Source organism: Gymnodraco acuticeps, unplaced genomic scaffold (assembly GCF_902827175.1).
Source record: "Gymnodraco acuticeps unplaced genomic scaffold, fGymAcu1.1, whole genome shotgun sequence".
NCBI classification, from domain to species: domain Eukaryota; kingdom Metazoa; phylum Chordata; class Actinopteri; order Perciformes; family Bathydraconidae; genus Gymnodraco; species Gymnodraco acuticeps.
In genome coordinates this window covers 468,597-612,775 of record NW_022990126.1, presented here as the reverse complement: position 1 = coordinate 612,775, position 144,179 = coordinate 468,597, and the positions used below count along the sequence as shown (strand labels likewise).

Sequence of the window (144,179 nt, the reverse complement as noted above, 5' to 3'; positions counted from 1 at the left end):
ACGGCAGAGCGCGCTGTTGATCCCAGGTGCATCGATGCTTCGTTTTTGCAGAGTGTTGTATAGAACATCCACTTCTGGCATAAGCAACGAAAAAAACTCCAGGAGCTGCATAAATGCTCGGTCCCGCAGTTTCTTTGACAGGCCGTATGCCTCACTTATGGTGACCGCATCCCATCCTGGTTGTGCGCGTATATGCTTCATACACTGAAGTAGTGCATCTCGGGTCTCCCAAACCGCGTTCACAGTTCTGCTTTTAAAGTTCCATCTCACAGCCGGTGGCCGTGGGATGCGTCTCTGTGTTGCCTCTGCAAGAGCTGCAACACGTTTTGGAGCACCGGAGAAAAAAGTGGAAAAAGCAGTTAGATCTGCAAAAAACACCTTCAGGATGCTCATCCTTGCTGAACACAGTTGCTGCAGGGTCAGGTTCAGTTGGTGGGCGTAGCAGTGAACAAACTGAGCGTTTGGGTACGTCTCCTTCATCACCGTCTGTACCCCGCGCACGTTACCGCTCATGACGGCCGCCCCGTCATAGGTCTGAGCGATTAGCTTTTCTTTCAGCTTCAGGGGTTCCAGAACAGCCTTGATGCTGTTAGAGAGACCTACACCAGTTTTGTCCTTTACTTCCACAAACTCCAAAAAACGCTCTGTAACTGTGAGGTCAGGCATAATGTATCGCAGCACAATCACCATTTGCGATTTACAGGAGACATCGGTTGTCTCGTCGGCCTGAACGGCAACAAATGATGTGTTGTCCACTTGCTTGGCTATTTCCTCCCTGTACACATCATACATGCAGTCCAAGAGTTCATTCTGTACACTGTAAAAAAAGATCGTAATTTTACAGGAAATAACTGTAAATTTGTATAGTAATTATCATGTTTTTTTAAATAACTTGCAAAATCCTGTAAAATGACAGATATTAACTATAAATTAACAACCCAAAACATTATTTGAAGTATTTTGACAATAACAACAAATAACGTTTATTTCGTCTTTTTTTTACTGTAAATTTACTATATAATATTTACAGTATTTTTGCACTTTCAGAAAATACATGCAGATGTACGTAAAATAAAATGTTTTTATCTGTAATTAAATATGTAACTCGTAATATAAAAGTGTATTACTATTATAAGACTTTAAGATGTTCTTTGTAATTTTAAGGTAAACATAAAACTGTAAGAAAAGCGTAAAATAAAAAAAACGTAAAATGTAAGTAAAACATTTTTACATAAATCATTTTCTCAATATTCGATTGAATCCAACAAAAACACAAAATATCCAATGTTGAAACAAAAGTAAATAAATATGTTTTCATGAAATTCCTAACTTACTATATTGTAAACATCTACAGTTGACAATATCATTAAAAAAAAAAATCATAGAAAGTGGAGAAATCTCTGCAGGGAGGACCAAGGTTTAAAACACACACTGTTATTTACTCAACAATAAGTCACAGTTATCCTTGTTTTATTTATGTGTTCTGTTGCTGTGTTTTTTTTCCATTGGTCAATTTACAGTAATAAACCTTAGTTTTACAGTATAATGTATGGTTTTCGGATTCTGGCCGACAGCCAGAGCTACGGCACTTGAAATAGAATTCAGCCAAAACACGGCAGACAAGTCAGGCATGTTTGGAATGAGTCCACAACACTCCTGATTGGTTAATATAAACATCATCGAAGAAACCTGCCAATGAGAACTGTCCGCGCCTGTCGTTCACATTTGAAACATCCAAGTCAGTTTGAGCGGGTCTCCTCCTGCTGGAGCTACAGCTATCTGTGTGTCTGTTACAGGAGTTTATGGATTCATATCGGGATCGTTTTACATCTACACGTTAAATATGAGCATCGGGACGTCAACAAAGAACAGAAGACTTGAGATCTGGTGAGTCCTGCAACTGTAATGGAGTTAAACATGTATTTAGATAATCCTTACTTAGTTTGTGAATGTTTTATTTGTTATTTAAGGTTACGTTTCTTCTTCTAGTTAGCTGAGTTTCTTCCGGTTAAGTTGGTATGCATAATTAATAGGTTGTTAAATGTTAAGAAGCCCTGAGATGCTGTTTCTTGCAAGATGTTGCGCCCGGGAAACCCGGCTTAACATGTGGCTGCTAACGTTAGTTTACAGTTTATTGCAGTGCCGCCCCCCCACCCTCTCGTCTCCAACACGGGAGAATTACACATAAACATGCAGTGGGGTATCACAGTGTTGTCGCCAAGTTTAATGTAAAGTTTCACAGCTTTCTTACAGCGGAATCTAGTTTGTTAATGTTCAGTAGCCAACAGCTAGCATAGCATAAACAGCTAACCGCTAACGTTCGGCTAATTTGCTAGTTAGCTCTGCTCTATATATTACACGCTAACATGACTAGCTAATAGGGGTGTAACGGTTCACAAACATTTCGGTTCGGTACGTACTTCGGTTTTTTGGTCACGGTTCGGTTCGGTACGTTTTCGGTACAGCAGAATTTTTTTTCACAAAACAAAACATATATATATATTTTTTTATTATTATTATTAAACTGTGAATAATGTATTCACTCAAATAAATACAAAATATAATAAAATAAACATTAAGGTGCAGCATTTCGATGAACTGAAATAATCTGTATTTGAACTTTACTGTACTAGTACTCACAAAACATAAACTATTAGTTTGGGGTTTTTTAATTATTATTAAACTGTGAATATTCACTCAAATAAATACAAAATATAATAAAATGAACATTAAGGTGCAGCATTTCGATGAACTGAAATAATCTGTATTTGAACTGTACTGTACTAGTTCCTAAGCAGCCAGCTTGACATTATGACTTGCTTGTCATTGTATTTTCATGTTTTTTTAAAGAAAAATTAACTTGTCCACAAAGCTTGCCGAAAGGGCAAATCTGCTGGCACTAACAATGTCTCCTGATGTGGAGAAAACCCTCTCGCTAGGGACAGAGGTAGCAGATACAGCCAGGTAGCGCTTTGCTAACATGGCAATATAAGGATATTTGGTGTTTGTAATAGCTTTGGCTCGGTCTGATCTTTCTGCGAGTGGTGGAGGCTAACATGCTAGTGGGAGTTGGGTTTGCACTTCAGTCTTTTTTCTTTTGGTACCGGTGATATTCACGTTCGGGTGATGCCTTTTCAAGAGTGTGCAAGTTTGATGTATTGCCAGCCGCGTAACCAATTTTAGTTGAACAATGCCGACAAACAGCTTTGGTTCGGTCCACCTGTCTTTGTCCGTCATCCTTGTACGTAACTGCGGAACCAAAATGTTCCCAAACCGGAGACTTCAATGATGCTGGAGGATTTTCGAGCTCAACTTTATCTGCGTTCGCCATTCATTTTTGACAGTTCCTCAAATTACTGACTACATTTGAACGCATCCCTCTGACCAGCTCTCATAGTATGCCTCTCATCCAATGAAATGACTTGCTCGCTCTATGACGCGTTGAACCCAATGTGAGCAAATTACTCTGAATGCTGCGACGCAGCACCTGAGATTACTTCCAAAAAGTTATTTACGTTCTCAATTTTTTACGTTTTAACGTTATATTCGTTCGGTACACTTCGGTACACACCTGTACCGAACCGAAGGGCCCGTACCGAATAATTTCGGTACGGGTACGTGTACCGTTACACCCCTACTAGCTAATGTCACACTGTGAACTAAAATACTTTTTGTATTACTACATCATACATGCTTGGTCCAAATCACTGCTAAAATTAATTATTTTTGAAAATGTATAGTAAAGAAACACTCAGCCATGCATGAAATAACATAGCAAAAGAATACGGGTAATGTTTGACCCATGTTGTGCCTTAGAAGTGTAGTGATACAAACATGATTTTTATTCAAAAAGTAAGAAAGGGACAAATACAAATTTAGAATTGGTGTTGATCCAAAACATGTTAATTGAGGAATACCTGGGATCCTGAATGGTTAAAGTAATTTATTGCAAAGATATTTACAATTAAAACTAATTCGGGTCACTTTTGACACATGTTGGTTGTATGTTGTGTAACAAAGGGTTAACGTGACAGCTGTGATGTTCACTCTTTTGACAGAGCACCAGTGGACAGCGAAGACTATGGAAGAGAAGATGTGATGGTTTTGTGTGGAAAGCTGCTAACGCCAGCCTGTGTCCCTCATCAGTCTCTCCAGGCAGCACCCAGCTATTCTTGCAGATGAAAAGACTTTGATATGTGAGTAATAACTAACTTGTGTCTAACATAATATTGAATGTGGTTTAGTAAAGTATTTAAAAATACCCCACATTGTACATGTACAGGACAATCAGACCTTGTTCAACAAAGATCATCAGACAATTGTTTTGTCTTTGAGGTACAGCCGCAGCAGAGAGTCTTGAGTTTGAAGAAAACACTAACATTTTATTTAGTGTTGTTTAATCAATCAATATTTACTAGTCTTGAATTTCCTCACTGTATTACAAAATGCTCGAATCTTATTGTACAGGAACATTATGCAGATTTCATCACCTGAAGATAAAAATATAGATTCAGCGATATGTACCATTTTAAGGAAATAGACTGTTAGCGGTATTTACTAAAGCTCCGCAGCTATGCGCTGCTAATGAAAACTCAAGTGCTCAATTTGTTGGTTTTTATTTTTTATTAAGAATTGACCAAGCATATCTTCCTCTTCGAAATCCCAGTTGTATTTCGCTAACACGCAGTGCCTGGGAGGGTGCGTTTGATTGTTCCCACAATAATGCGTGCGTGCGCTTGTGCTTCAAAGGTCCATCATACAAGATGTAGGGGATCTATTGGCAGCTGCTGATAATAACATCCATCATTATGGTTTACTAATAGTTATCACTTCACTTCCTCCTCCAGCATCTGGACACAGCAGGAACCTACGCCAGGATCCTGTTTGTGGACTTCAGCTCTGCCTTCAACACAACACTCTGGCTGGAGGCTGCGCTCCATTAGGACCAACACCTCTCTCCCTCAGGACCAGAACCTCTCTCCATCAGGACCAACACCTCTCTCCATCAGGACCAGAACCTCTCTCCATCAGGACCAACACCTCTCTCCATCAGGACCAACACCTCTCTCATTAGGACCAGAACCTCTCTCCATCAGGACCAGAACCTCTCTCCATCAGGACCAAAACCTCTCTCCATCAGGACCAACACCTCTCTCCCTCAGGACCAGAACCTCTCTCCATCAGGACCAACACCTCTCTCCATCAGGACCAACACCTCTCTCCATTAGGACCAGAACCTCTCTCCATCAGGACCAGAACCTCTCTCCATCAGGACCAAAACCTCTCTCCATCAGGACCAAAACCTCTCTCCATCAGGACCAAAACCTCTCTCCATCAGGACCAACACCTCTCTCCATCAGGACCAGAACCTCTCTCCATCAGGACCAGAACCTCTCGCCACCTCAACAAGGCCCCCCCCCCCCACTGACACTTTACCTCAGCCACAACGCAGACTCTATGCATTACATAATGGAGATCACAGGATGGTAAATAATGCAATGTTTAAATATTGCTTACTGCACATATTTTATATTCTATAATTTATTGCATTCTATTTCGATGTAAGTTACTGCTTTATTTTATTTCTATCTTACTATATTTTTATTACAGTGTTCTTAATATAGTTCGCTATCTGTGTACTTTTTATTTTTTTTTATTTGTATGTCGTGGTGCACGACACCTAGTCAAATTCCTCGTACGTGTGAACCTACCTGGCAATAAACCCGTTTCTGATTCTGATCGGTTTGTCCTCTAGGTTGCACTGCCACGTCTACAGTAGCGCAGAATGGACAAAGGAAACATGATTGGGCCTCAAGTTTTTTGCAGCCAATATTCATTATCCTACAGGGGCGGCTAGTGGAGTACTTCGTGACCACAAAGTGTGAACGTTGTGATCAGCTGTTTTAGCGCAGTTCTCCAGTGAAGGGGGGGGGGAGTCTCCCTCCGCAGCCGGTTGGCGTAGTTTGGGCACAATTCCGTTGTACAGACCGACGTTAACAGCAGCCCTGTCTGTGCACACGGAGACCGACTCTCGTCCGGTGATCTAACCGCCTTCTGGAAAAGCTTCACAAGTACGTCGGTAAGCAAATGCGCTTTGTGACACAAGTGACGGTACGCATTTCAGATTACGCACATAATCTGCGTACCAGTTATGTGCACCCCTGTACTACAGCAAAAGTATTCTCCGTCGGGACTTCCTGCAACAACACCACGCCGTTATCAAAGATGTTCTATTGAGAAGACGATCACTACGTGACAAAAGTTTTCAAAACCGTGGCTACTGAAATCAATCTTACTAACGGCTGTCTGTGCAATTTACTCCGCGAGTTGGCAGACTTTATTTTGCTTCCTTTAACATCATTTTTCATGGTGGGGCTAAGCCATTTCTTGGTATGGGTGTAGCCTACCCCAGCCATACCCTGGCGCTGCCACTGGTGGCACGTATGGGGCGGGCCATTCTACACATGCGTTAAATGCGTTAAATATTTTAACGCAATTAATTAAAAAAATTAATTACCGCCGTTAACGCGATAATTTTGACAGCACTCATTTTAAGTTTTCAGAGTAATTGTTTCCTACAGAACATTTTGTGATGTCATTTTGTTGAACCTGTTTGATTGGAAAATGTTAGAAAAAAGCTGTAAGATAACAGTATTCTAACTTTAGGTTCTGTATTTATTTTAGTGTTTGATCATACAAATCTAATAAAAAAAATGTAAACTGTTTTTCTCATCAGAACTTTATTTAAGGTATTTTAATGTAACATTTTAAGACAATGGATTTTGAAAAGAGAGGAAAGTTTCCTCTAAAATCTTTAAGGACAATTTCTGTATACTAATTGCTTTTGCACTTTATTTCAGTTAATGTATTTTTACTTTAATTTAATGTTTTTTGTTTGGCAGCCGCTGCTGCCAGTCATTTGACAGTTTTTTTACGGGTTTTTTGCCCGTAGAAGTTTTAGTGCTGTACTTTTATTAAATGTTATTGACTGTAAAAAGAGAGGATAAATCTGTAAAATTACAGTGTTTGCACGTTAAAATATTAGTGCTGTACTTTTATTAAATGTTATTGACTGTAAAAAGAGAGGATACATCTATAAAATTAGAGTATTTGCCTGTAGAAGTATGAGTGATGTACTTTTATTTAAGGTTATTGACTGTAAAAAGAGAGTATAAATCTGTAAAATTACAGTGTTTTCCTGTAAAATCTTTAAGGACAATTCCCGTAAATTAATGGCTTATTCACTTTATTTCAGTTAAAGTATTTTACTTTAATTTAAGGGTTTTTGTTTGGCAGCCGCTGCTGCCAGTACTTTGACCGTTTTTTTTTTACAGTGTATGGTGCTTGATGTCCCTTTGAAAACAAGCTGAGCTTCGTAGTGCCGTTGAAGCCTGGAATCGCCCTCACACATTGTCTCGAAAATTGACCTGAATATCCCTGGATTCAGAGAGTCCGCCGACTCGTTGTGGCCCCGCAGTGCTGTCTCACATTTCCCACACAGTTTAATACAGGTGATGATCCGACCAAGCACGTACCTGTTTTCTTCCACCTTCCTATTATGAGAATCAATGCCGCGTCTGTAGGCGCTGTCAATCTGAGCTGCAACATTCACCCTTCCAAGTAATCCCAATTTTACGGCATTTTCCAAATGACTGTTACTGCTCTCATGCTTCATTGTCCTCTCCGAAAGATGCTTTAAGTCCTTGTAACCTGTCCTCGACCAAGTACCTTGATCTTCACCAAAAAGCAGGCAAGGAAAGCAAAAGAGGGAATTATTCTGGATGCTCGCCGTTAGCCATTTCTTTTTAGCAAACCACTCAGCGTTAAACCCACGTTTAACTTTGCCCGCAGTCTGGACCATTTGGAAATCCGGTGGATGGTGAGCACCGAGGCGCTTTACCTCCAGTTTCTCTCCGAGACTAAGTGTCTCAAATGTGTGCTCCAGTAAATGGTCAACTTCATTCATTTTCTTTCAGTTTTTTACTTCTTTTAATCGCTGGTGATGTTAGCTATATGCTGCTCTCTCGTCTCCTCTTCAAACTACACGTGACGTTTCGCAGCACTGCACACGTGAGTACTTACAGCCAATCAATTCTGAATTATGTGAGATGACGTATGGTGGGGATGGGAGCACTATGCCCCTACGGTCATTATTTTTTTGCCACACACATTAAATAGAAAAATACTCTGAGCATGCGCAGTGTAGTTTTTACAATCACCGTTCACTTAGACTGTGAGAGGGAGGGGCAGGATCGGGTTTTGTCCCACATGGCTCTAAACAGCTCAAAACGGCACTCTAGACACTAATTAGAAGAACACAGACTAAAACAGAAATGTACAGACGAATCAGATTATTAAACATGACCTTAAAATATATTTTATATGTTTTTTTATTTATTTTTTAGTATTTTTTTGTAATCATTATTTGTAATACTTTCTTCTGACACTAGGTGGGGCTGTGCCCCACCTGCCCCTAATGACCCGCCGCCACTGGTCACTGTAAATGTCTCCGTTGTGGGACGAATAAATGATTAATTTAATCCTCTACACATGTAATCTCACTTTTACACACCAAAATAACGTTAACACAGACTAAACGTTTGCTAATGGAGAGTCTATTTTGTCCCAATAAAAAGTTCATGACTATCGATAAAAAATATATATCAATAAACCTATTGTTCATTTTCGCAGTATTCCCCACACATTGCCAGTACACTATTACTGTAATATTTACACTTACCCATGTCCAAATGGATCCTTGTTGTTGTCTTTGTATTCTTCTTCTTCAGAAGAGTGGAAGACTTCAGGTTCTGAGGCTCTATCTTCACTGCTGCTAGCGAAACAAATCTCTAGCGAAGTCGGCAACTGTAAAGTTTTTTTTAGTCATTTTATCTGTCTCTCTCTCTCTCCTCAAAGAGGTAAAGTGATGGGAGACACGTGGTTTATGTTTTATTTACTTGGTGGGTAGGTCCTTAGTGATTTCTCGATGTCCATTGGTCATTTCAGACCATGATGGCTGCCGGCCGAGATTTCCTTGACGGACACACAAATCCACCAATCCCACACAGTGTAAAGTCAAGCTGCTTTGAGCGGCCATATTGGCTGCTGTGCCCTGGTTACAGTCTCACAGGAGATACCGCTGGAAAGCTACTCATTCTAATTCTTACTAGATACAACCATGGAGGATTCAAATATAACACATGCATTTCAGCGTGTCACATTAACTATCGCGGGCCGCCAGAAACATTTCTGAGGGCCGCCATTGGCCCGCGGGCCGCACTTTGAGAACCCCTGCTCTACACCATGTCCTCTGTAACTGACTTTATTTTTCCTTTTGCCATTGGCGCAGTTGGTCAATAAATGAGTTAACACAAAGCACTGCAGACAGAATGCACAAGTTACTACAGGTAGGGTAAGAAAAGAAAATGGGAAATTTTCTTGATCAATTTAAACAAAAGCTTGAGTTTGAGCAATAAACGTTGTTCCATCACATATAAAGCACCTTGAATCGTTTGGGTGTCAGGAGGTTGACTGAGCAAAGAGTAAGTGATATGAAAACACTGAACTCTAACAGTCAGATTATGACAAGGCTGACACGCTGATAAAGACCGAATGGATGCTCTCTGTGACGGATAATAGTCTAGGTTAGTGCTGCGTTCGGTTCAAGTCCGGTTAAAACCGGAACGTCGGGAACCGGTACTTGGACTCGCAAAAAAACTAGCACTTACGTATATTCTCCTTTTTGTTCTAAACCATCTAAAACCTCCCTGAAGGCAGGAGAGACTGAAAGAGTTAAGGGAAGCTTATAAAAGTGAACAGCATTTAATTACAAAAGATGCGGTGGTGTACAAATGAAATGTGCGAGTGGAGGCGCTCTCCTCATGTGTTGGCCAGCCCAGGTCAGCAGGTAGAAGAGGTCAATTCTTGGCTTGCTCTTCCTGTTGTCATCTGAGGTCTTCTCCTATTGGCCTGCGTCGTCGGGGGGCGGGTCCAATGCAATTCCTGCCGCTTTCTGTTGCTAAATTACATCATTCTGGTGTCTGTGGTTATTTAAACATTCCCTGATAAACGTTATTCAGCGTCAATAAATGAGTGCTAATCCCAGTGTGCTCAGTGTACATACACTTTAGGCTCAGTCAGCTCAGGGACTGTTTGGTTACTTTAGTTTGGTAAATGAAATAAATGTTTGAACGTTGTAGTAGTTCACTGTAGTTGCTGTCATAAGTCATTTGTAGACTAAGTGGCAAAAATAGTTTTTTTTACATTTGTAGAGAAATGTAGACACAAGTTGGAAGGGAGCACAATACACCTGACGAGTTTGAATTTGAGTTGATTATGAGTTTATTTTCAATTGATAATTAGCTCACAATAAGTTCACTTTAGTTACTTACACAACTTGACACAAGCCATGGGTTCAGGTCCGGACTTATATGTCCGGACCTGAACCTGAACCTCTGGACTTGAGTCCGGACCTGAACCTGAATGTCAGTCCAGGTACGCAGCACTAGTCTAGGTACATTTCCTCTTTTTGTGAGTGTGTAAGGCTGTCACAAAACATGTGTCTAAGAATCAAAACGAATAGAACCAGCTGTTTACATGTATTGTAACTGCGTGGAGCTGCACGGTTGTCCCTTCTGGTTGGATGTGTAGCAATAGGCTGATACTTTCAGAATCCGATTAAGTGGGAACTTTGACACCAGAGTCTGGTTCTGAACGCTGTGCTGGACAGTACAGCACAGCGTCATTTGACTGGCTTGGAGACATCATTCTTTGGTGTTTCTAAAGGTTGCTGATTCTACTTAGCCTTTTGCTATCACCTAAAGAAAATGTAGGCTTGTTGAAAAGTCCGTGGCTACATCTCCCCATCTACGTAGACAGAGAACATACACATTTCTGGTTTCACATTTCTTTCCTTCAGGTCAAGTGATTTGCAGTGTTCAAATCACTTGTTCTGGTGTTAAGTTAAGCCAGCTGTTCCCCCATGTCTGAAGTCAATCGATGGTTTATATATAAAGTGCAGATTATAGAGTGATGCAGTAATGAGTCCACTTAGGAGTGCCTTCTTCGAAACCATGTTTTTCTTTTCGTGTTTGATTTCTGCCGATTGCCTTAACCCCTTCAAAAATGACAGTGTTGTCATGATGTGGAGATGATCCCGCTAAACAACACGTGATAAGTATAAACGTCTGCAATATACTCCAAAATCCAAAGGTGTAATCCCTTGGGTTTTGCAGATGCTAACTTCCGAAACAGCCTCCAAAAATCTTTCATCAACCAATACAACTTGAAAGGAATCAAACCTGTTGTATTCAGTTTTCTGATAACACTTTGTCAGAAAGGTGACTCAAATATTCAATAGCTGTAACACCCACGTCTCCTCCCATCTACTGGTGTTTCTGTTTTTAGAAACACAGAAGACAAACCAAGACAGGTTATTAAAACCATAACATACAATATATGCTATTTAAATAGAATCTGAGATCTTGCATTTCTCTGTGCCGATATGCAGCACCTCTCTGCAGAGACCTCATTCTAAAGTCAGTTACTGGAGATACACACACTCACAATGATAGTGCTGAAACAGCAGAGACTCGGGTCAGAGGAGACGTCCTCTGTACCTCCGCGACGAGTCCAACTGCATTCATTATTTAGTATATCCTACATGTGTGTGGGCTTTAGTAAATGCAATCTGAGCAGTAGGGAGGTGGAGAGGGAATTGTGTAACACCATTTTACATTACATTACATTACATTACATTACATTGCATTTAGCTGACGCTTTTGTCCAAAGCGACTTACAATAAGTACATTCGACCAGGAAGACACAACCTTGAAGAAAACAGAATCATATAAGTATATCAGGTTTCATAGAGCCAAACATTTCAAGTGCTACTCAACTGGCTTTAGGTAATCCAGTCCTTTATTGGTATAAAAGTGCTTCGTTAATCGTTCTAACGCTCGAAGTGGAGTCGAAAGAGATGAGTTTTCAGTTTGCGCCGGAAGATGTGCAAGCTATCTGCCGTCCTACATCGTCATTATTATGGGAGAATTACTATTCTTGTGCTTCTGCTGCCTTATTAGGCCCATATTGAGCAGCGACCCAAACTCATGGACAACACCTTCCTCACTTGCAACAAATCAGCACTAATTAGAGGGTTATTGAGGAAAAGCTCTCAACTAACGGCTTATTACTTGTAGAATACGGTCATGTAGAATAAGGCATTAATATGTGTTTTATAATGACTAATAAAGAGCCAACAAACTGCTAATGTGCACGTTAATGAACAACTAGTTGATGGTGAATTTCTGTACCTTAATATAAAGTGTTACCATGTTTAGTTTTGACTGGCGAAAACGTCAGAATCTGTTTTTGCCGCCAGTCAAATGACAGTAAAGGGGATCCGCCATGATGTAGAGAGAAGTACCCAATGGGATGCTGTCATGTATTCATGTTGATCTTCACTCGGGAACATTGGTCCAATATGATAGCGATTTCTCGGGACATGAGCTGTCAGAAGCGTAACAGTGTCTGACACAACATCAAAGTGATACTACAAGCATGACTAACCCATGATTGGTCTCAGTTACGTCACAGACACTTGTGTGTGCCAGCAGAAAGCACAAACCTGCCTGACGTGAAAACAATACAACTGGGACACTCATTTATTTAGTTTCTTTAACTGAACGAAGCCAGGGTTGTTCTCAATCTCACGCTCTCACGCTGCCCAAACTATTCTCACGCCAAAAACAAGACGAACCGGCGATCGTTTTTGGTTGGTTATTTACAATGTTGAGTTGACAGCTGCTCAAGCTGTCGACCCGCTCCCTCCCCGCCCCCACCAATCTTAACAACGTTAACAGACAGCAGAGCAGTGGGAGCCGGTTGGTCAATCCCCGACCCGCAGATCTAAGATCCAGCAGAAAGGATAACAAGTAAAAGTCTGCTGCTTATTGTTCTACTAGACCAAAATAGAGTCAAAAAGTATATGAGAGTGAGAGTGTGTTAATTAATATATTTGGCAGTTTGGAGTAAGTCTGTAGATTTGTTTGTGTGTGTTTCATGTATATAGGCCTCTCACGATAATTAATTTTGTTGGATACATTTTCCCAGAAATTATTGCGTTAAACGATAATATTGTCGGCAGCGTTTTATGACCATTTTAGACCACTGACATCATGATAATATATAATAATAATTCAAGTACATCCTTTCAAACTGCTAGTCACATCCTCATGTAAATGGCAATTTATCGAGTTCATTTATCGTACGATAAGTCAATGAATTGCTTATCGCGACAGGCACATAATAAAACAGTGGAAACAAACATGTGTTTGACTTTCATTAGTGAATGACACTGTGTGTCCTTTATAGTCTGTGTCCAGTATTGTGTATTTGTATATATTATATATCCTATATATATGCTAAGGTCCCGCTGCTGACACGACAGCAGTCATTTCGTGCGCATACATGTAATCAAACCCATGATATCAAAATCTCACTCCAGCCAGGAACCCAAAGTTGGCAGCCCTGACAAAGCTGCGGATGTTTCCCAGCTCACACAGAGCTGAAAAGCTGTTTCTGCAGGTGAAGGTGCAGCATCTCTAAAACACCAAGCAGGGACAGAGCCTCCGTTTCTCATTTAGCTCACATTCAACCTGCTGTGTGAGATGTTTGCTCAGTAGAGCTAACACAAAACAGGCACATGCAATGTCTTCCAATGAATCATCACGGACCCAAGAGCAGTGCTGCTGTTCAAAGAAGTCAATGATGGGACTTTCTGCGTGTAGTGGAGCCAACATCCCATTTGAACCCGAGCGGCTGGAGTGGGTGGACGCACAAACCCCGGGAACCTGGACGTCAGCGCCCAACGCCGCAATTGAAGACAAATCTGTGTAATAGACTCTCCACAGATCTTTGAAGAGGGAGAACTGAAGGCATTCTCACCTGGTTTTACTTCTCGATTCATTCTATCCCGCTTCAGAAAAACATTTCAGGACATGGTGGGCGAAAATGGCAAGAAGACATTGCTATTGCATCCACATTACATGGCAAATGTGTTCTCCTGTAGCAAGAAACACGTTTTCTACACAACTCACTTATAAAACACTTTATTGTAATTACATGTCAAATTGTTGCCTGCTGTACACCACAATTCAGCCTGAAAAGGTTCCAGATCCAGGTAGAAAAGGTGTGCTATCATCACAGTAGGAGGTAACACATGATGGACTCATGTTAAACAGTACTTTAGGAGTAGGATCATTCATTAGATAATGGATGAGCAATACAAGATAAGAGAGTACTGAGCTACTTCGCAAAGATATAACCATAACAGCACACCAGCATATGATCTCAAGTCATTGCGTTTATTTCCTGCTTGTATTTATTGTGAGAGAGAGAAAGAGATTGTTTGGGATGGATTTACATTTGAAGCCATTATTTCCCTCCTAATAATAACCGCCAAGCAGAACATCACTAATCCTACTGTACTCCCCTGCTTTCTCCTCACCGCTCTCCGAGAGCAGGAGCAAAACGGAGAGGGACAGGTGACTGGAGCAGCATCTGATGCTGATAGAGAGCACGATGAAATGAGTGGAACTATGAAACAGATGTTTAGAGGAAATACTAGAAAGATCTTCAGGACATTCTCAAGCTGGTTGGAGAATACTTTTTTTAATCGCCGGGAGAACATTAATTCAATCCTTATTATTTTACACACATGCCAATAATACACGCATGCTTTAAAGGGGCCCTGTTATGATGATGTTCAGGTTTATATCAGTATGTAGCAGAGGTGTGGACTCGAGTCACATGACTTGGACTTGAATCAGACTCGAGTCACCAATTTGATGACTTTGGACTCGACTTGACAAAATCCCAAAACACTTGCGACTCGACTTGGACTTGAACACCAATGACTCGGGACTTGGACTTGAGCCTTCTGACTTGAGATGACTTGATCATTTAATTCAGAGGTCTCCAACACGCCAATCGCGAGATGCCGTTAGAAGAGCAGACTCCCGTCGGGGAGAGCAGAATCTCCAGCCGCTCCTACTCTTGCTGAGAATCCTTGCAGGCAGGGGCGGGTCTTTATTTAGCTGGGCCACCATGCGGCCAATCATATGCGAGGACACACTAGGATCATACCATTATGTGAAAGAAGGGTGGGGGGCACAGCAGGTGTAGTGGTACAGGCCAGCTGCACAGAGAGACAGGGAGCCGGATTTAAATGCAAGCGCGTCGGAAAAAGTCAGGAAATGAGCGAAAACCGAAAAAAGAAGCAGCATCTGGCTGCTTTTCAATGATATTGGAGAAAGCAAAGCTGAGTGCAGGATTTGTAAAATGAAAATAACCTTCAGAGCAGGTTTTCTCTTTGGTAACCACTCAGGATTTATTGCCAGAGGTGGGAGAAGTTCAGATCTTGTACTTGAGTAAAAGTACCAGAGTGTAGGAATACTCGGTTACAATTAGGGATGCACGATATTGTTTTTTTGAAACCGATACCGATAACTTCCTGCTTCTCAAGACTTAATTATTTTAACGCGATTAACGCATGTGTATCTTTTTTCCTCGGCCGCCCCGTAGTTTCAGAGCGCATCGAGTTTAAAATACCATCTACAAGCTGATGCTGACAGCCCCGCTCCTGCCGCCCGCTTGTGGCAGACCACACTTCCACGCTCACCGGCAGGCACCGACTGGCCATCTGGAGGACCGGGAGGGTGTGTGTATGTGTGGCCCGAGCGAGCGAGAGAGAGACCTTACGTGCATTGTTGTTGTTAGCATCTGGTGCTAGCTAGCTGCGCTAACGGATATACGGAGCTGTTTAAATGAAAACAGAGGAGCGACATTTTGCCACAACTGCACCGAGCACTTGACTTTATGCAGGAAGCCAGACAGTGGGACATTGTACGAAAAGTCAGCACACTCAGCACGGATAGTGCGCAACATGATTGCAGCGTCCAGGCAGCTCCGGCATATGCCTTGAGTTGCACATAGCTCCAACGCCCATACCACCGACGACATGTTTGTTTACTGTCCTGGCTTCACGAGTTAGGGAGCGCTGGATTTGTGAAAAACTCCCCTCTTCCTAAACCACTAATACCACAGTACTGGCAAAACGGGAGGAGCCGAGTGAAAAACAAGCGCCCCTCATCCCAATCCACCCACACCGCAGTATTTTTTTCTTTTTTTTTACCCAAAAAATATATTGTATATTATCGGGGCTATTAATACTGGTATTGGGTTTATCGGGATGACGTCATAATTCCTAATATCGGCCCGATAATTATCGGACCGATAATTATCGGGCCGATAATTATCGTGCATCCCTAGTTACAATAAAAAGTCCTGTATTCAAAATGTTACTCAAGTAAAAGTACAAAAGTATTGGCATCAAAATATAGTTAAAGTACCACCTGCAGAGGGATCTAGATGCAGGTGTTCTTTTCCCCATAGAGACCGCCTGGCTACACATTATCCCTTGCATAAAGATAGATTGTGGGTCCCTTACAACATGTTGTACACAGTGGAAATAAACATTCTGGTTACCTCAACATCAGGGATCTTGTACATTAAAGTTTGAGAAAACGGCTCGAGATACACTTTTTGTTATATTCCATGGAATGCTCTTAACATCCCGATAGCAATGAATATCTGAAGTGCTTTGACAAAAAATCCATAAAGAAATTCATCTGTGGAAGCCGTGGCGCTGTAACAAGCACGACCAATCATCTGAGCCGGCTAAAGTAACTGGATGGCCTACCTGCCTGTCAGCCTTCCATCTGTGCACAAACTTATCTCGTGCCCTCATTGGTCATGTGCGCGTTCGTGTGTGTTGGAGGAGGGGCTCTGTGAGGAAGTGGCAGATTTCTTCCGGCGGTGTATTTTCAAATTCTAGAGCACTCCAGCCGGTTTCTCCAGAATTACCTACCCCACCTTTAAACTCCTTCTGAATTGAACCGTCACGGTAGCCTTACCTCACTGATCCCTCTTCAAATAGAAAACACACGTTGCTTTACCAGCAGAGAGAAAATGGATTATTAATGTGAGTAATAAAGAGCAGTTTGATTATTAAGTATTATTCTGTTGATCGATGTCATTACATTTGTTGAAAAGCACATAATGACTTGTTTAAGACACGTTTTGTCAAAGTTTAGGACTTGGACTTGACTCGGACTTGCAAAACAATGACTCGGACTCATACCTCTGGTATGTAGTGTCTCTACTGCGACATGTCTCCACGCTTTAATGTTCAAAAAGCTCTTTGTTTTCTCACACTACCTGTGCTGCAGCACCTCTTTTCACCCTCTGTCTGAAACCAGAGCCCAGTCTGCTCTGATTGGTTAGCTGGCCAGCTCTGTTGTGATTGGTCAGCCGCTTAGAGATGTCCCGTACTTTCATCAGAGGGGTTAGTGTTTGGGAGAGAAACTACCTCTGGAGGGAACTTTGGGATGTTAGATTGCTGCTGACTTTGTATATGCACAACAGCCATGTAACATACTACAGGAAAGAGACATCCAAAAAACACAAGAGCGCCCTTTTAATTGCTTCAGTCTCGCTAAAACAATCAAATGATTGTTTTGTTGTGTTGATGCTTTACTTTGCTAGGGGAAACAAATCAATGACCACCTCAGTATGAGCCAAACCAACTGACGTATCAATTAGTAAAGCAAAAGAAAGCTTGGCTTCAGGACATCAAGACTCCACATGGATGCTTAAGCCTTTTTGATAATTGGAGCACAGATGGTGTGTAACAGCTACAAGCCCATCAACCAGCCAGGAAGGAACACACTACGTCTGCAGCCAGGCCTACGTCTGCAGCCAGGAAGGAACAAACTACGTCTGCAGCCAGGCCTACGTCTGCAGCCAGGCCTACGTCTGCAGCCAGGCCTAAGTCTGCAGCCAGGAAGGAACAAACTAAGTCTGCAGCCAGGCCTACGTCTGCAGCCAGGCCTAAGTCTGCAACCAGGCCTAAGTCTGCAGTCAGGCCTAAGTCTGCAGCCAGGCCTACGTCTGGAGCCAGGCCTACGTCTGCAGCCAGGAAGGAACAAACTACGTCTGCAGCCAGGCCTACGTCTGCAGCCAGGCCTACGTCTGCAGCCAGGCCTACGTCTGCAGCCAGGCCTACGTCTGCAGCCAGGCCTAAGTCTGCAGCCAGGCCTAAGTCTGCAGCCAGGCCTAAGTCTGCAGCCAGGAAGGAACAAACTAAGTCTGCAGCCAGGCCTACGTCTGCAGCCAGGAAGGAACAAACTAAGTCTGCAGCCAGGCCTAAGTCTGCAGCCAGGCCTACGTCTGCAGCCAGGAAGGAACAAACTAAGTCTGCAGCCAGGCCTAAGTCTGCAGCCAGGCCTAAGTCTGCAGCCAGGCCTAAGTCTGCAGCCAGGCCTAAGTCCCAGGCCTAAGTCTGCAGCCAGGCCTACGTCTGCAGCCAGGAAGGAACAAACTAAGTCTGCAGCCAGGCCTAAGTCTGCAGCCAGGCCTACGTCTGCAGCCAGGAAGGAACAAACTAAGTCTGCAGCCAGGCCTAAGTCTGCAGCCAGGCCTAAGTCTGCAGCCAGGCCTAAGTCTGCAGCCAGGCCTAAGTCTGCAGCCAGGCCTAAGTCTGCAGCCAGGCCTAAGTCTGCAGCCAGGCCTACGTCTGCAGCCAGGCCTAAGTCTGCAGCCAGGCCTAAGTCTGCAGCCAGGCCTAAGTCTGCAGCCAGGCCTACTGGAGTTTATTTTCGCAATTGGCAGAAAAAAATAGTTGTCAAAATTGTTTGCAGCAAACAAAACAAAGATTCATTATTGGTATAGCAAATCAAAGTATACTTTTGACCCAGAATGTGTCATTTGATGTCAAAGCAGCAGTCCTTTTTATGAAAACCCACATGCCATAAAGAGCTCCGGTGTCCTATTTTGCAGCTTTGATGGACGTGAACACTCCAGGAAAGCAGTGCTTGTTTGCAGCATTGTTTCTTGGATTGGTACATCCCAGTACCTTTCGTCTAGTGAAAGCACATGTTCTTCTGTTGGCTTGGTGCCGGCACGATGGATGAGGAGAAACCTTTTGTGGAGGTATAAAACATCCATACTTATACCGGCAGCAGGCATAAAGATAATATAAAGGGAGATTTCCTGGTGAGTCATAGCTGGAGACCCCGTTCTGCGGAAAGTGAGATCATCCACAAGTATTTATTGTGTTTAGGGCAGCACTCAAAATGAAATAATAAACTCAAGCCCCTTTAGCACCATACGAATATCCACACAGATTTGAACACTTCTGTTCCCTGGTTAGACTTCCTCTACAGACTGCAAACAAAGTCTAAGTGTTTAGTCTTATGTATTTAATGTAAATTCTTCCAACTATTTTAAAGAAACATCATCACAAATATCAATTGGTGGACCTAGTCAATGGAAGTAAAAGACATTACCAACACGATACATCATCCGAAGACCATGAATGTCTATTTAGATATTTTACAATGAGGTGAAAACGTTGTTTTGTTGTTGGCGCTCAAATTAGAAGAGGATCCACAAATTCAGTATGATTCATCCTGATGATCATGATTGTACTTTTGTAATTTTCTGGCAGTCCGTTGAGATATTTGATTCCATATCAAAGAAGTAGGTTGGCAGACGCTTCCATGATACTGTCTGGGCTAAAAGACTTGTCAAAACTGGTGATAGTAGAGACATCAAACTGGACTTTTAGTTCTTAATACAGTGGTGCAGGAAATGAGACCTCAAGCCCGTAAAATACTTTGAACACCTTTCGGTTCCCTTGTTTTAAAGTCAACATGTTTGTAATTAGAAGCCCGAAATAAGATCTGTGGTAAGAAGCCTACGTCATTTTCAAGTTTTGTTGGACGACATAAAATATGTCAGTAAATACCCGTGAATGTCCGAAGGTTCTATGTGTCGTAAAAACGGCGGTTGCTAACAAGTGACTATTTAAACTACTGAACGTCATCAAGCCAACACAAGTTCGCCAATAGCTTAGTGCTGGTGATGCGCAGCCATGCGAGGGCACAGCTTTTTATTCCTGCCGATTGCATTCACGCATCAAAACTCTGAAAGTTGTGTAAATATGTGGAGATTAAGCTGCTGAAAAAACTTTTAGAATTCAGGAACGTCCCATTTTTTCCCCTTTAAACTGTGGGTTTTTCTCCGGAAGTTTTTCCTTGTACGATGTGAGGGTCTAAGGATAGAGGGTGTCGTTTTTCTCATACTGATATTCTGAACAATCTGTGCTGTTGCTTTTGCTGTAAAGTGTCTCTACTGTAGGATATTTTTATTATATGTACAGCACTTTGGCTCAACCAAAAATCGTTTAGAAATGTGCTATATAAATAACACTTGATTTGATTTGATTTGATGAAGGTGTGTAAAGGTTAATTTTTTTTTTTTTAAAGTCCTGTTGCCTTTCGACGAGGGAGAGCTTTACGTTGATATATTCCGGGTTGGCCTACACAATTACATCATCACTGCACCACTCCATATGGTTCATCTTGCCCAGTGGTTCTCAAGTGGGGGGGCGCAGAGGCATGCCAGGGGGGGCGCGAGAGACCAGGAGGAACAATGGTTATAACGTTTTTTTTTCTCCAAAAAGATTAAAAAAAAAAAAAAATCATAATTTGAAAAATTATTGATTCGAAAATAATATGATGCAGTACATTACTATTACGTCTGGGTCTCTGTGTTTCATTAAAGCTCGGCTCTGTGTGTGTGTGTGTGTGTGTGTATGTGTGTGTGTGTGTGTGTGTGTGTGTGTGTGTGTGTGTGTGGAACGAGCCATTTTGTGTGCATGAGCGAGAGAGAGAGCGTTGTTGTTAGCTTCTGGTGCTAGCGAGCTACGCTAACGGATATAAGGAGTTTTTTCAACAACAAAGTGCAGGAGAGTCCTCTCCTGTCAGACTGAGAGACTCAGTGAGCTAAAGGACTCTCTCAGTGTTATCTCAGTGAGTCTCAAACGTTTTGGTCACCATTAATGTAAACAATTATTTCCGAGGCAAACATTTATATGATCATTATAGTTATAAAAAAATGCTTGCCCCCGGACCCCCCTATGTAAGGTCCATACACCACCTATAAAAATAGCCCTTGACCCCTGCTTCCACCTATATGCCGTGAGCTGATAATCGAGCCTTCATTGTAACTGTCACACTGTGTATTTGCGTGGGGAGTGTTGCAGTAGAAAATTCCTCTGTAGCGCCCGGTACATTAATGGGAAACCCTAAATGTTTGAGCACCCTCTATGAAAACGTCAAGCTACCCCACAGCACCCCCAAAATAAATCTCTGGCGCCGCCACTGAGCCTGACTTGTGTTGGGGGGGCCCGACTTTTTTTTTCCTCCAAAGGGGGGGCCTGACAGAAAAAGTTTGAGAACCACTGCTCTAGCCAGTAACTTTGTTCTCAGCAAGTGTCACATCCTTTCTGCCCTGCGTATTATCTGCACATTCCTTAAACTGGCAGTCTTTTATAACTTCACTGGGACAACACACTAACCTTTCTATTTTTTCTTTTAATGTTTATTTTATTAGCTTTTCTTTTTAATGACTGATTTTAAATGCCATTTTCTTAATCTCTTTCATTTTTTGTAAAGCACTTTGAATTGCCTTGTGTTGAAAAGTGCTATATAAATAAACTTGCCTTGCCTTGCCTTGCCTTGCCTTCCAATGTATCAGGGAGGAAAAGTCATGGCGAGGGAACGTGAAAGTAACTTACTGAATTCTGTCGGACCCTTCGGTAGCTTGTTAACTTGAATTTGTTTTGTATTTTCAATACGTCATTTAGTGTTAACTGTTATTCTACGGACGAAAAGTTTATTATTATTCCGCCGGTATTTTGGCCCTCTTCTTCTCCCGCATTGAACATCGCAGAAACTCCGTTCAAACATCAAAACGTTCAGCTCGGTCGGGAATCGATGGCTATTACTTTTCTCATTCATAACTTTCATAATTCCAGAGATACATCCCATAATACATCACATTTTTAACATTGAAGTCAATGGAGGAAATCTTCAGACTTCAACAAATCTTCATGCGAATTCAACTGCTAACTGTTCCTTCATACTTTCACTCAGAAACCTCATTCCAACTTTAAATGTTACAAATCTTTCTGACATTATTCCTGTGAAACAACTTTTACATCTGATTCTTACTTTTAGAGATATTAAACATTGTTCAGACCTTGGTAAAGGGGTTTTCTTCAGATTGTAACATTAACTAGAGTGCGTGATGTCACAGCTAGAGTGGAGGACATCTTGACATTTGCCTTCATATATTTTTTTTAAAATGCCATAATTCCCAAACCCTACATTCCTGGGACATAATTTATCATGACAAACGTAGGAAAACATCTCGTAGCTTGAAAAATGACAAATAATTAAGCAAAAATAATTCAACAAAATGCCTCTTGAGGGCATGAAGTGACAAAAACGTTCAAAATTCCTCTATTGAAGCCCATTGTAATTTCAGGCAGATATTTCCTCACGGTAGCAGCCGCACACCTTTAGTTAAACTGCCAAAAAGGCCACATTATTAACCCGAAAGTACACAAAAATTACACTTCAGATACTCAACTTCCTTGACATGCTTCACGCTTTTGAAATTTCACAGATATCTGTTACGGTTCTTCCACAAAACGTTCACATGTAAGAGGTTCATCTCTCATTCAGAACAATGAAGCCTTTGAAGTCTAGGCAGGCACCTCATTATCTCAACTATAAACACCTGTGTAATGGAACACGATGATGTCATCACTCCAGCTGCCATGCAGCAGACTTCAACAGTCCAGCTGTGAAGACATCTTCTAGACAGTTTGGAGATTTCTTCAAATGCCGTTGCCATGGCAACACAATGCTCGCCTTGAAACACGGTTTTCTCATAGCTTCAGTGAAAATACTCCAAACAGCCCAGAACTTCACAGGTTTGATAACGATGCAGCCATCAATGCATCTAAGCGTAGTATGGGGTGTCATGAAATGCCGTTGCCATGGCGACAGACCACTCACCATGAAACACGATGAGGCTGTAAGTCCAATGGACACGGTCCAATCGTCCCCCAATCTTCACTTTTATATCACCGGTCCATGCCTCAACAGCTCTACGCCAAATCTGAGATCTCACCATATGCCGTTTCCATGGAAACGCATCCCTCGCCATAAAACATGATGTCGCTATAAATCCAATGGACACGGTCCAATCGTCCCCCAATCTTCACTTGTATATCACCGGTCCATGCCTCAACAGCTCTATGCCAAATCTGAGATCTCACCATATGCCGTTTCCATGGAAACGCATCCCTCGCCATAAAACATGATGTCGCTATAACTCCTATGAAAATGTTCAAAAAGTGCTCAAACTTCACATGTGTGCTAACAGTCCAGCCGTGAAGACATCTACGTGACAGTTTTTAGATTTCTTCAAATGCCGTTGCCATGGCAGACACAATGCTCGCCATGAACACGGTTTTTCTCATAACTTCAGTGAAAATACTACCAACAGCCCAAGACTTCACAGGTTTGGTAACGAGTGCGTGTGCAAGCCATCAATGCATCTAAGCGTATATATGGGGTGTCATCAAATGCCGTTGCCATGGTGACAGATCATTCACCATCAACTTAGTTCAGAAGTTTGCGGTTCAAATATTCTGCTGCTTTTCCAAACCTTTTTACTTTCTTTTCTTCTCTCATCACACATTCAAGCCCCCAGTGTTCATGTATCATTTCAATCTAAATTATTCACTTTCTTCTTACACATTTCACTTTAATCTACATTCTTCACTTTCTTCTTACACATTTCACTTTAATCTACATTCTTCACTTTCTTCTTACACATTTCACTTTAATCTACATTCTTCACTTTCTTCTTACACATTTCATTTCAATCTAAATTATTCACTTTCTTCTTACACATTTCATTTTAATCTACATTTTTCACTTTCTTCTTACACATTACATTTCAGCATAGCAATTTAGCGTCAGATTTTCAGCATAAAGCATTCCCACTAGCAATTTCTTCAGGAATTGCATTCTCTAGTTCTTCTTGGAACTGTGTGTCTTTTGCTCGCTGCTTGTTAAAGGCACTATAAATACACTGGCCTCAACTTGATTTGAAAGACGGAGATTGACTGTTCAAATAATCAGTGGAGTGGATGTCTGCAGACCCTTGATGATCGATTGTTCCTCTGGCCTTCTGGTTGCCATGGATACTCTATCCTCATTATAAAGAATTGGCAAAGTTTACAGCACAGAAAACCCAAGAAAGGTGGAATGAACAAAGGAACAAGGACACGAGTCAAAAGGGGCTAAAATGAAAGTGTTTGGCACAGTTCACTCAGAATTGTATTTTAGGGGGCCTCACAATTTAAGCCCCTCCCACTTGCTATTCACTTCTCTAAGTCTGGCTAAAAAAGTGTATTTTTAGCAGTTGTACTTTATTGTTGTCCAGAAAAGTGGAAAGTCCCTCATGAAATTGTGTATATTGAAATATGCTTTACTTACACTTAAGTTTAAATTCCAAAGATAATTTGAATTAGAGGCCCAATTCCAAACCGGCCTGACACCCTTCCTCTTTTACCCACTTACACTCCGTTTGCATGTCCGGTCCGCCACTAGTGGTTAGTGGGTTATTAAACATTTCAACAGCGAGTCTGCATCGGTCCTGACTTGAACTGCATGTCACGAAACGAGCTATACACAAATAGTTCCGTGCAAACATTTACTTGTAAACCACGCAAAATAAGAAAGACATTTAATATTGTCATACAGGTTTAACATCTTCAAGATTACATCGTATTTTACTTAGGATCATATATACTCGTACACATGCAAATATTGTTATTCTCTGCAATTAAAATGTGATTACCATTTAATCAAAATGCAAATGAGGAAACATTTTCTAGTTTGCAACACAGATGTTCTCAAATGTTACTCTGAGGGAGGACTGATAGCCTTGTGTTCATAGTCTGCTTGATTGTATAAAAGAAGCAATTTTGACATACCTAATGTTAAAAAAAACAAGGGTCTATGACCACCTCTCTCCCTTTGCAACGTCCTACGCTTATCCACTCTCACAATACACCTTTACCTTGACATTGGAGGCCCTGAATTCAACCCACGAGATCTGGCCTATGGAGACAAAATAACAACAACATGTATTTTCTCTGTAAGTCTTGTCCAGCCTTGCTTGTTCAAGTATGCTCAGCGTGAGCGATTTACTGTTCCTAAATGAACAGAAGATATCCTTGTGTGCAGAAGTATTCCCAGAAAGGCTGAAGTAAAGTGTGGTGCACTTACAGAGGCTGTGTGGTGTCCTCTTTCATTTGCTTTATTTAGTTTTTACATCCAGTGTGAATCCGTCAGAATCTGTTCAAAGGTCCTGAGTCTTTCTTTTCCGCTCCGCCTTGATGCACTCACACGGGACAACTGAGTTTGGAGACAGCTTCCTGGAAATAATGGTTTCCCCATGTGTTGTGTTGTTTGGTACAGAGGCCATGGAGGGAATGTCTTAACAATTTACTGATTGAGGTGTTTTGCCCACCAACTTTTTGAATCTGTTTTGATTATTGTCCATTAAGCAGTCTTTAAACACTGCCAGAGCCCTTACCGTGTTCCCGTCAGTGTTCACTTCCTGTCTGTCTTCTTCTGCTGATTTCTCTGTCCTCCAGCCCTCTGTCCTTTAGTCCTTCTCTTTAGCTCTTTTTCTTTCTTTCCTTGGAGCTTGCAAGAAACAGCGTCTGAGGGCTTCTTAACATTTAACAACCTATGAATGTGTCATACCCATTGAACGGGAAGAAACTCAGCTACCTAGCGATATGAACCATTTTTACTGAAACAAAACACAAGTCTAAGGCCGAGCTTCTGAACTAGCACTAAGAGAAAGAGTGCTAACGCACTTAGCACATAACTCACGGTAGAAATATTGTATACTTCATCGGATCTGCACAAACTAGATATCATATGAAAGCTGAGATTCCACAGATTCCATTGGTATGAGTATCATCACTGAGCGACCGGAATTCACCGCAGAGAAAACGAACCCAGACAACACACAACTTCACTTTAATTAGCCAAAACGGCAAACACGTCTTACCTTTGCTGTTTTCTGATCAGAGTTGTGTTCAATGGCATTAAAACGCATAAAACGCTGCTGAAGGTTAATCCAATGTCTCTGTGTCCCTTTGAAATGATTACTGATAATCCATCATAACATTTATGTCAATAAACAGAGTTTTCATATAGAGTGTATGAGAGCTGTAACCCAGCTTCCGGTTGTGGGCCTGCTGGCTGCGCATCACTCTCATTCACCAATGGGTAATTTTTAAATGGATTTAGGAACTCCCCCTCGATTCTATTGGCTCTGACGGTAAGAAAGAGATGTCAATCGTCAAAATCGACCAATGGGTTCCAGAGATATGGAAATCCACCCAAATGGCCCCAGAAGAGGTTTTTTTTTTCTAAACCTCTCTAAAAAGGTCAAATGTCACTTGTTTCGCATCAATCTTGATACAGGGTACTTATTATATGTTGTAGTTTGGATTCCTAAAGCTTTTAGTCTACTAACCCATCATTCAAGGTTGGGTTTCACTTTAAGTCATGGGTTATTTTGAACGGACACTATCATTTACAGTTTTTTACCATGTTCAATCTGAATTTACTTTAAAATAAAAACATCTATATTGATTCTGACTCTTCTACATCCAACTCACAGGTTTATCATTTTGAGAAAAAAGATTATTAATTTAACCCTTTTAGAAGGGAAGATATGGTCATTTGCTCTGGGAATGTCATCTTTGAGCCTGAGACCTGAAAAACAGGCTTGGGGTGGAACAGGTTGAATGTCCTTGTGTGGCTTCCAAAGTGCATCTGCATAAAAGCATCCTCAACTGCATTTTACACAGCTGTCCAGTTGCAGCCCTTTGAACGCAGTGGAACAAACCATTTTTCTCTTATCGGTAGAAATACAATAATCTTTTTATTATTAAAACGATAGTTACAAACGATAAAATGGAAGCATATCTTTGATAATACAGGAGATATACAGACCTAAAGAAAACATTACTCATCATACCTTTGTCTTTTGTTGCTTTTAAAGTTGTTTCAGAAGAAGCAATGCAAAACTCCTGTAAACTTTCCTTTAGGTAAAGTCATTATTTCACAATGTATGCTTTTGTCAATGAGGCTTAATGTTGAGGTTTGTCAAAGCCTGTACGCTGAAAAATAATTGCGATGGGACATCTGTCTTCCTAAATAAAGTCTCCTTTGAAGCATGGGTATGTGAGATTTTATATTCAAACCCACTGCCATTGCAGAGGGTTTGAATGTCTACAACAGTGAAGAGAATGGAGACGCATTGAATGAAAGGACTTAGTACATAACAGATGGTACAAAAAAGGAAACATGTAAATAAGCTTAAATGCACATAAACTCAACTTTTTTGCTAAATGTCACATTTGATTGGGTTGCAGGAGAAATCTGAAACTCACATCACTCACAGTCTGTTTGTATTAAATGACAATTGAAGTTCCATTACCGTTGGCTACTTGAGGTACTTTCTCTCCTCCTTGCTTCTCTCTAGGGGGAGACTCAATCACTCCATGTTCCTATATTCCTCTCTCTCTGCCTCTCACCTTGTCTGTCGTCATGGCCAGAGTAAAAGCTATTCAACATTAATCCAGCTTTCCCTTTCTTATTGCTTTGTGCCGCCTTTATCTCCCGAAAGTGCTGTGGCGCCAGATGATTGACATAGGCATACCGGTATCCGGTATTACCGAAATACCGGTTACTGGTGGCCACGGTATACCTTACCGAAATCAGATCCGGTTTTGATACTTTAAAAAAAAAAAAAAAAAAAAAAGTCCACTCAAAGGATGCAGTGTGCGTGTCCATAACCCTGCCTCTGTTTGGCTGGTGTTCGTTATGTCCGTTGGTTTGGTTCAGGCATGAGGAGAGGGAATGGCAAGCATGGCTGTAGAATCACTCTATACTGTACATCTGCTTGTTGGTAAAAGAAGACTCCGGTTGCATTCAATGCAAACTACAGAATATTTGAAAAGATATAACCTTAAAAGAAATGAATGAATCATTGTTTTTGTTTTTTTAAATGCAACCAATCAAAAAGATGTCAAGCCTTGCACCGTAGCATAAAGTGAAAAGCAGCAGACATGTGTCGGCTGTTTGTACTAATATCCCAGATGGATGAAGTGGTGCTTTAATATCTTGTATTGTACATTTAAACCGCTATTCCCTTTAGGCATCTGGCATTCACTCTCAGGTGTGTACACCTTACACACCTGAACAAAGGTCTGTCTGCTCTCCCTGTGTTTACTTTACCCCTCCTTCTCTTTCTCTGAGAAGACTTGTGGTGACAGAGAGTAATGGACAAAACCTTTGCTGTGTCTCCTTGTTGTTACTGGCTTCCCTCGCATCACTGCCCAACAGCTAGGCAGGCAATGTACCAACAGAATAGGTGTGTGCTTTACCTAGCTAGCATTTTACACGCTCCACTCTAGCTAGCAGTAGGTTTTCTTTGCTCCTCTAGTGTGCCTCTGTTGGAGCTCCGACTCATTCTGATACATTCAGACCCTGCTTTGAGGTCTAGTTTACTCTAAATGAGTAATTTACGAAACGAACTTCATGCTGTGTTGAATAAGACAAAACCCATAAATTGTGGCCATAGTCTCATTGGTAACAACGTGATTTAACCTACTGTACGACGATAAGCATGCGGCTGTTTTCTCAGGCTCTATTCATCAGCTGTGTTCTGAATATGAATAATAATCAAGGTTGTAAACATTCTGCTATGCTACGAGTCAGAAAAGAAACCTTATCTGACCGAGGCCTCGGTTTGGGAGACAGAAATTCAGAGTTGATTTGGGCAGAGGAGGGATCACTGTGGTGTCAAAGTAAATTCTCTGCCCATAACTTCCAAAAAGTCTTCATTGTAGGACATCAGTTCAAAGCTCTCCAGTGTACTACTTGTGTTCCGGTTCTTTGCTTCAAGAATTTCATCACTCTCTTTGGGAAAATGTTGTAATTAATCAAGTGAGATGGGAGGGTCATTTACAATCAGACTTTTGTTTTGTTGAAGTGCTTTTTCAAACTTTCACACGTGTGTCACACGTGTGTCGTGCAAACACAACTTTCTTTATAGAGAAATGAAATGTTGTATTACAGATCTGATCAACATGTCAATTAGGTCCAATGGGACATTACTTTTGGCAAATAATAAGATTTTCAAACAACATTATCAGAGAAGAAGAAGAGTGGTGGTGGCATGCAATAACAAAAGAAGGTAAAGGTAAAAAGTCTGAAATGGTAAATCTATCAAAGTAGTATTACTGTATGGAATGATTGGTTCCTTTATGACAGGGATCATGTTATGGAAATCTGAGACCCAACACTGTGGAGAGTACAAGTCAGAGTGATCAAAACAAATAAATGGTGAATCAGACAGAGTTGTCTTTCTGGTTATTTATTTGAAGCTTCAAATACATAAGATACAATACATAGACACAGGTCTCACAGAGTATAGCATAGTCTGCGTGAGTGTGCGCAGATATAAAAAATAGCAAAGCTTATATATAAGAAAGAGTGGGAAGTTCAGAAATCTGTCTTCACACGGTCATATTGTTATTAGACACCTGTCCTTGAGCTGTAGATAGTATAACGGTTCTTGTGTGACTTTGTGTGAGTCTCAACCTAGTAGCCAAATCAGCTCTGTGGCCTTGAAGTGCTTGGGAATAAACCCACAGTGGAGTATAAGAAGAAAACAGTACATCTCAGGAAATGATATAGGTGTTTTACAATGTGTTGAGAAGCATTTGGTTTAAGCATATAAGGATATAATAAAAATGTCCACTACATTCTCCCCTTTTGATCATACTTGATCAATACAAAAACAAACGACAGGATTGACTGATATAACACATCAATGAATACACTCCATCGCTGGTTTAAGTAAACACATCACAAATATATCATAGAAAACTGGCTGTTTTTGTGGAGGACAGACTCCAATATAATGTAAGCATAAGAGGAGAGTACACTCGATTCACATGATTATATTGATTATATTGTAGTGTCGGAATCAGACTCTTCTGATTCTAGCTGGTCTATCTCACTGTGGCGCAAAGGATTGTCGTGTAATGGAATAGCAGTATACTGAACGAAAGCTGAGGATACCATGCTGGACTCAAATCCACTAGAGTGCATGTACCTATCCAGAGGGGAGCCAGAACTTGATAGAGCTTGTCGCAGCATCACTGGGCCAGGCCAGTTGGAGGGAAATATGGTTAACATCAGGGAATGCTACGTTAGAAAGGATTCTTCCAGGGGCACCGACTATGCGACAATACGAGATATTGTAAGCACCGTAACTGCACGTGTTCCGTAGGATACGAGTACAACCAGTAGTAGTGCCTAGGAAAAAATAAGGTGGTGTAAGAGACGTTTTGTGGTACACTCTCTGGATGCAGAGGCTGTGTTTCATCCCTCTCAAATGGCTGGGGTGCACATGGCTGACGGGTTGGTACTTTGCGTATGTGGTATCAAACGTAGATGCACGCAGAGGGGAGTTAGATGGTGGGGGAAGCGGCCTGGCATAACGCCACTCGGTTACGCGGTCTTCACCCTTGATGGGCCTTGTCAGAGCCATAAACGCGCAGAGGTGTTCAACCTGGGTCAGAGAGCGCGGACGAACTGGCACTGACATTGATGAGTCCTGGGGAAAAAGGGTGCATGCATAACATGACCCATTTTGTCCTGCGGCCTGCAAGAATGATCTCAGGGTGTGCCACCAGACGTTACCGGTGTTCCCATTACTAGTCTGAACCACATCAATGTTGCTATGTCGTTATGGCCTATGTATAGGTTACGTTTTAGAAGTGTAGATGTACCTATGGATGTCAACAGTTGCGTCAAAGGCTGCTTACCCTTTTCGGGGGTCTGAGTTTTGGGCGCGATGTCTATGTAAAATGTGCCACACGGGTCGGTGCCGGATACATACATACAGACAACATAATAACCCCCGTCTGATATCTGGGCAGCCTGTAGTTGCAACAGGATAACGGGGCTTGATGAATTGACCTTGGAGATAGACAATCTCTCTTTGATGTTTGTTTTGTCGTCCCATAGGGTATAACCCCAATCGGTGTACGCGGTGGTCCATAAAACAAAAGTCCAGCCCGCCGAGCAGTGAGTGGCGGTGTGACTGTCACTCTCGACATAGCATATGTAGGCATCTGCCCACCCCAGTTTCTTAGGGTCGGGGCAATGCATGTAGTCGCACGGGTCTAACTGTACTGTGCTATCTTCCCCATCCCTTAGAGCAGGGGTGGGGAACCTTTTTCCTCTCAAGGGCCATTTCAATTTTTACAATATCCTCAGAGGGCCGTACAAATTATTGACCTCTGCTTAAAAAAACTAAAATCACAGCCCATTCATTTCATTCTGTGCAAAGAAAAAGCAACCTCTTAATCCAGATATCTCACCATGACTCGCGCATGCATGCACGTGCACGGTGTGGCGTGACCACCAAAACAGAAAGATATGGACACAAGATGTGTGCAAATGTATTTAGTTTCCTATGTGGACATGATTTAAGTGGGGGGGGACCTAACCTCCTCTAGGGGGGTCCGGGGGCATGCTCCCCCGGGAAGATATTTTTTTTAAATGTTGAATTTAAAAGCATCAATCTGGTGCACTTTGAGAGCAACATTAGGAGATCTATGGAAACATCTCTCAACACCCATATGAAACAGAACTGTAAACAGATTTACTTTTTCTTTATGAATATTTTACAAATCACTCCCCTTTCAAACTTTATTCTTCTTTATTAATAACAACTTTTTTTTACTGTCATATAGTATTTTATACCCGTTTACTTTATTCTCTTATTTTTGTATAACTATAATGATCATATAAAGATGTGCCTTTACCTCACTGGTTGTAGAAAAAGCTTCTTATATTCGTTAGCATAGCTAGCTAACCAGATGATAATAACAAAGAAGTTATTGACTGTATGATCAGTATGACAGATGAACAGATCGCCACTGGGCTTACAACTAAAGACACAGCCACGCAGAAACTGCAGCATGTGTACGGCTCCTTATCGGTACTGCAATTTCTGAAGTGCTGGAGTGGCATTCTGGTGCTCTCCGTCAGAACTGCACCCCTGTCAGACGAGACATATACCACGTGATGACACGTTAGGCTCGTGTTGTGTTCAAGGACCCTGACCTTGGCCAGGAAAAACAGGCACTCGCTTGTTTAATTTTTTTGCGGTCTAGATTTCTTACATTTTTTTCTTTTTTGCGTGTGTTTATAAATTACCTCGAGGGCCGTACCAAATTGTCTCGCGGGCCGTATACGGCCCGGAGGCCGGAGGTTCCCCACCCCTGCCTTAGAGTAATGTTACCAATCCCTGTCTTGACCAGCCCCTCTGCCCATGTGGTTCGCCCTGCTTTTCGCCCTGCTTTCCCCATGTACCTCTTAGATACCTCGATTTTGGCTGACATGCTGTGTGCTGACCATGGATACATAAAATATAGGACTAGTCCTAACACAACTATCATGGCAAGTATGCAGAGGAACCATTTTATGATTGTCCAGGCTCTCCAGTAGTATCCACATTGCTCACGGTTGCGTTGTCGCCTTTCCAGGCGAGCCCTCATCACGAGGGGGAAATGCTCCATGGGGTGTGTGTGTGTATTCCCTCGGTCGATTTTGCGACACGGACAGTCAGACTTTGCACACCGGTAACACAAACGAGGAACCAGAGGCATATGGAACCGCTCAGCTGGCACTCGCTCGTGACACATTGTGTGTAGTGTGTTTTAGTGTATGTAGTGCAAGTGTGGTGCTGGTGGTGACTAGGACACGTCACTTGTTGTCGTCTTCCGTTGGTGACTAGGACACGTCACTTGTTGTCGTCTGCTTCCGTTGGTGACTAGGACACGTCACTTGTTGTCGTCTGCTTCCGTTGGTGACTAGGACACGTCACTTGTTGTCGTCTTCCGTTGGTGACTAGGACACGTCACTTGTTGTCGTCTGCTTCCGTTGGTGACTAGGACACGTCACTTGTTGTCGTCTTCCGTTGGTGACTAGGACACGTCACTTGTTGTCGTCTGCTTCTGTTGGTGACTAGGACACGTCACTTGTTGTCGTCTGCTTCCGTTGGTGACTAGGACACGTCACTTGTTGTCGTCTACTTCTTCCGTTTCTCCTTTCCTGTGACTACGACCTTGCAGTGGCTGGCGTGGACCCACGTAGTTCTCTCGGCGACCTTGACCGCTGTCTGGGTGACGAGAAGCACCTGGTAGGGACCTTGCCAATGATTGGATTTCCAGCTCTTTCTCCGGAAATCCTTGACCAGCACAAAGTCGCCGGGTTGGAGATGGTGAAGTGGACCAGTGGCAGGGGTAGGCAAGGCTGCGGCTACCTGATGTCGGATGTCTGCTAAAGTGGATGACAGGTTAACACAATAGGACAACATAGCATCCTCACACAAAGTTGTGGAGGGAAGAGGACATCCTGGAGCCTTGAGTCCAATCTGTGGAGGAGCCCCAAAAATATTTCAAATGGGCTGAGTTGACTCCGTGTTCTTTTCCTCATCCGCATGTACATCAGCACAATGGGCAGAGCTTGTGTCCATGACAGACCTGTGTCTGCACAGCATTTTGCTAGTTTGTTTTTTATTGTGCCTCATTAGCAAAATGTGAACCATTGTCGCTAGAAATGTTGTCTGGTAGTCCCCATCTAGGAATGATTTGCTGTCTGTGCTTTTACTGGGAAAGCTTCAACCCATTTGGACCACATGTCAACCACCACCAGACAGTGCTACCCTCTGATGGGCTAAGCTCAATGAAATCCAGCATTAGGTGCTCAAATTGCCTGGTGGGAGGTGGATGTGCTCCGGGTCCTGTAACCTTTACTGCTCTACCAGAATTGTGCATGATGCAAATTAGGCATGCTTCACAGTGCTTTTGAGCTGTTACTGTGAACCCCCTTGTGAACCACTCCTGATTTATAGACTCTAACATCCCTCCCTTTGGACACATGGTCCAACCCATGTGTCAACTTAGCGAAATGAGGGAAGAAATGTCTTGGGAGACATGGATTTGAATTTGGACCAACCCAGATGCAGGAGGTTGGGTCAAAAGCAGCCCCAGCAGCCTTCCACTGAGCCTTCTCAACTGGTGTAGCTAGCTGCTGCATGGAAGTCAGTGATGACATTTTGTCAGTGAAGGAGGAGACAGGGATTTTAACAAATGAGTGTGCGTGAGGTGTGAGAGGAATCAGAGCAGCTGCCTTTGCGGCTGAGTCAGCAGGCGCATTTCCTAGGGAAACTGGGTCTGTACTGCTTGCGTGTGCGGCACATTTACAGACTGCAACTTCAGATGGGAGCAGAATGGTGTCTAGTAAGCCTGCAACCAGTACATGGTTAAGTACTGGTTTGCCATCAGATTTCAGAAATTGTCTACACTTCCAAATAGCCCCAAAATCGGGTACTACCCCAAAAGCATAACGTGAGTCAGTGTAAATAGTCACGGTTTTGCCTTCTGCAAGCGTGCAGGCTTCAGTTAGTGCGATCAGCTCTGCCGCTTGAGACGAGAGGTGACATGGGAGTGGTCCAGAACGGAGTACAGCAGAATCTGAAACAACAGAAAAACCCACCCGATTAGTGCCCCCTTGGTCGCGAGAGGCCCATCAACATACAAAATGAGGTCAGCGTTGGTCAGAGGAACGTCTTTTAAGTCCGGTCTAGGTGTGCACACAATGGAAAGTTCGGCAACACAGTCGTGTTCGTCACCGTCCTCAGGTAAAGGCATAAGAGATGCTGGATTCAGAGTGTTACATCGCTTGACATAAACATTAGGCATGTCTAACAGGCATGTGTGATACCTAAGGTAACGTGCAGCAGAGAAGTGTGATGTTCTCTGTTCAAGGAGGATGAGTGAAACAGCATGTGGAACTAACAGGGTCAAAGGTGCATATCCCACAATGTCACGTGAGGAATTGAGCGCTTTTTCAGCAGCAGCCACTGCACGTAGACATTTAGGCAGGCCAGCAGCTACAGGATCTAGCTTGGAGGAAAAATAGGCAACAGGCCTCTGTTTTCCTCCATGATCTTGAAGAAGAACTGAGGTCATACACCCATTTTGTTCATCCACTGCTTGAGTGAAAGGTTTAGTGTGATCAGGTAGACTTAGAGTCGGTGGGGATTGGAGAGCCAGCTTCATATTAACCTGTTAAACCCCGAGCCTGTTTTTCAGGTTTCAGGCTCGAAACTGACATTCCCAGAACAAATTACCATATCTTCCCTTCTAAAAGGGTTAAATTAATAATCTTTTTTCTCAAAGTAATGATAAACCTGTGAGTTGGATGTAGAAAAGTCAGATTCAATATAGATGTTTTTTATTTTAAAGAAAATTCAGATTGAACATGGTAAAAAACTGTAAATTATAATGTCCGTCCAAAACATATTTTGTACTTATAGTGAAAACTAACCTTGGATGATGGGTTAGTAGACTAAAAGCTTTAGGAATCCAAAGTACAACATATAATAAGTACCCTGTATCAAGGTTGATGCAAAACAAGTGATATTTGACCTTTTTAGACAGATTTAGCAAAAAAAACCCTCTTCTGGGGCCATTTGGGTGGATTTTCCATATCTCTGGCCCCACTTGCTCGATTTTGACATGTGACATCTCTTTCTGACAGTCAGAGCCAATGGAATCGAGGGGAACTCCCACATAGTCCTTATTTGGTCATGTGTATGTGTGAGACTGCTGCATTGCCAAGACCGGAAGCAGCAGCTAGCTGTGGTGGCTACCATTAGCAGCTAGCATTTACTCTCTGATGTTTACATAAAAATGGAATTATGGATTATAAATTCAATCAGTTTTTTATACATGGACGTTAAGAACCTATGGATTAACAGATTCAGCCACGTTTTTTCTCATTTTAATGCCATTGAACACGTACTTTGATCAGATTGACAGCTACTTGTGAGACGATCTCCCTAGAAGCTTCGTAAAGGTACGTGTTGTGATGACTGTATTTGCTTCCCCTGTCGCGAGTCCGGATCACTCAGTGATGATACTATATACCTACATAATCTATGGAGTCTCAGCTTTAATCAGATATATTGTATGTGCAGCTACGATAAGTAATAAGGGTACTTTTATCTTGAGTTCTGTGCCAATGTCCGTTAGCATTTTTCGCTCAGGGGTAATTTAGATGCTTCTTGTGAGACTTGTGTTTTGTTTTGGTAAACATGGTTTCTATCGGCAGTTAGCTGAGATTATTTCCGTTAATCTGGTATAATACATTAATAGGTTCTTAAATATTAAGATCCCCTGAGACACAGTATCGTGAAAAAAAGACCCAGGGTCCCCGCCGGCGGGGACCTTCGGGCTTAACAGGTTAATGAAGGCTTCGTCGGCTTCCGGTGTCCATATAAGGCAGTGACCACCAACTGGCGGCCCGCGGGCCACATCCGGCCCGCCAGACATTCTCATCCGGCCCGCACGACGGGGGTGACTGTGGCGTTGATTACTGCGTTCGCCTCCCACCCTTTTATTTTTTTACAACGTCGTGAGTAAGGTGCAGTACCGGAGTCCAACAGAGAGGCAGCAGCTGCGGGACAGTAGACTGCGTACTGCGAAACCTTCCCTCTCTTGAAGAAGAAGTGATCCTTCGTTGTGAAGAGTCTGCTTTGTGCGCTTCGCACCACAGCAGCAGCCCTGCTGCGACAGAGTCCAACAGAGAGGCAGGAGCTGCGGGACAGTAGCCTAGAAGCAGGGTTGGGTTAACCATACTGGTTGTAACGGAATATATGTAACGACGTTACGCAGAATATAAAAATCAAGTAGGCTAACTGTATTCAGCTGGCGTTACATTTGAAAAACGAGTAATCTGATTAAAGTTACTTTCGTAACCTGAAGTGAATACATTTTGGAATACTTATTGGAATTATTGGTGGAAAAGTTTTCTCACAAAATGTAATATTCATTACCGGCAGAACTGTGTGCACACTGCACAGCGCTGCAGCATGTCTGTGAGCGAGAGAGAGATGCAGCGTGTCTGTGAGGCCCCGCCCCCGCACGCAGATGAGAGAGATCTCTTTTAAAATGTGCAAGATAACGTTTATGTAGCATTTCTTTATTGTCGAAATTATGACATTTCATAACGATCAAATCAAAGTGAATGGCCTGCTGCTGCTGAATGCATGGGTCAAGTGACTGGAAAAAGTTTTAAAAGTTATTACATTGTTTCAGATAATAAATTAAAGGTCCGCAGTAGCTGAGCATGCTCCACTAGCATTGTGGACTATATGGAAATCGCTGGCCCGCGATAGTGTCTATTGGATACATTTTGGCCCTTGGACAAATGTAGTTGGTGATCCCTGATATAAGGTGATTTGTAGGTTTCAAACCAGTGACGTACGTGATAGTACGCAGTGGCAACTCGATTGGAGAATAGTTTGGAATTAATGACCTGCAGTATGAACAAAAACCCAAAAATGACATCATCTGTCGCTTAGTGACAGGTTTTGGCAGAGCAGCCAATGATGCAATACGCTTATCTGAAAGCGTTTTCCCCTCTCCTGAAATGACATGACCCAAAAATGTAACTGTTCTTTGTACATATTGAAGTTTAGACAAACTGGCCTTGTGGCCTTCGGCTGCGAGGTGCATTAACAAAGCAATAGTATCAGCCTCACACTGTTCTGCTGTGGGTGCGCAAATCATGAGGTCATCAACATACTGGATAAGAGCGGTGCCTTTAGAAACTTGTAGAGAGGCCAAACTTGTACACAATACCTGGTTGTACACAGTAGGAGATTCACAGTAGCCTTGACACAAACGCGTGAATGTGTAAGATTTACCATCATATTCAAATGCAAACCAGAATTGGCTGTCTTTGTGTACTGGGACACTGAAAAATGCATTTGAGAGGTCGATGACAGAAAAAAATGCTGCAGAGGCTGGAACTTGGGAAAGAATCAGATAAGGATTTGGGACCAGCGGTGCGCGGGCGTGCACTGCTGCATTTACAGCTCGCAAATCCAGGACAAATCTCCACTCGTCCGGAGGTTTGTCTCTGATCTTTTTGACAGGAAACACTGGAGTGCGGACAGGGGAATCATTACACGGAATAATGACCCCTTGTTTAAGCAGAGAGGTAAACACTGGCCGAATGCCATCAACAGCTTCACGTTTCAATGGGTACTGGGGTTGATTTGGACGGAACATGGACTTAGGAGTGATAACCACAGGTTCCGCAGAGCGGATTAACCCTACGTCATATTTGTGAACTGCCCACAGTATTTTAGGCACTGTTCTTAGCGCGTCAGGGAGCTCAGAAATATGACTGAAAAATGAGAACTCCGGGCCAGATGGGCCAGCAACGGGATTAACATAGTCATCATTGCCTGTGAGAGTCAGAGAACGCAGTACATGAACTGAGCAGTCAATGCTGTACTTAAACACGTCATGTGATGGGGAATACTCAATCAACGGGTCGTCTGTGTTAGTCCAATCAGTACTAGATTCCCAGTCTTTAACGATTGGACCCAAATCTCTCCATTTATCAGTGGGGCCCCTGGCTAGTGAAATGTGTGGGACCGCCCCTGGGATTTGATACAGCTTGTGTTGTGCGTCTAACAGAGATTGCGCTACACAGCCGATTCCAATACATAGTTTTAAGCATGATCTCATCATTCAAACATTCCAGCAGGGAACTCTCATCATAGTATTTACATGCATCATCAACAACGTTAGCAGTACAATGCAAATGAGAAGTTTCCATGAACACAGCAGGTGGAAAAACACGTTGATGTGTCAAACGCAGCAATTCCTGAGAATCAGGATATGCCAAAAGCCATTGGAACACATTCAGCAGTTCTTTATCATCAAATGTGGGGTTTTGAACCATCAATGGAGTTGGTCGTCGGACTTTGAGTCCCTCATTTGTGGAAATGAGGTCTAAGCCGAACCGGAGGATCAGATCTCTGCCCAGTAATGTATGGGGCAGACAGATGATAAAAGAAAACTGTGTTTGACTGATGTGGGAAATGGATGACTGTCATCACCGTTATCTATACACTGAAGTGGTATCGAAAACTTCTCCTTCACAGTTACCCCAGCTGCTCCTATTGAGTGAATAAATCTTCCACTAAATTTGCAATCTGGCAGATCTGCCCTTTTTAGCACAGTGTGTAGCCCCAGAATCAACCAGAAATGTAACATTAACACCCATGATAGCTAAAGTCAGTGTGGGAAATTTCTTAAATGCTTTTTCCGTGTCATATTTCAAATATGTACCCTTTTTAATTACAGACATTTTCTCTAAATCTTCCAATTTCTCAATAGCCTGCATGATGTGTGTGTGTGTGTGTGTCACTTCCCTGGTTCGATGTTGCTGGCATGGGTTCCGTCTCCCTCGCAATAGTATGAAGCTGCAGCGTCGGAGACAGCAGTTACAGGACCGCAGTTACAGGACCGCACCACGTGACGGAGCACGTGACAGCACGTGACGGCGGCACGTGACGGTCAACGCACGTTGAATGAACATGAATGTTTATATGTATATTAAACAAACAACACTGTTTCATTATTATTAAAAAGAAAACAACACTGTTAAACACTGTTTCAGAATACATTTTTATTTATTTTTATTTCCACACTGTGGGGGTCTGCTGTCAGGCAGTTTTGGCAGAGCTCATAGAGTAAAATGTGATATATTGACATATATATTAAATCAGATGGGTCAGTCACTGGGGGTGAGGCGGGGTCTGCTGTTCCCTCTCCAGGGAGATAACCTGTCGTGGCACTCTGAACACTGGCTGAAGGGTTCCCTCCAGCAAGCTTCTGGCCTCCAGAGTCCAGAAGGCAAACCTTTGGCCATGCCTTTGAAACAATAAGAACAAGGAGACATAACTGACTAAAACACCTCATGCAATATTATAAAACATGTCGAAATGACGAGACTGTCTGATAAACGGTAAACAGGCAGTCAGCACAGTGAAGATTATTTACAATTAATTCAAATAGTAATATAATGACTATTAAAGAAGCATTTACACTGAAGACAGAACTTAGGCTACTGCTGATTTAATGTAGTGGACATATTGACATGCTTTTGTCATCCGTTGAAGTTTAATTAATTAGCTGACTATAATTAATCATCAGGGTTGGGAAGTTTACTTTTTTTAAATGTAGTAGGTTACAGATGAGTAATTACCCTGTTAAAAATGTAATAAGTAATGTAACTTGACTATGTAACTATTTGTATTGCAATTCTAATGTTAATTATGGTTATTTTATGTTTTTTGTGAGTCACTTTGGATAAAAGCCTCTGTCAAATAACATAACCATAACATTCTTTCACACACACATACGGGTTTTGGGCCGAGGGCGACACCGTACTTCCGGTATCCACCATTTCACACGAGGTGCAAGCAGAATATCATAGTCTATTGCCTTAATCAATATCTAGTCAACTCTAAAATACCACATATATGCAATGGCATGATAATATTATTGTGACAAGTGGGGTATTCACCTGGTGTTTCCAGAAGATAGACGTAGATGCTGCCAAAATCGACCGAAGGCCACTTTCGAGAGTTGTTTTTCCATACATCTGCAGGCAGTCTGTAACAACCCACACAGCTCTAGTTTACGCTGGTAACGACCTAGAGCACACCCCTCAAGTCCAGAGATGTAATCCGAAGACATGCAGCGATTTCTTCGGTCGTTAATTCAGAAAAAAAACCTAGTGCGCTCTGCCTGGATACTTTACCTAGCTGTTTATATTTGCACCTCCAGGATATTAGCACCTCCAGGAAAATGGCGTATTTATATATATATATGGCGCGCGTTGCTTTGTGGGTAGCTCGTGACATCACTGTGTGTGAAAGAATACGGTTTCATTAAACAGATAAACAAAACAGTTGGTTTTGCAGCGAGTCATCATAGGCTAACAGATGACATTTAGCACTTGTTGCTTGTATGGCTGTTCAATACAACAGAATAGTTGTTAACTTTAAAAAAACAACATGATTTACATTACTCATACTCTTACTGTAATTAGTGATTAAATTACTCAACTATGACACCTAGTTGGGCTTGCCAAAATCACGCTAGTTTCATTAAACAAATGATCAAATATGCTAACGAAGCTAATGCTTTTGCTAATGCTTTTGCCGAAAGCTATAGCTAACGAATAGTTGTTTTTAGAGACTTTACTACGGTTAGAAGCTATCATAAGCAAACAGATGTTTGTTTGTATTGCCTTAACACTATCATAGTTAATGTTAGCTAATCACACTTCATTTCAAGACACCGGAATTGTTATTAATGTTAAACAAATACAACTTTAAAAGCACTTCACATTACTCACATTCTCTGCGTTGACGTTCACATTCATGTGAACGTGCTCCGTCACGTGCCGCCGTCACGTGGTGCGGTCCTGTAACTGCGGTCCTGTAACTGCTGTCTCCGACGCTGCAGCTTCATACTATTGTACAACCGGAGGATCCAGGCATGGAGGGAGGTGGCAGAGACAGTGGTAGGTTTTCGCCTGTTTGGGGAGTTTATATCCAGTTACTTCGGTGGCTTTTTTGCTTCGTATGCAAGAGAGAGAGAGAGAGAGAGAGAGTGAGAGAGTAAGAGAGAGAGAGAGAGAGAGTAGAAGAGAGAGAGAGAGAGAGAGAGAGAGAGAGAGAGAAGAGGAGAGAGAGAGAGAGAGAGAGAGAAGAGAGAGAGAGAAGAGAGAGAGAGAGAGAGAGAGAGAGAGAGGAAAAGAGAGCGCTCCGTTTATTATACCGGCGTTATTATCTAAAGTGAATGTTCATTTTGAATGAAGTAGTTAATATACTATTAGTGTTTTGTTTAAATGCATTTTTTGTTTTTTGTTTGTAGAAGAATACCATTTATTGATTTATTGTAAAATGAATACGAACGTTTTGATCTGTTACATGATAAACTGAAGCAATTAAAAAAAAATGTGTTAAGTCCTACGAAGTATATAAGGAAAGGATGAAAACTAACGAATTAAAAGTTTCAAAAATGATATCTTTGAGTGCTGACTGAACTGAATGTCCTATATGTTTCTCTTGTGTTTCAGGGCTGGATCACATGCAGTGCAGATTTTGCAGATTTGCAAGCTCCAATCAAGAGACTCTTCTAAAACATTGTCGCCTTTGTCACGGAAAAGGTGCAAACTGGCCCTGTATTCACACTGACTGTATGTCAGTCAATTGGCAAACTATACTATACCCGGCCCTACCACTCCACTACAGGCCCCTCCAACACACTACGCCCACTTTCCAATCAGTCCCCAAAATTGTAATACCAGTTTTTTTTTTCAATTCAAAACATCCAAACTATCCCCTTAAGATGGTGCAGACTTTGAACAAGACAGCTACGCTACCCAGGAATTTGCTGCACAGAAAAAACATGACATTGTGGTTACAATCAAATTACATTGTTTTGTTATTGTGTTTTTCAGATATCTGAAGAATTTCATCGGATCACCAGCAAAGACCTCCTGGGGACGTTCGGTGCAGCCTTTGACAAACATGTGCCTTGCCTGCTGAAACTGTACCAGGCTAGGAAGGGAGCTTTTGGACAGAAGATGGAAGACCTCAGTAGCAGAGAGGGAAGAGCCTGTCACTCAGGGGCCAGAGTCCTTCTGATCCATCCGCCGGGTGGAGTAGCGGAGATTTTGTATTACCAACAAAGGTAATATTTTTGTTCTGTTAACTTGTTTAACCTCTGTTATCTCGCTCTCTCTCTCGCTCTCTCTCTCGCTCTCTCTCCCCCTCATTCATGAGGTTATTTTAAAGTGATATTTCACCGTTCAATATTTTTCTTAGTGTCAAATAATCGCCCTTAGTGATAGATAGATAGATAGATGTGTGCTTATAGAAGAGACGGCAGTAAAATGCCCCCAGATATTATTTTAGCCATTTTGGCGAGCTTGTTTTGCCGCACACAGAGAAAAGTGTCATGTATTTTACGTCATGCGATCGGCTCTCGCGATCGGCATGTTTAGAGAGCACCGATCGATCGGTAGAGAGTGAGTATTGGCCGATCTCGATCGGTGACCGATCGATCGGAGCATCCCTAATTATATATATATATATATATTTCTATTAATCATTTTCGGCATTCGGTTTCGGCCAAGAATTTCCCATTCGGTGCACCCCTAATCTATATCTATACATTTTCTCATTAAACGTGACTATTTTGTTCTCAACAGTTTGCTCTACTATGTCGAATGAATACTGTTTAAAAAAACTAAAGACAGAAATCTTTGATAAGTATCATATTTTGGTAACACATTTAGTGAATGAGGTATACATACTGTAACACCTACATAAGCACTGAAAACTGATATGTTGCCTCTCCTGTCCACCCTTTAATTTGCAAAAAACAGTCAAATTTGATCCACACGCATTTATGCTTCCTAACTGGACAGGTCCTTATCTTATAAGTTTAATTGACTGGGTTTTATACAGTGATGATTGAGTGTTCCCTTCATATTTTTGAAATGGTGTATGCATGCACAGAACAGCATCTCATTTGTTTGTCAGTTATCATGTAGTGCTTATGTAGGTGTTACGTATGCCTGTTGTTATTTGTTTGCCTCATGCTTGTTCCCCTTTCTTTGTATTATAATCAGAACGAATGTGAAAGCAGTGAAGAGGAAGAATCCGATGATGAACGGGATCCAGAGTTTTCCAGCCTCAGAAACTGATACTGCACGTGATGAACCAACAAACTCCAAATCCCTGGTTGCTGAAGATCACTGATGGTCGACCTCATTAACTTGGATACCATTGGTGACACATTACATTACATGTTACTTGTTAGACGCTTTTATCCAACGCGACTTTCATACTCAATACTGGGCAATCCCCACAGTAGCAATTTGGGGTGAAGTGTCTCAGGGACACAACGACATGCTGACTGAAGTGGGGTTTGAACCTGTGCTCCCTTGATCCGAACACCAACGCTCTATCCACTGCGCCACACGCCTCCTGAAACAGCTTCTGGAATGCTTCTGACTAAAAAATATTCTTACACATTCTTACTTATTCTTCTTTACTCTTTCCTCTGTCAAATAATACTATCAAGGCACATTTATGATATGTCCAAGGACATAGAGGAGCAGCTTAATGACAAGATAGGAGATAGTCGCTTTGCTCTGCAGATAGATGATGTAACAGTAACGAAGACTGTTTACTAATATCGTAGGTTTTGAGAATATTACAATCTATAAAATACATTTCAGTGAAGTTTGGAAACAAAAGACGTGAGGGGGGCTCAAAAATATTCTTACACAGAAAAGGGCGGCCTTTCGCAGTCGGTGTCCTTTTCCATGCCTACAGTCTGCACGGTCACAAACTTTGGTCTGCATGCAGACTTCGAATAAGGGAGGATGACAATCTTTTTGTCGCGCATAACAAAGTGGACCCCGCACAGACGTGGAATGTATGAACTGGCCTCGTGAGCAGACAGTTGTATTGCTTACTAATAATGTATTGTCTTTTCCATCATTTTAGTAAGCATAATGTTTTTAACAGCTTTTTTTCTGACACCTGTAGCATTGATGCTTCAAGTGAGGACGGGTCAATGGGTAGACTAGTAAATGACGATCCAAAACCGAATGGAAGATGGAAGTGGATGGTGTGCCCCGACTTTGCATCTTTGCAGTTAAGGACATCATGGAAGGGCAATAAATGACATATGACTATGGAGGTGTGGATTTGCCATTTGCATCTTTGCAATTAAGGCCTGACCTGGTTGAGTAGCAGACAATCATATTGATCCAAAGTCTCCGCTTCTCCGCCCGAGGGGGGGGGGGGGGGCACAGAAGGACTCAGGCCCCTGAGCTACACTGGGCAAGCAGTCTTCCATATGCCACATTTCCCCAATCCGCCCGTCAGACAGGGATTCGGCGCTGGGCTCTTCCCTCTTCGCTCGCCGCTACTGAGGGAATCCTGGTTAGTTTCCTTTTCTAGGTAAAATGTTACCTTAAAAATTGATATGTTCAGCATGGTGGTTTTAAAATGTTCTCATAAACGAGTCATGTATATCTTAACTTGGTTTAATAACCTTGATAGTGACGGAGCAACATTACATACACATGGCAGTTATCATTACCCTAACTAGACAACCCCTGTAGATCCCTACATTCAGTACGGTGTCTGTAGAAGGACAACAGAGACCAAATGCAAATACTCTGCATCCCCTTTCTTTAGCTCTTCTTACAGTAGTGAACAAAACTGTTATACTGAGCACATATGACAGAACATACTCCTACAAATGTACACATTATCAAACTGTGCATTTAGTAACTGATGAACATAAAAGCTATCTCAAAGAATAAGTGTAGCAATTAACTCAGTAATTACTACAGTAACAAAGTAGATTACTAAAATAGAATACATTTGCACTGTGAAACAAAACTTTAAGCCTCAATATGGCATAACTGTGTGAACTAACAGTTTAGAGTCATTGTTCTCAGAGTGGTATGCTTATGCATACATGACAAAGCTTCAGTCTCTGTATTTGGGATTAGGCTTGATAGCACGGCCTGAGTGTGTCCTGTAAACACTCAGGAGTGTCTGACAGCAGTTTAGCTGTGGGAACATCAGCCCTCATGTGTTCACTGTTCAGTAGAGATGTTAAGATTCACCGATTCGCATCGGTGCACCGGCATAAACGTTCAAGATGCGAGTGCACCGGTTGAAAGAGGGCACATCGGCTACAGTTTGGGTTGAACCGGGTTGAACTCGCGATGCATCGATTGCGTAGCGTCTTTGCATCGGTAAAAAAACGATTCATTCATATAAAATCCCCATATCTTGTCAACGCTCAGTAGAGACGATCTTTGATATTTGCTAGTTATCAACACACACGGAAGTTGAGGAGAAAGAGAAACACAGGGCACCGAAAAATACCTACAAATCAAACGTTTGCCAACACTTCGGATTGTTCAAGAAAGACGGTGTAATAGTCCTTTATGCTAGGCTATATAGTTGACCGCAGGTCATGGAGAGTAATAAGGTATCCGTAGACCTTTGTATGAGGTATCTTTATTACTTAACAGGTCTACAGCCATGATACATAGATCCGTCCTAGATGCGGGCTTGCATACACACAGTATCACTCCGCAGCCGCACCTCATCAGTAACGTCCTGATCAGTGTTGCCAACTTGGCGATTTTCTCGTTAAATTTGGCGGATTTCCAAACCCTCCGGCGACTTATTTGTGTCAAAAGCGACTAACGACTAATCTAGCGATTTATAATGGTGTTATTAGCGACTTTTCTGGTGTTTTGAGACTCACATTGTTCTGCAGTTAACGAGCCGCGGGTGCTGCCGTGAGCCCCGCCTCCCTCCCATAGTACTCACAGGCGCTCAGACTGACAGTTGCCTGGCCTGCAGCAGAGCTGCTGCTGCAGTCAGAGCAGAGAGGAGACAACCACACTCCCCCGCGTCGAGACTGCAAATGAATTGCGCATGCGCCAACTGCCAAGCCGTCCTGGTTTTGAGCGGGATTTAAATGTTGAATGTAAATGTTTCTTCACTCACTTTCACACTATAATAAATAACTGCCTTTGCTTTGCTTTGCCTCACACAGCCTCAGTCACTCAATCACCTCGTCCACTGTGTGTGTGCCTCTCTGTGACAAGCTAAACGTCATGGCACAGTCTAAATTGTATTCTCAAAAATACAGAAAGGAGTGGGAATCAAACCCTGAGTATAAAGGATGGTTGAAGCCATTTATTGGAGATGACACACGGGCATACTGCCTTTATTGTAAGGGGGATTTCTATGCCAAACTGTCATGTTAAAACCCCAAAACATACTCAAAAGGCAAAGACATTTCTGATCTACTGTCGTCTGGATTTAACTCCGGTGGTTTCAAGTTTTGATCCTTGAAGGGTTGGGAACGTTTTTTGCCTACAGCCGCCATTACATGATATGCAAATTAGGCGATGACGTCATTTAGCGACTTCTGGCGACTTTTCGGACAGCCAATAGCTACTTTCCTTACTATGGAGTTGGCAACACTGGTCCTGATGTGCGTGGCACAGACGGTCAACTTGAAAAATCGCTCGCAAATGGTTAACGATGCCGAGCCGATTTAAAGTACACAAGTAGTACGAGGAACTTAGTGACGCACATAAAGAGGCGACATGGGGTCTGCGGCTGAAAAGAGAAACCTGAAAGTTAGACATATGAGTGAAATCACTCAGTGAGGTGTTCTGTCAGAGAGAGTGGTGTTTAGTTTACAGCAGCGTAACGGCCAATAATAATAATTTAAATGTCTTCCTTACTGTAAGCAGTTATGAAATACCTGTTTGTGAAAGGTTATTTGTATTCTTTATTGTTCATATAGAAACCACTGCTTTCTGCTCACTGGTGAGTTAGCCTATGAATGAGTGTTAAGCACATCAGGCTGGCAGCTGTATGGGCATTGCTCTATGGTAGCTGTTATTTGCACATTGTTAATCATGAGCAATGCTTCCTTACATTGTTTATCTGTGAGGTGTTATACAATTGTACTTTACTCTGGAGAGCTTTTAAAGGTAAAAAAATAAACGGCATGATGGGATGTGCAGTACCAAATATGTAAAGCACTTTTTTGTTAATGTATGATTTGCTGCATATAAGGAATAAAACAAAAATCCTCTGTCGTACCAAATTGAAGTATCATTATTTTTGCATCGTGTTGAATCGCATCGTATCGCACCGAATCGCATAATGTTGAATCAAATCGTATCGAACTGTATCGCAACAGGGGTGAATCGTATCGCATCGCATCGCCTGGTGTTTCAAATGTATCGTTAATGTATCGTATCGTGGCAACGTATCGAGATGCGCATCGCATCGGCCTCAGTGATGGAGATGCACATCCCTACTGTTCAGTGATTCATGTGTGTGCGTGTTACAATCTATAAACTCAAGTCCTGTGTCCTGATGATCAGTGTATAAAAGACGGAAGTCCCTGGTTGCTGAAGAATCACTAATGGTCGACCTCATTAACTTGGATACCATTGGTGACACCAGTGACATCGATGGAAAATCTGCCAGTGAAAGATCAGTAGCAGCACACTCAACCATTGTAGCTGGAGGAGGACAAAATGTCTGCTTCTTTTGCAAGAAGGCTTGTTTTAAAATATCGCGTCACTTCAAAACTCACGTTAATGAGGATGCTGACATAGCGAAGGCTCTTAGTCTGTCTGCAGGCTCAAAAAGTAGGAAGGAGTTGCTAGAGACACTTCGGAACAGAGGAAACTTCGTACATAACTTTAAGGTTATAAAAAACGGAAGTGGGTTACTTAAAGTAAAGCGGAATGCCAAGGGTGAAGTTGCAAATTATGAATACTGTATCTATTGTAAGGGAATGTTTTTGCGACCAGAGCTATGGAGACATATGAAAAGGTGCTCCTCTAAGCCAAAAGACAATGAACATCAAGGCAGAAAAAGGGTGCTTGGCCTAGCATCAGTGATGAAGTCAGCATGTTTGACCACTGTTGACAATGGGGTGCTAAAAATTGTCACTACTTCTTCTTTCGCGTAACGTCAGAGGTCCAACTCGGTTTCGGGTAGCCATGCCCGCATCTCTGGTTGAGGCTAGCTTCCGAGGGTGGTCTATATAAAGGGCAGGTGGTTATGTGTTCGGCAGTCTGTTCAGGGAATCCTGGTTAGTTTATTTTCCTCCGCTTAGTAATATGCTTAAATTCAGCGGGTTGTCTGATCTGAGGTCGTAGTCGAATGTGGAGCCGCCCCGGAGGACGACATTACGTGGCTCTCGCCCACACTGCACCGAGGTGCGCGCAGAGAGAGGCTCACAGCTTCCCCTGAGTCTGGTGCTCCAAATGACCAGATGACTAAGTAGCCTATAAAAGAATTGTTGCAGAGGAACTCAGGTGATATGAGCTACAGCTTTTTAAGCGAGCACAGGGGATTATTAATTATGGAGTTAATGTCCTGTTCCATAGTCAAGTCCAGAAGGTTACGGTAATGCATCTAAAAGTTGTTTGCCAACAGCCATTTAAAGACAAAAGAAGACATATTCATGTCATGCTGACGTTGTTTATCGAAGAAGCCTGGGTTAAACTGAGTTTCTTACGAAAGTTGTTTCGGTGAATACCTGGAAACGTCATCCACAAAGGCTGACAGACAGATCTCTGGACACAATGGTAGGGTCAAGTTGGATTTTAAATGCACCTAGGATGTAATATCCAGATAAAAAAATAAATAAAACGTTTCCTTATCCCTAATATTGTCAAACAAGATTCACTGCATTTGTTTATCCTGAGGAGGTGGCTTGCAAGGCACTTGACTTGAAGTTGTAACCAGCCATACTTACATGCAATTTTGTTTGTGTTCAGTGGTTAGCAGAGGTAAAAGCTTTTTAAGCGAGCACAGGGGATTATTAATTATGGAGTTAATGTTACTGTGAAGCGTCACGGGTAAGTGTCACTGACTTGTCAACGTCATAGTATAGCAACACCGGTGGGCAAGACATGCGTTTCTTTAAATCTTCAAAAGCTTTCTGCTGCTGTTCATGCAATGTCCATTCTGTGTCTTTATGTGTGAGCTGCTGTTGTGGAGCTGACAGCTGGCTGAAGTTTTGTATGAACTTTCCAAGGTAGTTGACCATCCCCAGAAATCTTTGTAAGGCTGGGACGTCTGCTGGCACTGGCATCTCACTAATAGCACTTGTTCTGGAAGGATCTGCTTTGAGTCCTTCACTGGTGAAAACATGGCCGACTTGGCTTAGCCTGAACTTGCACTTGAGGGAGTTAAGCCTTACATTTACCTCCCTGACCCCGTTAAGCACTTTTCTCAGGTTGGTGTCGTGCTCTGCAACATCTTTACCTGCAATAATGATATAATCAACGATGATTTCACACGGGTATCCAGCGAAAATCTGTTCCATGGAGCGCTGGAACACCTCGCTGGCAGAATTGATTCCAAATGGCATTCTTAGAAATCTGTAACGACCAAAAGGGGAGCTGAAAGTGGTTAACATGGAAGATTTATGGGGAAATCTGCCAAAAACACGTCTGTATTTGTTCATCTCCTTTTATCACATTGAATGTCATTTTTGACAGAACATTACACTTCGCACCAGTGTCTACTTTCATCTCAACTACATTGTCATTGACGTGCACAGTGGCAAAAGCCTCATCATTTGTTTCTACTTTGTTACTGTAGTTATTACTGAGTTAATTGCTACACTTATTCTTTGAGATAGCTTTTGTGTTCATCAGTTACTAAATGCACACATAGTTTGTAACCTAACCTTAGAGCAGTGTTTCTCAAACTTTTTCATACCAAGGACCACTTAACCAATAAAAAAACACTCGTGGACCACCTAACTCCACAAATATCCAAAAACACATCGTTTTTTACAAATCGCCTGAAAATTGTACAAACAAGTGGCAATATGTGTGATGAAGGTGTTGCTCTGGGCTATATCATGCAATTGAAAGTGAAACTTAAGCTCGTTCCATTGCGGAGATATTCCCGCGAGAGTGCGAAAAACTTAAATAAATGTATTTATTTCAAATGTGAAATTTTACCAATACACTCACGGATCACTAGGGGGCGCTCACGGACCAACAGTGGTCCGCAGACCACACTTTGAGAAGCACTGCCTTAGAGGAAGCTATTAAACCCTAACAGTTCCTGAATGTAGTTCAGGCAGTAAAAGTGACAGCTGGATTTGACAAGGAGCAAAACTGTTACAAAATTCCAAGCCTTGCATTAAAAATCAGACACACACACAGAAATTGGGCTGTCAAAATATGAACAGAAGCTTTGCCGCTATTTTGAACGGGTGGAGCTGAAAGGGAAACGGGGTAGAAAAGTAGCAGTGCTGCTAACACCGGAAATGGTAAATGCACTCAAGCTGCTGATCCAAAAGAGAAAGGAATGTGGTGTGCCAGATGTAAATGAGTTCTTGTTTGCTGTACCGAAATGCCTGAGTTACTACAGAGGACACCAAAGTCTTAGAAGTTTCGCAGATGAATGTGGTGCGAAGAAGCCTGATTATTTACGATCTACTCAGCTGTGCAAAGAAATGGCGACCACTTCACAAATCCTAAACCTTAAAGGTGGGGTAGGTAAGTTTGAGAAACCGGCTCGAGATAAACTTTTTGTTATCTTCCATGGAATGCTCTTAACATCCCGATAGCAATGAATATCTGAAATGCTTTGACAAAAAATCCATACAAAAATTCCATCAGTGGAAGCCGTGGTACTGTAAAAAGCACGACCAATCATCTGAGCCGGCCCGGCTAAAATAACTGGATGGCCTACCTGCCTGTCAGCCTTCCATCTGCGCACAAACTTATCTCGTGCCCTCATTGGTCATGTTAGCGTTTGTGTGTGTTGGAGGAGGGGCTCTGTAAGGAAGTGGCAGATTTTCTCCGGTTGTGTATTTTCAAATTCTAGTGCACTCGAGCTGGTTTCTCCAAAATTACCTACCCCACCTTTAAGAACAATGAAATGGATCAGCTTGCTTGTCTTGGGAAACGACATATCTGTGCATAAACAATTCTACCGGCTGTCTGAACCCACCATACAAAGTGCAAAGATTTCCAAGTTGCTTCTTGCACTGGAAAAGGGAAAGCTGTGTGAGCTTAAAGGAAAATCCCTTGACGAAATTGGAGGTATTTATGTTCTCATAGCTTTGTTTCTTGTTTTTCTTGTAGACCTAAAACAGCTCTTATCGTATGCTCTTGTTCATGGTATTTTCATGGGTAATATTTTATAGATCATTTCCATCGTATGAGATAAATGACAATTTTTGCACTCCTATCCTATCCGCCATGTTGATAATAGAGTTTAGTCATTGCCAGATTTCACGGCACCTTACATATACAGGCCATTTCTCAATGTCGAGTAGAGCTGCTGCAGAGCCACGAGCCAGTGTCGCCGAATGCTGGGCATTTAAACAGCATTTAAACAGTCCTTCGGCGCCACTCGATGACGTAGTATACTTGAAATAGTGGCTCTGCAGCAGCTCTACTCGACATTGAGAAACGACCAGTGTCTATTTCTTCTTGTCTTCTGGGATTTGTAATTCCAGCCGTGCTCTCAGTGACACGTGTCCTGCTCTTTCTTCAGCTTCACCACCGCCACGCTGTGCACAATCCTATCCGCCATGTTGATAACGCAGTCATTGCACCCTAAATATCGTAGTTTTCAAATTTGAATGAAATATGTGTAAATACAACTGACCCCATAGACCAGTAAGTGGCTAAGTTTGTGTGTTGTGTGTAAACAGACCTCATAAATACAACTGACCCCATAGACCAGTAAGTGGCTAAGTTTGTGTGTTGTGTGTAAACAGACCTCATAAATACAACTGACCCCATAGACCAGGGGCCTATACTACGAAGCTGGTTCAACCTAACCTGGATATGTTTGAGTTAGCCGGTTGGCCTAATCCAAAACATAAGCGCTCTCGCTAAACTGTACTACGACGCTGGTTATCAAGTGGATCGCTCAAGCCAGCCGTGTCCTATCTAGTTAGGTGCGCGTTCACATGAAAGGGGTGGTATTTGGAGCATTCGACCAATCACAAACATGGAGAAGCTTACTGACAGCGCAGCGTCATACTTCCTGAATGAAAAGTGAACTTTAATACTAGTCAAAAATGAAGAAGTTAAACTTTAAACATCCATGACTTAAACACTTGATCCAGGATCAAAGCCACAGAGCTGCACCTGCAAGGTGAATACAGCTGGCAAAAGAAAAAGTGTTTGAATGCGTACATTAACAGGTTTATGATATCACTGCCCCGTCTAAGACACCATCTGACTTTTATTACATTTGTCTCGAGTGTTTCGTCAACTTAATGTGTTGCTTAAAATAATACTTCTGCATACAGTATGTGACACTGTGAGTGTTGCACGGCTAGATACGGCTCAGCTGACTCAGATAAGAAAATATGATACATTATGAAGTGATATGCCGCGGACTGTACTTAATGTTACTCTGATCCGGTTACTTATGTTGTGGCAGATATTTAAGTAAGCTTTCTTAACGCTAATGTTATAATAGTCAGATTGCTCTGAAGATGGAGGTGATATTCTATTAATGTTCACGTTCACACAGTCGGTGATTTTTGCCGGCCGTCTTTCCTGCGACGGCAGCTTTTCTGTATTTCCTTTCTCCTGTAATATGACTTGATCGCTTTAAACTCCGCACACTGAGCTCTGATTGGTCAGCAGGCCGTGCTTTCACTGAGTTGATCTCTTAGCCTGCAACCTAACCTGGTCCCGACCAGGTTAGCCGCTAAGCATAAGTTACCATGGAGATCTAGCTTGCTAAAAAGAGAACCAGCTTCGTAGGACCGGAAAGCCGGAGTTTTCCCTGAATTTAGCCGCTAAGAGAACATCCTGCTTCGTAGTATACCCCCCAGTAAGTGGCTAAGTTTGTGTGTTGTGTGTAAACAGACCTCATAAATACAACTGACCCCATAGACCAGTAAGTGGCTAAGTTTGTGTGTTGTGTGTAAACAGACCTCATAAATACAACTGACCCGATAAAACACCAAGTGGCTAGGTTTGTGTGATGTATGTAAACAGACCTCATAAACCCAGTTGGCCCAATATACCACAATTTGGTCCCGGCCCCATAAGCCTGTGAAATGTCACATATTTTATATTTATTATATTATGTATGGTCTGAAAGTGACATTTTTCTTTTGAATTGGAAATTGTCTTCTGGGGTTCAGTGGAAATATTTGTACCTTATTTTTAATATGACAGGATGGTGGGAAAGGTATGTCCCTATAAACTGAAAAACCCCATTGACCTTGTAAACCACATATGCCTGTGTGTGTGTGTGTGAGAGAGAGAGAGAGAGTGTGTGTGTGTGTGTGTGTGTGTGTGTGTGTGTGAGAGAGAGAGTGTGTGTGTGTGTGTGTGTGTGTGTGTGTGAGAGAGAGAGAGAGAGTGTGTGTGTGTGTGAGAGAGAGTGTGTGTGTGTCTGTGTGTGTGTGTATGTGTCAGAGAGTCGGCGGGACCCCCGGCAGAAGAGTAGTCGGCGGGACCCCCAACGGGACAGGACATGGAGCTGGCAGGACCCCCAGCGGAACCTCCAACGGCACACGACATAGGGTTGGCAGGACCCCCGGCAGAAGAATCGTCGGCGGGGCCTCCAACTGCACGGGACATAGGGTTGGCATGGAGTAGGGACTTGAGAGGGGACTCGAGAGGTGACTTGAAAGGGAACTTGAGAGGAGACTCGAGAGGGAACTCGAGAGGAGACTTGAGAGGTGACTTGAGGGGGAACTCGAGAGATGACTTGAGAGGAAACTGGAGAGGGGACTCGAGAGGGAACTCGAGAGGTGGCTTGAGAGGGGGCTCGAGAGGGGACTCGAGAGGGAACTTGAGAGGGGACTCAAGAGGAAACTGGAGAGGGGACTAGAGAAGGGACTAGAGGAGGAACTAGAGAAGGAACTAGAGAAGGGACTAGGGAAGTGACTAGAGGAGGGACTAGAGAAGGGACTAGAGAAGGGACTAGAGAAGGAACTAGGGAAGGGACTAGAGAAGGAACTAAGGAAGGGACTAGAGGAGGGACTTGAGAAGGGACTTGAGAAGGGACTAGAGGAGGGACCATGGCTGCTGGGGCCGGTACCGGAGCCGGAACCATAGCTGCCGGGGCTGGAATCCTGACCTTGCGTTTCCTTCCATGATGCCTTGAAGCCTTTAGGAGGCTCAGAGGTCCTCCAAAGGCCAGACGAGACCCAGCGAAAGGGTCCATAAGAATGCATTGGGGATTATATCTGACAATTTTGCCACCTGTTCAAAAACTATGGCTCTTATCAAAAAATGACCAGACCGTGAGCATCAGGGAACCCCAATGAACTAAAATATGTTGTTTTTTGGGGTTTTGTGTTTAAAATGTGGAGATGGGAGCAGTTTATCTAAAGTGTACTTCTCCCTGCTCTGAAGAAAGATCCGGAACAATTTAACATGGGAATCAATTGGTAGCTAGCTGGACTTGTTCTCTCTTCATGCCCTCAAGAGGCATTTTGTTTTGGCATATTTTTTCTTATTTCTTTTTTATTTTCCAACCTAGGAGAGGTTTTCCTACGTTTTTCATGAAAAAATATGTTGTGCTGTAAACAGCATTCGCACTAATAAAGATTTGAAGAATTATAGTGGAATGCTGTAAACAGCATTCGCACTAATGATTGCTGATGTCATGACCAAGCCAGCTACAAAGCTACAGCTAAAGAGATTTGCTCAAGACATGTTTGGCACTTAAAAGTGCACTAGTGTATTCACATTGTTAAGGCAAAAGAGAAGCCTTATTGTATTGTTTTGTTTTCATGTAACCATTAGAGTTAAGGTTGAGTGGGAGTGTTAAGTATTACTTTGTAATAGCCCACTCCATGTTTAATGGTACGTCCCATTGTGCACCCTTACTCCATGTTTAATGGTACGTCCCATGTGACGTCATAAGCAAGCGCGGAGCGCTATATGTTTCTTGTTGATTACGCAGCACTGCCATGCTGCTGGTTCATGTCCCTGAATAAATGGATGAAAGAAGAACAATGACGGAGCGTCCACACAGCAGCGTGCGTTGACGCTTGGAGGTGGGCGTATCTGAAGCTTGGGGATTTTATGCGAGCAACGCGACCAACAACCAATCACATGAATCTCCCGCCCCCGACATACAAAGCAATAGCAATGTTAAAACGAAGTAAACTGGATATAAACTCCCCAAACAGGCGAAAACCTACCAGTTTCACCCACTGTCTCTGCCTCCTCCCTCCATGCCTCGCTCCTCCGGTTTGTATCCCGGTAGATGAACAGAGACTGATCATACAGCACCGGGTGATTCACTACCGCTATAATGAATTTTCCCTCCATTTTTTTTAATATGAGGAAATGACCTGCGTAGTCTCTCCCAGCATACACGCGGCTCGATTGGCTAGCGGTTGTACTGGCAGATTTGCATAAACGGGATTTAATTGGCTGACGCCTCCGTCGAGGCGTCAAAAGTTGAACATTGCTCAACTTTTGACGCCAGCTACGCCAGCAACGCTCCACGTCGCTTCCCAAAATGCAGTTCGGCTAAAAGTGACGTCACCCCATTCAAAGTGAATGGGCAGAAGCGTTGGAAGCTTCAACGCACGCCGCTGTGTGGACGGGCCGTGACTGCGCATACTTTATTAGTTTAACAGGTTTGGATGATGGGTGAAACCCGTGTCACAGGCTCTTTAATGTTTGTCATATATACATCTGAACCGGATAATAATTATTAATAAGGTGGACCTTTTTTATTACTTTATATACTGCTGTGTACCTTAACCACATGAACTTGATTTACATGTTGTATAAATAATCTAAATAGAAGTAGCTTGAACCTAAAGCTTTGATACAAATGTAGTTGAAGGTACAATATTTGGTTGTAGCTGTAAATGATGCTTTAGAGAAAAGCTGGTGTTCAGAAGCTGGACCACTGTGAGCTTAAGATTCTCATGCATGTCCACACAAACACATCCTTGGCCATGTTGTGGTGACCTGACCCTGATTTAGAGCCACACAATACTGTCTCAAATTGTTCTTCATAGGCCTACAGGAAACACTATCCCAAGAGTTCCTTTCACATTGAATTCATTTGGCTTTATTATGAAAACAAGAGAACATTGTATTTTATATATGCCTACAGCCATTTGCAAACAGACCCTGTGTAATTGGCAAAACATATGCCAAAAGAATGTAGAATAAATAATTCAAACAAGTTTTCTATACACCTGACCAGAAATTGCAGACAGGTCCTCACATTTCATACAGTTTGGTAGTACAATATTTATTTCAGTTGAAGAGTTAAAAGTTGAGCTACAAACTAACAAATCAGAGCAAATACATATGTATACAGACATATATGTACACACACACACTGCTGCACTAGACTTCAGATGGTGGACAGTGAGACGCTGCTGTGCAGACTGAAGGACACAAGATAGACACAGCAACATAATCATAGAAAAAAAAAAGAAAGCCAATCAGCAAAGTGATTCATTATCATCCGTATGAGGAATGCAGATAAACACACTGTTCTCATAAGCCTGCATGAAGGGGGCCAAACAAAAAAGTAGTCTCTGAGCAGGGGGGTTAGACAGGACAGCGTGACAATAAGAATGATGCTTTATTTATTTTTGGTAGTGCGGCTCTACTATGTACAGTACAAATATGGGAAAATCTTGTTCTGCTCACAGAGACATGTCAATCGTCCCTGTCCTGTCTATTGGAGGGGGGGGACACAGTGGAGTTTGAGGACATGGCAGACCGTCTGACAGGCCTGCAGATAAAGGAGGACAAAGGGGGGGGGGGGGGGCAGAGCTCAGCAGCATCCTCCTGACGATGGTTTGACAGTAGTGCCGGGGGTAAGCTTTACGTTTGGTTTGTCCCCTCCTCCGGCTGTGGCCCCGGGGCCCATCCTCTTCTTGATTTCAGCAGCCATGGTCATGAAGGCCTGCTCCACATTGGTGGCGTTCTTGGCGCTAGTTTCCAAAAAGGGGATGCCCAAAGAGTCTGCAAACTCCTGCACATAGCAGAGGAGCACAGAGCACAGATTGTGGATATAAATTAGGCTTTTACTTTACATTATTTAATTAGTGAACAGTAATAACACATTTAAACACTACATGACCCTGCATGATAGCAAAAACAGGTAGGAACACCTAAGCTTTAGACTCAGCCTTTAGACTTGGCCTATAGTTCACCCCGTGTTAGCTCTGACTGTTAGCGATGCTTGCTAATGTAAACACAGACCGCGACAAATAGCGACATTTCTGATAGGGCCGTGGGTGTAAAGCCAGCCCAACATTTTGTAATGTCGTCATAACCAGATCAAATCTGGATCAGCTCCGTTGTACACCGTTTTTAGAGATGTGGGTAAGTAGGAAAAGAGAGAAGGTTTTATTTTCTGATACTTTGTGAGTCTCCTACACACTGGGGACACTATGTATAAAAGACATCAAAAAGTGTATATTGCATGATAGGGGACCTTTAAGCTCATTGTGTTTGTCTTTAACTGTGACGTACATGAATATCAGGTCACATTTCATGACAAATTCATGCATAAAACCAGGAAATTCCAAGGGGTTCCCATACTTTTTTTTGCCACTGTATGTATCCCCTTCTGTATGTAACCCTCTGCTCTGCCCCTCTTCTTGACTAACTTAAATAAGACATCTTCCAAAATGCCGAGACACGGACTCCCCACAAGAGAGGAGAGTGAAGGTTTCTGTACACCAGCTTTACCTTGGCTGTTGTGTAGTCCACCACCTTCTTTGTCGTCAGGTCACACTTATTCCCCACCAATAGCTTGTTGACATTTTCACTGGCATAGCGATCGATCTCCTGCAGCCACTGTTTGACGTTGTTGAAGGACTCCTAAAAGAGGGATCAGTTAAACATTAAAACTGAGCAACCAGATGTGGCAGGACTGTTTGTGGCTCTATGAGCCACCACAAGGCTGCATTGTGTGGACAGTAATAACAACCTTTGTGCAGAATGAGGATAGGATCAATGTTTTGAGGGAAGTGACCAGAAGCTTAATCCTCAAATAGTAAGATGAAGAAGACAGTGTCTTCATAAAGACAATTCAGCTTTTCACTCTGTTCGATCTTTAATCCTAATTTAATCATTATCTTCACCACGATCATTTATGTTCGCCGAATTTACATGAAAGCACTGACATATATGAATATACTGTATTCAACTTCATTACAACGTTATTAACGTGCCTAAACTCAGTAATTCACTAAAAATATTTATATTTTAATGGAGCCTCGTCAGGCAGATCAGGGTCTTGATCAGCATGAATTGTGTCATTTTTCCCATAAGGATCAAGTCGCTGCACATTATCCCGCTTATTACATGGCCACATTCTCAACAAAGTAAAGACATGACTCCCAATATTAATATAAATGCTTTTATGGATTTAGAAAATGTTTTTATTGATTTAAATTGACATGCATCCGCTAAGAAAAATAGTCTATTGTTACCGTTTTTTAAACAGTCTGAATGAAACGGAAGCTCTCAGCTGTGTGTTTACACACCTAATGGCCCATCAGCCACAGCCACTATCCATATTCATAATAATATTGATATATAAAACAACCATTTTTAATGTAAAAGGTTAATAAAATAAAAACCCAACACTGTCATTGCAAGTGACACTCAGTTGACTTTTATGTTTTTATGTTCAGTGAAGTGTTTTATTGTTTTTGGGACGGGGAGACGTGTGTGATTAAAAATGAGTGACCAAACTAAGTCTATTCAAATTCTTAACGGGAAGAGCGGTGTACATGTAAATGGGTGGCATAGGCTATATGCATTTGAAAATAAATAGTACTCCCTCTGAGTGACTATCTGTTGACTTCACATCTTGTCACAAACCAGGGGACTTTACTTCCCCTTAGTGAGTTTATTTAAGGTAATTAGCCTATAGAAGCCCTATTTTATCAGTATGTCTGCACAGCAGTTACAATGGTAAAACTACATTAAAACAGAATTGTACCCATTGTTTCTTTAATAGTTACTAACATTAGAACAATTTTTCATACTTTTGAAATATATTTCTATTAACTTTATATCATCGTATCTCCGTGTTTCCTGGGTCTTTCTGCATGAAACAAAGACTGACATATAGTTTCAAGCCAGAACTTGTCCGGACTGTTGTTTTTATGCGGCACCGGCTTGAACAGGTCATGCGATCTGATCACGCCGGCATTATTCTTATACTTATTATTCTGAGCGCAGTAGCCTAATGGTAAGGTAGCCTATCTAATTACTTATTTATAAAGTGGAGACAAGGCAGAAATCCTACAATGAAGCGGTACAGTGTTCTCCGTGAGATCCAGAAACTAAAACTAAGTTCTATTCAAATTCCAATTCTTGACGGGAAGAGCGGTGTAAATGGGTGGCAGATATGCATTTGAAAAGAAATAGTAATCACACAATTATCATACAATAGGCTTAAACAAATATAGCTCTACACCCCTGGCCGAAATGTCCTTAAAATGAAGTCCGAGTTCGACATTTTAATTCATGTCCTGCCAAAACTGGCAGGACAGAAGGCGACACGCCGGTTCTAAGCCGTGTCCCTCACTCCTCACATCCCAAGCTGCATCCCCAAAAAGTGTATTATGTTGTTACATCGTTTCAGATGTGATGTTTCAGTTGTGCTCTTGATACGCCATTAAAACAGTAAAAACACGTTCAGTTTCCTTTTGCTTTTTGTGTCTAGAGAAGTGTGTCCTGTACACCAAAACATGGTGTACAGGAGACAGGAGTTTTACTGTATTCGGTAATCAGTAACTGATTACATTTACAAAGTAACCCTCCCAACCCTACACATTTTCTTGGATTTGTTAACACCATAGTCCCTAATATATTTGTAGAAAGGCAGGAACTGGAATTAAATCGGAAAAATGTTTAATTGTGTTTCGTGTCCCCCCCCCCCCCGCACTTCTCAAACCAAAGTCACGTGACCACAACAATATTAGAAAAAACATATAGGCTATTTGTATTTATTTTAGGTTCTTAAAATCAGACCTGTTTTTTAAATAAATCTGACGGCAGGCAGGCAGCTCTGATAACCTAATCAAATCAAGTTTTATTTATATAGCACATTTATAAACGATTTTTGGTCGAGCCAAAGTGCTGTACATATAATAAAATTAGCCTACAGTAGAGACACTTTACAGCAAATACAACAGCACAGATTGTTCAGAATATCAGTATGAGAAAAACGACACCCTCTATCCTTAGACCCTCTGTCCTCAGACCCTCAGTCCTTAGACCCTCACATCGTACAAGGAAACACTTCCAGAGAAAACCCCACAGTTTAAGGGGAAAAAATGGGAGAAACCTCAGGGAGAGCAACAGAGGAGGGATCCCTCTCCCAGGACGGACAGACGTGCAATAGATGCTGTGTGTAAATCAAAGAGATAATACATTTGACAGCATATAGACCGAATGTTAGGAAATGCATGTGTCTGTAATAAGAAGATTAATCCACGAGGATGTCAGCTACAATCCTGAGGAAGCCATCAGGGAAGCAGCATGGCGAGACCCAAGGCAGGACCGCAGAGACAGGTTCAGCCACGACCTGAAGTCCACGACTTAATCCAGAACTCAGGACTAATGATAAATGCGCCACACCTAATCGCCGGCCATTCAGCCACAGGTTCCTCTATACAAATCAAACTGTACACGGTGTGAAAGCGCCTATTGTTTTAAATAATGGTCGGAATGTGAGCCTTCTCAATTACCGTGGGACAGCAGAGGACTCTAAACAAATCAATCAATCAATGTTTATTTATATAGCCCAATATCAAATACTACATTTGTCTCAGTGGACTTCACAGTTTGTACAGAATATCAGTATGAACAAAAAGGTTCAATCAATAAACTAACATCTTATCTTAATAATATATTTATATTAATAATAATAATAAATCATACAGTATGTGTCCGAAAGGGAGCAGGAGGAAGCAAACACCCACAAAAATATTACAAAAAATATACTGCATATTAAAGCAAACTATTGTAAAGGTATAAGGGTGTAAACATTTACATTATTATGATTATTTAATATATAAAGACTATATATTATTGAATTACAAGATTAGATATTGATGTTTTTTCGTTATACTGTAGTAGCCTGTGAAAACCATAACAAATATGTGTTCAAATGCTCTTCACCAAAACACAACTGAAGTACTGAAAGTCCATGAAACTTGTCTTTCTGTATTTGTGAATGAAGCGCCATCTCATGGTTAAATCTTGAAATTGAAAATCTGGCAACGCCCTCTTGGAAAATAGTGGGAGGGCTTAACATTCCCAGCCACTGGGATCCGTTGGGTCTTTGGCAGGAACCTGTTGGCTGGAGTATTTTCTAGAGTGCTACATATGTAAGTTTGCCCACTTACAAAGAAATGACCAGTCTATATTTGTAATGGTAGGTTTATTTTAACAGTGAGAGTAAGAATATCAAAAAGAAAATCCAGAAATGTACATTATATAAAAGATACAAATTGATTTACATTTAACCATGGGAAATACATATTTGACCCCCTTGTAAACATGTGTTAGTACTTGGTGGAGAAACCCTTGTTGGACGCACAGAGGTCAGACGCTTCTTGTAGTTGGTCTCCAGGTTTGTGCACATCTCAGGAAGGACGTTGCTGCAGGATTTGATCCATTATAGTGTAGTGTGTCACCAATAGTTTTCTTGGTGACAATAGTTTTCTTGGTATAAGTTCCTCCCGTGTAGTTCTTGGCTGATACCTCACCTTTCTCATGATCATAAATACCCCACGGGGGGGGGGGGGGGGGGGGGGTGATCCTGTGTGGAGCCCCAGACCGAGGGCGATTGATTGTTGATTGATGCTCATTTTGTGTTTCTCTTTGAAGATCCTCTCAAAATCCTGAAGGTTTTGAGGCTGATGCTTGGCATCTGGAAGCTTCAGCTGCCTCCACAGATTTTCTATGGGATTAAGGTCTGGAGACTGGTTAGGCCACTCCATCACCTGAATGTGCTTCTTCTTTAGCCACTCCTGTGTTGCCTTGGCCGTATGTTCAGGGTCATTGTCCTGCTGGAAGACCCCTCCATGACCCATTTTCAGTGTCCTGGCTGAGGGAAGGAGGCTATCTGCCAAGATTTTACATTACATGGCCCTGTACATCCTCTCCTCGATGCGTAAGTCCTCCTGTCCCCTTAGCAGAGAAACACCCCCAAAGCATAATGTTTCCACCTCCACGCTGACGGGGGGATGGTGTTCTTGGGGTTATAGTCAGCATTTTTCTTCCTCCAAACACGGCGTGTCGAGTTGATGCCAAAGATCTCGATGTTGGTCTCATCTGACCACATCACCTTCTGCCAAGCCTTCTTTGAATCATTCAGATGTTCATTGTCAAACTTCAGACGGGCCTTTCATGTTCTTCTTGAGCAGGGGGCCTTCAGGCGCTGCAGGATTTGATCCATTATGGTGTAGTGTAGGGGTGCAACAACTAATCGACTTAATCGATTAAAATCGATTACCAAATTAGTTGCCAACTAATTCAGTCGTCGATTCGTTGGTGACATCACATGTGTTTTACGCGCCGTTAAGCTCCAACGTTATTGGTCTTTTTATCGGTACTGGAGACATTTAAAAAATATATGTCATGTATTATTGCTACAAAAACATTATATCGCAGTCTTAGTGTCGCCAACTTGTTTTTCTAATATGCAAAAAGACAAACAAATGCGTCTATCATGTATTTTCGATCAGACGAGATCTCTCTCTCCCCTGTCTGTGTGCGAGGGGGCGGGGCAGTTTACACACACGCAGCTGCTACATGCATGCAACACAGAACGCGCTCCGAGGTGTGGTTAAACTTTACCCGTCTCGATGTGGAAAATGCTCGTTACCAAAAGTGCAATAAGAGTTTAGCATGTAAGGGCGGTAACACGAGCAATTTGTCTAAACATTTAGCAAAAGTGCTCCACATCCAGACGGAGGAATGCACCGGGTTCCACTGTCTTTCTAGTAGCTCTGTAGCCCCATCCACGAGTAACGTTTCCACGTCAGGTGTTATGTATGCTAGCAGCAACACACGGAGTTAACTACATTATACAAACATGGGTTAATGATTAGAGGTAACTGAGTTACTCTTTATTTTGTTAAAGTTTCAGCTATTCTGTTTAGAGTTCTGTCATCAGATTATTTAATACGATTTGTTAAAACACTGTTGTTTCTTTTGATGTGAAATATTATTTATTTTATTTAAATAAAAAGCAATGTTAGTTTTGTTCAAAATGTGTTTAGTTAATTTAATAATATATGTATTTTTGAATCAAGTGTTCATCTTTATTGTCTTCATTTTTAGTTTCCACATGCCTAAAACAACCTCAAGCTACATCTAAAAGTTGATAAATAAGAGCGCTTGAGAAATTGTGCAAGGCATAATAGTCCAAATAGTCGATTAATCGATAGATTAATCGATTATCAAATTAGTTGTTTGTTGCAGCCCTAGTGTAGTGTGTTACTAATAGTTTTCTTGGTGACTGTGGTCACAGCTGCCTTGAGATCATTAACAAGTTCCTCCTGTGTAGTTATTGGCTGATCACTCACCTTTCTCATGATCATCACTATGTATGGATGTTTTCATGTTGCATGGCAGATATGTGATGGCTGATAATTGAATACATACATACTAGATGGATAGAGTATGAGTTGGCGTACTGACCTGGTCTGTGACATCGTACACTACGATGATCCCATGAGCCCCTCTGTAGTAGCTGGAGGTAATGGTGCGAAACCTTTCCTGACCCGCCGTGTCCCACTTTAAAAAGGAAAACATAAGTACAGCTTTGACAGGAGACAAAGACCAAAGCAATACAATTGTTCTCACTACCCAGCATTTTCATTTTTTGTTTAATATTCATCATCTTATCTTATCGGTAAAACAGGCTCTCTGCTGCTCATGGCACATTTAGCTTCTCCACTTGAAGCCCTTACAGATGTAGCACTCCAGATCAGACTCACATGGGTGTGTCCCAGTCAAAAGCCCAGCGGATCCCAGTGGCTGGGGGTGTTGCCAAATTGCTAGAGGGCATTGCCCAATTTGTTCAATTACAGGATTTAACCATGAGATGGCGCTTCATTCACAAAATACACAAAGACAACTGGGTGTTGTAGAACTTAGTCTGTTTGCAATATTTGCAGCTCTGCAGTTGTGTTTGCTGAATACTGTAGCATTTAATCACTTATTTGTTACTGTATGGTTTTCACAAGCTACTATAATGAAAAAACATCAATATTTTAGATCAAATAAAGTATATAGTTTGCTTTATGCAGTATATTTCTTGTAATATTGTTGGGGTGTTTTTACACAGTACAGTAGATTGAAGTAAATCAATTTATACATTAAGATAAGATAAGATGGACCTTTATTAATCCCGTGGGGAAATTCAGTAGTTCAAACAGCAACAGGGTGAGAGTGAAAAACAGGACAGCACAGATTCACACAGATTAATACAATCAAAAATAAGATGAGCGATACAAATAATAATAATGAGAAACTATGAAATAAGAAATGAATAAAACTAAAATATAATTATCATATCATGTATTATAATGTATTGTATTATTAAGTAATATCATACATTAACCCCATTATAGCAGATGCCACATTGAATGGATGAACACATTTATGCATCAATAATTACAACAGAGTATTTCTAAATACAAGTTGTAAAAATACTTATATGTATTTAATATTAACCCTTTGGAGTCGACCGTCACGCCGGCATGATCAGATCACATTACCTGTTCAAGCCGGTGCCGCATAATAACAACAGTCCGGACAACATTGCTGTGTGTTTCTGTCGAAAGTACTGGCTTGAAACTATATCCCAGTCTTTGTTTCATGCAAAAAGACCCAGTAAACACGGAGATACGATGATATAAAGTTAATACATTTCAAAAGTATGAAAAATGGAAGCACATATTTGAATATATTCGCCGCATTTTATCATTTTACGAAACGGAAAATACTGGAAACTGTAGATCCTGCTCAACAGGATGTATATGTGTATTTCTGTCGAAAGTACTGGCTTGAAACTATATGCCAGTCTTTGTTTCATGCAAAAATACCCAATAAACACGGACATACGATGATATAAAGTTAATACAGATATATTTCAGAAGTATGAATAATGGAAGCACATATTTTAATATCTTCGCCGTATTTTATCATTTTACGAAACGGAAAATACTGGAAACTGTAGATTCTGCTCAACAGGATGTATTTACCAGGGAGGGGGTGAGGTAATCAGGTAAACGGAGTGATACGAAACGAGACAAAGAGGGACGGCGGGAACCGAAGAGAGACGGCGGGAAATGGAGAGAGACGAAGATATACGAAGACAGGCGGCGGGAGACTGCGATTGAAGTAAAGTGACAGACAAACATTGAGAATTTAGATATAGTTAGATAGATTTAGAGTTTTGAAGATTCAATTATGATGAAGATAACTCTGAACGTGAGTCAAGCTTTAAGCTTGTTTTTTGACATGGAGGAGGTGATGTTGCCCTCTATGTCGTAGTTGACAGAAACCGCTTTGAAGCGTGGCACAGATAAAGACAGAAAAAACTGATTTTTGTACATAATGTGTATATATATATATTTGTATTATATTTATAATAACACTTTTGCCTTATCAGAATGAAATCCATGCTACCTCAATCAAACTTTCACATTATCATAGTGACATCCCATGTATATATTTCCAGCTTTTAAATGGTTTCGTTGTGTATGTTTGTGTTACCTATGAAAAATAATATCATTTTCAAAATCTGTTTTTACGTTGTTTTTTTTTTAAATTTTGGGTCCAAAATGTTCATATAGTAGAAGATCACTGCTCTAAACAAAGTCAAAAATCCTACATCCAAACGAAATAAATATTATTAATTATGATGAATACGTTAAGTCTTGTTCATTGTTTTTCACTTTTATTAAATGTTTGATATTTCCGGTGGAAATGGTGGACTATCGGACATTCAAAATGCAGCATATTTTCACTCTTACACACATATATTCTCCTTTTACATATACATTTTCACTCTCACACACATATATTCTCCTTTTACATACATACATTTTCACTCTCACACACATATATTCTCCTTTTACATACATACATTTTCACTCTCACACACTACTCACACATTCATACATTTTGCTCTCATATTATCATATTTCAATGCACACATTCATATATTGTCACTCACACATTCATGCATTTTGTTCTCATATTCATATAATTTAATGCTCATATTTATACATTTTGCTCTCATGCGAAATCTACTAAAACAAAGTATGTCATGGTAGTGGTCAGCTGTTAAACACAAAAGTGTATCTTAAGGGCTGTACATATAATAAGCCTGTTGTCAATTTTAGACACAGGCTTATTATATTTACAGCCCTTAATAACATTCATTTTCTGGACTCAATGTGTGTCTTGGCCGTTTTCTTTGTTCCAAGCAAACGAGTGCTTTTTGTTTTGAAATCACTTCCGTGAGTTTCGCGGGCCTCCCCCCTCGCTCCACTGCATTAGACCATTTAGTATAAGGTAACAAGCAAAAGGGCAACTATGAAGGGCCGTGTAGGCCAAAATTCAAACTCCCCTCGCACACACACTACTGAAAACATCTGGCCTTGCACACACACTACTGAAATACTCTCACATTCACTACTGAACACCTCACACACACACTACTGAAAACATCTGGCCTTGCACACACACTACTGAAATACTCTCACATTCACTACTGAACACCTCACACACACACTACTGAAAACATCTGGCCTTGCACACACACTACTGAAATCCTCTCACATTCACTACTGAACACCTCACACACACACTACTGAAAACATCTGGCCTTGCACACATACTACTGAAATCCTCACACACACACTACTGAAAACATCTGGCCTTGCACACATACTACTGAATCCTCACACACACACTACTGAAAACATCTGGCCTTGCACACATACTACTGAAATACTCTCACATTCACTACTGAACAACTCACACACACGCTACTGAAAATTAACGTCATACACACACTATTGAAATCCTCTCACATTCATTACTGAACACCTCGCACACACACTACTGAAAATTAACCTCACACACACACTACTGAAAAACATTTTACTGAAAGGTTCTCAGTAGGGAATGTGCATGTGTTTCACCTATGTGTGTGTGAGGGGATTCTTGATGTAACGGAAGTCATTCTAATGTAACGGAAGTCATTCTAATGTAACGGAAGTCATCTGCTGGTGGTCTCTTTGCTAGCCCCGTTAGCTTCATTAGCTCCAGGCTACTACTCGGACGTGTTTGTTGTGTTGATGCCTGGAGGAGTATTCTTCATTGAAATATCGCACTTATCTTATGGCTCTGCAGTTCAAACAGACCGTCTATGAATGCAGTTTATTCGGTAAGTGAAATTCAAGCACTTTATTTCTTACTTGTCTTTTTATTCAGCTAACAAGCGAGACGAAGCTACATCTGTGCTAACGATGCTATCCATAGCATACAAGTTAAAACATAATGGAGAAGTGTAAAACATTAAGAAGGATTATACTGTAAAACATAAGGCTTCTCGGTGAGGTTGGTAAAATAAGGTCATGCTTGTACATTAGTTAGTTTGCTAGTTAGGTAACTGCATTGTTATTGTTAATTTAAAATAGCTATGCTCGACGATGCAGACAGCTAGCGTCACATTAGTGTTGAAGAGCAGAGTATGAGATTAACCTCACTATAAGATCTGTGTATCTGAACAATATGAATCTCACATTTCCAGTTGGTTCCAGAAATAACGTTGACGTAGATATTGCAATATGGTTTGTTGAGCTGGAGTTGATTGTTGAAGCTTACTGGTTAACGTTCATCATATTAAACGAACGAACCCAAACGTTGTTGTTTTTATTAATATTATTACCAATACTTACTTAGCATTTTATTATCATTACACTGGAGAAACCGACTTATTGTGGCAGCAGAACGTGAACATGTAACTTAATGCCTGCATTTGAGGACGAAAAATAGCTCAGTCAATGCTTTAGGGACAAGGAAATGATTTGTTTAAATATTAGATATGACGTTATGTGTGCTTCTGTGACAATGAAGCTTATTCATTGCATTACATTTGTTGAAGATGTTTGTCTTTTACCCTTACGTGTGTGTGGGCTTTGATATCCAGCACTTTTTTTTAAGGATAACAAAAAGATTATCACATGACGTTTGCATGTAAAAACAAGTCTGTGACCAACACATTGTTACTTTACATATACATCTGTTTGTTTAAAATTTCCAGGTGATGCAGACAGACCAGAGGATGCTGACCACGAGAGACAGACCTATTCCTAACATCAGTGAACTTCAGCATGGACTCAAAGGTACAAAGACTCCTTTCATACTGTACAAAGAATCGAGAAACGTTCTGGTTTAAATAGATAAAGTAACAACTATAATCAGCTTTCACATTTCAATGTATTTAAGGCAATTATTATTTTACATTGTGAGAATTGCTACCATTTGTCTCTACATATTGTCTGTAAAAGACGTGGTAAAAGTGGTTCTTGCAGTGAGACAACCGAGCAGTTGAATATTATTTAATAAGATATGTTAATGTTGATTAACTGCAGACTGTTCATTCATAATCTAATTATCTTTGTAGTACAAAGTGATGAATTAAAAAAACACATTAAAATTAAAAAAATACATTATTTCTACAGCCGCTAAATAAACAAACCTCTTTCATAAATAACACACTTGCTCTGCAATAATGTCATATGTTTCTTGTCATTTCTGTTAGGAAAGGACATACCTGAAGGACACAACTGCCTCACCGTTTTCTCAGAGGGGCAAGAAGAAAATGAAAAGCTGATTTCAGATTAAAGACCAATACAGGACATTCACTAAGAAACTACACTTTTATTGTGAACACAAAGTCAAACAGGACCATCATTTGTTTGTGACAGCTGAGCCCAGTATGTGCTCACAGATGCAGTTAGGGGGTTTCTTCATCAGGCCTGGTCCTCCTCCATCAGGCCTGGGCCTCCTCCATCAGGCCTGGGCCTCCTCCCAGAGAAAGACCTCTCCACCTCAGTCCTCTCCAGCCAAACCCACAGACAGGACATCCGTCATGCTGAGGTTTCTCCCAAAGTCTCTGCACGCTGTCTCAATTGATCCACACTGTGAATATGAGGGGGAAATGTGTGTCATAAATGCTTTAGACAATAAGAAATATGAAGTTAACTGTAAGGAATGGCTCATTCTTTTTTAAATAGACAAAACTATTACTGTATTTCAATATCTCATGTCTGAAAGTTTAATTTAAAAGAAGAAGAGGCCCCAAAAATAAAGATTGGTATATCAATAAATGTAGTTGATTTTGTCTTTTAATTGTTTAAAGTAGATAGAACTGGTACTTAAGAGTTTGAATACAGTCTGGTTGCGGAGGAGGCACACAGGTAAGAGCATATAGCTCCCATCACATGTAACTAAGCTTGACTTGAATTTATTAAAATTAAGTAACAGCAACAAATCATGCAAAAATGTGAATCTTTGCTGGGTCCACTGTTGAATTTACCACATATTGTATGTTTTAGAAACCTTAAGGCATTTATAGATTTGTATGCAAGTAACATCCCAAAACTCAATACCTTAGATTATTATTGAAAGTTTTGTTGACTCACTTTGGGGTCCTTTTTATTTTAGAATCGTTTTTCATGAGACAGTCAATTTAAATATTTGTACTATGCCATATTCACATTCATTTGTAACACACACGTAAGGGTAAAAGACAAACATCTTCAACAAATGTAATGCAATGAATAAGCTTCATTGTCACAGAAGCACACATAACGTCATATCTAATATTTAAACAAATCATTTCCTTGTCCCTAAAGCATTGACTGAGCTATTTTTCGTCCTCAAATGCAGGCATTAAGTTACATGTTCACGTTCTGCTGCCACAATAAGTCGGTTTCTCCAGTGTAATGATAATAAAATGCTAAGTAAGTATTGGTAATAATATTAATAAAAACAACAACGTTTGGGTTCGTTCGTTTAATATGATGAACGTTAACCAGTAAGCTTCAACAATCAACTCCAGCTCAACAAACCATATTGCAATATCTACGTCAACGTTATTTCTGGAACCAACTGGAAATGTGAGATTCATATTGTTCAGATACACAGATCTTATAGTGAGGTTAATCTCATACTCTGCTCTTCAACACTAATGTGACGCTAGCTGTCTGCATCGTCGAGCATAGCTATTTTAAATTAACAATAACAATGCATACAGTTACCTAACTAGCAAACTAACTAATGTACAAGCATGACCTTATTTTACCAACCTCACCGAGAAGCCTTATGTTTTACAGTATAATCCTTCTTAATGTTTTACACTTCTCTATTATGTTTTAACTTGTATGCTACGGATAGCATCGTTAGCACAGATGTAGCTTCGTCTCGCTTGTTAGCTGAATAAAAAGACAAGTAAGAAATAAAGTGCTTGAATTTCACTTACCGAATAAACTGCATTCATAGACGGTCTGTTTGAACTGCAGAGCCATAAGATAAGTGCGATATTTCAATGAAGAATACTCCTCCAGGCATCAACACAACAAACACGTCCGAGTAGCAGCCTGGAGCTAATGAAGCTAACGGGGCTAGCAAAGAGACCACTAGCAGATGACTTCCGTTACATTAGAATGACTTCCGTTACATTAGAATGACTTCCGTTACATCAAGAATCCCCTCACACACACATAGGTGAAACACATGCACATTCCCTACTGAGAACCTTTCAGTAAAATGCTTTTCAGGAGTGTGTGTGTGAGGTGTTCAGTAGTGAATGTGAGAGGATTTCAGTAGTGTGTGTGTGAGGCTTAATTTTCAGTAGTGTGTGTGTGTGAGGTGTTCAGTAGTGAATGTGAGAGGATTTCAGTAGTGTGTGTGCAAGGCCAGATGTTTTCAGTAGTGTGTGTGTGAGGTGTTCAGTAGTGAATGTGAGAGGATTTCAGTAGTGTGTGTGCAAGGCCAGATGTTTTCAGTAGTGTGTGTGTGAGGCTTAATTTTCAGTAGTGTGTGTGAGGTGTTCAGTAGTGAATGTGAGAGGATTTCAATTGTGTGTGTGTGAGGCTTAATTTTCAGTAGTGTGTGTGTGAGGTGTTCAGTAGTGAATGTGAGAGTATTTCAGTAGTGTGTGTGCAAGGCCAGATGTTTTCAGTAGTGTGTGTGTGAGGTGAGTTTGAATTTTGGCCTACACGGCCCCTCATAGGCAACAACGCCTCTCAGACGCTCTTCCGTTTACTTTTTTAATAAAGAAAAACAAATGGTCCGTAGATACACGGACTCATATAGCCTATGTATGTATACTGTAAGGAGAATGTATGTGCGTGAGAGGACCAGTATGAATTACGGGATATAAATATGCAAACACAAACCTACAGACTGGGGGTTGGGAGATCACAGGAGTGGGGGGGGGGGGGGGGGGAGAGCTGTGGAATGTGACCCTTGGGAGAATTCCTCTACACATTCCGATGGCCAATTCGTTTTAAACAAAGAGTTCGCAGCACAGGACAGCATAGGCAACATGGGGGGTGGGGGCTGGTGAACGGTCTGGTCAATGTTTGTAAACACAATCCCCAGGATGTGTCCTAATCAAACCAAAAGAGAAAATGCAGATATCATTCTCTCTCTCGACTCGCTGGTATCTCGAGCTGAGCGCTCATTGGTGTTCATACTGCTCACAGGCTGGGCTGCTGTGTATATCTAGTGTATTCATACTGTACCCCTCCTCACTGTTTATTCATCATTCAACCATTTACACCTCCCTTTTTTCCCGTCAAGAGGTTGAAAAAGATTGAGTCCTATGTTTCCAATTGGTTCCCAAATCTGAACATTGACCAGTGGCAAAAGATCAGGAGCCGGGTAAATGAGAGACTGAGGAGCCCCCGAAAAACAGATCCCGAAATAGCTCGTCCTGGTTTCCGCAGCAGATAGGCCTACAGTATGGTGTCTGTTATGTCAGTTATTTTAAATAAAACGTTGAAAACTGAACTTGAAAATTGTTTCCTCTTTTTATTTATCATTTTCGGGACGGGGAGACGTGTGTGATTAAAAATTCATTTGCAGAAATGTAAAGTGATCTAACTAAGTTCTATTCATATTCTTGACGGGAAGAGCAGTGTAAATGGGTGGCCATATGCATTTGAAAAGCAATATAAATCACACAGTTATTATACAATAGGCTATAAAAGCACCATCGATAACCATTACCTTTATCCAATTCAAACTTTGGACGGGAAAAAAGGAAGGTGTACATGGTTGGGCTATACTGTAGGCCTACTGTATACATACAAAGGCCATTCAAGCTAGAGTTCTTCTGGAAATGTTCACATCAGGCACCTTCAAGTTAAACAATACCACAGTAAACAATTAACACAGTAAATTATGTGGATTAAACCACATTTATTTCGTTAAAAATTAACGACATATGATTTTGTTTGAATGATTAAATGTCATCAGGCACCTTCAAGTTAAACAATCAGGTGCACACTTTAATGTGCCGCCACCTCCGGACTCGGCTTGACTCGGTTTAAAGAATGCACAAATGTGTTTAATCGTTTATGTCAGATATGTACTAAGTAGCCTAAATACATTTGTTCCTGCTCAAGATTAGATTCAACTTTATTGTTATTGCACATATTGCAGGTACTGAGACAACGAAATGCAGTTTAGCTTCTAACCAGGGGTGCAACAAGCAGCGAAAAGTAATGTGCACAATACTACAGTAAACAATTAACACAGTAAATGATGTGGATTAAACCACATTTATTTCGTTAAAAATAAACGAAATATGATTTTGTATGAATGATTAAATGTAGGGTGAATTGCCCTAATGTGGGAGATTTTTGCATTTCAGACTTCGGGAATATATTGCGATATGAAGCCGATACAATAAATCAAAATCCAGTAGGCTACCATTCCGAAATCCCCAGTAATATTAGACACTAATAATACAGTAAACTATTAACACTGTACATATTATTGTTTGCCCGTGGGATTAGGATGATCGGTAGTGAGAGCCGTGCTGCATTTTCCTCCGGTCGGATGTGATATAAAAACAAAGCGATTATTTGTGTTGTTGTAAACTCACGTGGATTAAACTACATGTATTAGTGCATTAATTTCAACTCGCGAACATATGATACATTAAATGATCGTGAGGAGGATGATTGAAAATCGTTTGTTTGAGCCTGGATGCATTTCCTGATCTAAAAACATAGCGATGGTTTTGTACTTACGCCAACGTGAATTAAACATTATTTTGTTAAATAAAAACATGGAGATGTTTAGTAAATGATTACATGTCTCTTATTTAGCACAGAATATGATCCTATCCGTGACATTTGGATCTTAACAAATATCCGCTATATCAGATACCTGTAGATCAGCTGTTTATTTCACATGAGTTCCAGTGTGGCAGCTTTTTAATCACGGCTCCCCCTGGTGGATCCATTATCCATTGCAGCTGGTTTCATTATAATTAAATGTATTTATCAAGGGGGCGTTTCAAATCCTGCGGGGGGGTTTTCCTTTTCAGCAGGGGCCCACCCAGTGCCGATCACGGACCCGCACGGGTAGGCGTCTGAAATGAAGCGCTACATCTGTATATAGCAACTCAACGTAGCATTCATAGTTCATCTCATGTATTCACTCTTTAAATGCATTGCTACAAAAACTCCTGCACATACATACTGTGCTGGTGCCAAATACTCACTAGAACACTTGATGTGGATCATCTAATGCAGGGGTGTCAAACTAAAATACACAGTGGGCCAAAATTCAAAAATGGGTACTAGTCGAGGGCCGGACTGGTTCAATGTTTATTGCAAAACTTATTGAAATGAACTTATTGCACATATTAAACCTGGAACTAACAACGCTTAAATGATTGCCTATAAAAACAACATTAAACATTAAATAATCAGTTGCATTCATTTCTTATGGCTCTATCTGCAGCTTTTCCGGAGTCCTTTCTTATGATTATTAATTTTTCCACAGGGCAACAACAGCTTCAAAAACACTATTTCCCTCAAAGAAAAAACAAAGCAGCCCTGTTCTTGCAGGAAAAAAAGTGCATTGGGAAACATCCATTTAAACTCAGTTTGCTGCTCTGTGATGCTAGTTCAAGCCAGATACTTGGCATCTCATCTTGGGTGCAAGTTCATCAATGTTTGGGCTCAGGCTCTGAGTCGAGGAAATCCTCAGGATTGAGTGAAGGTGTGCGTGCAATATACCGGTGGGCAAGATCTAATAGTAACTCAAAATTATCCTGCGGGCCAAAATTAAATCAACCAAGGGCCTGATTAGGCCCCCGGGCCTTGAGTTTGACACATGTAATCTAATGCCCATGTCCTAATAATGATTCTTATCTCTGAGCGACTCATGGAAGAACAAAGAGAAGAGAGATCAGCAGGATACTTACAATCTGAAGTTTAATGGTCTTTCCATCTAGTTCTATGGTTCGTATTTTGAAGTCCACACCAATAGTGCTAATGTAACTCTCTGTGTATGTGTCATCCTGCAGAGAGAAACAGTCAGAGTTAGATGGTGCACGCACACACACACGGGCTGCACAATATAAAGAAAATCTATTGTTTTTGCAATATCAACATTTGCAGTATACACAAAGGTTGCTGGAACTGCGATCAATGATAGCCTATTTCATGTGCTATGTATTCATGCTCTGCATGTTAAAATACGTGGCAAATCAGATGAAGGCCTCCTGCTCTAGATGTCAAGATGCAAAGGTGTGTTGTCATAACATATACACAACTATGGTGTAGTTAGGTCATGTATGAAAAACTTAGATAGAAGGTTCCTTTGGTGTTATTTATTAATATTGCACTTTTTATATTTTTATTTGGTGTTATTTATATTAATAAATATCACCAAATAAAAATATAAAAATTGCAAGCTCAGGTGTGGGATGAAACTGTCCCTCAGTCTTGTGGTTTTTGTCCTGATGCTGCGGTAACACCAGACGGCAGCAGACAGAACACGTAAACCTGCCTGCATGATCCGAGACTTGCAGTGGCAGCGTGCAGTCGGCCACTGTTTACCTTCATTATATCTGTTCAAAACTACAGGTGCTGCCACAGTATAACCATCCCTAACTCTACACACATCAGTGGCCTGTACGACAAAGCCAGTTCAACAGACCCTGGATATCTTTGAGTTATCTGGCTTACCTAACCCTAACAAACGAGATCTCGCTAAGCGATCCTACGACGCTGGTTATCAACTCGGTAAATCAACCCAGGGTTTCTCTGTCTGGCTGAGAGCGCGTTCACGTGAAAGGGGCAGGGTTAGCAACATTTGACCAATCACAAACATGGAGAAGTGTACTGACAGCGCAGCGTCATACTTCATGAATGAAAAGTAAACTATGATGTTAGACAAATATGAAGAAGGTAAACATCCATGACTTAAACACTTAATCCAGGATAAAAGCAACATAATTGCACCTGCAAGGTACAGGAAGAACAGCTGGTAAAACATTTACGTAATGTTAGTTTGATCCGGTAACATAAGTAAGCTTTCTTAACGCTAATGTAACAATAGTCAGATTGCTCTGAAGATGGGAGGTGATATTCTATTAATTTTCATGTGCACAGTCTGTGATTTTTGCCGGACCTTTTTCCTGCATACAGCAGCTATATTTATTTTATCCTGTAATATGACTCGATAGCTTTAAACTCCCCACACTGAGCTCTGATTGGTCAGCAGGAGGTGCTTTCACTGAGTTGATCTCTTATAACCTGCTCCGGAGCAGGTTAGGTGTTCAGCATAAGTTACCATGGAGCTCTACCCCGGTAAGAAGTGAACCAGCGTCATAGGACCGGAAAGCCAGAGTTAACCCTGAAGTTACCTCTCTAACCCAGAGTTAACCCTGAAGTTACCTCTCTAACCGCAAATCCTGCTTCGTAGTACAGGCCACAGATGCTCGGATATTTTCTGATGAAGGAGACGTCCGGTCACCCTGGTTATGATCTGAACAATTTGTGCGTGTACAATGACAACAGTGGACTTGAGCAAGTACAAAAACCTGTCTGTATGGCCCCTTAGGTGAACTGCAAATATTGTTTTTCCTAAAAAAAAAAAAAGATTGAGGTTCCGGTTTGCTCAGGCAGCACCACACAAGGTAACACAGCGAGCAGCAGACGTGTGACAATGCTGAATCCTAAATCATGATATTATCGGATATACCTGGCAAATAAGAACTACATGTTTTTAGCGCTTTCGTCCTCTGTGAGTGTGCAACTTAAATAACATGATGATAAATTAATGCATGCCGACTATTTTGTGAATATTTAGAACAGCTGGCCAGCCCAACCCTGCCCCCAACAACTTTCAGTCACATTTGTTTAAAATGAAATAATTTCTCTTGTTTTCAGATATATTTATAGATGTATTTCAATAATCCAGGAAGTATGTATCTTTTTGTTTATAGTACCAGAAATGGTTGTCATTTTGTCTTAGTGATCATAAAGTAATAAACAATAAAATCATGTTGTTGGAATGTAAATAATTAATTTCTTTTTTTTTTGCATAGGCTTATCACTACGTGATTTGTGTGAACCAAGCGGAAAACTCTGGGGCAGAGCCGGGAAGCCCATAAGGAAGTGCCACAAACTGCAATTCATCTATTGGCCGGTAGAAGCAGGCTGCAGAAAGGAGCAATTTCCATAGACCCCCATGCTAAAATGCCCAACTTTACAGCAGAAATAAACATGTTTCTACCCCTGGATGCAATACAAATTATTCTGGATATAGTTAGATTCCACCTTCATGACAATGAATTGGGGAGTGCATTTTTTATAACGCACCCCTTTTAGTTATATTAGGTCTTAAAGTTGTTGCATAAATTAGGGCGTGGTCACTTTGATGGACAGGTCTCTACGGTGACTGCTGTTTCTAGCTTTCTGTCCCTCTGCTAGCTCCGTTAGCTCTGTTAGCTCCAGGATGCAACAGGGGCTCAGATGCGAGGCTGATCCGGGGAACACAACTTGAACTCGGACGTGTTTGTTGTGTTGGTGCCTGGTGGAGTATTCTTCATTTAAATATCGGACTTGCCCTTATTTGGATCAGGCTGGAGCGTGCTGGAGTTAAACTGACGTCACTGTCGAGACGGCAGCGGCCGACTACGCCTACTAAGGACTTCTCAGCAACTCTGACTGACGTCACGGACACTACGTCCATTTATATATATGTGAACCCAAAGCAGAAACAATATATATTTAAGTGTTTGTTTAAATATTGCAAGTGATATCGTCATAGCAATATTCAACAATGTTATTGCATATTGAATTTTTTCTGATATGGTGCCGCCCCAACACATACACGCACACTCAAATAATAATAATAATAATAATAATAATGCATTTTATTTATATAGCGCTTTTCACAACTCAAAGACGCTTTACAGTATGAGGGAGGGTAGACAAACAAGGACAGGCAAACAAATAAGTAAAAAATAAAAAGGCAGTCAAGAGGAAGTTGATTGAGAGGGGGGGGGGGGGCTTATGGGTAGACAGAGTAGAAAAGATGTGTTTTGAGGGGGGACTGAAAGACTGTGAGGGACTCAGAGTCACGGAGATCTTGGGGGAGGGAATTCCAGAGCCTAGGAGCTGCCACTGAGAAGGCTCTGTCCCCAAAGCTGCAGAGTGTGGATGTGGGAATGGATAGGAGTCCCGCTGCGGTGGATCTGAGGGACCGTGGGGGTTGATAAGGAGTGAGAAGGTTTGTGAGATAAGGGGGGGCAAGATGGTGGAGTGCTTTGTAGGTGAGGACCAGAACTTTGTAGTTGATGCGATGGGAAACAGGAAGCCAGTGGAGGTCTTTGAGGACTGGGGTGATGTGACGCCATGATTTGGTATGCGTGAGGAGACGTGTAGCATCCTTTTGAACCCGTTGGAGTCTGTTGAGGGATGTAGTGCTGATGCCGTAAAGAAGTGAGTTGCAGTAGTCGAGGCGGGAGGAAATGAAGGCATGGATTAGTCGTTCGGCTGCGGGGCGGGTGAGAGAGGGTAGGATTTTTGCAATATTACGGAGGTGGAAAAATGAGGTTTTGACTGTTTGGCGGATGTGAGGTTCGAGGGAGAGGGTGGGGTCAAAGATTACGCCAAGGTTGCGTGCCTGATTGGAGGGGGGAAACAATGGTGCCATCGATGGTGAGTGTTATGTTAGTGACCTTGCTGAGGGTGGATTTGGAGCCGATTAGGAGGAGTTCTGTTTTGTTGCTGTTCAGTTTGAGGAGGTTATGTTGCATCCAAGTTTTAATAGCTGTCAGACAGGAATCGATGTGGGTAAGGGGTGGGTTATGGAGGGATTTGGTGCTGAGGTAGATCTGAGTGTCATCAGCATAGCAGTGGAAGTCGAGGTTGAATTGGCGGAGTATCTGACTGAGGGGGAGGATGTAAATGATGAAGAGGAGGGGGCCAAGTACTGATCCTTGAGGAACGCCTTGGGTGACTGAAGCTGTGGCAGAGGAGTGGTTTGGGAGGGAGATGAAGTGGGATTGTTCAGTGAGGTAGGACTGGAGCCATCTGAGTGCAATACCTTCAATACCAATGTCCCTGAGTCGGGTGAGCAGGATGTTGTGGCTCATGGTATCGAAGGCTGCACTCAGGTCGAGGAGGATGAGAATATTGAGGTAACCAGTGTCAGCAGAGGTGAGGAGGTCATTGAGGACTTTGACGAGTGCAGTTTCTGTACTGTGGTGAGGACGGAATCCAGACTGAAGGGGTTCATAAAGCTGGTTGGTTTGGAGATGGCAGTGAATTTGTTTGGCTACAATGCGTTCAAGAGTTTTTGAGAGGAATGGTAGGTTGGAGATGGGGCGGTAATTAGTGAGGGAGGAGGGATCAAGACCAGGTTTTTAAAGGATTGGAGTAACGGCAGCAGTTTTGAAGGCAGAGGGGACGGTTCCATGGGACAGCGAGGAGTTGAAAAGGTTAGCAAGATAGGGGCAGAGGACGGGGAGGCAGGACTTCAGGAGAGGAGTGGGTAGAGGGTCAAGGGAGCAGGTTGTGGGATTTGAGGAACCGATCAGATGGAGTATTTCAAGTGGGGTAACCAGGTTGAACTGGGAGACGCGGCACTGGGGAGGAGGAGTCAGGAGGTCAAGGAAGATGGGGGGAGAAATGGTAGTGGTGGAGGTTGGGGGAGATGCTTGTATATCAGATGGAGCTGAGAAGGAGTGCTTAATGGCGTTAATTTTGTCTGCGAAAAACTGGAGGAATGAGCTGCAAGTAGCGGAAGTAGAAGTAGGGAGGTTATCAGCACAGGGTTTGAAGAGCTTGTTAACTGTGGAGAAGAGGGTCCTGGGGTTACGGGAGGGGTCAGTGAAGATGTTGGAGAGGTAGGCAGATTTAGCGGCAATAAGAGCATCTTTGTATGCATTGAGATGGAGTTTGTAGCTTATGTAATGGACTGTGAGGGATGATTTCTTTGAAAGACGTTCACGTTGGCGGCCTCGCTGCTTCATTTTACGCAGTGCGGGTGTGAACCAGGGTGAGGAGGTCTTGAAAGTAACAGTTTTATTTTTTAATAATAATAATATTTTTTAAATAAGTGGCCAAGGTGTGGATAAAGTGAAAGAGCAGCAGGATACACAGTGGACATACTACTAAAGGGCAAGTTTATGTTTTATTTTGCACATGTAATCATCATATCAATTACTCTTATTACGTTAATGAGAATCACAGTTAAAGGGACAGTGTGTAGGACTGGGAGACAACTGGAGTTACAGTTGCAACAGATTCAGTTATCCAAGTTTTACAAGCCTGTCACAACTATGGTGGCCTTAAGGTAATGTAAAACACAAAAGACCCCTCTATAAAGAAACATGGCAGTGAACCATGGAGAACTGGAAAGGCCCCCATCCTTATGTACATTTATATATGAAGATATGACAAGACCAGTTTCAGGTAATTATACAAAGATGAAAACATAGTTATGAATATAACATTACAGCCTCCAGAATTCTGCACAATGTCCTCTTTTTATATATTGTTGTCTAACTGAAAACAGCTTTCAACAGTAGCATATAGTAAATGCATATTTTAAAATACTGTAAGACTGGAAATGGAAAATGCATTTTTTTTTTTAAAAACAAAAAACAGTTTGTGGCATTTTGGTGAAACTTACTGCAAATCGAAGAAGAAGGCAAGACTTTCCAACACCAGAGTCACCAATCAGGAGCAGCTTAAATAAATAGTCACTGTGAGGAAAGGTAAAAAATAACTTTAGTCAAAGGATATCCAGAAATTGAAGTGAGTGAACAACAGAATTTTCCCAGGAATTTCAAACTAAAAACACAGAATACCGTGAAATGTGGATGCAAGTTATACAAATCAGTGATTTCCATATGATTAAAAGCACTTCAAATTGCCTATGCCAACTAAAAAATAACATATGGCGACATGTTTTGGTGTCATTAACAGCCCTCTTCCACACCACAGTCCATACAAATACAATATGAAACTAATATGAAAAAACTTGACAATTGGGAAAGATAAGATAAGATGGAATTTTATTTGAATGCGATAAGAAACCTTTCTCTTAATATCAGACCAGGGGCGTCATTTATAAAGCCTTGCGAAGGATTCACGTGGGAAGGTTGCTTACGTAGGACAAAGCAAATAAATACGCAGACATTTTCCGATTTATAAAACACTGTGTACCGGCGTGCGGCACGTCCTACGCCGGTTTCCCTTTATAAATCACAATCAACTTGAAATGCAGCGCAGCTTTTGCGGGCTTCACGTAACCTATAAATAGTCAAAGAAACGCCCCGTATTAATATTCATTCAGACTGACTGCATGAAGAAGATCGCAGGAAATGATGACAGAACAGCTAATAAAAACATTTCACACCGTGTCAGATTTTGGTTATTTTGGGAAGATAAATCATATTGTCTGGTGGATGCAGTTTGAACCAGAGTAGCAGCATGGAGGTCGGATCATCACCTAAATAAATAAATAAGTGGTCCGAAAAAAGTTAATGACAAAATACACATAACCTTCCTCAGGCAGTGTGTTTGTGCCGGGGACAGGAGACCCCCCTATGATGAGAAACTGTAAGAAAGTATCGGGGGATCCCTGCGGAGTGGAGTCAATTCATGCTTTGTTTTTTTATTTGGTAGTTTGTTTTCCAGCTGTCAATCAGCTGTGCGCAGCATCTCCACTGCAGCCTGTGCCTCTCAACCCCCCCTCCAGCAGCAACTCTATCCACCAGTTAAATGAAATAAAACATATGTGTTGTGTTATATCAGCTGCCAAATCTACCAAATATATCAAAGTCAAAGTCAGCTTTATTGTCAAGAATTCTACATGTTGTACATCCAGAAATCTCGAAATATCGTTTCTCGAGGTCCTACAGTGTGACATATATACATCAAACAACAACAAAAAAGGGCCTAGATAACCGGGGTATACAGTTTAAAATGTTAATAATATGTTAAAGTGTTCAGCGGAGATGGCAGAAAAGTGACTGGTGCTGGATGAGGAAGGTCGGTTGTGTGTGTGTGTGTGTGTGTGTGTGTGTGTGTGTGTGTGTGTGTGTGTGTGTGTGTGTGTGTGTGTGTGTGTGTGTGTGTGTGTGTGTGTGTATGTGTGTGGGGGGGTTAGAGTCCAGGACCATTTGGGGCAAGGGAGAAAGGTCGGAGGCAGGGTGGAGAGGTCAGGGGAGAGATGTCAGAGGGGGGGAGAGAGGGTGGTAGGGAGGGGAGAGAGTTCAGCATCCTGAAAGCCTGGTGGAGGAAGCTGTTCCCCAGCCTGTCGGTGCCCGAGCTGAGGCTGCGGAACCTTCTTCCTGAAGGCAGGAGGCTGAATAGGCTGTTGGAGGGGTGGGTGGAGTCACCCACAATGCTGAGTGCTTTGCGGGTGTTGTATATGTCCTGTAGTGAGGGGAGCGAGGCACCGATGATCCTCTGGGCAGAGTTCACTATGCGCTGCAGGCTCTTGCGGTCGGCGGCGGTGCAGCTTCCAAACCACAGCGTGATACAGCTGCTGAGGATGCTCTCGGTGGCGCCTCGATAAAAGGACAGCAAGATGGGGGGTGATGCTCCGGCTCGCTTGAGCTTCCGGATGAAGTACAGGCGCTGCTGGGCTTTCCTCGCTAGTGCGGTGGTGTTGATTTTCCAGGTGAGGTCATCAGTGATGGTCACCCCAAGGAATTTGGTGCGTCACAGCAGCACCATTGATGGTCAGGGGGAGAGGGGGTCGACGGTGGGTTCTCCTGAAGTCAACAACTATCTCCTTTGTTTTCTCCAGGTTGAGGAAGAGGTTGTTATTTTGGCACCACAGGGCCAGCTGGTTCACTTCCTTCCTGTAGTTAGTCTCATCGTTGTTGCTGATGAGACCCACCACAGTAGTGTCATCTGCAAACTTCACAATGTGGTTGGTGCTGAAGATGGGTTTGCAGTCGTGGGTCAGCAGAGTGAAGAGAAGGGGGATGAGCACACATCCTTAGGGGGCCCTCGTACTCAGTATGAGGGTGTTTGAGGTGTTATTGTTGACCCGTACAGCTTGTGGTCTCTCTGTTAGGAAGTCCAGCAACCAGTTACAGAGAGAGGGGCTGAGGCCCAGGTCTGTAAGTTTTTTTACAAGCTGCTGGCGGACGATGGTGTTGAATGCTGAGCTGAAGTCTATGAATAGCATTCTGACATATGGGTCCATTGTCTTAGTGTCAGTCTTAGTGTCCAGGTTTGTGAGGGCTGGGTGGAGAGCGAAGGAGATTGCATCCTCTGTGGACCGTTTAGCTCGGTAGGCAAACTGAAACGGGTCCAGCGATGGGGGGAGGGTGGATTTGATCTGCTTCATGACCAGCCTTTCGAAGCACTTTATGATGGTGGAAGTTTGTGCGATGGGGCGGTAGTCGTTGAAGCCGGATGGAGATGACTACTTTGGCACTGGAATGATGGTGGTTTCCTTGAAGCACGAGGGAACAACAGCCTGGCTCAGGGAGATGTTAAAAATGTCTGTGAGGACATCTGTGAGCTCTTCCGTGCAGTCCTTCAGCACACGACCAGGAATGTTGTCAGGTCCTGCAGCCTTACGGGGGTTAATCCTCAACAGTGTGCTCCTCACACTGGCTGGTGAAAGACGCAAAGCCTGGTCGTCGGTGGGGGGGGTGGTTTTCTGCACAGGTGTGTTGTTCTGTGCTTCAAAGCGTGCAAAGAAGCCGTTGAGGTTGTTGAGCAGGGAGATATTACTGTCACAGGTCTGTGGCGGTGGTTTACAAACCTTATGCCCTGCCACAGGCTCCGTGAGTCCCTGCTATCCTTGAAATGTCCTGTAATTTTTCGGGTGAATTTTTGTTTTGCTTTCCTAATGCCACGGGTCAGGTCAGCCCTGGCTGCTTTCAGCCCAGCTGGATCTCCAGCTCTGAAGGCTTTGAAGGCGATGTTGCGGACCTTCACCAGCGTGAGGACCTCCCCTGTCAGCCATGGCTTCTGGTTGGCCCGGATGGTGATGGTTCCGTTTTGTGTCACATCATCAATGCATTTGGTGATGTAGCCCATGACTGTCTCTGTGTATTCTTGTATGTTGGTGTGATGGTTGTATGTGGCTGCCTGCTTGAACTTTAAGACCTAGTCTGTAGTGTCAAAGCAGTCTCTGTTGCAGCTGTGCTGTCCACTGACCACACCCGTACCTGTTTTGAAATCGGTTTGGTGGTTTTTACCCTGGGTCTGTAAGCTGGTTCCAACAGAACAGTGAGGTGATCAGAAAGGCCGATGTGGGGGAGGGGGGATGCCTTGTAAGAACCTTTGATGTTGGTATAGACCAGGTCTAATTTGTTTTTTCCCCTGGTGGGAAAATCAACATGCTGATATATTTTAGGCAGCACAGTTTTTAAGTTTTAAGTGGTTGAAGTCTCCAGCTACGATGAGAAGGCCGTCTGGGTGTGCTGTCTGTTGCTCACTGATGGCTCTGTACAGTTCACCGAGTGCCTCCTCTTTACCCTCGCTACTGGGGTTAGGCGGGAGGTAAACAGCCACCACAAGAATCGCTGTAAACTCCCTCGGCAGTTTCTCGGCAGGTGTTCTTAGTTTCCATACCTCCTGTGTTTTATGAGCGACTTATCAAGTCTTAGCAAACGGCATAAAACATGATTAAACATGATAGTATAAACCAGGGATCACCAACTACATTTGTCCAAGGGCCAAAATGTATCCAATAGACACTAGCCAGCGATTTTTATATAGTCCAGAATTTTGAAGTTGTAGACCGGGGGGGGGTATTGAGTGTTCTGTAATCAGTTACTAAATACTGAATACATGGCTCTGAAAGTAATCAGAATACAGTTACAGTTACGTGTCTTAAACGTTGGAATCGGGTCTACTTTAACGTATTCAGATTACTTTTAGAATACTTTTGGAATACTTTCTTTTTCCATAACAGATGGGTATGTTTTGGTGAACAGGAGAATGGCTTATCAAGAACTCAAACACAATATCTTGGTGTCATTCTGGACAGCACCCTCTCATCTGCACCACACATAAAAAACATCACCCGGACTGCATTCTTTGTACTGTCTTAAAACCTTTCCTTAGAATATGTTATGAATTGTAAGGTGTCCTTGGGTGCTTTGAAAGGCGCCCCTAAATAGAATGAATTATCATTATTATTTATTATCTGAAACGATGTTATAACTTTTAAAACTTTTTCCAGTCACTTGCCCCAGGCATTCAGCAGCAGCAGGCCATTCACTTTGATTTCATCCCGTTATGAAATGTCATCATTTCGACAATAAATAAATTCTACATAAAGGTTATCTTGCACATTTTATCTAACCATCTCCGTTTCTAACTTTCAATATATTTTAAAAGAGATCTCTCTCTCTCATCTGCGTGCGGGGGCGGGGCCTCACAGACACTCTGCATCTCTCTCTCGCTCACAGACATGCTGCAGCGCCGTGCAGTGTGCACACAGTTCTGCCGGTAATGAAGATTACATTTTGTGAGGAAATTTTTCCACCAATAATTCCAATAAGTATTCCAAAATGTATTCACTTCAGGTTTACGAAAGTAACTGTAATCAGATTACTCGTTTTTCAAATGTAACGCCAGCTGAATACAGTTAGCCTACTTGATTTTTGTATTCTGATTACGTAACGCCGTTACATGTATTCCATTACAACCCAACCCTGCTTCGAGGCTACTGTCCCGCAGCTCCTGCCTCTCTGTTGGACTCTGTCGCAGCAGGGCTGTTGCGGTGATGCGGAGCGCACAAAGCAGACTCTTCACAACGAAGGATCACTTCTTCTTCAAGGCAGGGAAGGTTTTGCAGTACGCAGTCTACTCTCCCGCAGCTGCTGCCTCTCTGTTGGACTCCGGTACTGCACACAGTGGTTACTGCGAACGCAGTAACCACGCCACAGTCACGTGCGGGCCGGATGAGAATGTCTGGCGGGCCGGATGTGGCCCGCGGGCCGCCAGTTGGTGGTCACTGGTATAAACCATGCTTGTATCTATACAACCTATAGAAATGCAAAACGGCCTCAGTTTAGACCAGGGGTCGGCAACCCGCATGCGGCTCTTTAAGCCCTCTACTCTGGCTCCCTTGAGCTTAGACAACAATAAGAAGGAAATAAAATAAAAAATATTTGTAGGACTATTTATATTTTTTGCACGGTTGAAAATGTTTCGTATCTGGTATTTTGAGGTGATACTGTGACACATAATTATTATTATTTTTAACGGTTTTAATTAGGTCAACTAAAATATGCGTCATATCCTGCTAAGGTCCCGCACCAGCGCCTTTTCTTGCAGGCGAATAACCTGACCCCCGGCTCGATGAGCGAACTATGGATAAATCAAAGAAAATAAAAGTATCGGAGGAACACAGAGGGTTTAATTCTGCGTGGACAGAGTTATATGTTTTCACAGCAAACGATGCTGGCTTACCGCTATGTTTGATATGTAGAGAGAAGTTGTCAAAGGTGCTGCAGCCTTTACGTATTGGAGGAAAAACACGAAAGAGGGAGATAGCTGACGATCTTCAGTCATAATTCAATCAGTTAACTCTTTTAGGGTGCAGCTATATGTTTTATTTATTTCAAAGTGGGCCCATTTTAATTATATTAATTTTCTTCAAATGTGCAGAGGACTCCCCAAGTGCTGTGTTGATTTATTTTAAAGTAGGCCTGTGTATTTTTTTTGTATCCTCCTTATAGGAGTTATTTATTTATTATTAGAGGTTAACAGTTTTCTATAATGTAATAAATAATAAATGCAAAAAAACTGTAGTTTTTGTGTATGATGTAACAATATATACAACTTTATAAGCTATCAAGCTATCAAATATGTTTTGCGGTTCCGACAAAAAAAATTGGTGGAAAAGGGGGCAAAATGGCTCTTTTGGTCAAAAAGGTTGCAGACCCCTAGTTTAGACGTAATTCTGTCCTTCTGCTTACCGCATCATTTATGAGAATACATTTCATAATATTAAGAAAACATATTCGAGGTGGTTTTCAATAACATATCCGTATAGATTTATTTCTCCAAGTTACGTTTTTGTGTGCACTGAGGAGTCTCAAACAGGCTTTTGTTTAATCATTTTAAGATTGGCTTCTAGGGGTGTAACGGTATACGTACCCCTACCGAAATTATTCGGTACGAGCCTTTCGGTTCGGTACACGTGTGTACTGAAGTGTACCGAACGAATATAACTTTAAACGTGAACAATTGCGAACGTGAACAACTTCTTGGAAGTAATCTCAGGTGCTGCGTCACAGCATTCAGAGTAATTTACTCACATTGTGTTCAACGCGTCATAGAGCGACCAAGTCATTTCATTGGACGAGAGGCATACTATGAGAGCTGGTCACAGGGATGCGTTCATATGTAGTCAGTAATTTGAGGAACTGGCGAAATGGCGAACGCAGATAAAGTTGAGCTCGAAAATCCTCCAGCATCATTGAAGTCTCCGGTTTGGGAACATTTTGGTTTTGCAGTTACGTACAAGGATGACGGACAAAGACAGGTGGACCGAACCAAAGCTGTTTGTCGGCATTGTTCAACTAAAATTGGTTACGCGGCTGGCAATACATCAAACTTGCACACTCATTTGAAAAGGCATCACCCGAACGTGAATATCACCGGTACCAAAAGAAAAAAGACTGAAGTGCAAACCCAACTCCCACTAGCATTTAGCCAAAGCTATTACAAACGCCAAATATCCTTATGTTGCCATGTTAGCAAAGCGCTACCTGGCTGTATCTGCTACCTCTGTCCCTAGAGAGGGTGTTCTCCACAGCAGGAGACATTGTTAGTGCCAGCAGATCTGCCCTTTCGGCAAGCAATGTGGACAAGTAAATGTTACTTTAAAAAAACATGAAAATAAAATGACAAGCAAGCAAGTCATAATGTCAAACTGGCTGCTTAGGTACTAGTACAGTACAGTTCAAATACAGATTATTTCAGTTCATCGAAATGCTGCACCTTAATGTTTATTTTATTATATTTTGTATTTATTTGAGTGAATATTCAGGTTAACTTGTTAAGCCCCAAGCCTGTTTTTCAGGTCTCAGGCTCGAAAATGACATTCCCAGAACAAATGACCATATATTCCCTTCTAAAAGGGTTACATTAATAATCTTTTTTTCTCAAAGCAAGGTTACACCTGTGAGTTGGATGTAGAAGTGTCAGAATCAATATAGACAAGGCTCGACAGTAACGGTTGCCATTGGCAACCATTCGAAAAAATGTCAACCACTTCTTGGCCTTTGGTTGCCATCAGTGGCACACATGAAGAAATAAGGACAGCAAACAGCTTGTGCACCCCAAAATAGATAAAATATAATTATTTGTTGTATTACGAATGTTGTCCATTCACCAAAATAAAAGTACAAAACGAAACTTTACCATAGGAAAATATTGGCATACAAATATAATCACTTCTATAAAAAGGTAACACATTTTAAATATAGTTAGACATATTAAGGCGAGACACGGCAGGCAAAAACATCGTTTTTCAAGTACTGGTCAATTTTGAGATTTTGTGCTATTTTGATTCCATAACATGTTTTCTTTCAGGCTTTTGGAAGGAAAACGTACAAAATACACATTTAAGTGTTTATTTTACTATAGTTTGTCTATTTGCATCTGTAGATTTCTCCTATATTCACCAAAAGTTAGCATTCTAACGTAACATAAAGTACCGCGACCGCTGTGTGCACCATGTCAATAGAGGTATCGCTGGAAAGCTCCGTCTCTCCTGCACAATCTCATCGGATCCAAATATGGTAATTTCCTTTGTATCAGCAACCAATCGTGAAAGCACAAAGGGGTCTTAAACCAAGAAACTAAATCTCATTGGCTGGTGTCAATTTCTGGCAACGTGATTCGTTCAGATGCGTCACGTGGTGTGCTAAAACACTTCCTGGTTAGCTTTCAGCTAGAAATTGAAATCTCAAAATGCCAAAAGAACGGCGAAAAAAACGTTCACAGAGAAGACGACAACAATTGTCACTTGCACGAAGCAAGGTTATAAAAAAAAAAATGACCCTGAACATGAAATACCTTCACGGAGTGCGTCGATGCGCAAGCTGTCATCCAAAGAACAGGAGGGTTTAGCTAGCGCCTCACTGCAATCTTTAAAGGTCGTTTTCTCAAAATGAGTTTTTTCTCCTACTCTGAGTTCGAAATGTCAACTTCAGTAGCACGTACATACACCAAACCTTCCAGTTATATTCCTATCAATATTATGAAGGCATTTACAGAAGGGTTTGTTCATATATAATTCATAGCCTGAATTATACAACATTGTATACCTAAAAACATGGCGAAAATGGATATTTTAGGGCTGTTGACAGTATTTTCTGATTTATGGAGTGATAAAAAGAGATATCCAATATCCCTTCAGTAAAAGCCTTAGATACTAATATGACTACAAAATGAATCAATAATTTTTAATCTGGCTATATCCAAAGTTCAGATTTCAATTCCTGAAATGTGTTAAAATATGTGCATATTTAATGAGATAATGCATAATTTGCATATTTAAACATGCTATTTCAGAAAACTTGTAATACAAAAGACAATTGCCTTATTGTAAGTAATTAACTGGAGACATTTCTAGCTGATACCTTTAAGTTAAAAAAACTACCCTATTCACCTGGGGTGTCTCGCCTTAAAGGTAATTTACAGCATTAATAATTAATATCTAATTCTTAACTGTGAATGGTTTTCATTTATTTAACATTAGAAATGTATTAGTCTGGCCAATGACAGAACCACTATCAATGCTGAAGGGCCAATGGATCTATGGTGGGGATCAGCACAAAGGTCAATAAAACCCACATTTGAAAGGAAGACAACGGATGACCAAGAAACTAGTGACTTGCTCAATTCATTTGTGAGGGATCTGTGAAGAACATGACAACAGCTGCATTACTGGTATTTTGTATTCCAGCAATTGAGGGTGGACAAGTTTACTACCACTTTAGTTTCAAATAATTGTGTTAATAACTTATTGTAAAGCATTTGAACATTCTTTTGTGTCATTTTCATTATTAAGTTGATGTATAACTGTATAGTATCTTAATTATTTAAAATATAAGGTGACTAAAAATTGTATTTTCAGTTTTGGAAACAAAAAGCTGATGCCTGGTTGCCGGCCTGGCAACCACTTTTAAAAGTTAGCGTTGAGCCCTGATAGATGTTTTTATTTTAAAGTAAATTCAGATTGAACACAGTAAAAAAAATGTAAATTATTGTGTCCGTCCAAAAAAAAAAATTACTTCTAGTGAAAACCACCCTTGAATGATGGGATGGTAGACTAAAAGCTTTAGGAATCCAAACTACAACATATAATAAGTACCCTGTATCAAGATTGATGCAAAACAAGTTAAATGTGACCTTTTTAGAGAGATTTAGCACCAAAAAAAACACTTCTGGGGTCATTTGGGTGGATTTGACCTATCTCTGGCCCCCCTTGGTTGATGTTGCTGATTAACATCTATTTCTAACCGTCAGAGCCAATGGAATCGAAGGGAACTCCCACATACTCCTTATTTGGTCATGTGTGTGTGTGAGACTGCCGCATAGCCAAGACCGGAAGCTGCGATAACTCTGGTAGCTACCATTAGCAGCTAACTTTTACTCTCCGATTTTTACATAAAAATGGAATTATGGATTATAAATAAAAAAATGTATTACCCAGAAACATTATCAACCTATGGATTAACCGATTCAGCCGCGTTTTTTCTCGTTTTAATGGCATTGAACCAGTCTTTTGATCAGATTGACAGCTACGGTGAGACGATCTCCTGTAAAAGCTCCGTAAAGGTGTTGTGATGTCTGTGTTTGCTTCCCCTGTAAAGAGTTCGGATCACTCAGTGATGATATATATACCTAAATAATCTGTGGAACCTCAGCTTTAATCGGATATCTTGTATGTGCAGCTACGATAAGTAATAATCTTTTATCTTGAGTTCTGTGCCAAAGTGCGTTAGCATTTTTCGCTCAGGGGTCATTTAGATACTTCTTATGAGACTTGTGTTTTGTTTTGGTAAAAATGGTTTGTATCGTCAGTTTGCTGAGATTATTCCCGTTAATCTGGTATAACACATTAATAGGTTCTTAAATATTAAGATCCCCTGAGACTAGGGATGCTCCGATCGATCGGTCACCGATTGAGATCGGCCGATACTCACTCTCTACCGATTGAGATCGGCCGATACTCACTCTCTACCGATTGATCGGTGCACTCTAAACATGCCGATCGCATGGCGTAAAATACATGACACTTTTCTCTGTGTGCGGCAAAACAAGCTCGCCAAAATGGCTTCACCGGTCTGGCATTATTTTAAGGTGTCCGAAAAAGACAGTAAAATAGCGGTATGCAACATGTGTGTGAAGCAGAAATCCTGCAGCTCCGCCCACCGGACCGGTGAGTGGAGCGAAACACACAAGAGTTAGACCTAACACACTTAGCTATTTTATCTACCTCTGGAACAAGCTAAACTACTTATTATAAATGTGAGAAAATATTTTAATCCGATCTGTGTGTTTAGAGATTCTCAGTCTTTCTCATAAACTGTTGCTTAACAGACGTGCTTTTGGTGAGTCGCATGTGCTCCTGCTTGTAACTTGGGGGAGGACACAGGTCAAGAGGTCTTCTGCTTTCCTGTGGGGGAGAAGTTTTGGCTCTTGTGAATTTGTAATACAACCAGGCTTTTGTTCCAATGTCTGGTAATGATTAGGGGAAAAGGCGGGCTGTTTAGATCCCTCCTTTATTGGGATATACAGATCTGTGTTTCTGCCTTTGTCTTCAGAGTTTGTTTGGTGTCTCATAAAGAAAGTGTGAGATACTCTGTGATCTCTCCGGCCGTATTTTCGTACTCTTTAATAAACTTTCAGTGTTTTGGCTAACGACGATCCAGCTTCCATTCCTTTCACGACCATTGGCTCAGCATTGATAACAGAAGTTTTCCTCACAATAAATATATTTATTCTTCACTGTCGGGTCACATGCAGTGAGCTGCATGAAATACTGACAAGCTGTCAGGAGAGGGAGAGAGGGGGGAGAGAGAGAGGGAGAGAGGAAAAGAGAGCGCTTCCGCTCATTTCTCCCGTGTTATTATCCAAAGTGAACGTAAACTTGAATAATGTACATAATTTGAATGTAATAATTAAGTTGATTGTTGTGTGTGGAAGCTCCAATGAATGAGCCCCATTAACTGAGTTTTAAACATCAATTTAAATGGAAGATTTAAAGTTTAAATCTTCCATTTAGGCCACGCCCACTCGATCGGATCGGCGATCGGTATCGGAGGGCGATCAAGAGAAGAGATAGAGTAATGTAACCTCCTAATGTAATGTATAACTCCTATGAAAATGTTCAAAAAGTGCTAAAACTTCACATGTGTGCTAACAGTCCAGCCGTGAAGACATCTACGGGACAGTTGTGAGATTTCTTCAAATGCCGTTACCATGGCAACTAGGGATGTAACGATATATCGAATATTGCGGTAAATAAACGTCTCAATACCGTCGTGAGACTGATAAAATCTACCGCGATTTTTATTTTATTTTTTAAATAATTTCAAAAAAAAAAAAATGTATTCAACCAGATGGTCCCATTGAGATCATCGATCTCTTTTTCAAGGACCTGTCCAATATGGCAGCAAGTAGGTTACAACATGAACATAAAACAACAGATAACACAAAAGGACATCATATTTACAGGGCTACATGTAGATACCTAGAGACATTGACAAGTACCAACAGTATATTTATATCTCGCCCTGTCAATAAGCCTCACCTTCTTGGCAACATCTGTATTGTTTTTGAAATGGTGGAGAGACAATACACAGTTTTACCCACTGCTGTCACCCATGGCCAAAGCATATATCTCTGGCCCAGCAACATCAGTACCAAGCAAGAGAGGTTTTTCCACAGCAGGGGATATTGTGAACGCCCAAACATCCCAGCTTCTACCTGGAAATGTGGACATGCTTATATTCCTAAAAGATAACCTTGATGATGCTGAGTGCGTGAGTTAGTGAGTTAGAGTTGAGTTACTTGAAAAAGTGAAACTTGATTTATTCTATTGCAGGGTCTGATTATTATATTGTTGACACTTTAAAATACTATCATCCTACTAAAATGCTGTACAAATCAGATTTATTATTTAATAAAGAAAAAAAATCAATAAAAAAAAAATACATTTTTTCCCCTTTATTTTTCAATATCGCGATAAATATCGGACCGTGGACTTTGTATCGTGATATTATCGTACCGTGAGTTGTTGGTATCGTTACATCCCTAATGGCAACACAATGCTCGCCATAAAACACGGTTTTCTCATAACTTCAGTGAAAATGCTCCAAACGCTCCCAAAACTTCACAGGTTTGGTAACGATATAGCCATCAACACATCTAAGCGTATTATGGGATGTCATCAAATGCCGTTGGCATGGCGACAGATCATTCACCATCAAGTTAGTTCAAAAGTTTGCAGTTCAAATATTCTGCTGCTTTTCCAAGCCTTTTTACTTTATTTTCTTCTCTCATCACACATTCAAGCCCCCAGTGTTCATGTATCATTTCAATCTAATTCTTCACTTTCTTCTTACACATTACATTTCAGCATAGCAGTTTAGCGTCAGATTTTCAGCATAAAGCATTCCCACTAGCAATTTCTTCAGGAATTGCATTCTATAGTTATACTTAAAGTTCAGTGCTCTTAAGGTTGGACTTTGCCAACAAAATTAGGATGGAAAGAGCAGGACACCACACTTGTGTACAGCATTTACTAAGACAGCAAGGAAGCCCTAGTTTGTGCTACTATAAACATTTAGTTTACAATTTCTTATTTGTATTACACTGCGGTTGAAATGAAAACCATGGAGCTGATTTAGTTAGTGTTTCAAAAACCAAGTGAATAAGCAATAGAGGTGGGAAAACCTTCTCAAACTTATCGTTTGCTGCTTGTTTTTGAATGGTAACATAAACACCTTCCAAATTGACCTCAACATCAGGCACACAACAGAGATTTTAAGTACTTGCTGCTTTTTAATGGATTACTGGTCTACTTTTCTTCATCTTCACTTTTTTTAAGAAAGCGAGTGATGGTATTTGAATTCTGTGGTAAAGCACTCGAAGTTCAAATGATTTCAACTTTGACCTTGGTGATTCAATTCTGACATTCAAGTGAAACCAATGAGAAGACAACTGTATGTGACATAGGAATAGCAAAACAGGCGGACAACGGAGGTCGCCATAGAAGGAAAACCACTTTCCTCTACAAACCTCTAATCAACAAGCATGTGTAAGAAGCAGGAAATAAAAAGGAACTCACCTTGTGGTAAACCCGCAAGAGAGAAAGCTCCGCCCCCTCTTATTTTGATTTTTTTTCAGTTTAAAAAAGAACAGCTTTGTACCCAGAATCAGCACTTTTGAGACATGAGGCATGGCTAGAATGGGTGATCTGTTTAGTTTTTTGACCAAAACACTAAATAGATATGTTTTTTATATATATCTGAGACCTAGCTATTGCCTAAAAATATCATGATAGGTGACCTTTAAGTGATAATAAACATAATACGCAGGCACAGGTCCCTTATTAGGTGTAAGGGATTCTCCTGCCGACGTGAGAAGCACATAGAGATTTATTTAATTTTTTTCCCTTTTTATAATAGACGAATACAAAGTTTACTTGACTCAGACTTTTTTAACCAACTAACGATTGGTAGACTATTATGGGCCTTTACATGTCTAGTTTAAATGACAAACAAGCATGATTGGCCTGCAATAACTTTTCATCTATGGTATACTTTGGATGTCATAGTGAATAGAGTTTGGAGAGTGGTAATTTGAATTGGCGGGTTTGAAGTTAGATAAACATTTTGTATTTAGCAAGATAGCAAAGTTGACTTTTAGCCTAGTTCAAATATGTTCTTGGTTTGATCGTAAGAGTTCTGTTGGACTTTACTGTACTGCATTAGCATGAGATGGCGAGAAACTGAGACAGTCCTGGCAGGAAGGATAATACTCAGACTACCATGCTCTGCTAGGGTGCCCTTGAACAAGGCCCATAGCCAGGATACTGGAGTTGCTCTGTGGTAGTGTGAATGTGTAACCGTGCAAATGTTATCCGAAAAAGAGAGCATTACTCTGATTAGACCTCCCCTGAGTAAATAAAGGTTAAAAAAAAAGTGGTACATTACTGATTGTCCTTTACTCATGGTGCAATTTAGTAGTATCACTGCTATCTGCAAGGGCTGTGCAATTAATCGTGTTTTAATCTCAATTACAATTTTGGTTTGCAACGATTACGAAAACAATGTAATCGAAATAAAACGATTATTTTGGCTGCATTTCCTTTCGCAATGACGCTCTAAATCAGGGGTGTCAAACTCAAATGTATACACAGTGAGTAGTTATACACATACCACTTCAATCTCATTAGTATGCATAGAAAGTGACAGGTCACACCTCTCCCTACTTATTAAGCCCCGCCCACTTCCGGCTAAACCCCGCCCACTTCCGGCTAAACCCCGCCCACTTCCACCGGAAGTCCCGCCCCTCCATAAGCCCCGCCCCTTCCGCAGGAAGTCCCGCCCCCACTTCCGGTTTTTCAAAATAAAATTAAAAAATATTTTAAAAATGATAAAAATAAAAATGCTGCCCCTAACGGTCACCCCCACTTCCGGTTTTTCAAAATAAAATTAAAAAATATTTTAAAAATGGCAGTATTGACTGCAACTTACAAATACTTGCAAATAACATGTTATATACAACCATATATTTTAAAAGTAATGTCTCAGCTCTAAAGAGCAAGGTCCCGCCACCTAACCACGTCCTGTGCCCCTGTATACAGCAGTATTGACTGTAACTTACAAATACTTGCAAATAACAAGAAATATACAACCATATATTTGTAAAAGTACTGTCAATCTCACTAACTCTCTCTCTCTCGCTCTCTGCTATTCTCTGCCGTGAAAAGTTTGGTGAACAGTCAAGACAGGTGTGGGGACCATAAAACCCCCAGACATCCTCTGCGGGACAAATGGTGGGGCGATGGGGAGGGGACACACACACACACACACACACACACACACACACACACACACACACACACCCCACCACTCACCCCTCATCCGTTAGGGTTAGATAAATAAGAGCCATTCGTCTTTCTCACTCTTCAATATTTTCTCAAGTCGAGAGAAATGGCCAAGAGATGTCTTGATATGGGTGTAATCTGCGAGACACCGCCACCTAGTCACTTCCTGTGCGCCTGTATACAGCAGTATTGACTGCAACTTACAAATACTTGCAAATAACATGAAATATACAACCATATATTTTAAAAGTAATGTCTCAGCTCTAAAGAGCAAGGTCCCGCCACCTAACCACTTCCTGTGCCCCTGTATACAGCAGTATTGACTGTAACTTACAAATACTTGCAAATAACAAGAAATATACAACCATATATTTTTTAAAGTACTGTCAATCTCACTAACTCTCTCTCTCTCTGCTATTCTCTGCCGTGAAAAGTTTGGTGAAACAGTCTGAAGACAAGCTAGGACACGTCATAAAACCCCCCCCCGACATCCTCTGCAGGCAAATGGTAGGGCGATGGGGAGGGGGGAACACACACACACACACACACACACATTTAAATTCAGAGGATGAAAAAGCAGAAAACATAACTTGTTTTGTAAAACGGTCAGCACATCAGTTTCAAGAAAGACGTTTGCATACATAAAAAAGTGTATCTTACAGTTCCTTTTGTGAGAGAATTACACACAAATCTGCAGAGTGTCACTAAAAGTTGTAACACAGGGACTGACATTCTGTATGGGGTTTCACACGGACACAAAGTCTACTTCATTATCTACTTTGTCAGCTTTTATACACAAAAGTGTATCTTTCAGTAACTTTCTCAGAGAATTTAAGCATAAATCTGTCAAAGATTCTTAACGAAATCTACTTCATTATCTACTTTGTCAGCTTTTATACACAAAAGTGTATCTTTCAGTAACTTTCTCAGAGAATTTAAGCATAAATCTGTCAAAGATTCTTAACGAAATCTACTTCATTATCTACTTTTCAGCTTTTATACACAAAAGTGTATCCTTCAGTAACTTTCTCAGAGAATTTAAGCACGTCAGTTTCAAGAAAGACGACAATAATTAGTAGTTAGACATTTTGGAGAAATGTTCTCTGTCGTTCTTAATGCAAAAACAAATCATCTCTACTCCCTTTTGGGTGAAGTCCAGGAATGTTCTCGGGGGGAGTGACACTTGCTGTTACATGGCATAAAGCTTCTGCAGTGTGCCAATAAATGTATAGTTTCCCTAAAGCTCCATACATTTACACATATTGACTAATGACTCAGCACATGAGGGGTAAATACAAAACAAATCTAAATATCACCAATTATTCCAGAATGTGACTAGAATAGAGTCTAGAGAATGGACCCAGGCTTTGTCTTCAGCCATCAACTAAATAAGGGCGTGCTTTTTTTTTTTGAATCACCAGTATGTTACTCACCATTGAAGACAGTGTTGAGGGGGCAAGCAAAGTGTACTCAGCGGCAGATTGCATGGAAGCAGAAAGGCCTGGCTCAGACACCATGTATCCAAAGGTTGACGGGGAACTTCCAACCAGTTCCATCACCTGTTTAGCTTGAGGGAATTTAAACACCATTCAAAATATGGATTACAGAAAAACAATATATGTAGTAAATCGGGTAATCATTAATAAGGGGAAAATGTGCAAGTCTAACCTGAGTCTGGCATGAGCACTTGATCAATAAGGTGGATGACAATGTCCTTCTTGAGCACCATCTTGATGCCATTGACTGTTAAACTCTCGCCATCACAGCCTTGAAATCAAAGTAACGCTTCTAAAAACATATATTTTAGAAAAGTAATGTTAGTCATGTCAAGTTATCAAGACTGCTGTGTTTCATCGAAACAGTGTACAGAGCAGAAAGGGGAACATTTGTCGCCACATTAACATACCGACTCCTCTATCAGTTTTTGCATACATAAAAAGTGTATCTTACAGTTCCTTTTGTGAGAGAATTACACACAAATCTGCAGAGTGTCACTAAAAAGTTTTACACAGGGACTGACATTCTGTATGAGGGTTTCACACCTGAGCTGCTGGGGGGAGGGCGTTGAAAAGGGGGTGAGTATGTTTTGGCTCTCTGGTGGGTTAAGAGTCACAGTCTTAAAGAAAAATCTGGTCAGAAAAAGTACTTAACTTTCTACCAGTTGTAAATTGTCTTACATATAAAAAAAGTAAGAGACTTACTGTTTCCTTTGTGAGAGAATTACACATAAATCTGCAGAGTGTCTGTAAAAAGTCTCAAAATCACAAACTGCAGACGCCTCAAGGAGAGACTTGAAAAGATCCATGCCGAGTGGGGGGAGAAGAAGAAGACTAATAACCAGCAGTTGACTGAAGCCAGGGACTTTTTTCTTTAAAGTAAAATAAAAATGGAAACTACTATGCAAAACGCTCTGTATATATTGATCAGAATGTAGTCAATACCCTTTTAATAAGTGTGGTGATGAGGACGATTGAAAACAGAACGAGTAGTGACCCCTGTGTAAACAGAATGGCTGAAGTTTGTAAACTAGAAGACATTTTGGCTATCGTGCGTTCTGGCAGTACTATCCCCGGTCATTGGGAAACGATTGTAAACGAAACATTTAAAGTGGTCCTGGAATCTTCATTTTCCGAAACATTCTGTAACATTATCTCAGAAATGAAACAAACATCAAAAGTGTATCATGTGCTATCAGTGTATGCTCTGTTTGTAGATGTAATGCATCTCTGTGCAGAAAGCAGCATGCACATGAATATTCTGACTGAAGTGAAAAAACTCCATCACGATATCTCCAGTCATATGGGGAATTCTAAGCTGGAGACGGTCCTGCGGATGTTGCAATCAGTATAACTATTTGATTTTTGGGTGTGAAAAATAAAAAAGTGTTTTTTACATTTAAAAACTGTTGTCTTCATTATAGCAAGGGGGAGCGTGTCTCATACATGTGTATTACAGTCCTTCTTTTTGTGTTTTTCAGTGTTTTTCTGTGTGTCTGTGTGACAAAGCACAAATCATTTCAAACAAACCCTGAATCAAATTTAGAGAGGACCATTAAGAGTCAGATTCTTAACAAAATCTACAGACACAAAGTACTTCATTATCTACTTTTCAGCTTTTATACACAAAAGTGTATCTTTCAGTATATTTTTGAGAGAATTTAAGCATAAATCTGCCAAATGTTTCAAAAACAGCCTTGTTTCACTGAAATAGCCTCAAAATCACAAACTGCCATTAAGAGTCAGATGCTTTTACGGAATCTAATAAAACAGAGTATTTTCTACAGATGACTCCTCCCACTCAACGCAATAAGTACCATCCCACTCAGCAAATCATATAAAACTAAGGACCCCCACTAAGACGACCGTTGAAAGTAGCCATGAATCTGAGAAAAACCAAGTCTGATGTCGCCTCCCCTTATTATCACCAGGATAACGGATATGGGCTTAATGACTGGATGTTACAAAGTAAGGGGGAGGATGTTCCCGAAGAAGAGCCCTCCTCTATATCATATCCATGTAAGGTCTTTAGGACAAAAGAGGACCACGATAACATGACATATGAAGAATATCTTTCTTTAAAAGAGGGTATTATAGATAACCTTGATAGAAACAGTATATCTCATACCACTCGCCAAGATCGCAAACGACAATTAGCAGAAAAGAAAAGAAAAAGTAAAGAAAAACGAAGAAAAATGAAAAGGAGAAGAAAAATGAAAAGCAAACGCAGAATGCGAATGAAAAGAAAAGGACGGAAAACCAAAAAGACAAAACGAAGGAAGGTGAAAAGAAAAAGGAACAAAGTGAAGAAATGTAATGGTGTTGTTGAGTCATTACCGGATCATAATAATCTTATAGATCATCTACCGCTAACCGACTGCTGCGAATGTGTTGAACAAATACCAAAAGCAATGGCAGAGCTTTGCTTCAATATAATGAGAGAAAAAGCACGATACTGTGGAATTGCCCAAATTGGTGACAGTGCCAGAACATGCATTAAAAGAATGTTGGAGGATTTCTATTCTAGTATCGGTTGTCATTACATCGAGGGATATGCCAAAACGTGTGACGACATAGACAAAGCTTTTGAAGACAATTATATGGTACCTGTCCTTACAGCTAAACAAATCCTACGCCAGGTATTCAACAGACCACAAGAAGCACAAGAAGCCCCAGAAAGGATTACATTCAGAGCTAATAACGGTGAAACCGAAGAAGAAGCAAAGCAGATTATAATCGTTGCGGGTGAAAGGATAGAGAATTTGCATGTGATGTTAATGCATTTATCTGATATAAAAAATGCATTTGTTTACTTCCAAGAGACCCCTAAACATCTACTTGGGCAATGTGAATTGAACGATAAACCGATCACTGTCAATGAAACGCGGAGAGAAGCAGCAGTGCAAATCGTTAAGTCTATTACCTTGTATGCACTACGGCATTAACTTGGTCAAATGTAATGTGTTTTTATGAAAGTGTGTTGAATGTTGTGTTTTCAATTAAACAACCATTACAAAATGAAAATGTGTTTTATTTTTTTTTGCTCTCATATATAGTAATAGTATTGTAAACGAAACATTTATAATAAATCTTCGACAGGCTGCCACACAGCCTGCAGTCCGTCACCCCGACCCTCAGTATGTGCACTAAAGAAGGGGCAAAGATTACGGCTTTTTTCGGTTTTCTAACCACCATTAGGCGTCTAAAAAAGAGTTGGTTTTACTGAGGCACCATTTTTTGCACGTAATGGATGTCCTGTGGTGCTGGTCAGTCAGAGTTGAATAGGCCTGCGTCAGGGGTTCACACCAAAGCCATAAAGGAGTCTTTTGTCATTGATGAGCGAGGTCATCTCTCTCCTCCACTGGCCAATAAACTTTCACATTCTCCACTTGTTTTATGATTTTGTTTAGCTCACGGACCCCAAACAAAAGTGCAAAGAATTGAATTAATCACAGGGAAATGAATAAAGGATTAATTTGCATTGATTTTTGCTCCACCACAAATGGAGTCATTTTCTTGACCATAAGGACCTGAGATGTGCACCAACCTGGTGACCAAATACAAGAAGCATCTGACCTCTGTGCTGTCCAACAAGGGTTTCTCCACCAAGTACTAAGACATGTTTTGCAAGGGGATCAAATACTTATTTCCTCCACTATATTTGACTCTTCACTTGCTGTAACAAATATGCATTTCCTCTCTGTGGGACGAATAAGGGTATTCTGATAATTCCTCATACATACTCCTTTAAACCATTTTTTAAAAGTTAAGACATTCAATGGTAACCTTGTTAACAGAAGTGGCAATAACAGAGTGATATTGACTTTTAGTGATTTATTTATTATGCACTTTTTCCCGCAGGTGTGGCTTGAGCCTCATCTCGCATAGCATTTTGGGCAGATGGATTTAGAGGCATTCAGGTTGTCCATCATCTCCAATGCCCTGACGCTCCGTGGCAGGGGGAGACGTGATGGCAGCTTATAGCAGCACTGGTTGATTATACTGTTGGACAACATATACACAAGTTTCAATTCAACATACCAAGTTGTATTGACATACTGTATGCACAACAGCGTTGTTTAGGCAATGAAAATCCTAGCCCTAAACCTGTGTCCTAAGCTTCTCCAATAATGCAACATACAATATACTCAAGACATAAAAAGATAAGTGAAAACACTTCACAGAGCTCAGGAGTTTTACAGCCTTATTGCCTGTGCGATAAACTTAAGCTGCACTCAATAAAGACATCATTAATAAAGTGTTGCTGTCATAGAACATACCTGGACACCAACACTGCACCTCGTCTGGGCTTTGGCTTACTAGCCTTCACCACCCTCTTGCTCACAGTCTTTCCTCTCCTGCTGAGCTCAGGCTTCTCCTCCTGTTCAATAGGCCGCTCTGCTCTAAAACCAAACATTTCGATTACATTTCTTGAGTTTTAGAAAACCTAATCTATAATTGGCACAGAGGGGGATTAATGAAACACTTACTCAACAAACTTATCAGACAAATCCTTGTCCTGTTTTATTTTCTCCTGCATTACATGGGCATCAGATGCCCCAGGAAGCATGGACAGAGTGACTCCTGTGGGTTTTCTATCATCCTTGCTGCAGGCTTCACCTATAGGTTGAGGCTGCTGTGCATTCATGGACAATCCAGCCATGGCAGCTGATAATTTGTCCAACGTGTGATTACAACGAAACTCTATTGACCTGTCCATATAGATGCGTAAAGCACAAACTGGACACAGCAAATTAGGCCGCTGTTCCTCAGAGGAACACAGCGGCGGAGGAAATGCCACAATGTCAATTGGGGTACATGATCCAACCACCTTAGGTATAAAGGCAGGGTTGGGCTTCAGCAACCCTCTCGTTTGCCCCGGGGCAAACTGAGTGCACGAAGGATGCACAGGCAATAAGGCTGTAAAACTCCTGAGCTCTGTGAAGTGTTTTCACTTATCTTTTTATGTCTTGAGTATATTGTATGTTGCATTATTGGAGAAGCTTAGGACCCAGGTTTAGGGCTAGGATTTTCATTGCCTAAACAACGCTGTTGTGCATACAGTATGTCAATACAACTTGGTATGTTGAATTGAAACTTGTGTATATGTTGTCCAACAGTATAATCAACCAGTGCTGCTATAAGCTGCCATCACGTCTCCCCCTGCCACGGAGCGTCAGGGCATTGGAGATGATGGACAACCTGAATGCCTCTAAATCCATCTGCCCAAAATGCTATGCGAGATGAGGCTCAAGCCACACCTGCGGGAAAAAGTGCATAATAAATAAATCACTAAAAGTCAATATCACTCTGTTATTGCCACTTCTGTTAACAAGGTTACCATTGAATGTCTTAACTTTTAAAAAATGGTTTAAAGGAGTATGTATGAGGAATTATCAGAATACCCTTATTCGTCCCACAGAGAGGAAATGCATATTTGTTACAGCAAGTGAAGAGTCAAATATAGTGGAGGAAATAAGTATTTGATCCCCTTGCAAAACATGTCTTAGTACTTGGTGGAGAAAACCCTTGTTGGACAGCACAGAGGTCAGATGCTTCTTGTATTTGGTCACCAGGTTGGTGCACATCTCAGGTCCTTATGGTCAAGAAAATGACTCCATTTGTGGTGGAGCAAAAATCAATGCAAATTAATCCTTTATTCATTTCCCTGTGATTAATTCAATTCTTTGCACTTTTGTTTGGGGTCCGTGAGCTAAACAAAATCATAAAACAAGTGGAGAATGTGAAAGTTTATTGGCCAGTGGAGGAGAGAGATGACCTCGCTCATCAATGACAAAAGACTCCTTTATGGCTTTGGTGTGAACCCCTGACGCAGGCCTATTCAACTCTGACTGACCAGCACCACAGGACATCCATTACGTGCAAAAAATGGTGCCTCAGTAAAACCAACTCTTTTTTAGACGCCTAATGGTGGTTAGAAAACCGAAAAAAGCCGTAATCTTTGCCCCTTCTTTAGTGCACATACTGAGGGTCGGGGTGACGGACTGCAGGCTGTGTGGCAGCCTGTCGAAGATTTATTATAAATGTTTCGTTTACAATACTATTACTATATATGAGAGCAAAAAAAAATAAAACACATTTTCATTTTGTAATGGTTGTTTAATTGAAAACACAACATTCAACACACTTTCATAAAAACACATTACATTTGACCAAGTTAATGCCGTAGTGCATACAAGGTAATAGACTTAACGATTTGCACTGCTGCTTCTCTCCGCGTTTCATTGACAGTGATCGGTTTATCGTTCAATTCACATTGCCCAAGTAGATGTTTAGGGGTCTCTTGGAAGTAAACAAATGCATTTTTTATATCAGATAAATGCATTAACATCACATGCAAATTCTCTATCCTTTCACCCGCAACGATTATAATCTGCTTTGCTTCTTCTTCGGTTTCACCGTTATTAGCTCTGAATGTAATCCTTTCTGGGGCTTCTTGTGCTTCTTGTGGTCTGTTGAATACCTGGCGTAGGATTTGTTTAGCTGTAAGGACAGGTACCATATAATTGTCTTCAAAAGCTTTGTCTATGTCGTCACACGTTTTGGCATATCCCTCGATTGTAATGACAACCGATACTAGAATAGAAATCCTCCAACATTCTTTTAATGCATGTTCTGGCACTGTCACCAATTTGGGCAATTCCACAGTATCGTGCTTTTTCTCTCATTATATTGAAGCAAAGCTCTGCCATTGCTTTTGGTATTTGTTCAACACATTCGCAGCAGTCGGTTAGCGGTAGATGATCTATAAGATTATTATGATCCGGTAATGACTCAACAACACCATTACATTTCTTCACTTTGTTCCTTTTTCTTTTCACCTTCCTTCGTTTTGTCTTTTTGGTTTTCCGTCCTTTTCTTTTCATTCGCATTCTGCGTTTGCTTTTCATTTTTCTTCTCCTTTTCATTTTTCTTCGTTTTTCTTTACTTTTTCTTTTCTTTTCTGCTAATTGTCGTTTGCGATCTTGGCGAGTGGTATGAGATATACTGTTTCTATCAAGGTTATCTATAATACCCTCTTTTAAAGAAAGATATTCTTCATATGTCATGTTATCGTGGTCCTCTTTTGTCCTAAAGACCTTACATGGATATGATATAGAGGAGGGCTCTTCTTCGGGAACATCCTCTCCCTTACTTTGTAACATCCAGTCATTAAGCCCATATCCGTTATCCTGGTGATAATAAGGGGAGGCGACATCAGACTTGGTTTTTCTCAGATTCATGGCTACTTTCAACGGTCGTCTTAGTGGGGGTCCTTAGTTTTATATGATTTGCTGAATGGGATGGTACTTATTGCGTTGAGTGGGAGGAGTCATCTGTAGAAAATACTCTGTTTTATTAGATTCCGTAAAAGCATCTGACTCTTAATGGCAGTTTGTGATTTTGAGGCTATTTCAGTGAAACAAGGCTGTTTTTGAAACATTTGGCAGATTTATGCTTAAATTCTCTCAAAAATATACTGAAAGATACACTTTTGTGTATAAAAGCTGAAAAGTAGATAATGAAGTACTTTGTGTCTGTAGATTTTGTTAAGAATCTGACTCTTAATGGTCCTCTCTAAATTTGATTCAGGGTTTGTTTGAAATGATTTGTGCTTTGTCACACAGACACACAGAAAAACACTGAAAAACACAAAAAGAAGGACTGTAATACACATGTATGAGACACGCTCCCCCTTGCTATAATGAAGACAACAGTTTTTAAATGTAAAAAACACTTTTTTATTTTTCACACCCAAAAATCAAATAGTTATACTGATTGCAACATCCGCAGGACCGTCTCCAGCTTAGAGTTCCCCATATGACTGGAGATATCGTGATGGAGTTTTTTCACTTCAGTCAGAATATTCATGTGCATGCTGCTTTCTGCACAGAGATGCATTACATCTACAAACAGAGCATACACTGATAGCACATGATACACTTTTGATGTTTGTTTCATTTCTGAGATAATGTTACAGAATGTTTCGGAAAATGAAGATTCCAGGACCACTTTAAATGTTTCGTTTACAATCGTTTCCCAATGACCGGGGATAGTACTGCCAGAACGCACGATAGCCAAAATGTCTTCTAGTTTACAAACTTCAGCCATTCTGTTTACACAGGGGTCACTACTCGTTCTGTTTTCAATCGTCCTCATCACCACACTTATTAAAAGGGTATTGACTACATTCTGATCAATATATACAGAGCGTTTTGCATAGTAGTTTCCATTTTTATTTTACTTTAAAGAAAAAAGTCCCTGGCTTCAGTCAACTGCTGGTTATTAGTCTTCTTCTTCTCCCCCCACTCGGCATGGATCTTTTCAAGTCTCTCCTTGAGGCGTCTGCAGTTTGTGATTTTGAGACTTTTTACAGACACTCTGCAGATTTATGTGTAATTCTCTCACAAAGGAAACAGTAAGTCTCTTACTTTTTTTATATGTAAGACAATTTACAACTGGTAGAAAGTTAAGTACTTTTTCTGACCAGATTTTTCTTTAAGACTGTGACTCTTAACCCACCAGAGAGCCAAAACATACTCACCCCCTTTTCAACGCCCTCCCCCCAGCAGCTCAGGTGTGAAACCCTCATACAGAATGTCAGTCCCTGTGTAAAACTTTTTAGTGACACTCTGCAGATTTGTGTGTAATTCTCTCACAAAAGGAACTGTAAGATACACTTTTTATGTATGCAAAAACTGATAGAGGAGTCGGTATGTTAATGTGGCGACAAATGTTCCCCTTTCTGCTCTGTACACTGTTTCGATGAAACACAGCAGTCTTGATAACTTGACATGACTAACATTACTTTTCTAAAATATATGTTTTTAGAAGCGTTACTTTGATTTCAAGGCTGTGATGGCGAGAGTTTAACAGTCAATGGCATCAAGATGGTGCTCAAGAAGGACATTGTCATCCACCTTATTGATCAAGTGCTCATGCCAGACTCAGGTTAGACTTGCACATTTTCCCCTTATTAATGATTACCCGATTTACTACATATATTGTTTTTCTGTAATCCATATTTTGAATGGTGTTTAAATTCCCTCAAGCTAAACAGGTGATGGAACTGGTTGGAAGTTCCCCGTCAACCTTTGGATACATGGTGTCTGAGCCAGGCCTTTCTGCTTCCATGCAATCTGCCGCTGAGTACACTTTGCTTGCCCCCTCAACACTGTCTTCAATGGTGAGTAACATACTGGTGATTCAAAAAAAAAAAGCACGCCCTTATTTAGTTGATGGCTGAAGACAAAGCCTGGGTCCATTCTCTAGACTCTATTCTAGTCACATTCTGGAATAATTGGTGATATTTAGATTTGTTTTGTATTTACCCCTCATGTGCTGAGTCATTAGTCAATATGTGTAAATGTATGGAGCTTTAGGGAAACTATACATTTATTGGCACACTGCAGAAGCTTTATGCCATGTAACAGCAAGTGTCACTCCCCCCGAGAACATTCCTGGACTTCACCCAAAAGGGAGTAGAGATGATTTGTTTTTGCATTAAGAACGACAGAGAACATTTCTCCAAAATGTCTAACTACTAATTATTGTCGTCTTTCTTGAAACTGACGTGCTTAAATTCTCTGAGAAAGTTACTGAAGGATACACTTTTGTGTATAAAAGCTGAAAAGTAGATAATGAAGTAGATTTCGTTAAGAATCTTTGACAGATTTATGCTTAAATTCTCTGAGAAAGTTACTGAAAGATACACTTTTGTGTATAAAAGCTGACAAAGTAGATAATGAAGTAGATTTCGTTAAGAATCTTTGACAGATTTATGCTTAAATTCTCTGAGAAAGTTACTGAAAGATACACTTTTGTGTATAAAAGCTGACAAAGTAGATAATGAAGTAGACTTTGTGTCCGTGTGAAACCCCATACAGAATGTCAGTCCCTGTGTTACAACTTTTTAGTGACACTCTGCAGATTTGTGTGTAATTCTCTCACAAAAGGAACTGTAAGATACACTTTTTTATGTATGCAAACGTCTTTCTTGAAACTGATGTGCTGACCGTTTTACAAAACAAGTTATGTTTTCTGCTTTTTCATCCTCTGAATTTAAATGTGTGTGTGTGTGTGTGTGTGTGTTCCCCCCTCCCCATCGCCCTACCATTTGCCTGCAGAGGATGTCGGGGGGGGGGTTTTATGACGTGTCCTAGCTTGTCTTCAGACTGTTTCACCAAACTTTTCACGGCAGAGAATAGCAGAGAGAGAGAGAGTTAGTGAGATTGACAGTACTTTAAAAAATATATGGTTGTATATTTCTTGTTATTTGCAAGTATTTGTAAGTTACAGTCAATACTGCTGTATACAGGGGCACAGGAAGTGGTTAGGTGGCGGGACCTTGCTCTTTAGAGCTGAGACATTACTTTTAAAATATATGGTTGTATATTTCATGTTATTTGCAAGTATTTGTAAGTTGCAGTCAATACTGCTGTATACAGGCGCACAGGAAGTGACTAGGTGGCGGTGTCTCGCAGATTACACCCATATCAAGACGTCTCTTGGCCATTTCTCTCGACTTGAGAAAATATTGAAGAGTGAGAAAGACGAATGGCTCTTATTTATCTAACCCTAACGGATGAGGGGTGAGTGGTGGGGTGTGTGTGTGTGTGTGTGTGTGTGTGTGTGTGTGTCCCCTCCCCATCGCCCCACCATTTGTCCCGCAGAGGATGTCTGGGGGTTTTATGGTCCCCACACCTGTCTTGACTGTTCACCAAACTTTTCACGGCAGAGAATAGCAGAGAGCGAGAGAGAGAGAGAGTTAGTGAGATTGACAGTACTTTTACAAATATATGGTTGTATATTTCTTGTTATTTGCAAGTATTTGTAAGTTACAGTCAATACTGCTGTATACAGGGGCACAGGACGTGGTTAGGTGGCGGGACCTTGCTCTTTAGAGCTGAGACATTACTTTTAAAATATATGGTTGTATATAACATGTTATTTGCAAGTATTTGTAAGTTGCAGTCAATACTGCCATTTTTAAAATATTTTTTAATTTTATTTTGAAAAACCGGAAGTGGGGGTGACCGGTAGGGGCAGCATTTTTATTTTTATCATTTTTAAAATATTTTTTAATTTTATTTTGAAAAACCGGAAGTGGGGGCGGGACTTCCTGCGGAAGGGGCGGGGCTTATGGAGGGGCGGGACTTCCGGTGGAAGTGGGCGGGGTTTAGCCGGAAGTGGGCGGGGTTTAGCCGGAAGTGGGCGGGGCTTAATAAGTAGGGAGAGGTGTGACCTGTCACTTTCTATGCATACTAATGAGATTGAAGTGGTATGTGTATAACTACTCACTGTGTATACATTTGAGTTTGACACCCCTGATTTAGAGCGTCATTGCGAAAGGAAATGCAGCCAAAATAATCGTTTTATTTCGATTACATTGTTTTCGTAATCGTTGCAAACCAAAATTGTAATTGAGATTAAAACACGATTAATTGCACAGCCCTTGCAGATAGCAGTGATACTACTAAATTGCACCATGAGTAAAGGACAATCAGTAATGTACCACTTTTTTTTTAACCTTTATTTACTCAGGGGAGGTCTAATCAGAGTAATGCTCTCTTTTTCGGATAACATTTGCACGGTTACACATTCACACTACCACAGAGCAACTCCAGTATCCTGGCTATGGGCCTTGTTCAAGGGCACCCTAGCAGAGCATGGTAGTCTGAGTATTATCCTTCCTGCCAGGACTGTCTCAGTTTCTCGCCATCTCATGCTAATGCAGTACAGTAAAGTCCAACAGAACTCTTACGATCAAACCAAGAACATATTTGAACTAGGCTAAAAGTCAACTTTGCTATCTTGCTAAATACAAAATGTTTATCTAACTTCAAACCCGCCAATTCAAATTACCACTCTCCAAACTCTATTCACTATGACATCCAAAGTATACCATAGATGAAAAGTTATTGCAGGCCAATCATGCTTGTTTGTCATTTAAACTAGACATGTAAAGGCCCATAATAGTCTACCAATCGTTAGTTGGTTAAAAAAGTCTGAGTCAAGTAAACTTTGTATTCGTCTATTATAAAAAGGGAAAAAAATTAAATAAATCTCTATGTGCTTCTCACGTCGGCAGGAGAATCCCTTACACCTAATAAGGGACCTGTGCCTGCGTATTATGTTTATTATCACTTAAAGGTCACCTATCATGATATTTTTAGGCAATAGCTAGGTCTCAGATATATATAAAAAACATATCTATTTAGTGTTTTGGTCAAAAAACTAAACAGATCACCCATTCTAGCCATGCCTCATGTCTCAAAAGTGCTGATTCTGGGTACAAAGCTGTTCTTTTTTAAACTGAAAAAAAATCAAAATAAGAGGGGGCGGAGCTTTCTCTCTTGCGGGTTTACCACAAGGTGAGTTCCTTTTTATTTCCTGCTTCTTACACATGCTCTCTCCAGTAGGGATCGACCGATATGGCTTTTTCAAGGCCGATACCGATTATTAGTAATCAAGGAGACCGATAACCGATATTTGGAACCGATATACATTTGCAGTAAAATCAGAAAATCTTGGTGTCAAAATGTAGAATAACACAAACTCCAACACAACTCAACACAACTTCTTTAAAATGCATTTAAGCATATATTATGTTTAATTAACTTTTAAACATCTTACAACTGGTTTCCTCTCTGTGCCCTTTTCTTTAGTGCAGTCATCTGCAATGAATTAGAGAGAGAGACAAGAAGTGGGGCTGCAGGCTGACATGCTTAACTAACAATAATGCTTAATTTATTATATCTGTCTATCTAGCATACAATCCCAATAAGCTGCTAGCAACTGCAAAACACTAGTGCTAGCTAATGTTTTGCAAACTATTAAAAGTGAGGCTATTACAGTAGACCTAACGTTAGTCTAGTAGCCTCACTTCTAATATGTTGCTAAACATTTGCTAGATACATGTTGGCTAGCTAATGAGCTTCACATATCAACCTGAAAAACGGCGAGGCTCCACTCGCAGCCCCTCCACCCCCCCCTCTGCACCACAGTTACTCCGCTGCGAGCCGCTGCACGCACGCCCAACTCTGACTGACTTCCCGCGTCCCTGTGTAACTGGGAAACTGATAGAATTGGATCATAAGATCGTGGTGTTTTTGCAACTTCAGCATAGGGGATAGGGATGTTTATTGAACTTCGGTTTAACACATGTATGGCTCTGCCGCTCAGCGCTGCTGCTTGCTTCAGTCTGTGTTCTTTCGCACCTGCCTATAATCTGAGAAGGTCCCGCCTCTGGCTGTCTCCCGCCCGGAAAATCAGATAGCGCTGTGGGCGGGACATTGCTCGTGTACACAGAGTGGTGACTGCAGCCAGAGAAACGGCTGATACCGATAATCGGTCAAATGCGGAATATCGGCCCCGATAATCGGCCAAGCCTACTCTCCAGTACAGCTTAGCTCTGAGTGTTAGCGAAGCTTGCTAAAGTAAACAGACTATTACGTCCAAAACACGTCGGGAATTGTTTCCGATACAGCGACGTTTCTGATAGTGCCGTGGGTCCACCAATTTTCGAATCATAAATCTATCGATCATAAATCTATCGATTAGATTTATGATTTGAATCCTCCACCCAGACCTCTGCTTACTGCCGTCCTACAGACTTGTGTCTTAGTTTCAGAATTAGATTTTGTATGTGTCCTTTCTTTAATAGATATTTAACAATTATAGCTTGAGTCTGTCTGATTCTCCAAACAGCTGCTTCTATATACACTGAACAAAAATATAAATGCAACACTTTTGTTTTTGCTCCCATTTTTCATGAGATGAACTCAAAGATCTAAAACATTTTCTATATACACAAAATAACCATTTCTCTCAAATATTGTTCACAAATCTGAAAAAATCTGTGATAGTGAGCACTTCTCCTTTGCCGAGATAATCCATCCCACCATATCAAGATGCTGATTAGACAGCATGATTATTGCACAGGTGTGCCTTAGGCTGGCCACAATAAAAGGCCACTCTGAAACATGCAGTTTTGCTTTATTGGGGGGGTCTGGGGGGGTCTGAAAACCAGTCAGTATCTGGTGTGACCACCATTTGCCTCACGCAGTGCAACACATCTCCTTCGCATAGAGTTGATCAGGTTGTTGATTGTGGCCTGTGGAATGTTGGTCCACTCCTCTTCAATGGCTGTGCAAAGTTGCTGGATATTGGCAGGAACTGGAACACGCTGTCGTATACGCCGATCCAGAGCATCCCAAACATGCTCAATGGGTGACATGTCCGGTGAGTATGCTGGCCATGCAAGAACTGGGATGTTTTCAGCCTCCAGGAATTGTGTACAGATCATAGACTGTATATATAAATGGACGTAGTGTCCGTGACGTCACCCATAGGATTCTGCAGAGTTGCAGAGAAGCCCTTAGTAGACGGAGTCGGCCACTAACGGCTTGACAGCAACGTCAGAGTCTAATCCCGCCTGCTCCAAATAAGGGCAAAGAGGCGGAGCCGAGGCCGGACCTGCTGCCTCCGAACTGGAAGTAAACAGAGCTAGCTCAGGCTAAGAAGCTAAGCTAACATGAAATACATGCATACCAAGTTACTGCTAACAGTGTAGTTCCCCTATATAAACGCTACATTCATAATCAAATGAGACAATCTGCAAGAGAATTAGCTATATGTTGTTATTCTTAATGCTTGTCATTCACACGTTAAGAAAATAAGTACCGATACATAGCAGAACAATTGTGGCGATGTTCAGCTTAATAAGCCTTGTTCAACATAATTTATTTAGCTAATACTACAGCAGGCGAACCAAGTCTGCGTTTCGCTGCATTCCTTGATCTCCAGTTATAACGACGGACTCTACCGCCCCGGACCTAACGGAGCCGCAGTGGGCTAGCTCCGGGACGCCGGCTGGAGCTAGCCCCCTGCGGCTCCGTTAGCTCCGGCGGCCACCACTGGGAGAATTTGGTCCCCTATTAACATTTGCTCCCGTTTAGCATTATAGCCATAGACTATAAAAGTCTTACACAAGGCTGAATCATAAACTAAAATGTATATGTATGCATAAAGGGTTACGTCCTTAGCTGGCTAATAAGTAACAAGCTAAGCTACCAAGCACACAAACACCTGCGAACGGGGTTAACATGTATAATATTATCATTTTAGACTTCTTGGAAGTTCTGTTAGTACATTCAAGCGCACAGCACGACATTTTAATTGTCTGGTATTTGTAACAATATTCCCTAAAAGGCACAATCACCACGAACACGGCTAAAGCTAAAGGGTCAAGTACAGTACTATGACTAACTAACGTTGTAGCCTAGCAGAGTGGACAAGTTGCTGTTAGCTGACAGTGAGGCATGTACATGTCCATCAAAGTGACCACGCCCTAATTTATGCAAAAACTTTAAGACCTAATATAAATAAAAGGGTCGTGTTAGAAAACAATTCACTCACAGATTCATAATCATGAAGGTGGAATCTAACTATATCGATAATAATATTTATTGCATCCATGGGTAGAAACATGTTTTTTTCTGCTGTAAAGTTGGGCATTTTAACATGGGGGTCTATGGAAATTGCTCCTTTCTGCAGCCAGTCCCTAGCGGCCCATGCATGAACTGCAGTGTGTGGCACTTCCATATTGGCGTCCCGGCTGTTCCCCAGAGTTTGCCGCTTGGTACAGATCCTTGCAACATGGGGCCGTGCATTATCATGCTGCAACATGAGGTGATGGTCGTGGATGAATGGCACAACAATGGGCCTCAGGATCTCGTCACGGTATCTCTGTGCATTCACAATGCCATCAATAAAATGCACCTGTGTTCGTCGTCCATAACATACGCCTGCCCATACCATAACCCCACCACCACGGGCCACTCGATTCACAACATTGACATCAGAAAACCGATCACCCACACAACACCACACACGCTGTCTGCCATCTACCCTGAACAGTGAAAACCGGGATTCATCCGTGAAGAGAACACCTCTCCAACGTGCCAGACGCCATCGAATGTGAGCATTTGCCCACTCAAGTCGGTTACGACTACGAACCGGAGTCAGGTCGAGACCCCGATGAGGACGACGAGCATGCAGATGAGCTTCCCTGAGACGGTTTCTGACAGTTTGTGCAGAAATTCTTTGGTTATGCAAACCGATTGTTGCAGCAGCTGTCCGAGTGGCTGGTCTCAGACGATCTTGGAGGTGAACATGCTGGATGTGGAGTAGTGTTAATTTCGTCAGCTATTTTTTTATTTAGTTTTAGTCTTAGTCCTGTGTTAAATTTCCTTTTTAATTTTAGTCATATTTAGTCACCTTCATCCTGTTTTTATTTAGTCAAGTTTTAGTCGACTAAAAGTCTGAGTATTTTAGTCTTATTTTAGTCGACTAAAACAGTAAACTTTTTAGTCAAGATTTAGTCGACTAAAAGTCTGAGCATTTTAGTCATATTTTAGTCAAAGAAAACTAATTATTTGAGTCTACTTTTTGTCAATGAAAACTGTTGTCTTTTTTTAATCATCAGATTATAAAGAACATTTCAGTCAAACTAGTCTAGCCAAAACCAATAATTTGTCATTTTAGTCAAACGTATTTCACAATAAGATTATATCTTGTCCTTATTTGATGAAAAACACAGGTTGAATGATTAAGAATGCAGCTTTGCAGAGATTATCTGGTCAGGTTTGTGGTGTTTTTACCTCTGTGTTATGGCCACATTGCTTCCCTTCTGATAAAACAATGCATTCGCTTTTTTTCTCCACCTCATTGTAGCGAAAATGGGCCCAAATATAACATCGTTTCTTTCTCCCAAGCATTGGTGGCTTTAGACTTTTTCGTTGTCAGTAATTTTGACGGACAGGATCGTAACATTTCCGTCATAATCCATTATTATCCGTCGAGTGCACAATTTATCAATCACTCGCGCTGACGGGGGACGGGGGGGGGTCTTCGGTTAACGCGAGTGCGACCACTGCTCCCAAGCCCTGTTGTTGCCATTTTATTTTCTGTTAAATAAGGTTAGTTGGACCATGAGTTAGACCCGAGTCTTCCTGACAGTTCACAGTGTGCCGCTGCCCGGTGTAATTCAAATGTACCGCCGTGCGCAGCACAGACACACACAGCTGCTGCCCTGCCGCAGCACCGGAAATGGAACTGCTGGGAGAAAAACTGACTATCAGAGATGTAACGTTATCTTTGATAATATTTCGTCACGTCACTTTTCGTCAACGATATTGCATGATGATTTTGTTACAGTTATTGTTTACTGCCGTCGGTGCCGTCTCGTCATCGGCTCGTTTTCGTCATGGAAAAAAAGGTTGTTGACGAACATATTTCGTCATAGTTTTAGTCAACGAAATTAACACTAATGTGGAGGTCTTGGGCTGGTGTGGTTACACGTGGTCTGCGGTTGTGAGGCCGGTTGGATGTACTGCCAAATTCTCTGAAACGCCTTTGGAGACGGCTTATGGTAGAGAAATGAACATTCAATTCACGGGCAACAGCTCTGGTGGACATTCCTGCTGTCAGCATGCCAATTGCACGCTCCCTCAAAACTTGCGACATCTGTGGCATTGTGCTGTGTGATAAAACTGAACATTTCAGAGTGGCCTTTTATTGTGGCCAGCCTAAGGCACACCTGTGCAATAATCATGCTGTCTAATCAGCATCTTGATATGCCACACCTGTGAGGTGGGATGGATTATCTCGGCAAAGGAGAAGTGCTCACTATCACAGATTTTTTCAGATTTGTGAACAATATTTGAGAGAAATGGTTATTTTGTGTTTATAGAAAATGTTTTAGATCTTTGAGTTCATCTCATGAAAAATGGGAGCAAAAACAAAAGTGTTGCATTTATATTTTTGTTCAGTGTACTTGCTGCACATACAATACAAATAAACAACTCCATAAAACACACTTTTGCTGATATTTATTTTACTGTTGGTGATGTTAAATAACATGATTGATTTCCTCTGTCTCAATGATGAAAGTTATAATAATAGAAGACATGAAGCTGCAGAGAGAGGATGGATATATTCTTACCTCTACTTTGTCATTAGATGAAAATACAAAATCAAATTAAAATAGTAATTGTTAAACACGTTTATTTCATTCACTGAGGTTTTAACCATTATTTACAACATGTGTACATAAGCAGTGGAATAATAGGATATCTCTAGGTCATTCAACTGTCTTAAGTTCAGTTTAATTGTATTAATACAAAAAATAGGTCATAGAAAATGTTTTAATTGTGTATTTCAGCAGAGCGGGGGGTCACGGTGCTGCTGGACCTGGAGGTGCTGATCTGGAGTCAGTGAGACATCATCTGGGCTGGTTCAGGGGTGGAAGGAGAATATAAACTGTTATAATCACAGCTATTAAGATTAGAACACTAATATTGTTAAGAATCAATCAATACAACATGCTTTTGTTCATTTAAAAAAAACATTGTTTTATTAGTACAGAAAAATTAAGACTTATTTTAAATATGATTAAATTACATCAGCTATATATATATAATGTACTTGTTAACCTACTAATGTAACATTACTGGGGGCTAAAGGAACAGCTTAATCTTATTTACCTGCCCATGGTCCTCTTTATTTCATCGCCGACGGTGATCTCCAGAAAATGGTTAAAGTAAAAAAGTAAAGTTTCTGGATCCTTTTCAGCTGAGTTAGCTTGTAAGCTAATTTGCTAGGAGGCTGCTGGAGCAGCGCAACAGAACAGCGCGTATCACGTGACGTAAATAGGAAGCGTCCGTAGGCTAGACCGTCACATTTCGTAGGCCGCTCGGTCCAGCCTACCCGGTCTACGTGGGCTGGGTCCTCCGTGGACCGCGTAGGCTGCAGCCCCTGAATTGAGACAGTGGCCGTTTCTCAATCGCGAGTACACATGCTGCAGAGCAACTATTTTAAGTACACTACGTCATCGAGTGGCGCAGAAGGACTGTTTAAATGCCCAGCATTCTACGCCACTCTATGACGTAGTATACTTGAAATAGTTGCTCTGCAGCATGTGTACTCGCGATTGAGAAACGGCCACGGCCTATAGCCAGTGGCGACTGGTCCCTAGGTGGGGCACAGAAAGTATTAAAAATAATGATTACAACAAAATGCAAAAAATAAATAAAAAAATATCATGTTTAATCATCTGATTCGTCTGTACATTGCTGTTTTAGTCTGTGTTATTCAAATTAGTGTCTACAGTGTGTGCCTATTGTGCTGTTTAGAGCCATGTGGGACAAAATCCGATCCTGCCCCTCCCTCTCACTGTCTAAGTGAACGGTGACTGTAAAAACTACACTGCGCATGCTCAGAATATTTTCCTATTTAATGTGTGTGGCAAAAAAATAATGACCATAGGGGCATAGAGCTGCCATCCCCACCATACGTCATCTCACATCATTCAGAGCTGATTGGCTGTAAGTACGTGTGCCGCGAAAAGTGTGGTGTGTGAAGAGGAGACGAGAGAGCTGCAGTGAGGCGTCCTAAAACCAGGAAGTAAGCTGCGCATGGCTTTCCTTGACAAAAAAGCAATGAGATTTCTCCATAGGATTTTAGAAAATAGCTCCAAATAAGGTCTGTGGTTAACATAGCTGTTAGATAAATTTACGTTTTGTTCAGTCGGATAATATTCACATGTCTACCCTACTTTTATAATTTTCGAATCATAAATATATTGATTAGATCAGATTTATGATAGACTTTTGAAACTACAAGAACATAAGGAGGACTTTTACAAAAAAGTAATAGAGATTTTTGTCCAGAAGGATAGGCAAATGGACTTCATCTTCAAGTCAAGGTAAGACCACAATTTTATTGAAAATGGGATCTTACTAAGAGAGAACAATTCAATATTTAAAGGATACAATTACATTTTTTGGGTATCCTTCTGTTGAACTGTCTGTTTAAAATTAATTGAAGCATCAGACAAAAAAAGCTTTTGAAAATTGTAAACCTGAAGAGTCAGTGCCTCACCAGCCATGAACCTCACTGCAGAAGCTTATATATAGACATCTAAGTTTTTTGTGCACCACCACTTTTGTACATATAAAAACGCCACTGCCTATAGCATGTGAGCTAGACATGACTGAGAGCTGCCTCAGCACAGAGCACATGACTTGCATTGAGTCATGCTCAGCACAGAAACACGTACCTTACTTCTTCAAATCGCTAGTGCAAGTTCACGTGTTACCAGACACTCAATAGATTACCATTATCATTTTGGCTAGTACGTGAAACAATTTACTAGCCACTTGCACATTTTAGCATTTGGCTGGTTTCTAATGATTTGCCCTGCTGGGCATAAACAGCGGATGACTGCTGCAGCTGTACGTGAGCGTGTAGCAGCAGGAAACTCTGACACACGCACCATTACTAACATCGGCAAAAGGGAATTTTCAATAGGCTAGGATACATTCAATCAGTTCATTTTAGCTTAGTTTAGATTGTCCCTGACAATAGAGTATCTTTAATACGTCCTGCGCTTTAATATCCTGTAGCCTGAACGTTACATATAGCTATCCACTAATAGGTGTTGACATGAATATTCCACCATATCCATAGTAATGTTAAAAGTATCTCAGACTGGCACAAGTAGATATGAAGGCTAATGTCAGCTGATGTTAGCCGCTAACTTAGTTAGCTGCTAATATGAAGTTCTTTTCACACGGTAGTTTGTTATCACAGAGCTAAGCTCTCACACATTGTTCTTCAGGCTGATACTTACTATTCGGGATTCATTGTGGATGCGGTGTATAGTGTATCCCTGTCTGCAGATAAACAGCTAGCTCACACTGCTCCAGAAACACAGCCGGCTAGTTGTTTCTTGTTAAAAATCCAAAATGGCTCCAACCAGGAAACAGCTACCATCAGCCAGCTGATGAGCCGAGTACTGAATATCACAGATCCGTCAGGTGGTTTTAAGATGCCTTGTATGTCTGGGGCTTTTAACTCGGTGTACAGCCGTACATGGAACGGTAACCAACTGTCTGTGTGTCGTTACCGCAATAGAGCTGTCACCGGGAGGGATCACGTCATTAGTGAAACGTGGCAAAGAGCAGACACCAGCGGTGTCTGACTGAACGGTATACACAACTTCCGGTCAGACCCTTCAGCATCCTTCTTATTATACATCCATGTTCAGCATACACCAAAACAGACAACGATGTTATTACCATTTCCGGTCCTTCAGTTTGCATCTAGTTCCTTGCAGTCTTCACTTCCCTGTTCATTACATCCCATATATTTATTTATCACTGAACATAAATTACCACAATAAATATGATCAATGTAATAGTTTTTCTAATAAATTAACTTAAAATATTAGTGTCAGTATTATTATAATAGCTGTCATTAGTGCAACTCATTTAATGTCTGTTTTATTATGAATTTACATTTTTTAGCCCTGTAGCCTGAAGTAAATATTTGACACACATGTAACTGTGTGAGACGTAGAGGGTCTTCCTCAGTAATCATGTATTTTACAATTTAAAGGTTTTGTGGAGAAAAGACAATAACATCCAGCAGCAGTATGGAAACTCCAACAATTGTTTCTTTTTGAAGGACAAATACAAAATAATGTACCTCTGTGTTTTTAAACCTCCGGTTGGGGTGCAGAGGCCCCTCCACTGACTCTCCAGCAATTGAGTCTTTTGGCCCAGCTAGGAGAGGAAATGAGCAGTATTTATGATAATATATTTACATATATTAAAAGGTGGTGCTTGGTTCTGAAATGAAGGAATTGAGTCCTGCACGTTGGGACAGACAGATATGTCACATTTGACTGCTAGTTTTAATCAATATTGTGAAATTAAGAATAATTTAAAAACATTCCGTGACTTATTACACGTAGACCACAGAAACAAGTTACGAATGTAACACTTTTATTCAAATTATTTGAGAAGGTTTTGAGTAGTGACAACAAAACACAAATGTTGTTATCCTTTATAACTGTAACTGAGCCATTTCAAGCAAGTGTTCTGTTTGAGTTCAATTCTGCACAAGTGTATGTAATTCAATGTGTGCCATAGGGTATCGCTGTCCTTTTACCTAGGGCACAGGTATTTAAGGGATGCGTTGCCACAGGAATGGGTGTGTCCGACCTCGGAAGGGCAAATGGTAGCTGTTGTTCTTGCCACCCAAAAATAACAAGGGAATTATTATGACCTAGTCTTTTAAATGTCATCTTTCGGCTTTGACTGTTACTCTCTTATTCACAACATGCACTTACATAAGTTGCCCTCTTCTTCTGTCCTTCTGGTAGATCATTTGTCGATACTGTGGGCACCAAAAACTAAATCCCATTCATGTCTATTATAATATGATAATTCATATTATATATATATATATTGTGGTGGAGGCTGTGTTCCTGGATAGAACAGAGCTTAGGTTTAAACGTGATTATTTAACATTAGAACACACGGGACTGAAAAGAGTGACAACAGACCATACGGCTGTGGGAAATGTTGGACTAGCTGATAATAAAACATTACGAAGTCAATTGATCATACACACAGCTTTGCTTCTCCAAAACTAAAAATCAGGGCTGACTCAGCAGTAATTAGGTGTTAGAAAGTGTTACTTTGAATTAGTAAACATTGAATTTATACACTGGATAGATTCCATGATGTTGTTTTGTCTTTGAATGATGATTAAATCTCATTAAAAAACAGTTGAAAAAGGTCAATTACATTTACATTACAAGCGACAAATCAATACCATGGTGAACATCTATATGATTAAGAAAAAACATAATAGAATATTGTTTTTATGTAATATTCAATGTGATCAGTTGGGTTGAGACATTATTTTTCACATACCAAGCTGATACACAAGATGCCAACATGTTCAAATGAGAGCTGTGCATTATACAGTATGTGAATTGTTGGAACAAAGTTAGATAGTACACAAATAAGTGTAACAAATCCTATGACAGAGAGGAGGCAGCCTCCTCTACTCTGGTCTGGGTGTTCTGATGGTTGTGCTGGTTCTGATGGCTAAGGCTTTCCATGGCAGACTGGATGGAGCAGAGGAGGTGCTGTGTGCGGCTCTCAAGAGCTCCACAGTGACTCTTTATCAGCTGCAGGGTGTCTCTTAAAACTGGAAACAGAGAGACTTAGTGAGTGATGAAATGCTGAGAGGAAATGTGAGTTCAGAGTGTTGCATGGTAGCTGACAGACGTACATGGAGACATGTGGTCAATGCAGCGGAGGAGGAGCTGACCGCTGAACAGCACGCTGGAGGTCACAGAGGTCAGAGGCTGCTGGACCCTCACTGCTCTCTGAAACACACACACAACCATTATCTATTGAAGTGCAAAGAGCCGAGTCAAAGAGAAGATCTGTTCTTCCCCACAGATATGTGCCCACCTATGCAGACAGCCACAGAAGTGCGCATTGTGGAGCAGGCTCACCTGGTACTCAGCAAGAGAGGACTTGACCCCGGCAATATCCACAGTGGGCACAGTCTGCAGCTCCATCTGCTCTGACACTGCATGCAGCTGCTGAATGAGCTGCTCCAGCTGCGAGCAGAAGACCTGAAACATAAAAAATGGATAAACACAATTCGATTTCGAAGCCACTCAAAACACTGAATCCAAACACCAAGGCAATGTTTTCAGGAATACTGCAGTGGCACTCTTACACAGCCAGTGTCTCTACCTGGATGTGCTGCATCAGGGAGTCACTGTGCTGCTCCTGCTTCTCCTGGCTGCCAGGCAGCACCCTGATACTGGGTGGACAGGCTCCCCCACCCCCCCCCTGCAGGCTCTACCCAGGCTCCAGAAGGACTCCTCACTGTTGCAGAGTCCCTGTGGTCAGCTGCTGATGGACAGGATTTTGGGATAGAGACAAACATCTTAGAGACAAACTGGATTCAATCTTGCATGGGATCATACTAGTGGTCATAGATGTTGTGTGTGTGTGGGCGGGGGGGGGGGGCTTAATGACTCGCTTAACGGCTATTTTCAACTAAAACTTTATTTTGATCTGAACTACCGAGACAGACAGACAGGCGGACAGATAGACAGCAGACTACCTGAGGCTCTCTTCTCCTCTTCTTCTTCTGGTGTGTCCTGCAGCACTTCCTGTGTCTCAGGCAGGGGGACGGGGGAGAGGTTGGAGCCCCCCCACTGCACAGACTCCCAGCTGGCTGTGACCTCTCTCACCTTCACACACCAGCAAAACATTTCATCTTTAGCTGATAACTGCAGATTAAAGCTGGAAAACACCACTTCATTTGAAAGAGCTGTAACTGATTAGATCAGATGTATCAACAATGAATCTGTAAAATAGTCAAAAGTTGGTATCTGATCAAAAGATAATAGCCGTATTAGCTCTGTATGTGATGAGAGTTTCATGCGGTTCAATTGTTTTTCCCTAGGTGTATTTCAAACTCAATGTTGGCCAATGTTATCTTTATTCTACTGGATATATAGCCTGCATATTAGTTGGCCAGAAACACCATTTAAAAACATCCTGCAGTCTCTGAGTAAGGATATGAAAGGAACATTTGACTTCGGCCATGTTCAGAGGCCTTAACAAAGATGTACCCTCCAGTCATCCATGATCACAGTATTATTTGCTGTTGCAATATAGGACTGTTGTTACATATTTATACTCTTACTATATTTATTTACAATGTTGGTTTTAGCTCAACTTATTCCATTACATGAATATAGTTCATTAGTTCTGCATAACTTGCACATTGGTCACAATTGTATATCTATTCTGTTTCTTCTTTTCGCACTATTTCTTTTGTTCAATTGTTTATGTCTTATATACAGTGGAGGAAATAAGTATTTGATCCCTTGCATTTTTTTTTAAGTTTGCCCATTTACAAAGAAATGAACGATCTATCATTTTAATGGTAGGTTTATTTTAACAATGAGAGTAAGCATATCAAAAAGAAAATCCACAAATTGACATTATATAAAAGATACAAATTGATTTGCATTTAACTGTGGGAAATAAATATTTGATCCCCTTGCAACAAACAAGAATTCTGGCTCCCACAGACCGGTAGCATAACTCCTCTTCCTTTAAAAAAGTACTCCTAATATCAACTTGTTACCTGTATAAAAGACACCTATCCACAGAATCAATCAGATTCCAACCTCTCCACCATGGGCCAGACTAAAGAGCTGTCTCAGGACCTCAGGGACCAGACTGTAGACCTGCACAAGGCTGGGATCGGCTACAAGACCATCGGAAAGCAGCTTGGTGAGAAGGAGACAGCTGTAGGTGTGATTATTCGGAAATAGAAGAAACACAAAATGAGCATCAATCAACAATCAATCGCCCTCGGTCTGGGGCTCCACACAGGATCACCCCCCCCCCCCCCGTGGGGTATTTATGATCATGAGAAAGGTGAGGTATCAGCCAAGAACTACACGGGAGGAACTTATACCAAGAAAACTATTGTCACCAAGAAAACTATTGGTGACACACTACACTATAATGGATCAAATCCTGCAGCAACGTCCTTCCTGAGATGTGCACAAACCTGGAGACCAACTACAAGAAGCGTCTGACCTCTGTGCGTCCAACAAGGGTTTCTCCACCAAGTACTAACACATGTTTACAAGGGGGTCAAATATGTATTTCCCATGGTTAAATGTAAATCTTGTCAATGTCAATTTATCGATTTTCTTTTTCATATTCTTTCTCTCATTAGTCAAATAAACCTACCATTACAATTATAGACCATTCATTTATTTGTAAGTGGGCAAACTTACAAAATCTGCAAAGGATCAAATAATGATTTACTCATCTGTATATATAATGTTCCATTGTTAGTGGAGCCTGGACTTCAGATTTGCATTGCCATAACTACACTGTAGCTACTGTGCGTATGATAATAAAGCCTTTGAATCTAGAATCTTGAATATGAGGAAGCAGCTGTTTGAACCAGATGCAGGTCAGTGGTCTCAGAGTGTGCCCACCTGTCTGGGCAGCAGCTGCAGCCCCTCCAGCTGCTCTGGAAGAGGGCAGAAGACCTCGTCCAGCTCCTCAAATGCACACCTGGACAGTGCACATTGCTGATGAGGACTGCAGTACAAGTCTGCAAGGGAGAGCGAGGTACCAGAGGCTTTGAGCCCCCATAGGCTAGGAGACCTGTGCCCCCCACTGAGAGACAGACTGGCAGAGCTACATAGGAGGTCCTGCTCTATCCCTGAGTCCTGCGGGTTGAGAGTGTGTTCCTGGTGCTCAGGGCTGGCCCCCGCACAGAGCGGCTGTCCCGCTCTCAGAGGGTAGCTGTAGTCCAACAGCGCTTGGTACTCCCTGTTAGGATCCCAGCTCGCGGTCTGTCTGTCCGGAGATAGAGGCAGAGCTGGGGGGATGGCACAGGCCCAGTACTCGGCCTGAAAGGGAGTCACAGGATGTCCTCCAGAAGGGCACAGTTTGCCCCCCCCCCGACGACTCCTCCTGGAGTCCCCTGAGCGAGGGCTGTATGTCGGATGCAGGACGGCAGAGGTCAGCTGCAGGCGCACTGGTTTGTTCAGTCTCTGGACTTTCATGTTGGAGTTGGAGAGGCTCTGCTGAGCGGATCTGCTGCCAGGGAGAGTGGACAGCCGGTCCCTGAGATCTGAAACAACCATGGGTGAGGCAAGGTCTCTCCTCCAGGGTGAAGGAGGGGACATGTCCCTGTAAGAGAGGCTGAAGCTGTCTGGGCTGAGCTCCTCCTTCACTCTGCTGCAGGAGGTCCTGTCAGTGAGCTGTTCTTCAGGTCTGCTGACAGCCAACGGGTTCTCCTAAAAGGCACAGACAGCCGTCATCTGTTACAGGGAAGGCTTTAAAGCAGTCACTCCGTTAGAGAAGTTCTGCAACAGCTGTATTCACACTCTTCACATTTTTGAACTGGCTTTGCCTCACAGTGAATCCTCAATGTCATCATTCATTAGAGAGGGTTAAGTGTCTAATATTAACAGACGATATTACAACGTGTATGGGACACTGGGAGTAAAATCATAAGAAAACTCTCAGCCATTTGTATAAAGCTCACAGTACAGTGTATATACAACAAGTCTGTGTATTTAAAACTCTTCATTTGACCTGACCATTGTTAGGGAAATTGTAGGTATGACTTTTAGATATATACAGGAGATCACATGACATTTATAGTCCTCATAATAAGCATAGGTATTTAGTTAGATGCAGCTTCATTAAAGGGATAGATGAAGTGTGTACTCCACCTTGTCTGTGTGCTTCTTTAGGATGGACGCATGTTGATGTGCAGAGAACAGGGGCGTCCTCCTGACATACTGTCTGTCTGCAGCCACAGTAACACGTGTGTGTGGTGAAGAAGGACTGGAGCCTCTCCTGCTCTGTTCATACTCTGGGAGAAGCACCCCCCACCTCTGGCTGCACCCATTAGCTTCCATTGGACAGAGGAACTGTAGGAAGGTCCTGTCAACTGAGGTAATAAATCCACCTAAAACCTTAAAAAAAGTTTTGATTTGTTGCTTTATTTTGTAGTTTAATGCATGAACCTTGAAGGAACAGCCGATTTGTGTCCAGTGTCATGTTGATGTCCATAAGGAGCACTGTGACTCAGGAGGGAAGATGTTAGCACATCTGCCAACATCTTCCTCTTTATGCTCCTTGTGACACACATATCTATAACGACCCCACAGCCAACATATCTCCTCAATTAATAAATAACAGAATATTGAAAGACAACATGCTTAAAACACACACACACACACACAGCTGTGAGCTCTTCTCCTGGACGCTGCCTACTGTCGTTCAGTTAGGAACCAAACCCTTCATTCTCCACTTTTCTTATGCATGTGTAAAGGCTAATATGACAGTTATTTATCTATAGTTACGTCTGATCACAGAAATGAAAGGACTAGAAGCTATAGGAACAGAGAGGAAGTCAAGAGAACAGGAATCTGTAGTACAGTGGCTGAATTAGCTCCAGACTGGATTAAGCACACAGCTCTAACAAAGGGCAGCCAGATGAAAGCAACTGAGTCTTTCTCCTCATGAGTAATTAAGCTTGTCAGAGAATAATTCTTCCTTACTCCTAAGATATTTAACTTTTCTGCCTGTTGACGTTTATGACCTACCCTGACTCTGTTATCTGTCTTAAGGAATGGGAGGCCTCAGCTATAATGTTGATATCAGTTTTATGACCGGGCAACTATCGGTCACAAATAGTTTATGATAGTGGGAACGCTGGCTTTCTAGCCTGGGTCAGTCAAGTGATTCAGTGTCTCCAGATGTTCGGGATATCTCTAGTGTTCCCAGATGTTTACGTTATCTCCCCAATATGTTGATTAATTCTCTGTAAACTAGTTAAAAGGTCTATCGAGAGAGAGGCTGGACAGAATTGATGTGGCAACCCACCCGTGCAGTCAGAACCTCTTGCTGCTGTGACTTGTGATATGAATTCTCCGGCCGATACTTGTAATAAAACACCAGTGTTTGACATCAAAGCTCCAACTCTCCTCGTGTCTCTCTGAGTCCTGACTCTCCATTGCTGCAGAAGTTTCCCTTACAAAGCTTATATGTAACATTACACTTTTTGTCTTTGGAGAATTTTCTATCTCCATACCATACAGAAAAGAATGTATGTGCATTTTTAATAAACAATTCTGTCATTATGTGTTAGGACGTTATGCCAAAGGTCCATGAAATCACACAAGCTTCATAGTGCGAGTGAAGGAGGAAGATAGCAGCTTAGATATTTCTAACTGTTTGTAACCATTTGGTTAACCATGAGCCTCAGGATTTTGCACGTTTCTGACATGTTATAACAGTAAAAAACAAACAAACGTAACCTAAAAAAAACAGGAATCTCTTATAACTAGGCCTATAAAAGAGTACAACAGAAAATACCTGATAAATATATCAGCAACTTAACAGGTTAACTCAACAAACCGACCTGCCACGATGACAAAACAAGAAACATAAACTGCGGTTCGATACAGTTCCGAACTACACGGGAAAACAATGGGTAATTAAGGTTAACAGAATACAAAAGGACATTGACAAGCAGGTAGTTTGTTCCGATTGGCTGCTTCCAGTATTTATCCGTCCTCAGCCCTCAGCCAAGCCTTTGCTGCACCAGGAAGTAACCTCCCCGAACGACCAAGGTAACTCAAATACAAATAAAGTTATTAATACAAACAAGTACTTGTGATAGCTGTTCTAAAATGTGTGAAAATAAACTACATTATGTCAGGTTAGAAAGAAATACAAATTTGACCATTTAAATAAAATGTGTGGTGTTAATTGTAGGTTGTTTTACTGCAACTGAAATAAAGTTCTGAAATAACTAGTTACTAGTGGACAGAGTTGGGTGTAATAATATTACTTGTGTTGGTAACGGAGTAGTGTAACGCGTTACTTTTAAAATTCAGTAATCACACTACAGTTACTAACATTGCCCCGACACGCGTTACTTCGTTACTTACTAAAATCAGTCATAATCAAACCTCAACAAACACCTGCAAAGAACACATGCTAAGGTGAAGATAACGCACAGCTATTTGTTGTTTGTTTATATCACGCAGTCTGTTCTTCTTCTCTGTTTTCCGGTTGTTGCCTGTTTTGAATGACGAATACACACTACCGCCGCCTGCTGGTAAGGAAAGTTATTGCCACTCACGCATGCGCAGTTCGTACGTGCTTAGCTGAAGTCTTGGCGGTGTCTGGTTCCAGTGCAACACATGGCCAACACGCAAGAGAACACGCCGACGCAACAGCGTGAGCAGACATAGACTGCGCAAAATACAGATAGCAGGAGACAGAGTACAGCCATGGTCAGATAGGAAAACATTCAGGATCTGGATCAGTCTTATGCGACAATGGAAACTGAACTAAAGAGAACATTTGAAACTTTAGCAGTCTGCGTGATCTGCCTGCAGGGAGGGGCGGGCCGGCCCTGCGAGTAAAGTAACGAGTAAAGTAACGAGTTGCTTTATGTAGAGAGTAACGAAGTAGTGTAATATATTACTTTTTTTTAAAGTAATATGTTACTTTTTTTTTAGTAACGACCCCATCTCTGCTAGTGGAAGGGAGGCCGGGTGCAGTGTTTTTGTTACCCTTTGTGGCTGTGGCCATCAAAAGTAGTCCCCGAGACTGACAGTGTGAAACAGAGTTCAGTTTTCTGTTCTCTTCCTGATATCTCTATAATACGTTTTTTGTTGTTTGCTTTACACTAAGTTTGATATTCGATACTTGCAAATAACTCCACACTTGTATCTATGAGAAACGTTATTCAAAACCAAAAGCATGTGGCTGTTGTTTGCTTAACAAATCACCACCGTTATTTACCATTTACCTGCACCCAAAATGCAAGGAACAAACCCCCCAAAAAGGCTTTAGTTTTTGAGAAACCACTATCCGAGGTCATTACAATAGTAGGTGTAGTTTAAGAAACTGATAGTTGTATCAAAATATTTTACTGCAAAAATGTTTGGTTAATGTTTGGAACCTTCCCATAAACAAAAATAGTGAAAATGTAGTCTCCTCTGAATGGGCTCGTGTTGGCCTTATCCCATGTATCTCTGGAAATAGTTATCAGAATGTCACTTAATTTGTACTTAATGTTCACAGAGAGACATATCATACAATAAAGCAAAAATGGTATCAATAAATGTAACCATCTTTGTAATATTAACACTTAAACACATGTGAATCATAGCGGAAATGGAATAGGACATATTAAATGCAAAAGTTTTGTTATACTTTCCTGTAATTTTTAAACTACAGATTCCAATCACCCAAAAATCTAATTCATGTGTACCATGTATTCTTGTGTTATCTTTATCATTTTTTGTTTCACTATTCACTTCACCCTCTGCTGTCACCAGCCTCTAATGCCCCTTTCACACCAACGCGGTTCCCATTCTAGCTCCGTGCTAGAGCTTTTCTGGTTCGGAACCGGTTTTTTCCTTTCAGCCCCCGCTTTGTTCACACCGCCCAGAGCCCGAGTGGTGCTGCGTCATTGCGTCATAGTTTGAGTCATGACGTAACCGATTACGTGCCTGCTTCATAAATCCAAACCGCACGGAAACCCCTCACATCGACAACAACAACAATGGCCGATTGTATTGAAGCGCTACTCGTTTTGGTTTTGCTCTGTCGAAACGAAATGGAAGAAATGGGACGACTTTACTACGAACTTTACATGAATCAGATGCGACATTCAAAAGTTCTTTACAATCATCATCATCAACGACGATTCCGTAGGAGAAAGAAGGTAAATATCCCCTCCAGCTTCCTCTGTACCTCTTCGGAAGACCAGATTCCCAGTAGCTGGTCTCTTCAGTGGACCACTGCTGCTTATTAAGTTTTAGGTGTTCCATCGTTGTGTACAAACTGCATAAAACGCGGGCTTTTTGTTGTTGTTCAGGAGGTTGATCCCACCCCTGCCCCCGACGTAAGCTTGACGTATGCGGTTCTTGCTTCTAGACCGACAATTTGTTGGTGCTTAAAAAGCACCGGTTTTCGGTTTTTGCTGCGGTTTGAACAGGAAAAAACTGTGCTTTTCAGGCTGTAGCTCTGAACCGGCCCTGGAACCGCGTTGGTGTGAAAGGGGCATAACAGCTAACCTGCAGCCAAAATGGCCGTCAGAATGGGGCCCTATGGGTGTACCTGTGTGAAGGGAAGGTCACAAAGCATAATTAATGCTTAAGGATTAAGAGATCCAAAAATATTTTATAACTACATATCATATATAATAATACCCTCAAAGATACTGAAATGAAGAGCTGTGGATGCATTGAAGAACTTTTGGTTTCACATTGGGTGAACTTCATGTGTTTATTTGTCTGCACCATGTGTTTTTTTCGTATTTGTTGGATTTGTATTTGGAATGCATGATTTGTATTCCATATAGGGGTGCAACAACTAATCGAGTTAATCGATTAAAATCGATGACCAAATTAGTTGCCAACTAATTCAATCGTTGATTTGTTGGGTCTAAGTTGTTACTCTCTGTTTGCGGAGCTGGCTACGTCCATCAGAAGAAAAAAAACATTCGAAAAATGGCGGAGGCGGAGAGAAGCACGGTCCGACTAAAATCTTCAACAGCGTGGGAGCACTTCACTTTAAACAACAGTAAAAGTGTGTTACCTGCAAACTGTGTAAAATCGAACTTGCATGGCACGGGAGCACCACAGTGATGCGGGAAAATCTCAAACGTAAAAAAACAAAATACCCAATCAAGATCCCTCCGCTTCGCGTCGGTCTCTGATCATACTGCCGGTGTTTTTTTTTTCTCCAATAATGACTGGCTTGCTGCACATTACCCGGCTTATTACACGGCCAAATACTAAACAAACTAACGACTAACTTGACTTATTTTTTACTTATTTATACTATGCCAATTTATTGATTCAGCTATTTCAAAGTGTTTGCAAATTTGCAGAAAATAGGTCGGGTTGAAACACTGTGCTGTATATTTATGTGTGTGTAAAAAAGTGTAACTGCACAATCTACCTATTTGTTGTAGCCGTTAGCCGTTAGCCGGTAATTACCGGACTATGACCGGTAAAATATGCTGAAGACCGGCAAACCTAAATCTCTCCGGTCAAAATGTCCGGTCAAAATAATGTCCCCTTAGCGCAATATCTCATCAGCTGCCCCACTTATATGACAGAGAAGAATAGTCCATTCTAATGTCTAACACTTAATGTGGAGAAAGAGATGTCCTGTATGGGTTGATTGTGCGTTGATCTGTTGGTAATGCCCCGGGGTTCCGGTGGGCATGTAAAATGCATAATGCTGCGCTATACTCTGCAGGCCTCACCCGGTTGCATAGCGACACTTATTGTTTAGGTGTCTTTTAATAAGCAGGTAGTCATATCATTAGCTAGAACTAGCTGGATCTGATCGATATGGACATAAACACGAGTGAAGTCTAATCTGACGGGAGAGAGAGATCAGCTGCTGCTGACGAGTCGACACGCAGCTCTGCATGATCACATGCAGCGGTGAGCGGACAAAACACACACTTCAGGTTAGAATATCACACGTAGCTATTTTAATGACCTCTCAAACTACCTAAACTAGTTATAGATATGTTTAGTTTTACTGTCGGGTCACTCATTACTGGATCCGCGAGCTGCATGATACTGACGGGCTGTCAGGAGAGGGAGAGCTCTTCGTTTATTATTCCCGTGTTATTATACATTACTGTACACTTTTGAATAATGTAGTTAATCTACTATAAATAGTTTGTTTAATATCGAATCATATCAATTTGTTTTAAAGCTCAATAAATAAAAAGGAGACTTTTGACCGGCACTTCTCTCATTTTGTCCGGAAGATTTAAACTTTAACGGACATTTTGACCGGCAAAAAAATATTCTAACGGGAACTCTGGTTGTAGCAAAGCCTGTAAACACTTTTTGGTTTGTGATTCACAATTCTATTTTTATAATGTATTATTATTTATAACGGCTCAGGTCCATTAAAGCATTAAAAAACAAAAACAGTTAGGTTAGTTATCATTGTTGATAATTTGAAAGAACATTGTTTTTGTTTGAGCAACCTAAAGAGACATCTTTTTTGTTCAAAACAAGCTGTTATATAGCTTTTGCATATGTTTTATAGCCTACATTTGGGTTGTTTTTGTGTGTTGATGTTGTCAATTTGGAAATGCAGTTTTCTGAATAAAATAATGGAAAACGTTTTTTTTTGCACGTTTTTTATCCGACTAATCGATTCATCGTAGAAATAATCGACAGATTAATGGATCATCAAGTTAGTCGTTTGTTGCAGCCCTATACATTTAGTAACAGCATTGTTTGAGGGAGCCTGACAACACAAACTTTACCCATCTTTAAGAATCGTGAGGCCCTGCATGCTCAGTCCCCTCGAGACCCCGAGTCCTCCTTCAGTATATCAGACTGATCTGCTGCAGGCTCCATGTTGTTCCCCAGTTAAACCCTTATAGTCTACAGATGGAAATGAGGCATTGTTTCGTCTTGGAGTGTACAGGAACAATAATGTGTACCATGTCTCTATGCTTTGCACATAACTTAGACCTATGTGCCTAGTCGTCACACAACCCATATGATGAGTCAGCTCTCTTCAGCATCAGGCCATGCTACATGTTGGTTAGAGCTATGCAGGAAAGTGTTAACACCTGGGGGGTAAAGCTCAAAATGAATAGAAGCTGAAGCTGGGTGAACTGATCAAAGGCTGTTTTATTCCTGATGTCTCCCTGAAAAGTATCATCGAGCAATGAGTGAATCACACCAGCCGTAAGCCCAAATCAGGCCAGGGGAGCAGAGTGGGGGGCTGTTTGATTCATTCATATTCGATCAGTTCGAATATCACTTTATTTTGGCATCCTAAGGAAAAACTAGGTATATTATATTTGAATATTAAATAGAAGGCTGGATGTCATCTTCATGTCACTGATTTGAATGAACAATAACAACAAAAGGCTTTATAACACACATACAAATACAAAGGACCCCAATGTATATATATATATATATACTGTATATCATGTATGATTAATCTTTGATTTATCCAATGTAATTTTTGAACATTTTCCTTTAAATCATGTTAAAATGTTGCCAAGAAACCTGTTAGCTCATGGCATCACAGTAGCCGTGTTATTTTTGTATTCATTCATTTTAACAGGGACAGTGCACATTAATCAACATTTCTGTAAATGTGCCAGAGTTAGCCAAGAGGCTATTTTTCATCTGCAGTCCCTGGATAGTCAAAGATTGTAAAATACAATAAACAAACAATGTGTCTTGAATGAAAAAGTATGATATAATTATAATAATGATAATACATATCATAAATGATATGTAGTTATATCATTTTTTTGGATCTCTTAATCTATGCTTTGTGTACTGAATCTGAACATTGTCCGTTAGGTGATTATTAGATAAAAGATATTAGTCGATTCAAATGGATATATTGCCATATGCAAAGACAATTAAAGACAAGTTTCTCAGACAAGTTCAATTATTCGCTTCTGTTCTATTTTGTAGTTTTTTTTTTTAAATTGCTAAAACACAATTATTGAAGCCATTTGCCCGATTTCACAACACTGTATAAACAAAAACAAAAACGACTCAAACTTACAAAATATTTCTAATTTATTGCAACAGCATAAACTATATAATTGTTTGAAAAGTGGCATTTTTACGTCAACAACACATTCATATTGATTTCTGTCCACACTCCAAATGCACACTGATGTTCTAGGTATTCAAAAAGACTATCTAGACTAGAGGCTTTGGAATTGTCTGTGGTGGCACACTGTAAATAAAGACTATGAAAACAAACACAATAAGGAAACAGAAATGTTTATTCTCAATACTTATTGAAGAATCAGACACAATCACCTCACTATAACTGAAGGGGAAATTAACATGGTTCCTGTAGGGACTAACAAAGAGTCTATTGTGATGACCCCTCCCTCTAACTCTCTAAAATTGGCCTCCATTGTTCTGCACAACAAAAACCAAAATGTAATCCTATTCAAAGCTTTCCAAGTGATTATCTACCTGTGTTTCAATATGCTATCTGGCTGCAGATAGTTTAGTTTGGTATTTTAATCTCAATGTTTGACAAACAACACACAGGCTTCTGGTTATGATGTGTCTGAAGATAACAGTGTGTAGTTCTTGATAAATGTGTGTTTTGTAATATCAAACTTGGTGTGAAGCAGACAATGGGCTTATGGTTTAGCACATCTGCTCAAAACATGAGTCTACATGAGTCAGTGGTTTCAATAATCATGCAAAAAGCTAGAAGTATAGTGTCTATATTTGTTCTAATGATAAGAAATGATCTGATAACTGATGCTGAATTGTGTAGAGGCAGTGTTAACCACATGCTTGATTTGAGTACATTAACCCTATTCACCAGCTCACCTATTCCTGGATCATGTTTTTAATGCTGCAACATTCTATGGGCGAAGAAAACTGCTCCACAGAAGTATTAATATTAAATATTGTTTTGTGTGAACTATTGGGTGGTTTGTTAAGAATTACTCAACTGTTTTGACAAGGAAAATAGCATTTTCGAAAAACCTGCAAGTGCTAACTCTGAAAATGTTTACTGAATTGTGCTAAATGTTCATGAACATTAAACATACTGTCCTTGATCAGGGGTTTAGGCTGATACAATTAGAAGATTGCTTTCATAATTTATATGAAATTTCTATTTTAAAAGAAAATACTATATTTTAAGTATCAATCGGCATCATTCTCAATAAGCATGTTTATTAATATTTATGATACAATATCAAAAGACATCCCAGGCACAGGCATTCTAGGTAGAGGACCTTAAGGACGAGGACGATGGTCTGAAGCGGTTTTATGAGGTTACAGTTCTTACAGTCTGTCTTCTCTGTACAGCAGAGCACTGTTGGAACCAGGAGAGTAACACATGTAACACACCAGTTAAAGTCGAGTCTTTAGCCCCAAATTGTAAATATTAATTGTATTATTTTTTACTGTTATAACATGTCTGAAATTAGCTAAATCCCGAGTCTCATGGTTGACCAAATGGTTACAGTTAGATATCTCTTAGAGCTAGCTTCCTCCTCCACTCACACTATGATTTCATGGACCATGGCATTACGCCCTCACACATACAAATACAGAATCTGTTTATTAAAAATGCATAGTTTGTTCTGTGTTTATGGTAGGGAGATAGCAAAACTCTACAAAGACAAAACCTGTAAGCAAGGTTAATCACTCACTGTAGTCATTTTAAATATAACTTTTGAAGAACAAATTGAAACATGTATTTATGTGTGTGCAGGGAACCGCACGTCCAATTCTACATTAGAGCTATTTAATTCTATTGGCGTTTACTTGAAATATTAACATTGGTCCGTCATCAAACTCAGTGGCGAGCCGTGACTTTTTATAGAAACAGAAACTGAACAGGCAGATTCGAAGGAGTTATTTATTTGGAAATGTTATATTAAATACAATAAAATCAAGTTATTTTGGTAAAACTAATGAAAAATATAACTAAAGAAATATTTTTGAAAAATATATTTAAAAAAAAAATGTTTTTTAGAATATCTTCGGCCCTTACGGCTCGCCACTGATCAAACTAACAACACGCACACGGACCTACAGCACTGTATACAGCCCACAGTCACATAATCACCTGCAGCCCTGAGGAGGATACCATGACAACAAACAGCCGCCCAAACACAAAACAAGCAGACGACCGGAAGCGACACATCACTGCTGGATCTGTGATGGCATGGAGATGAAAATGTGCAACACGAAGTTATTAAGCCGTTGCATGCTGACATGAAGCCATTAAACACGTGCTTCCTGCTTCCGATAAGTTGAAGTATTCATACCAGAAGGTCTTTCAGACAGACAGAAACACACTCACACTCACACTCACCACATCCAGCTGTAACGGCAGCACAGTTGTTGAAGACTCGCCATCTTTACTTCAGCTCCGCCCTCCGCCCATCCGCTGTAACTGTCACTACAGGTGACCATGGATGTATAATAAGAACTGGATACAGCGTGGAAGGCGGGGCCTCATTCATTCCTATGAGAGTTGCTCATTGGCGCATGGATGACAAAATGGCCCAACTTTTGAGAGTGAAACGTCACAGATTACCCAGCATGCCTGAGAAGTACCCGTATGTGCGCTCATAGAGCATGCGCAACTTTAACCAGGCCCCCAAAAGCAATATGGTCTAGCTGCGGCCGCGGCCAGTACACGGCGGTACACGATGGTACACGACACGCCCACCTGACACTACGGTGGCTGAGAGGCATGGCAGATGAAAAGCGAATTGACGACAACTACGCCGCCTACGGTGGAGACCGTACATGGCATGTTATTGTAGCATTTTAAGCAACTAAATTAATAACCTATCCGTTTTAAGCAACTATTAGGCGTTTTAAGCCACTATTAGGCAAATAAATTAATAACCTATCCGTTTTAAGCAACTATTAGGCGTTTTAAGCAACTATTAGGCAAATAAATTAATAACCTATCCGTTTTAAGCAACTATTAGGCATTTTAAGCAACTAAATTAATAACCTATCCGTTTTAAGCAACTATTAGGCAAATCAATTAATAACCTATCCGTTTGAGAACCCCTTGGAACCCCTTATCCCATTTTGATGGTTGACATCTCATTTGAACAGTGAAAGCCAGAATATTGTAAAAATGCTTACCAATGATGTATTAATAATAGGATATATATAGCGCCTTTCATGAGACCCAAGGTCCCTTTAAAAAGAAGAACAGGAGTAGAAACAAACATAACAAAAGGCAGTCAGACAAAACAACAAATAGATTTGGGGCCAAAGGCCTTGGCAGACAGATGGGACTTGAGGGCCCTTTTGAAGGCATCAAGCGTGGGGATGTTGCAGATCTCCGCAGGGAGAGCGTTCCAGAGAGTGGGGGCTGCCATACTGAAGGCTCTGTCCCCGAAGGATCGCAGGTTGGTGCGGGGGGCCAGAGTCTGAAGACCGCAGGTTCCGGGGTAGAGCATGTGGGAATTGTATTGATTGAGCCAGTGTTTCATCGTGTACTTTCAACTGCAGTATATGGTCAGGCAAGTTCAGCATTCACTGTGATGTATATAAAATATGACACTGATACCGTTTTCCTCAATGAACATTTATTGAACAGAACATCAAATGGAAAATCAGAGCTGGTCAACTTAAAAAAATATTGAATAAATAATAAACTCCTCGGAATCTTTCACAAGTCCTTCAGCCTTTGGTGCGCTTCCTCACTCATGTTCTTGGCGAGGTCATGAGAACAAAGTTCCATCTTACTGATAAGACAAGATGGTATAAAGAAGTCATATGTAATATTATAAAATCACATGCATCAGGGGTTGTACACTTTAATGTGTCCATTCACTAACCGACTCTTTAGGAAGGAAGCTGTAAGGCCTCTTGTTATAGGAGTGGTCCTCATCAGTGTCCAGGGGCATCTGTAGACAGTCAACCATTATTTTGACAGTGCTTTACATGCACGGTTTAACTCCTCCAAAAATGATTCAGGCTCGATTCAGAATGACACAGTACCACACAAAACAAATGTTGCATGTACCATAAGTTCTATGTAGTATGTGTTTTAGGAGTAGTAACCCATTCTGAAACAGGCACACAGGGTCATAGATACGTTGAGCGATACACTGACCATGGTGCTGCTTGCATGCGTCCTTTTTACAACTGATCCTGAATGTAGGTGGGACATTGTCGCTAAGGGTCGCCCTGCCTTCCTCACTATAGTGAGCAAACCTCTTTCCATACCTGCAATTAAGACACATTTTCTTCACCAGAAGGTTGAATTTTAGAGCCAGGTGTTCACCCCCAAATCTTCTTGATAATACAATTACAAATTCAAATGTTTTTGTAGCACTGCAGCATACCCTTCCAGTCCAAAGTTTTCCACCAGGATAACACACCACCACCTTCTCAGGAGAGACATGTCATGCTAAAGAAAGAGCATCAATTTTCATTAAGTTTGTTATAGAATTTTAATGTGACTTCTTTCCTTAATACTTACAATGCTGAAGTCAAAGCTGGCCTCCATGGCAAAATACCAGGCATACTGTAATGAGAATTTTATTAAAAAAAAAAGTGACAAAAAAAGGGGGAATTCTATGAAAAAAGGCATTTTGAAGAAAAAAAGTCAAATTCTGAGAAAAAAGTTAAATTTGAGATGCATTGTGGGACATGTAGTTTATGGGCAACGTGCTTCTGTAAATCGCCATGTAACCGTATAATAAACATATTATATTCTTTCAGAGCTCTTGTGGGGCCACAGAAAATGAAGTGGCGGACCGGATTTGGCCCCCGGGCCTTGAGTTTGACACCCCTGCTCTATAATGATACTACAATTCAAATGCAATACCAACAACAACTCAACAGCAACAACGCAAACTACGACAACCCACACATTGCGCATTGTTCATAAAGTGTTGAAGCGCTCAAATTTGAAACTGTTTCAACCTGTCACCTGTCAGAATCGAGACGAGGCAGTGCATTGAATCGCCTGATTGGACGGCGAACCAGTGAGTTGATTCATTCAGGAAATGAAGCAGTTGCTGCTTCGGACGTCACATGTCACGTGATTTGAAGCAGTTGCTGTTTCTGACGTCATATTTCACGTGATTTGAAGCAAGCTTCGAAGCACTGCTTCTATGGAATAGGAAGTCCAGGGTTGAAGCTCTGTTCGAAGCTTCAGTGTCAAACTGCCATCACTACCATTCAGTAAAGAACAGCAGCCGTCACAACCAGTTTCTGGGGTTTCCATGATTATTAAGAATCTTTGATGAAAGCTAAGTTTGGGTTTAGCTAATGCATTTATCATTTTACACGAGGGTTACAAAACGAAAATAAATCAGTTGATGTGAGCAAATGTATTGTCACTATGTAATCTGTTGCAAAACGTCAGCTAGCTGGGCTTATTTGAATCCTAAATCACAGGTTACCTACTCTAGCCACATCAAAACCCCAGAACATGAACCTGATTGAGGCTTTGAACCGATTAACACTTTTTATTTTCCTCCCGAGATCGTGAGGCTTTTCATGCTTTCTCATGGACCTGTAAAAGCTAGCCCTGATGCTCATTCTCCCTGAAGGTAGATCTTTGTTTGAAACTGTGGAGAATTGGTTATCATTCATGTTATCCAAAAAAACGTAATAGTACATCATTAAAACGCTTTACACTGTATCAAGACTGTCAATTTGTCAAAGTTAGCCAGTAACTACAGCTTTGTTTGTCACTTACCTTCATAATTGTCGATGTAGCTGGATATGTAGCTACATCTTGAACCCCTTTTTTCTTTTGCTCCTCGGGGCTGAGCCTGCCGCTTGTACCAGCCGATGTACATCACTGATGTTAACCTTCGGTAGGTCTTGGAGATATCGAGTGTAAAATAGTGCCATCACGTTAACGTTAGCCTTCTCACTTGGTTCTACCGCTATCTATACGCTATCTATCTCTCTATACGCGATCTATCTGCTATAACGCTATCTATCGCTGTCCCTCTATCGCTCTACCGTAGACCGGAAGTTTACAACCACACACTCAATGAACCGAAAATGGAAATACGTCATCCCGTGCAACTAGCCTAGAGTGGCAAAGTCCCTCCCCTTCCGGGGGAGCTCCATGGGACCTTATTTCGGAAAAATGATGTATTGAAGTCAATGGAGAGAGAAAGATTATCTTTCAATCCCGTTTGAATTGTGCCACGAATTACACATATGATGTTTGTCAATTTAAAAGATAATTTTGCAAGTCAAAACAATTCAAATGTGTCGTAAAACTGTGAAGTAACACATTTGTTTGTGTGAAACGCTCAATGAACTACATCTCTGGTCTCGCACAACAACACACGTCACCAAGATGGCCATCACTACTGTCTTGTCAACAAAACGATTGCCTACCCTCACTATTACCACAATGAAACACATCCAGAAGAATGTCATGCAAAGCTGCCTGCCTGCCTTCCTTTGATTCTCTCTGAACTGCCTGGTCTTTTTAATGTTTAATGTCAACCATTTGTGCAGATAGCATGAAGTAGAACAGATCGCCGGTGCTAATGTAGCGTTAGCATTTCTCCCCCGGGCTTAATAAATGGTGTATTATAGAATGATCACACCGGTGACAGTACTCTTCAAAGGGTTCACGAAATATGACTACTACTCTTACTGTTTAACATTTTGGGTTACTTAATGTTACTTCATATTAAGGCTAATAAAAATGACAAGGCTAAGACTGTAATGCTAACTAACGTGCTCTCCTGGTCCTTTCATCAGACGGGAAGCGAAAGAACGAGCAAGACCCATTGCTGGTATGGTTACAGCCTGTTACTAAGCACACAGGCATCTGTTAAAGTTATCTTATCTTAGCTATCTCTTATATTTAGCGGAGGAAAACAATTGTGACATCACTTACGCAACTCTGGGATTTGTAGTCTTTCTAGTTGCGTATTTTTCATAGTCTTATATTTCAACAGTTTTACGACAAACTGTGACTTTTTTGACATGGAAATTATTTTTTAAGATTGACAAACATCATATGTGTAATTCGTGGTGCAATTTAAACGGGATCGAAAGATACGTTTTCTCTCTCCATTGACTTCAATACATAATTTTTCCGGAATAAGTAGTAGGTAAGAAATAGAAATGGCTTACGGTAAAATAAAAGCGTGTCACAATGCTAAATCCTAAACATCACTAAATTCATTAAGAATAACTTCACTGCTTTCTGATAATTACAGCTCTTTTGATAGTTCGATTCTTTTTGAATGTTTGTTAGTTGAGTTGAAGACCAGGAAACAGAGTAGGTCGAGGGTCTGGTTTGAGCAGAGAGAGTTACTGCGTCATCCTTCCATGAGGCAGCCTAGACAGAGAGCTCTTCGTCTTTGATTAAAAGAGTTTGCTATCCTCGCTCCTCTCAGTTTTCCACTGAAGCGACCAGGTATATATATACATTTATGTATCTATTTAGCGCTTTGAGCACCAGGAAAAGCGCTTTATAAATGTAATGTATTATTATTATTATTTAGGCAGCAAGACTAAATCATACATTCTTTCCACTACTTCATCATGAATAAATACAATAATTGAGTAACTAGATATTATGAGGGTAAAACAAGATATTAACATTCTAATAACAGTATTTCGCTTTGGATCAGCTAAAAAACGACTCGCTGCACCCTCACTACGAGGGGGACCCAAGTTCCCATCAGCAAAAACACGTGGGTTTGCTATCCTGGCTCCAAAATGGTGGAATGAGCTCCCCATTGACATCAGGATAGCAGAAATCTTACACATCTTCCGGCGCAGACTGAAAACTCATCTCTTTCGACTCCACTTTGAGCGATAGAATTACTAACAAAGAACTGCTAACAGAGCATTTATATACTAATAAAGTACTGGCTTATCTAAAGCCAGTTGAGTAGCACTTGAAATGTTTGGCTCTATGAAACCTGATGTACTTATATGATTCTGTTTTCTTCAAGGTTGTGTCTTCCTGGTCGTATGTACTTATTGTAAGTCGCTTTGGATAAAAGCGTCAGCTAAATGCAATGTAATGTAATTTTAGGGACTTTTTAAAGTGATGAGTTTTTTTCCAAAATGTTCAAAATAACACATTTCCTCAGATTGGGTTTACAAAACGAGGACACTGCCAAAAAGTCTTACCCGGTGGCTATGCAAGATCACCATGAAGACATTAATGTTGCAGCATCAGGGCTCATCCTCAACCCAGAGCTGCCATGGATTGGTGCATCCCCAGATGGTGTCGTGACCTGTGCTTGCCATGAGCCTGGCATTTTAGAAATTAAGTGTCCTTTCAGCGCTAAAGACTGCAGTCTACTTGAATGCACCAAAGACTTGCGGTTCTGCCTGAGGGAGGTATGATGAGCCTAAAGCTGAATCACAGCTATATGTATCAAGTGCAGGCACAAATGTGTGTCGCAGAGGTAATGTTCTGTGATTTTGTTGTGTGGACACCTCAATAACTTTTTAAACAGCGCATCATGTTTGATGGCACATTTTTTGATGTTGCACATTCAAAGGTGGTAAACTTCATTAGAACGGGGATACTACCAAAGTTGTTGGGTAAATGGTTTACTGTGCCACGCTTCTACCCCACTGCAACCTCTGACAAAACATCTGAGGGACATTAAGAAGCTGACAATAAATAAGCTCACTGGTCTTTTTATTTTGTCTTCATGGTCAGGTTTTTGTTTACCCATTAAGCTTACATATTCATACACTGTGTAGATTGTGCAATAAATAACTGTATCTAATACTTGCAGATGCATTGTAGTATAAGTAGGAGTATTTAAAAAACCTCAAGGAACAAATACTTGGAAAAAGTGATTATTTTATTTTATTAGTTCAAAACTGGACATTTTAATGTATTAATTGTAAAGATAATAGAGAGAAGATCCAACATACATAGAAAAGGGAATACACAATAAGCATTTTGTTTCATTTAGATGACGCTTTTATCAAAAGCGACTTACAAATAGTATCTATCTATTCTGTGGGATAGATATTTGACAGTGTTGTGGTGCTTGTAACAGGAGTATGTTTGTGCACGTGCCCTTCAATCCTTTGGCTTCTCTACAAACATTTCAAAACAGTCAATGCTGGAAGTGCAGTTGCTAAAATTATCCCTGAAACACATGGGCAGACTAACCTGAATTTGATCTTTTGAGGGCCAACATATAAGTGGTGACAGTCTGACATACATGACATCTAAAGTATTGTTGAACATTCTGACAACACTGCTCTTAGACATATGAAAAAGATAAACAAAAACATATAAAGGTAAGTTAAGCCTCATTCTCATCAATGTTAATAAAAAGCTATGAAATGGAGTCAGTCACAAACCCAGACAGGAAGCCAAAAACAACCATCATTTTAGCATAGCTTGGTAGGCCTGTTAGTTCATCATTTCCTTTGAAGGCTTCTCCATTGAAAGACAGCACATTAACTTTGTCCTTAAGACAATTAACCTCAGCTCTTAATCGTGCACACTCGTTTGTCAATGCCTTGACTGTAGCTTGGCAGGCTACATTTGAGCATGGCTCCACAATACCTGAGCTAAGAATGGCTTGAGAGTAACTGTGGTCATCTTTCACACATTCTACCTGTTCAACTAAGGTGATGTCAAGCCCAGTGGCATCACTGGTGCTGGAAGGTGCCACAGTCTCATGGTCACTATCAGGAACCAAAGTCTCAGTCCGTTTCCTGTATGCTCAAATCTGCTGGTGGCATAGATGCTTCTCTGCCGCTGTCCAGCTGACGTGTGCGCAAACAGGCTGGGTATGTATTCAGGGCTCATGGGTATCATACCTGCCAACCCTACCGATTTGGGCGGTAGTCTACTGCTTTTGACATGTTTCTACCGACTTAGCTGGCTTTCCCTACCGATTTTTCAATCTTCCCAAACTATAGCAAATAAAAATGACACTACATAGACACTGGACTCGACTTTTGGCAGACACCGTTTGCAGCGTGTCTGTGATCCCATCATACAAACAGTCCTCTGTGTTTCTGAAAGAGAAACAACATGCAGACCGGGGGTAACGCTGCCTTTCCTCTGCACCCCCGGGGCTGATGGGTAATCACTCCCAAATGAGTTTAAGGGAACAGAGACGAGGCATTTGAGTCCTGCAGGATTTCCCCGTTAGTATCAGTGTCTCGAAAACACATGTTGGCGACTGAAAGACATCCAGTGTTTGGTCTTTTCCTGAAGCATCCTTCACCTACAGTGTCTCAACTGAAAGAGGACCACAAACACACAACAAATATAATACAATTTTGAGATTTGGGGATATTTATCTCCCATTCTTTCACTTTTTCTGACATGTTCAACACCAAACATGTCGTTAATGTCTCTGTTTAGTGAACTACAGCAATCTGAAAGCCTGTACATTATCTATATCACACTTTATCAGTAGAGAAATGCAGGAAATGACTTTTTTAATGCAGTATTTTCTGATTTATGGCGCAACACAAAGATATTTCGCTCTGTGCAAACCTTTGACTCTAATATGTCAACAACATGAAACAAGAATATGAACCTGGCTTTATCCAATGTTCACACAAGAGTTCTACATCCTGACACATCCTTCCAGTGCTTCTCAAAGTGTGGTCCGCGGACCACTGGTGGTCCGTGAGTGCCCCCTAGTGGCCCGTGAGTATATTGGTAAAATTTCACATTTGAAATAAGTTTATTTATTTAAGTTTTCCGCACTCTCGCAGGAATATCTCCGCAATGGAGCGAGCTTAAGTTTCACTTTTGATTGCATGATATAGCCCAGATAAACACCTTCATCACACATGTGGCCACTTGTTTGTACCATTTTCAGGCAATTTGTAAAAAACGATGTGTTTTTGGATATTTGTGGAGTTAGGTGGTCCGCGAGTGTTTTTTTATTGGTTAAATGGTCCTTGGTATGAAAAAGTTTGAGAAACACCTACACTGTCTCAACTGAAAGAGGACCAGGCAGAAACACATTACAAATATAATAAAATGTGGAGACTTTGGGATATTTATCTCCCATTCTTTTACTTTTCGGGCATTTTACAGACCAAACATGTCGTTGATGTCACTGTTTACCAAACTACCACTTTTTCTGAAAAATGCATAAAATGATGCAATATATGTTAAATACATGGTTTATACATGTATTTACTGGGGTTCTATTTCTTCTGATTACCTAATTTGGGCGTGCACATTTGCCGCGCGCAAACCTACCTCTTTTGGATTTGGAAAGGTTGGCATGTATGGGGTATGAGGGGCCGTAAGGGACATTATTCATAAATACCGTTCACACACACATATGAAACGCACTAACACACACATGAAACTCACTCATATATTATACACATGTGAAACGCACTCACACACACATATGAAATGCTCTAATACACATGTGAAACGCACTCACACACACACATGAAATGCGATTTCAGTATGTTGTGTGA

General features: G+C 41.1%; 2 protein-coding genes and 2 long non-coding RNA genes across 6 annotated transcripts; all 4 read right to left on the bottom strand.

Annotated features, from left to right (window-relative positions):
- Nucleotides 1-30,238: 30,238 nt before the first annotated feature.
- LOC117546485 lies at nt 30,239-32,699 on the bottom strand. Its single transcript, XR_004569012.1, has 3 exons — nt 32,493-32,699; nt 31,593-31,597; nt 30,239-30,496 (listed from the first exon to the last, which is right to left on the bottom strand). It is a non-coding gene; the product is annotated as an uncharacterized LOC117546485 (long non-coding RNA).
- Nucleotides 32,700-56,816: 24,117 nt separating this feature from the next.
- Nucleotides 56,817-118,852, bottom strand: LOC117546489 (ras-related protein ORAB-1-like). Of its 3 annotated transcripts, XM_034216732.1 has the most exons (6): nt 118,458-118,843; nt 80,841-80,913; nt 75,115-75,210; nt 64,284-64,379; nt 58,305-58,436; nt 56,817-57,582 (listed from the first exon to the last, which is right to left on the bottom strand). In XM_034216732.1, exons 1-6 carry the CDS (start codon nt 118,469-118,471, stop codon nt 57,382-57,384), a joined length of 612 nt encoding a protein of 203 aa, XP_034072623.1. In that variant the 5' UTR covers nt 118,472-118,843; the 3' UTR covers nt 56,817-57,381. The 3 variants fall into 3 exon arrangements, with proteins under 3 accessions (XP_034072623.1, XP_034072625.1, XP_034072624.1); XM_034216734.1 differs by lacking the exon at nt 64,284-64,379 and having other exon boundaries at nt 118,458-118,852; XM_034216733.1 differs by lacking the exon at nt 75,115-75,210 and having other exon boundaries at nt 118,458-118,845.
- LOC117546490 lies at nt 115,640-116,614 on the bottom strand. Its single transcript, XR_004569014.1, has 2 exons — nt 116,311-116,614; nt 115,640-116,057 (listed from the first exon to the last, which is right to left on the bottom strand). It is a non-coding gene; the product is annotated as an uncharacterized LOC117546490 (long non-coding RNA).
- Nucleotides 118,853-119,592: 740 nt separating the features above from the next.
- Nucleotides 119,593-135,320, bottom strand: cep68 (centrosomal protein 68). Its single transcript, XM_034216738.1, is given in 10 exon segments — nt 119,593-120,829; nt 120,914-121,010; nt 121,143-121,265; nt 121,390-121,488; nt 121,490-121,548; nt 121,766-121,895; nt 123,672-124,481; nt 124,923-125,168; nt 134,842-134,930; nt 135,091-135,320. Coding segments are annotated over 9 exon segments (1,815 nt in total). The 5' UTR covers nt 134,920-134,930; nt 135,091-135,320; the 3' UTR covers nt 119,593-120,656.
- Nucleotides 135,321-144,179: the final 8,859 nt, after the last annotated feature.

What these genes read in the sequence shown, in the direction of transcription:
- LOC117546489 (XM_034216732.1), bottom strand. An exon ending in AGACCATTAAACTTCAGATT is followed by an intron (nt 64,380 to 75,114) that starts GTAAGTATCCTG and finishes TCCTTTTTAAAG; the next exon opens with TGGGACACGGCGGGTCAGGA. An exon ending in TGTACGATGTCACAGACCAG is followed by an intron (nt 58,437 to 64,283) that starts GTCAGTACGCCA and finishes TCCCTCTTTTAG; the next exon opens with GAGTCCTTCAACAACGTCAA.